The sequence below is a fragment of the Odocoileus virginianus genome, chromosome 2 (genome assembly GCF_023699985.2).
Source record: "Odocoileus virginianus isolate 20LAN1187 ecotype Illinois chromosome 2, Ovbor_1.2, whole genome shotgun sequence".
NCBI lineage: Eukaryota > Metazoa > Chordata > Mammalia > Artiodactyla > Cervidae > Odocoileus > Odocoileus virginianus.
Genome location: NC_069675.1, coordinates 16,656,127 through 16,800,305, shown reverse-complemented (window position 1 = coordinate 16,800,305; position 144,179 = coordinate 16,656,127).

Sequence of the window (144,179 nt, the reverse complement as noted above, 5' to 3'; positions counted from 1 at the left end):
AATGTTTCCACTGTTTCCCCATCTATTTGCCATGAAGTGATGGGACCAGATGCCATGATCTTAGTTTTCTGAATGTTGAGTTTTAAACCAACTTTTTCACTCTCCTCTTTCACTTTCATCAAGATGCTCTTTAGTTCTTCTTCACTTTCTGCCATAAGGATGGTGTCATCTGCATATCTGAGGTTATTGATATTTCTCCCGGCAATCTTGATTTCAGCTTGTGCTTCTTCCAGCCCAGTGTTTCTCATGATGTACTCTGCATATATGTTAAATAAGCAGGATAACAATATGCAGCCTTGATGTACTCCTTTTCTTATTTGGAACCAGTCTGTTGTTCCAAGTCCAGTTCTAACTATTGATTCCTGACCTGCATACAGGTTTCTCAAGAGGCAGGTCAGGTGGTCTGGTATGCCCATCTCTTTCAGAATTTTCCATAATTTATTGTGATCCACACAGTCAAATGGTTTGACATATCCATGAAGCAGAAATAGATGATTTCTGGAACTCTCTTGCTTTTTCAATGATCCAGAGGATGTTGGCCATTTGATATCTGGTTTCTCTGCCTTTTCTGAAACCAGCTTGAACATTTGCAAGTTCACAATTCATGTATTTCTGAAGCCTGGCTTGGAGAATTTTGAGCATTACTTTACTAGCTTGTGAGATGAGTGCAATTGTGTGGTAGTTTGAGCATTCTTTGGCATTACCTTTCTTTGAGATTGGAATGAAAACATTACTCAGCCATAAAAAGGAATGCATTTGAGTCACTTCTAAGGAGGTGGATGAAACTAGAGCCTATTATATAGACTGAAGTTAGTCAGAAAGAGAAGAAAATTTATCATATATTCATGCTTATATATGGAATCTAGAAATATGGTACTGATGAACTTATTTGCAGGACAGAATGAATGTGGAGAACAGACTTGTGGACACAGGGTAGAAAGGAGAGGGTGGGACAAATGGATAGAGTAGTATGGAAACGTATACATTACCACATATAAAATATGTGCAGTGGGAATTGGCTGTATGACGCAGGGATCTCAAACAGGTGCTCTGTGACGACCCAGGGGGGTAGGATGGGTTGCAGTTGGCAGGGGGTTCAAGCGGGAGGGGACATATGTAAACCTCTGGCTGATTCATATTGATGTATGGCAGAAACCAACACAATATTATAAAGCAGTCATCCTTTAAATATAAATAATGTTGCTTTTTTAAAAAATAGAATAGTTAAAAATCTAATACTGCAATGTGGATGTACTGTCAATCATAAATGAACACTGTAATATATTTTAATGAAGTAACCTAAAAAGTCACTTTTCATTTATAATAATACCTGTTTTCCTATGAACTTTTACCCAGTTAGATGATTTTGCTATGCACGTGGGCTTCCCTGGTGGCTCAGTGGTAAAAATTCTGCCTGTAATATAGGAGACGTGGGAGATGCAGTTTCAATCCCTGGGTCAGGGTGTTATGTAAATCCTAGATAATAATATTTATTCTTGTTTAGGTTTGTCTTATAGCTGTCCACCAAGAGGTACAACCAACTTGACATTTTTCTTTTGTTGTTGTTTAGTTGCTAAGTCCTATCTGGCTCTTTTGTGACCCCATGGACTGTAGACCACCAGGCTCCTCTTTCTATGGGATTTCCCAGGAAAGAATATTGGAGTGAGTTGTCATTTCCTTCTCCAAGATATTTTCTGACCCAGGGATCAAACCTGTGTCTCCTGCATTGATATGTGGATTCTTTACCACTGAACCACCAGTGAAGCCCATTCTTTTATTATACTACATATTAATTATACATTTCCTTTTTAACTGACCAATACTACCTCCCATGCTATTATCTACTGTAGGATTAAAGACCTACAGTACTGCAATTAATTTTTGCATTTCTACCCAGTTGATATAACTAGTACGGTGAATATTTAAAGAGCTAAATATGGCATTATCATTCACAACTGAATATATACAAAATATGCAGATACAGGTTATTTTTAAAAGATCAAATTGATAGAACCAATGATAAAACAATGACTAAGGTAAATAATAGTATGAAAACCATTTTGTGCCATTTTGAAAATCTGATTTTTTTAAAGATTATTACTAATATTTTAATGTTTTGCTTTGATACTTTAAAAATATTTTCTGAAACATTGTTATATATCTTCTTTCTGTCTTTCCACCTATCCATAAGATTAACTGAAGCCAAATAGTAATTGTTCTTATTTCATAAATAAAAGCTGTCATGAAACACCAAAAAGCCAAAGTCACAGATTGTTGATAGCCTGTGCTAAGTCACCTCAGTTGTGTCTGACTCTGTGTGACCCTATGGACAGTAGCCCACCAGGCTCCTCTGTCCATGGGGATTTTCCAGGCAAGTATACTGGAGTGGGTTGCCATTTCCTTCTCCAAGTGCTAGTAGAAACAAGACTAATAACCATAATCTTGAGACCTAGTGGTCATTAAATATACTATGAGCATGCTAGTCACTTCAGCAGTGTCAACTCTGCCACCCCGTGGATTGTAGCCCACCAGGCTCCTCTGTCCATGGGATTCTCCAGGCAAGAATACTGGAGTGGGCTGCCATGTCCTCCTCCAGGGATCTTCCCGACCCAGAGATTGAATCTGCATTTCCTACCTCTCCTGCACTGGCACGTGGGTTCTTTAACCACTAGCACCACAAATATACTAAAGCACAACCAAACCTTAAGTATGTGTGATTATATGCCTGTAAGCAAAATAATTACCCTTGGTTTTCTCATTGACAATTTCACTCCATTGGATAATGACAAAATAATAGCTCAAAAGCAAGCAGTATTCTTTGCTAACTCAAATGTTATGTGATTAATTGAGAGAATATACAATGAATTTCATTAGGATGGATTTTTCAGCAAAATACAAAAATGACCAATGCATGCAAAATTCAGCAAGTATAAATTCAGAAGTTTCAAGGTGGATGGCATTGTACAAAGTATAATGAACTTTACACCTCTTGGCAACATTTCCATGGTTAATAAAAGTTAATCATTCCTTAAATAAAGATATGTGAGCACGTCAACATACTATAAAGGAGTCCAAAATCAAGCCACTTTAATTTTCACTTTTTGTTTCCTTCTTACTAATAGGAAAACTATAAACTGGGACTTTCGATAAAATCAGAGCCTTTGATGTGGCCATTTATTTTTAAAAGACTTTCTATAGCATACCAATTGCTGAATCTAGAAGCTCACTATTGATATTCCATTTAATAAACTAGCAAACCAGACACATTTATTTTAAATTTCAAGTTTAATTAAAAGATAAGACTAGAGTGACAAAATGGCAAGGGAAAAGAGGGATGTTGAAAATTTTTGTTTATTATTGCAGAGCAGCTGCTTTTATTTTTAACTAATCTCCATTAATGTCAAATCGAAGGCAGGACTTCTTATAGGTTTTTGCATTTGCCTTGTTACCTGCTTCCCTCAGGAAATTACTGTGCACTTCCTCATTCTGGGCTGAAATCCTATGTGAGCTCTCTATTGTCTAGCTAAACAATTCTGAGCAATAGTTGACACAGTTACTTTTTAAATTAAAACACAATTATTTAATTAGCAATATTTACTAAGAACCTCTGTTTAGGTTTAGGGTTGTTAAGCAGTGAGTAAACAGACCAACAGAAGCAAACAAACAAAAAGTCCTATCTTGCTGGAACTTACTTTATAATGAATACACATTTCAGACTCAAGTAAAGCTACATATATTAAAAAGTCAACACAAACAGAGACTCTGTTAACTGTTAAGACTAAGTTATGAAAAAATAATTGCTCACATTTTCAAAGATATTGTTTGGATGTCTACTTTGTCCAAATTTTTAAGTATCTGCCTTTAAGACAAAGATAAGAAAAGGCTTGCATAGGTAAAGGAGAAATGGGAAGAAGAAGAAATTTGCAGAATAGGTCTAAAAAGTGTCTGTAAATTGTGCCAGGAGAAACTAGCTCCTCAAGACTTGGCTGTTGCAAAGTTTGTTAGTAAATGAACCACAGGCTCTCAGAAGCTTCTGAGTTACATCAAGATCTTCCCATTTCCTAAAGTGTCCAAGATATGGATAGGAAAGAAAAATTAAAACTAATGCGGAGTTCCTGGTGGTCCAGTGTTAGGATTCAGCACTGTCACTGCCATGGCTGGAGTTCAGTCCTTGGTCAGGGAACTAAAATCCTGCAAGCCATGTGGCTCAACCAAAAAAATAAAATAAAACCAATGCAATAGCCCTATATAGATTTCTGAGCCCACACACTTCCTAAGGATAAAAATCATGCAGTACATATAAGAGAATTTCCTTTTGAGACAATGCCATATTTTCTAGTAAGTTCAAAATACATGCAAACATTACCTTCTAAAAGAATTCAACATTTATTAATTGTATTAAATTATGGAATCATAATGGAAAAAAGCTCATTAAAGGCCAAAAATTAGTTTTATTCACATAGCATATTAAAACAGCAAAGAAATTGACCACAAAGCACTTACTAAAGCATTTTTACAAATATGATCTCATTTGATCTTCAGTACAAGCTATTATAGCCATTATTTTACAATCATTATTCTACACATGAAAAAGATAACAGATTGAATGGCTGACCCACGTTGATAGAACTAATTGATATTCAAATCATAACTCCAAACCACATGGAATTTCCACTGGATTGATATAGTTTTTCAATTAACTGGTCAAATGCAGAAGATTTTGTTAGATAAAAAACATACTTTTTTAGGCAAGTTGAATATTATAATGATGGCTATTTCCTTATATTGTCCTCTTAAATATTTTAGAGGTCAATGTATTCTAATCATAATCTCCCATCTAGGAACAAAGAAAAACAAGGCAATTCAGTCAAAATAGCATATCACTTGGGCAAAATTATATTTTATTAGTCCTTAGACAGCAGACCTACTATTATTGATATTTACCAAGCCTTTAGGACACTCGATAATTTCAAGACTTCCCTGCACATTTTGGTAGGTTGTTCTGTAATCACAGAGGTATGCAGTGTAATAGATGTTTGTTCTGCCTTTGAGTGACAAGCTCCTTACCAGAACTTTAACTAGAAGTTGAAGGAGTAAAAATGTGAATACAGGAAAGTCTAGATATCCTGCAATGAGGTTAGGAGATGGTAGGTGTGGGATTAAGAGTGCAGGTTTTTAAGTTAAACATATATGAGTTCCTATCCCTATTCTTGTATATATGGGCAATGTGAGATTAGAAATTTTAATTACTTTCTCAAAGCTTCAATTTTTTCTAATAAAAATTAATAATAATATATAACATGAAGGTTAAAGAACATATAAACAAGTACATAGAATTTGACTAATCACATCTGCTTTTCAAAGTATTATTAACATTATTAATCCCCTTCTCTCCTACTCTAAATTTTATGTATTGTCATGAATACATATGTTCCTTTTTGGATTTATGTGGAAACATAGATAATCTAGGCTTACATAACAAAGAGCAATATTTTCTTTTTTTTTATTTAGAGCAAAAATATTGATGGAATTGAGATACTTTACATAATTGAAGTATTTTATTTAGCTTACTTCTTAAAAAAATTGAGAAAGCAGAACTTTCATTATAGGGCTTTAGTATAGTTGAAACTCAGAAGAGAATATCAAAGGAAGACACATGTCATATATTCTTTATTTCCAGAGAGATGATATAGAGTCAGGCTTTTCAAATTATCCTAAACTTTCTAGGTTCCAGATTTTAGGATAATCTGGAACAAGAACTAAAATTCATTAAGTTAATTTTGCACTCAGACAGAATCTGTAAGGCAAATTTCCTTACAGAGTTAAGTGATTTCCTTGAAATAAAGTTAAATAAAAGAATTTATGGCAAGCTTCTCTGTTTAAGAGACACAGATTAACACAATATATAATCTTTGGCTTTAATAAAAGATAGAACTGCTGTTCAAATGAATGCATCTTTATAAGGGAGAAGAAATATTAATAAATGTGGCTCAGTGAGGGGCTGGGATAATTATAATTATGCCTTCAGTTCTATTGCATTCTGGTGATCTAAATTAATATAAGAATTGTAATTTAAGAGAGATCCTAATGGGCACAAAGTCTTTTCATTCAGCTATTCTTCTCAGGTATTATATGTCTTAAGCAAGCATTTGGCAGGTGCTAAATTGCAGTAAATTCATGATTGAATTCTCTAACAGGTACCTGTAGTGGTGATAATCAATTGCTCTGGTTAAAGTGTGAGCCATGTACTTCAATCATTTCTGACACAGGCACTATAGCCACAAAAAGAAAAAGCAAAAGGGGTAGATTTTCCCATGCAATTATGATAGCAGCGGGGGGTTGCAGAGGGCAAGCACTGTCCCAAGGTCAAGTAATTCTGATTTTTAACTGTATCTCCATCTCTCTCAATCCTGTCTTTAATAGGAGTTCAAGGGAGGCGCACGGAAATCTATCCCTCCTGCAGCCCCAAACCTCCCAGCAGTCCCAGAAAAAGCTACTATTTGAACTCAGAACCTGCATTTCTTTTCAGTTCAGTTCAGTCACTGAGTCATGTCTGACTCTTTGAGACCCCAAGAATCGCAGAATGCCAGGCCTTCCTGTCCATCACCAACTCCTGGAGTCTACTCAAACTCATGTCCATCGAGTCGGTGATGCCATCCAGCCATCTCATCCTCTATTGTCCCCTTCGCTTCCTGCCCCCAACCCCTCCGAGCATCAGGGTCTTTTCCAATGAGTCAACTCTTTGCATCAGGTGAACAAAGTATTGGAGTCTCAGCTTCAGCATCAGTCCTTCCAATGAACACCCAGGACTGATCTCCTCTAGGATGGACCGATTGGATCTCCTTGCAGTCCAAGGGACTCTCAAGAGTCTTCTCCAACACCACAGTTCAAAAGCATCAATTCTTCAGCACTCAGCTTTCTTCACAGTCCAACTCTCACATCTATACACTGGATAAACCATAGCCTTGACTAGATGGACCTATGTTGGCAAAGTAATGTCTCTGGTTTTTAATATGCTATCTAGGTTGGTCATAACTTTCTTGCCAAGGAGTAAGCGTCTTTTAATTTCATGGCTGCAATCACCATCTGCAGTGATTTTGGAGCCCCCAAAAATAAAGTCTGACACTGTTTCCACTGTTTCCCCATCTATTTGCCATGAAGTGATGGGACCGGATGCCATGATCTTAGTTTTATGAATGTTGAGCTTTAACCCAACTTTTTAACTCTCCTCTTTCACTTTCAAGAGGCTTTTTAGTTCCTCTTCACTTTCTGCCATAAGGGTGGTGTCATCTGCATATCTGAGGTTATTGATATTCCTCCCGGCAATCTTGATTCTAGCTTGGGCTTCTTCCAGCCCAGAGTTTCTCATGATGTACTCTGCATATAAGTTAAATAAGCAGGGTGACAATATACAGCCTTGTTGTACTCCTTTTCCTGTTTGGAACCAGTCTGTTGTTCCAAGTCCAGTTCTAACTGTTGCTTCCTGACCTGCATATATGTTTCTCAAGAGGCAGGTCAGGTGGTCTGGTATTCTCATCTCTTTCAGAATTTTCCACAGTTTTTTTTTTAGAGACTATTTCTTTTAGAGACTATTAAAGTTGATCCTCTATATTTAAGTCACCACTAGAAGCCTAAGCTTGTTAGGTCATCTCTTATCACATGGACTCTCATACTCGTTAGGCTGCATAATATCATCTGATTCAAAATCTTGTTCCTTCCATCATGTTCTCTGGAACTCAGTGTATATTATCAGCAAAACTTCATATCAACTGCTTCTCTCTATTTTTTTTTCTCTAATGAAGTGTAGATGTTCTATTGAATATACTACTGAAGAAGACAGTCTCTGTGCTGGTGTATCTTTTCCAATACCCACCTACAGCTAAACCTAAAGGAGATGGTTCTTCCTCACTACTTATTGCCTCTTCCCTAAAGCAGAATAAAAAGACATTAAATTGCATACAACTGATACTTCATCTGTGCTCCTTTGAGGTTACCTCTCTTTATCCAGTGCATATATGCTTTTACTGAAGCATTTTTTTTTCACCTGGCTTACAGTTCTTTTTCCACCCTGACTTTCTTCATTATTCTTGGTCCTTTTAAATAATTCACCTATCTCCCTGTGTCTCTCATCCTGTGTCCTCACTGCCAATAAATTTATTCTCATTGTCACCTCAACTGATCATTTTCACGGTCATTGACTAGACAGTATCTTTTCCAATATTATTGTACCTCATAATATTTATTTCAAGTGTCTCAACTTATGGCACAATCTTTCTAAGTCACCACTCATGTTTCAGACTCATGAAACCTACCAACTTTTCACTGTCCTTCGTGTTCTCTATTTCATCTACAACCATTTGGTTTTCATGAATCATCTCCATACTAAAATATCTTCAGACACAGTCAACTCTTTTTTTTTTTCATTTATTTTTATTAGTTGGAAGCTAATTACTTTACAATATTGTAGTGGTTTTGCCATACATTGACATGAATCAGCCATGAATTTACATGTGTTCCCCATCTTGATCCCCCCTCCCACCTTCCTCCCCATCCTATCCCTCTGGGTCTTCCCAGTGTACCAGCCCTGAGCACTTGTCTCATGCATCCAACCTGGGCTGGTGGTCTGTTTCACCCCTGATAGTATACTTGTTTCAATGCTGTTCTCTCAGAGCATCCCACCCTCGCCTTCTCCCACAGAGTCCAAAAGTCTGTTCTGTACATCTGCAGACACAGTCAACTCTTGATTTCTTTCTTCCTCCATCACATTCTGCTGGCGAAGCCTAATTCTGTTATAGCCTACTCTGTTCCTACCATACAGTCAAATCCAACAGCCTCACTTAACTAGACCGACCTGACTGGACTCATCACACATCAATGTCTTAAATGTTCCCTGGAGACTCAGTGCTGCCTGACATTCCTATTTCATTTCTCTTGTCAGTCCTTTCTCCTCCTGTCTCTGCCAACTATTTCTTACTTTAGCGAATAACCTTTGTTCTCATTTTCCAGGAACAGAAAAGAAAAGAGAACTACAGCATGTTCCCATGATCAGATCTAGTGACATCCTCACAATATTTGAATCCAGAACTCTTATTGTTCCACTTGTGATGGATAACATCACTTTGATTCTATTAAAGGAACTCATCCCTTGTATTCTTAATCCCATCCTCTCTCTTTCTCCAGAATCTACAGTCTTCCTCTCTTTTATATCTTTCCATTTAACAGACACATTGTGTTGATCCCTATATCCTCTTTCATGAGCCCCTCCATTTCCCTGTCCCTCTCACAGGAGGTGTCTATAGTCAGTATTATCTTTGTTCTCCTTCTATGACGTCTTGACCTCTCTCATCAGCATTGTGTCCTCATTTGTCCTTTGGAATTACTATTGCATGTGTTACTAAGGCCTCCACACTGCCATCGCCTCAGCCATCGTCTCACCTTCTCAGTAACATCTGATGTAGTTGAACATATTCTCTACCTTGAGTCATTTTTCTTAACGGTTTCTGAGACACTGCACTTTTGTGGTCTGTCATGTACTGCCTTGGTCACTCTTTCCTTGTGTCCTTTATTGACATCTCTTTTAAGTCCCATCAGAATCCTGGGACAACCCCAGGGCTAAATATTCAAACTTCATCTACTTTGTATCTACACTGCCTCCCTTGGTGATCTCATTTAAGATTGTGATGTTAAATGTATCTTTACCATACTCCATTTGATGACTCCAATGCACATATTTAATCACATTTCCTCCATTTTTTTTCACATTGTCATATAACTACTTAATTGACATAGTCACTTAGAATTCTAAAACAGGCATCTCAAGTATAGAGATTGCTCTGCCAGGAGGGAGGTTTGAAAATACCTGTGATTGTAGCAGGTATCTAAGACATCCCCCTTCAGCCTCCATAGGCCTCTATGAAACAATATATTATATTCTCAATGCTAAGATTAAATTGAGTTGAAAGTTTGTCTCATGTGAAGAGATGAAGACTACAATATTTTTTTGTCTGACACCTGAAATTGGATGATAGAAGAACCCAATATAAGGCAAACTCAATGTTCTGATGGCACTCCCAAATCATTTTTGAGTTTAAATTATTTTCTTGACAGTATTTAACATGGAATTAAAAATAAGTCATGCAGGCCTTACCCCTTGGTACAACTAAAATCTCCTAGATCTGACTCTACACCTGGAAAGAATGAGTAGACAAACAATAAGCAATCAAAGCAATGTTACTCTATTTCTATGAATATAATTGCTGGAGAACCATGACATATTGCATGGGTAGATAGGTTCACTAGCAATGACTGCCTGAATGTGTAATGAAAAGAGTGTGGATTTTAAAGAACAGTAGAGTTGTTTGTTTTTTCTTCTTTAATATTCTTGAGTCACAGAATAATTACTTTTGGCAGCTTTTTCCATGTTTGTAAATGAGGTGATAACATTTGCCTATAAGGTTGCTGTGAACATGAAGGTACTATGTGCAAAGACCTAATTATGTTAATCATAATAACAGATGCTCAAACATTTTAGTTTCCTTCCCTACTCCTGTGCATACTCATACAACTTTGTTTAGTCTAGTACAACATATTTTCAAATGTCAGATAATTAGATAAAACTTGATGATTTCTTAAGTTCTACACTGTCCTTTCTAACAATTGCAGCTTATTGTTAATACAAGTTAGAAAAAGATAAAGGGAGTAAATAATAACTTTTACTAACCCAACAAAGTCAAAGTGTTAGCCACTCAGTCATGCCTGACTCTTTGTGACCCTAGGGACTATAGCTCACCCACCAGGTTCCTCTGTCCAAGGAATTCTCCAGGCAAGAGTAGTGGAGTGGGTTGCTATTTCCTTCTCCAGGGTATCTTCCCAATCTGGGAATCAAACCCAGGTCTCCTGCATTGCAGCAAATTCTTTACTGTCTGAGCCACCAGGGAAACCCAGCAAAGTTAAAAGACTTATTAAATAGAAAGTTATGTTCTAAGCTGGTTCAAGAGAATACACTGTGACTGAGGTGTATGTGGATCACAGAATCCATTTGTACAAGTGTGTATGAAAGTAGAAACTACTGAGATATCACTTTGCCACAGTTATGTATTCATATCTTTAGAAACTCCCCATTTTTTTCTTCCTAAGATTGTCTCAAGTTAACTTATCTCTCACTTTCAAAGTTAAAACCATAAACACTAGAGGGATCCTTGTTAGAGATGTGGATGTCAGCTGATAGAAAGATAATCAGCACAGCTTTGTAAAAACGTTGCCATTGTGTGCCCATAAACTGCCCTAGCAAACTCATACACACTCCAAGGTAAGTCGATGTATAATGCACTCTAGTAACAATAACTGTAAAATACTGACTAGTGAACTGTGAGCGTTGTGTTGAGGATTCATCAGTGTTCTGGTTTGCTTGCATATATTAGTCATTTCTTATATCCTTATAAACTTAGTGCACATTATTTAGCTTGTAGCTACACATTTTAGATAGTTGCTTTGGGGGTTTGATTACGTATTTTCACCTTCTCTGGTACATTTTACCAGCTGATATTGGATATGCTCGTTTACAACTAATTTTCCCACAGGCTATAATAGTAAGAAAACAGTCTATCATAATCCGAGACAGAGACACTCTGAACACCAGAGTAACAGAATTGCACAAATGAAATAGCCAGTGTTTGTCTTTGGGTTTATCCTTATTTAAAATGTGTCCCTAAATTCTTTTTTCCTTCAGATGCTTGTGAATTACAGTCACTCTGTTGATGGGCCAAGAGAAAACCCGGTGAGCCATGATATCAACTTCAGGGGCCTGTCAGTCAGTATTCTACTTCACAAAGTATCAGGGTCCAAAGCGTGATTGATTTTTTTTTCATTTTATTTAATTTATTTATTTTTTTCAGATAGCACAATCACCAAACACTGAAACCATTCATGTTTCTTTCTCTATGCTAGCTGAATTATTAATCTTTCTGTCAAGTCTAATTTCTGAACCTCAGTTTAATTCTATTTCAGCAGCTAATGCCTCTATTAGCCTCACTGAACTTGAATTCTGATGCTCCTTTGGCCATAGGCTGTTGAGAAACTGTTTTTCAAGTACTTAGCAGAAAAGCTCTATGCTTTATTGACTCAGATTTTAATTTCAAATACTATTCTTACTGATCACGTACTTGAAAAAAATGTTCTAAGAGGCTTTCCTCATGCACCGAAAGATTATTGTTAAATTTCATATATGTCACGGACATAAGTATAAGAAATTCTTTCATTCTTTATACAACTTCATTCTTTATACCTCTTATAGATTCCTGGGAATCATGGTTCTAAAGGTGAAAAAGTAATAACTTTAAGAAAGCTGATAGCAAGAAAAAAACTGATTTGTACCAAAAAAAAAAAAAAAAGAAAGAAGAGAAACTAGGAACAGATTTCACTATTTCTGAATACTCCAAAAGCAAATCAGTTTAGTCACTCAGTCGTGTCTGACTCTTTGCAACCCCATAGACTACAGCATGCCAGGCTTCCTGGTCCATCACCAACTCCCAGAGCTTGCTCAAACTCATGTCCGTGTCAGTGATGCCATTCAACGATCTCAACCTCTCTCATCCCCTTCACCTCCTGCTTTCAATCTTTCCCAGTATCAGGGTCTTTTACAATAAGTCAGTTCTTCACCTCAGATGGCCAAAGTATTATACTTTCAGCTTCAGGATCAGTCCTTCCAAAGAATATTCAGGACTGATTTCCTTTAGGATGGGCTGGTTTGATCTCCTGGCTGTCCCAGCAGGGTGACAATATACAACCTTCACATACCTGTTTCCCTATTTGGACCCAGTCTGTTCCACTTCCAGTTCTAACTGTTGCTTCTTGACCTACATACAGACTTCTCAGGAGGAAGGTAAGGTGGTCTGGTATTCCCATCACTTTAAGAATTTCCCAGCCACACAGTCAATGGCTTTGGTGTGTCAATAAAGCAGAAGCAGATAGTTTTCTGGAACTCTCTTGCTTTTTCTGTGATCCAATGGATGTTGGCAATTTGATCTCTGGTTCCTCTGCCTTTTCTAAATCCAACTAGAACATCTGGAAGTTCACAGTTCATGTACTATTGAAGCCTCACTTGGAGAATGTTGAGCATTACTTTGCTAGCATGTGAGATGAGTGCAATTGTGCAGTAGTTTGAACATTCTTTGGCATTATCTTCTTTGGGACTGGAATGAAAACAGAACTTTTCCAGTCCTGTGGCCATTCCTGAGTTTTCCAAATTTGTTGGCATATTGAGTGCACCACTTTCACAGCATCATCTTTTAGGATTTGAAATAGCTCAACTGGAATTTCATCACCTCCACTAGCTTTGTAGTGATGCTTCCCTCTTGACTTTGCATTCCAGGATGTCTTTCTCTAGGTGAGTGATCACACCACCATGGTTATCTGGGTCATGAAAATCTTTTTTGTATAGTTCTTCTGTGTATTCTTGCCACCATTTCTTAATATCTTCTGCTTCTGTTAGGCCTATACTGTTTCTGTCCTTTATTGTGCCTATCTTTCCTTGAAATATTCTCTTTGTATCTCTAATTTTCTTGAAGAGATCTCTAGTCTTTCCCATTCTATTGTTTTCCTCTATTTCTTTGCATTGCTCACTGAGGAAGGCTTTCTTATTTCTCCTTGATATCTTTGGAACTTTGCATTCAAATGGATATACCTTTCCTTTTCTCCTTTACCTTTCACTCCTCATATTTTCTCAGCTTTTTGTAAGGCCTCCTCAGACAACTATTTTGCCTTTTTGCATTTCTTTTTCTTGGGGATGGTCTTGATCACTACCTCCTGTACAAGGCCACTAACTTCCATCCATAGTTCTTCAGGCACTCTCTCTATCAGGTCTAATCCCTCTAATCTATTTCCAGAATCAAATTAAAATATAAATTTCATGTTTAAGTGAGAATATGACAAATCCAAAAATTAAGAAAACATAATGTAAGTAAAAGATCAATAGAACTGAATGAGATGAATTTATACTTTGAGATTGCCTCACTACTTCAGCACACACATTATTTATGACAGTGCTATATATTGAACCAGTTAATTAAAAAGTCCTAATACTTACTAGCGTGTTGTCACCAATAGTAACACAATGCTGAATTGCATGAAACAATGGTGCTTCAGAAAAAAGTTTTCTACAATGTTGTTGAGTACATGAATCAACAAAGCATATTATTATATTGTTTGGGGAAAATTATAGCAAAATTACCAGTATCTTTTCTAGTCCAATCTCTTGATGAGATTATATAAATATCCTTAAAGTTATTTACTCCAGTCCCTTTCCTTCAGTGAGAGAATGTATAATTCTTTACAATAATGGTCATCCAATTTTTGGAGGAACCTAATGCAAAGAGAATTTCTTACAATGAATTTTTTTGTTATAGCTCATCTGCTACCCAAAGGCAATGCCAAAGAATGCTCAAAATACCATACAATTGCACTCATCTCACATGCAAGCAAAGTAATGCTAAAAATTCTCCAAGCTAGGCATCAGCAGTAGGTGAACTGAGAACTTCCAGATGTTCAAGCTGGATTTAGAAAAGGCAGAGGAACTAGAGATCAAATTGCCAACATCCATTGGATCATCAAAAACAGGAGAGTTCCAGAAAACCATCGACTTCTGTTTTATTGACTATGCCAAAACATTTGACTGTATGGATCACAACAAACTTTGGAAAATTCTTAAAGAGATTTCCATCTCTTCACCTGCCACTTTACCAGACCACTTTACCTGCCTCCTGAGAAATCCATATGCAGTTCAAGAAGCAACAGTTAGAACCAGACATGGAATAACGGACTGGTCCCAAATTGGGAAAGAAGTATGTCAAGACCATATATTGTCACTCTACTTATTTAACTTATATGCAGAGTGCATCATGTGAAATTCCAGGCTGGATGAAGCACAAACTGGAATTAAGATTACCAGGAGAAATATCAATAACTTCACATATGCAGATGACACCACCCTTATGGCAGAAAACAAAGAGGAACTAAAGAGCCTCTTGGTGAAAGTGAAGGAGGAGAGTGAAAAATCTGGCTTAAAACTCAGAATTCAAAAACTAAGATCATGGCATCTGGTTCCATCACTTCATGGCAAATAGATGGGGAAACAATGGAAACAGTGACAGACTTATTTTCTTGGATTCCAAAATCACTGCAGATGGTAACTGCAGCCATGAAATTAAAACATGCTTTCTCATTGGAAGAAAAGCTATGATCAACGTAGACAGCATATTAAAAAGCAGAGTTGTTACTTTGCAGACAAAGGTCCATCTAGTCAAAGCTATGGTTTTTCCAGTAGTCATGTATGGATGTGATAATTGGACCATAAAGAAAGCTGAGCACTGAAGAATTGATGCCTTTGAACTGTGATGTTGGAGAAGACTCTTGAGAGTCCCTTGGACTGCAAGGAGATCAAACCACTTAGTCCTAAAGGAAATCAGTCCTGAATATTCACTGAAAGGACTGATGTTGAAGCTGAAACTCCAATATTTTGGCCGCCTGATGTGAAGAACTGATTCATTGGAAAAGAGCCTGATGCTGGGAAAGATTGAAGGCAGGAGGTGAAGGGGACAGAGGATGAGATGGTTAGACGGCATCACTGACTCGATGGACATGAGTTTGAGCAAACTCCAGGAGTTGGTGATGGATAGGGAAGCTTGGCGTGCTGCAGTCCATGGGGTCCCAAATAGTCGGACATGACTGAGTGACTGAACTGACTGCTACCCATTGACACCATGGTGACAATAGGAACCACACAGTAAATACATTTCCTCCTTTGTTACTTGACAGCTTTTGAGATTTTCTGAAATTTCCATCTTTAGCTGGCATTCAGCCAAAATGAGACTTTGCTGCTATTCAGTTTCTCAGTCAAGTCCTTCTCTGTGTGACCACACGGACTCCTGCATGCCAGGCTTCCTTGTCCTTCTACTGTAATAGTCAACTAATGGCATCACTCATGGTTTTTTTGTTTGTTTATTATACAAATGTTTTGCTTTCTGGGGAGCCTGTGGGTACCAGAACACCACTGAATTTCACCCATTTTGAAGTTTAATGAATACCCTGAACTCTCTCTAGAGAAATAATACACAAAAGTTTTGTGTTTGACCCAATTTAAAAAATTCAGATGTTATTTGTGCTTTAAATTTCAGGATCATCCAGGAAGAGAGAAGATTGATGGCAGAACCTTAGAGGAAAATAACATTTTAATACAAAAGTAGAAGAGGGATTTTTGAAGAAAAGGACAAGCCACAGAGAGAGGGAACAGAGCAAATAGTGGACAATGTTTTCAGAAGAAAGTTGTGAATTGTGCTGAATGCTGGACAGAGTCAAAGCAGACTGAGGCGTGAATGTGTTCTTTAGATTGACCACCTACCTTGTAGTTACACTGATATGCTAGGGATAGAAATCAGGCTAAAGGGCTAGGGGAAGGTTCAGGAATGAACAAATGAGCATTGAGTTGAAAACGCAGGAATTAAGTGAACATTACTCCAGAATCTTATGTATAAAATAATCAGGAGAACTTGGGTGGTAACCGTCATGTGGACACAAGGTGTGAGGAAAGCCTTTAAGAAGTGTAGAAATGTGAGCTTGCTCGAATGCTAGTAGGAAAATGCCAGTGGAATGGAAAGCTGAAGATAAAAGAGAAAGAGAGAGAGTAACAGAAGATCGGTTTCTAATGAGGAGGGAGGAGTGGATGGAACACAGAGCATCATTAAGTGATCTTCTCTTCATTTCCCTTCTCTCCTGCCAGACATAGGCTTTTCCCATAAGACTTTGTAACAGTTTCCTGTAACAAGTTGCCACAAACTTAATGGCTTAAGACAACACAAATGTATTTGCTTATAGTTCTGAAGGTTAGAAGTCCAAAATGGTTCTCATTGAGCTACAGTCAAGGTGTTGGCAGGTCAATGTCCCTCCTAGGGCAGAATCTGTTTCCTTATATTTTCAAATATTCATGACCCTATTCCCATATCTGCAAGGCCAGCAACTTCAGAATAAGTCCCTCTCATTCTGCTATCTTTTTAGTTCTCATTCTTCTGCCTTTCTTGTTCTCTTATTAAAATCTGTATGATTACATTGGGCTCATATCGATAATCCAGGATAATATTCCTTAATTCTATCTACAACCTTAATTCCCCTGTGCCATGAAACTGAACACATTCACAGATTCTGGGATTAGGTCGTGGATATCTCTGGAGTGAGGCTATTATTCTCCCTGCCACACATACCCCTCCCCATTTCATGCTCACATGCCACTCTACAACATTTTTACATTCCTCTGACTGGAGAGGGTGGAGAAGGGAAAAGTCTTCAATTTCTATAAAAGTTACTGATACTGAATTGAATGCTTTATGGATTCTCACTCACTTAATGCTCACTGATCTGTGAGGGGAGGTATTCTCTTAAATGTACAGTTTATGAATTTGTCTTGTTTCAAACCACACAGTCATAAGTGCTGGTTTGGGGGTGAGAACCCAGAACTGTCTGATGGAATACCTAGAGAATGATCAACTTAGTTGATATTGTCAACTTATTGATGTTTATGTAGAATAAAAATACTTACACATGGAAAGAAATATAAAAGTAACATACATATAAAATGAAAAAAAAAATCTTTTACAAGGCAACCATTCTGTAATAAACTTTCTTTGCTACAATACTGTCTTAATACCCACCACTTCTAACATATGAAGAACTGTTCATCAAGGAGATATATCATATTTACTTAACAATTGGGAATTTAATTGTTACCAGTTTATAAATGGGCTCTTACTTAAGACAGTAAAAATGATATTAAAATAAATAACCACACCTTTGCTCAGGCCTCATTCCAGTTCTCTTCTTGATGTCATCTCTTTTTCCTATAGACTTTCTCTCTTCTAATCTAAGTCCTCTCAAACTTTTTAAAATGGCCCAAGTTTTCATTCTTTGAAACATTCACCCTCTGGGCTCTAGATTTCCTCCTTTTTCCAGAACTCAAAACATTATTTGCCTTTACAGCTTTTGAAAATATTTCATTTTATGTTTTGACCTTTATATTTTGCTGCAATATAACATTAATGGGTACTTCTCAGTGGCCACCTGAGGACAGGGATCTGCGTTGTGTTTGAATTTTCATTTCCTGGTTCCATCTTCTGCAATGCATGCATATATTATGGAGGACTTTAGTTTTGCACTATTAGCCTTTAAGCCAATAACTGAATATTAGCAGGTGTTCAAGGAGTTAATTTTATTAAATATGTTTATTCTCAGATATATGTGAAAAGGATTCTGCATTTTTTTGTTGAAAATAATAAAATATTTTAGGCTATCAGATATCACATCTGAGTTTTGCTAGTCAATCCCTTCTGAATAAAGAATATACTACTTCACCATTCAGTTCCCAAATCCTAGAAACATGCTGATCTCACAGTAGACCTCAACAAATATTTGTTGAATGAATGTGTACTTGTGTGAAAAACATATTGGGGAAAAAAGTCAATAAAATTTAATATATGGCATAGAATGTATTTACTTATTTGACTACAGAGGAATAGTCAAATAGTGAGAAAACAGATGAGTCTTTCTAAACTTAATACATCAGTTTAAGTCTACATTCTTTAAAAAAAAAAAAACTATATGCATTTATGTACATCATTTGTATTTGTGCATCATTTTTACTTCTCTTATAGGTAAAATCTCATTTGTGCCTAGTGTATGGTTTATGTGAGAAACTATCTAGGTTTACCAATCCATTGTGATACAATGGTGTGCATTTACAATGACCCAATATCTACTGCCAGATAAACTCTATTTTCACAGCAGTACATTAGCACCTGTCCTACAAGAGGTGCCTCAGAAAATCATAGGAGATCAAAAAGGAGAAATAACATAATCAATAAATCCAGCCTAGAAACTATTTTGCTGAATATTAAGGTTCTCCAGTTCTGAACTTTGAATACCCGTTTTGAATACTTGTAGCCATTTCCGATTACTGCCTTCCACGCTTCCCCTCCTTCCTCTTCTGTCTCCCCCTCTCCTCTCCATCTGACCCCCCAGCCGTATTCTTTCCTCCTCTTTCTCTCCCTGTCTCTGTCTCTCTTTCTCTACCTGTGTTTCTCTGTCTCTGTATCTCATTCACTTTTGTTTTCATGTAAGAGAGAAAGGTAGCTCAATATTTACTAAAAATCTCCTCAAGATGTCTTTAGAACCAGAAAAATTCCTCCCCAAAGCGACACATTATATCACAGAAAGTTTTGGTCTGATACATTTACTAATTTGCATTAATTATTTGTTAGCACCTGGGATTCCACAAAAAGTATTATTTAATTTCTGCCCTACTTCTGGGTGACTAATTAGCCATTCTGGTGCCTTTTCTTCAACAAAGAAAATCTGACCCAATATGATGTCCTTTTCATCTGTAAGACAGTCCTATCAGTGGGAAGGAAAGAAACCCTCTTTTAAATGTGGGGGGAAAAAAAAGAGCAGAAAAGGAAGGAAGGAAGAAGAGAAGAAGAAAGGAGGGGAGAAAATTAAATGATCTTTTTAGGTGCTATTTATTTCAAATATAACTTTGACTCAGAAATTTAGAATGTATTTCTCAAGGGACAACAGGAATCAAAACAGCAGTGTCCAGAAATCTTACTTTAGGAGCTCACACTCTCATTGGAACTGCCAAAGATACACATCATAGGTGAGCTTTGAAACCAGGTATATTAGGATTAAGAACCAAGATATATCTTCATCAAAGTGGTGGAAAGCAGTTTTGGTTTACTGTGTTAGTTTATTTAAATAAGCCATTATTTATTATAACAGGACAAGTATTAAAAAATCTTGGCTTTCAGGTGAAATCCTTTTGCCTGAAATGAAATGTAATAGACCAAAGTTTTTGTTTTACACTGAGTTCCTTTGATCCTTGTGGAGAAATGTAAAAACATATGTGTTCCTTTTTAAAGAAAGCCACTTCTTAAATTTACAAAGTTGAACAGTGCCTGATTAATCAAATGATAAAAAGATGACTTATCCATTCAGGATAACATCAAAATTATGGTGAGGAGAGAGAGGTGCTCATCTTGGGCAAAAACCTAACAGACTGTTAAACAACAACAAAGAAAATCAGTAAACTACATATCATCTTTAAAAACTAAAATTTATGGGAAAAATCCATGATGAACAAAATATTAAAAATAAAGACAGGATCTGATAAGCCACATTGATTCTAGGGCATAAAAAGAAAAACAAAAGCTGCACCTATACACATGCTTTTGTATTTTTTAAATGATAAATTTCTCCAGAATGTTAAAGCAGTTGGAAAAAAATTATTTTAATGGTGATAAGATATATCAAGATATATTAACCTTAAAATTTTGTTTATATTAAAAGTACTGGGTTTCCCTGGTGGCTCAGTGGTAGCGCCTGCCAACGCAGGAGTCACAAGTTTGATCCCTGATCAAGATTCAACATGCTATGTAGCAACTCAGCCCCTGCTTTACAGCCATTGAACATGGTCTCTAGAACCTGGGAAACACAAGTGCTGAAGCCAACACACCCTAAAGACTGCACTCCACAACAAAAAACACTGCAAAGAGAAGCCTGTGCACCGCAACTCGAGTGTAGACTCTGCCCTCCAAAACTAGAGAATTGCCTGCGCAGCGATGAAGACCCAGAAGAGCCAAAAATAAATAAATATTAAAAATATTATTATTTTACACATTTTCAATGGTTAATTTCCTTTCAAAATTAGATTGTGAAGATTTTATTGTTGAGTGTGCCTTCATCAAAAGCAAGAGACTAAATTTACATATACCAAAAATATAATTTCATAAGATGGCTTAGCATTGGACTAAGAGAATGTTTACATTTTGCTATTTTAAAACACCAAAACAAAAATCATTTTGAAGTAAACTATCTGGATTACTGAGTTTCTTTGGACCCTTGTAAAATTTGCACTAATATGAAATGCCTCACTTTTCCCAAGCTAGTCTTGATCCTGAAGAGAGAAAACTTTAATAATATGGAACAAACATGTCAGTAATCAGTCACACTTACATGCGTAATTTCAAATCAAGATCAACTACCATTATAAGGAATGTTCATGGTTATAGATCTTTAAAAGGAAATACTTTTCTTGACACGAAGTCAAAAAACACATAATTAACTCACAATGATTATCAAATCTCTCATGATTCCCAGATATGTTTTCAGTGATACATCTATCTAGGAGAAGATTTTACAGTGAAATTTTCAAAGATTCATGCCAAATCACCCACAAATATATGAATACTCACAGAAGTCTGACAATATTTCATTATTCTCTTCACCTGTCCAGAATATTTTTGATATACTTTGTATTCTTTCCTATGTGGGATGGAAAATTATAAAATCTACTCTTGTGTTTAATAAAAGAATGTATTTTTAACAGTTTAATTGAGTTTCTTTTTTTATTTTGGAGTCCTAATCTTTAACTGTAATACATATAATTGATGAATCAGGGGTTCTCTCTATCACTATTCCCAACCAACATCAACAAGCACATCTGTATTTAGTGTAACCTTTATTACAAACTTCCCCTTTGATTATTTATTACTTATTAATGACCTAAATATGCATTGCCTTTTAAGTGAATGATTTTATTAAAAGACTATCTACATAATTATTATTACATCCAAAATTATAAGAATTATTGTAAAATCAAAAACTACAGATATCTGCATGAATTGCCTTTTAGTCTTATACTGGGCTGTCAGGTAAATATAATTTACCCTGACTCATCTTTTCAAAGAATATTTCCATTTCCTTCTACAATTTGAATATTGCTGCCCACTCCCTCCACCATTTGATGTGCTGCTCTACTCACTCCTACATTTAGAAATCTTTCAAAGACCTAAAGTGAAAAACAACATCTTTCTTAATACATGGCCAAACCCATAGAATTCTACTTGGTATGTTAGACCCACATTATTGGATTAGTACATCTAGTCCATATCAGGAGAGTCACCACATTTTACATTGCTTTTTTTGTAAACACTAGAGGTCACATATAGACAAAAGGGACATAGAATTGTACAAAATCTGGAAGACATATTCTATTAAAATTATGACAATGGATACTTTATTGCTGGCTTCAAATTAGGAGAGCTCATTCACTATCTTTCATGCCCAGCACTTTTCCCTGGATATTCCACTACAATGTGCCAACCAGCTTTCATGGCCAAACCAGAGACATCTGTTGTGAGCACTCTTGGCTCTGAACTTGAACACCTGGTTGTGGGTGATCCTGGCATCCCGGCGCCTGGGGAAGGATGATAACAAGTTAACCCTGGGGCAGAGTCAGGTGACCAAATCTGAACTCCAGACTTTTTGGATTGAGTTCAGGGTCCTTGGGTCAGGAAGACTCCTTGGAGAAGGGAACAGCTACCCGCTCCAGTATTCTGGCCTGGAGAATTCCATGGACTGTATATGGGATAGCAATGAGTCAGATGAGACTGGGCGACTTTCACTTTCATTTTCACTCAGGGTTCTGTGTAAACAGCATGACATCATTAACTAATATCATTACTGTTGCATATATCTCTTTCAGAAGAAAAAATAATCGACTTGTTGTTGAACTGATTTTTTTTCACTTATTTATTTTAATTGGAGGCTAATTACCTTAAAATGTTCTAAACTTACAGTTACCAGGGGAAGGGTGGGAGAAAGGGATAGTTAGGGAGTTGGAGATAGACATGTGTACACTGCTGTATATAAAATGGATAACTAACAAGGACCTACTGTATAGCACAGGGAACTCTGCCCTATATTATGTGGCAGCCTGGATAGGAGGGGAGTTAGGGGGAGTTTGTATGTGTTTGAACATATAGAGCCATATATGTATATGAATGACTGAAAACTAAAATAAAAAAGAGTGGATATTTTAAAAAATAGAAATAAATAAAATGTACTAAGGAAAATTCAGAGAGTTTAAAACACCCTGAGTTAGCATTCTACACTAATATTAACCACAATAGCAAAACTAATGACATATAAGCTGAGTACCAATTGTTCGGGAATAGTGCAGTTTAGTGTCTAAAGAGGTAGGCTATGAAGCAAGACTCCTGTGGACCCTAACATGCGATTTAAATGTCACATATATTAATATCACTGGACTAAAGTTTAAATTTCTTCCCTTTCAATTGAATTCTCACTCCACTGCCTTGTGCTGTTACTCAAGATTGTTTAGGTGTTTTTTTTTTTTTTTTTTAATCAGTTTTCTATTAGTTTTTTCTGGTTTCCTTAATGTATACATAAAGAAACCTACATGTAGTTTTACCTTATCATTATGAACACTTCAACAGCACCTGAAATTTAAAGAATATAATATTAAAATAAGTTTCTCCTTATGTAGAGATGAACATATAAAATTCCCCTTCTGCTTTGGAAAGTCATAAAACTAGAGCACTAGGCAATAAATGGGAAAGCATAACATAGAATATGAAGAATTAAATCTAAAAGCCTATTGCAGTCCTCCCTGCAGCTTCATTTATATAATGCACAGAATCTTATCTCCCATTAAAACATTCCTATTATCGCAGGCCTTATTTGCATTAATAAAGAGTAGGAATTTTGTGAAATAAAAGAGTTTTCTTTCTCTTTATTATTCCTTGTAAATGTTTGTACATACCTATTTTTAAAATTAATATGTAATATATATGTTTACATGTATCTATACACACATGTACACAACTAATATACACAATTCATGTTATATAGTTTCCTAGGAATTTTTATCTTAACAATGGGATAACTCTCCCTTCTGATGACTGCTTTTGTCCCTGATACCTTAAAAACCTTAAAACATCCATGAAAAATTGAGTTACATTTCTTTAACTGTGCAATCTACACAGCTATCAAGTTTATCTGTCCCAGAGCTTTATCTGAAATACAACTCAAAACTGACAGTAGATCCAGATGTACAGCAGGGCTCTCCTGGGTCACAAAATGTAAAGACTGTGAAGGGGCACTGCAAACAGAAAAGGTTAGTTTGCAGTAAAAATTGCAGAAGTCTCCTGAGTCTCCTTGGCATCATTAGGTTTCCCTTATAGATTGTTTTAGTGCTAAAGACCATCTTAAAAGAAAAAATACAATATAAATTTGATGCTTAAACAAATGGGATTCTACTAGTCAGTTTCTAATTTTTCAAGATACAGTCCTTCCTCCATATAGCAAGATTTTACTGTAATTTCACCTAGCTCATTCCATATCTACCTCCCCAATTCATAGGACTTTGGAATCCTTTAGACAGGGAGATTATTTTGTCTTACCTACATTTCAATTTCCTCATTTTACCATATGGAATGCCAAAGATATAGTAAGGTCATGGTAAATGTTAAATAAATGAATCTCTAACCATGGTTCTCAATATTTAAAATTCATGTTTCCCTATATCAAGCATAAAGATAACCACCACATACACATACCTTCCACCAAAGGAGATGTGAAAACTCCTCAAGGCCCTCACCCATATAGTCTGGACTTTTAAATGTCTACATTCATTTTATACTGACTGTAGCTACATTGCCAACAACATAATTTATCCAAAGTGTGAATTTAAATATTTTGCCTCCTGCTTTTAGTACACAATGGCTTCCCTTAGCTCTTAGGAAAAACCTTATTTTTGCCCACTTATGGTTCCTGCCTCAGTTGCCAATACCATTTTGGCCCCTTATTCTCCCATGCCCAACATTACATATCTGACACTAAACATGCAAAAAAAAAATGCCTGAAATATTCAATAAATAACTGCTGAATTAATGTAATTGGAGCAAATAATAACCTTCATAGGAGATCTCCTTTAGATACTTCTACCACTTAAGTTCAAGTTACCAAATTAGATAAAGAAAAAAAAATAAAATAAAACAACAACAACAAGAGAAATTCTAAACAAGTTAACCTCAATCTGAGATATAAATCTGAGCAAAGAGAAAACCCCCATGACCCTTCCTATCTCTAGTTCCACCTCTATCAACTTAAATCTATTGTGTGTCAGAATACCAAGGACAGAATTCTCTCTCTCTTCTTTAGATCTTGAGTGAACTTGGACAGTACTAAACCTCTTTATATCTCTTTTTTTTTTTCTTTTTAATCTTAACTAGTAACAACAAATAATGTCTACCAAAATACTATTGTATCATGTAGCTGTATTAAAATACAAATCATTCATTATAATAGTTCTTAAAGCATTTAATTTACTCAATATGTGTTAGGTACAATTATTCCTCTACATTCACTCTACACTTAATGAGTACCTATTTTATTTGTGTATACATACATACATATGCAAATTTATTTATAGAGGTATATATATGTATGTATATATACATACATACATATATATATATATATATATAATGTCTGCCTGCCTGCTAGGCTTCAGTCATGAAACCTCAGTCATGTCTGACTCTGCAACCGTATGGAATGTAGCCCGCCAGACTTCTCTCTTCATGGAATTCACCAGGCAAGAATATTGGAGTAGGTTGCCATGTCCTCCTCCAGGGAATCTCCGCAACCCAGAGATCAAACCCACATCTCTTATGTCTCCTGCATTAGTAGACTGTTTCCTTACTAATAGTGCCACCTGGGAAGCCCATATATATGAAATCTCAATTTGGGGATTCAAAGATAAAAAGCAATAGAGCCTTTTTCCCTCAAGAAATGTCCTCTCTGACACAAAATATGTGCAAATGTACAAAAACTAACCTGACCTGCTAGAGACAGAGTAAGACCAGTACAGAGTACAGAGGAAACTGGAGAGAGTTCTGCCAACGATTCACCAAAAAATCTTCATAGAGAAACTGACTGGTTAAAATGAATTTTAACAGATACAGCAAGTAAGAATGGCTGAAAGAAACCATATAACCACGCAGATAAGTTAAGACCAGGAAATCTTAGAAGACTTTTACACTGAAATTAAATGCTTGGACTTGATATCATCATCAATGGAAATTTTTACATGGTTTTCAACTATTAACAGAAACTCGATGATCATATACTTGGTTTTGAGAAATCCCTCTGCTCTTGTAATGGAAAATAAACAACTACGAAAAGCAGAACAAGAGAAGGTGATTTCAGAATCAAGGAAGTAGTCCAATGTGGGCTCCCCAGGTGGTGCTAGTGGCAAAGAACCTGCCTGTCAATGCAGGAGACATAAGAGACGTGGGTTCAATCCCTGGGTCAGGAAAATCCCCTGGAGGAGAACATGGCAACCCACTCCAGTATTCTTGCCTGGAGAATCCCATGGACAGACGAGCCTGTTGGGCTACAGTCTATGGGGTCGCAAAGAGTTGGACACGACTGAAGCCACTGAGCACAAATGCAGTTCAGTGTACAGGAGGGGAATAAAGGAGGTGGGATTTGAGGAGTCGGTACTGTCTTTTTCATCCTCTGCTTTAGTCTGCCAGAGATATCATAACAAAATACCACAGGCTGGAAGCCTGAAACAACGGAAAGTTAAATCCTCATAGTTCCGGAGCCTGGATGTCCAAGATAAGGGTGTCAACAGAGCTAGTTTCTCCTGGGGCCTCTCTCCAAGCATGACCATTTTCTCTGCGTGTGTACACTCCTGGTATCTCCTTTTTCTTATAAGGACATCAGTCCTGTTGGAACGGGGCCCCACACATATGACCGCACTTAACCTAAATTAACTTCTTAAAGCCCCATCACAATGCTGCTGCTGCTCCTAAGTCGCTTCAGTCGTGTCCGACTCTGTGTGACCCCATAGACGGCAGCCCACCAGGCTCCCCCGTCCCTGGGATTCTCCAGGCAAGAACACTGGAGTGGGTTGCCATTTCCTTCTCCAATGCATGAAAGTGAGAAGTGAAAGTGAAGTCGCTCAGTCGTGTCCGACTCTTCGCGACCCCATGGACTGCAGCCTACCAGGCTTCTCCATCCATGGGATTTTCCAGGCAAGAGTACTGGAGTGGGTTGCATTGCCTTCTCCGCCCATCACAATATTCAGTCACACAAAAAGTCTCTGCCAACTCTTTTTGACTATTTTCATTTGGACTGTCTTACTATATCTTTTGCCATATTTTATATCCTTTGCTCCCTTTTTATCGTTCATGTGTCCTTTCCTCATCTTCTAAGCCATACGTGCTTTACCCTCATGTAGGTCTTGAATTCATACCTACTGTCATTTTCTCTGGCTATCTACTCCTAAAATTCTCTTCTGCTAATTTTCTTGTAAGGAACTGAGTGGAAACAGAAGTTTCTATCGGGTCAAGAAAGGGAATTTAAGAGAGGTGAAAAATGCTAATTTTCCTTAATAGCAATTTCCTAGGACTACGTGTGTGTGTGAGTGTGTGTGTGAGTGCATTCAGTCGTTCAGTCATGTCTGACTTTTTGAAATCCCATAGTCTGTAGGCTGCCAGGCTCCTCTGTCCACAGAATTTTCCAGTCAAGAATACTGAAGCCATTTGCCATTTCCTACTCCAGGCAATCTTCCCAGCCCAAGGATGGAACCTGATCTCTCGCGTCTACTTCAATGCCAGGTAGATTCTTTACCACTGTGCCACCTGTCTTAAATCATCTTTGCACTTCTTTTATTGAATGGTTTAAGTAACTGCCTGAAATTTCCAGGAGTATAAATAAATAAATAAACAAATGTACCTGGAGAATGAAACTTTCTGGTGTATAAATGAAATCAAAGCTTATTTGTTTATGCACATATTGCTGGAAACAATTATCTCCTTATCTCAGCAGTGAGCTAGTTCAGTGACTATGGCTTATTCAGAAATTTTTCATGCTTTGCTAACAAACCATTAGCAGAATTACCAGTTCATTTGCTCTAATTTTGAAAACTACTTCCTTAAAACTCACTATTGTTCCAAAGGTTTGTAATCACAATAGGATATTTGAAAGTCAGATTGGGATGTAATCCATCAAAATCAGATATTGTGGAGGATATGTTTATAGAGATATTCTTACATAAGAATAACTTTAACACAGCCTCAAAATGATCTCAGAAAATAATTGCATATTCAAATAGAAATGCTATAATGGCTTAATATTTGTTTCTCTTCATTCCTGAGTTGTTTTGACTTGTTTCACATTCTTTGCTTTTGTTTTTGATGATGGTAATAGTAATAAATCCTTGATCCCCTTTAAGATGAATGTTTAAAATGATTCTTTTCAAATGACTGTTCTTTATCTGTCATTGGCCTTTCGTGTTACTTCATCCTTCTCCTTCTCTTTTTCTTTTCCTCCTCCTCTTGCTCAGTAATCCTTGCAGAATTGTATTATACATGCATGGTATTCATGCTAGTTTCTTTTTGTACATTGCTCTTCTTCAAAGTAGAAACAGAGCTATTCAGTTCAGACAGCGAACAATTGTTCAAGAATATGATGTTAAAAAAGTGAGGTAATAAACTTGAGAATGCCACTATTTCAACTAGGAAATCAGTTTCTCATCACATTATTCCTGCCTCCTTGAAATTGCCACATTTTATATGAGGGCCACATTTTATATGTCACAACTTAATCAACTGCTTGATAATATAAAACTTATTTATCTCAATTAGCTGAAATATCAATACTTGCTTTCCTTCCTTCTTCCAGCTTTCCTCAGATTGACATCATTTCTCCTGGTTAGAACTCTGGATTAGAGAAAGTAAGAATGGCATATTTGTGTAGTTCATCCTCCAGCCCAAGTTCCCATGGAACTCAGTGGAGTGCATGAAGTTTCTAAAGGGATACTTCTGACCTTGCTTAATTCCTATAGATGTCTTCAGATGCTGATGTTCAAAGCAAAGAATGATTTATATGATCTTTCAGGATACATTTGTTTTCTACTCCAGTGTTGGTATTAATCAAATCTGATTGTCCTCTTCAACTGGACTAACTTATACTCTACTACATCTGTATCGTACATTCTGTTATATAATTTGAAGTTTATATCATTCCGTGGTTCTATCAGAAATGTTATTATTTCCTATGCAACTTGTCATATTTTAACTACATTTCTATGTAGTATCTTTAATCCATTAATTCACTAATTTTTACCTAGAGCCCACCAAAGTAGTCAGCTAACCATCAGCTTAGCTGTTTAATGCTTGAGACATTGCAGGGAGATTAGACAGTAGATTTTCAATGAGTGGATATTAATTAATTAGTTAATTAAAAATCAGCACTTTGGCAAACTTTTTAGGGTCACTGTGTCCTAGCGATTGAGCTGCACTGGCACACTCCCTTTTTCTTCTTTATTTTGCACTCCAAGTATGATTTCCATATATTGCCTATGACATTAAGAACCTGGGAATGAACTCACATGGGATCAAGCAAGAAGCAAGTCCTGTTAAGTATCATCACTGATAAATAGTTAATAATATCTTACTAAAAGTATTACAGATAATATCTTGAATATATATTGTATTTATATAATCTATATAGTTTTATATAATCAAGAATATACATAATCAAGATATCATAAACCTGATTAAATATTTAATATCTTGATTATGTATATTCTTATATTTTCAAAGTTCTCTTATAATTTTGATATTTGATTCAATACTTCTCTAAGGCAGATAAAGATAGTGTATTTATTGTCATTTATAAACCAGGAAACAGAGCCAAGCAGTGTTTAAGTGACTTATACAAGGTCACAGAACTGGTAGTCAAAATATTCATTTAGTATATTCCTTTAGTTAATAATAACTATGCAAAAATAGCAATGACTTTTCCTTGTAGTTTTCTCCTAAGGATCTATTAGTTACTAGAGAAGTGATGAAATATTAGAAAAGTAATTATAAAACTTTATGGAAATACCAAGTATTTTAAATTACAGCAATATATTCTTAAAAAAATCATCAGTGGAGCTGACTTGATAAATCTGTATCTAAGACAACTTTGGTAATAATATTTAAGAAATCAATTATTTATTATCATATAGAGGGAGAAGATATCTGGTCAAAATTCAATTAAGAATTATATAAAAATAACAGCCAAATAATTAATACAGATAATTAAATATTGCAATATTTTATATTCAATATTTTATTCTATCATTTTATGTGTCACTAACAAAATTACTTATGTTACTTACACTGTTTCTCTAAGGAACATTTTTTTTAATTGGAGGATAATTGATTTACAATGTAGTGTTGCTTTCTGCCATACAACAAAGTGAATCAGCCATAAGTATCTGTATAAAACCCATTCTTTTTGAGTCTCCCCCACCCCAGGAACATTTTTGAACTTTATCTATTTTTATTGCTTTGTTGCTATGCCCTGTCTTTTCTAGATGGTACCACAAGTATACCCTGATTAACTTTAACAATTGCATGCAGCTTTGCTAGCTACTCTAATTGCAAAATGAACTTATTGTCTTTACCTTTGATACCATCTAGTTTCTCATCAGTAGGGAGAAATTTGTATGAAAAGATATTACTCATGTAAATGCTTCCAAATTATTGCAAGGAAAAATTAGACAATGGAATCAATATTGAACTCATTAGAAGAAAGATGCTATATAAGTACAAATTATTATCATTTTGTCTGACAAATACCATTAGTTCATTATGAAGTATAGTATTCAATTATCTATAATATGCAACAGAAATGACAGCCTTTGTTAGGTCCTGTTAAAGTGTTATTCTGAAATTACTTTTTAAATTTATCTGGCACTACAATTGTGTTATTAAAGAAAGAATGGACTTCACTTAATTCAGAAAATTCATTGTTTCTTTCAGAATAAGCTAGCTTAAATAGAAAATTCCTTGAATATAATTCTGTGTCTCTGTAGGTACAATTGCAGTCATGATAAATTCAAGGATCTTGGTATGTTTTACATGAAATAATACAATATTGTTAATAAGTGAACTATGAAAAGTTAAGAATATATGGATGTATATTGTAATTGCTGGAGGAATCATTTTTTAATGGGAGAAAAACCCAATAGCTACAATGTCAAAAAAAGTAAAACAGAATTCTAAAAAAGATCAAATAATAAAATGAGGCAGGATATAAGAAACAGAAAATAGGTTGAGTAGAAAATATAAATCAGAATTAAACCCTAAACATATTAATAATTCCATTAAATATTAATGGACAAATCTCACCAATTAAAAGAAAAAGGTGTCAGAATAAACCACTTTAATTAAGGACAATCTATCCATATATGTTGTTCACAAATGTATGTGAATAGAAGATAAATGGACAGAAATCCCAAGCAAAGATTTTTTAAAAAGAAGCCTGAAGCAGCTATATTAATATCCTTCATGAAAATAGATTTTTTAAAAATTTCTAATGAAATTATTAACATTAAGTTTAATGATCTACAAAATGATAATACAACTAGATAATCAACTAGAATTTTACCCAGGAAAGCAAGAATGGTCTAGCATCCAAAAATCAATGCACATAATAAATCATATTACTAGAATAAAGGAGAAAAAAATCTAAGGTAATTTTAATTGATATAGTATATAATTTGGAAAAGTTCAACACTCTTTCAGGATAAAAATGACTACTTAAGTAGAAATGGAAGTGAGCTTTCACAACTTGATTAAAGGCATCTGCAAAAAGCCTATAGCATGTTCAAGCTTGAAAACCTCTATACTTTCAACCTATGATCAGGAATAAGCAAGGATAACCTTTTCATCACTTTTTATTTAACATCATACTAAAAATTTTAGCAAATTCAATAAGAAAAAATAAATAAAAGTCATAGAAAATGGAAAAAATGAATAAAACTCTTATTTATAGGTGAATAATAATAGATGTGTAGAAAATCCTAAGAGATTAAAAACAAAGCTATTAGAAGTAATAAATGAATTTAGTAAGGTTTTGGAATATAATGCTAACATACATAAAACATTTCTATTTCTTTGTACTAGGAACAATTAGAAAACTTAAAGTTTTATAGAAACATTAAAAAAGAAATAAATGTAGTAAAAAAAAAAAAAAAGGATTTGAGAGCTGAAGTTGGAAACTACAAAACATTGCAAAGAGAAATTGAGACAAATGGCATGAGGGCCCATTTTCATCTCTTGGAAGACTCATGTATATTGCCTGGAGAAATATCAATAACCTCAGATATGCAGATGACACCACCCTTATGGCAGAAAGTGGGGAAGAACTAAAGAGCCTGTTGATCAAAGTGAAAGAGGAGAGTGAAAAAGTTGGCTTAAAGCTCAACATTCAGGAAACTAAGATCATGGCATCCAGTCCCATCACTTCATGGCAAATAGATGGATAAACAGTGGAAACAGTGGCTGACTTTATTTTGGGGTGGCTCCAAAATCACTGCAGATGGTGACTTTAGCCAAGAAATTAAAAGACACTTACTCCTGGGAGGGAAAGTTATGACCAACCTAGATAGCATGTTAAAAAGCAGAGACATTACTTTGCCAACAAAGGTCCATCTAGTCATGGCTATGGTTTTTCCAGTGGTCATGTATGGATGTGAGAGTTGGACTATAAAGAAGGCTGAGCACCAAAGAATTGATTCTTTTTAACTGTGGTGTTGAAGACTCTTGAGAGTCCCTTGGACTGCAAGGAGATCCAACCAGTCCATCCTAAAGGAAATCAGTCCTGGGTGTTCACTGGAAGGACTGATGTTGAAGCTGAAACTCCAATACTTTGGCCACCTGATAAGAAGAGCTGACTCACTGAAAAAGACCTTGATGCTGGGAAAGATTGAGGGTAGGAGGGGAAGGGGACGACAGAGGATGAGATGGTTGGATGGCATTACCGACTTGATGGACATGGGTTTGGGTGGATTCCCGGAGTTGGTGACGGACAGGGAGGCCTGGCGCACTGCGGTTCATGCCGTCGCAAAGAGTCAGACATGACTGAGTGACTGAATTGAACTGAACATATATAGTAAGACTAAAATACTCCTCAGATTGATTTATAGATGAATTTCACTATAAACCTCAGGACATATAGAGAGATTATTCTGGAGACTATCTCAGAGCTCCTCCCAGTTATCCACATTTTGAGATGGAGCAGCCCTACAGTAGAACTGAGACTTGGAGGGTAGCAGCATCTCTGATATCCTCTGAATTACTAATAAAAGACTCCGATATAAATAACAGCCATTTGTATTTCTTGACTAATCTGCACTTGAGCATTCATAAGTAGTAGTTGTAATATTAATTATAAGAATTGTTTAAAAAGCCCTTCATAATTTACAGATTATATACATGAGCATTATTTTATTAGATGGTTATATATGCCAAATAAATTAGGTATCTAAGTCAATGAAACTTACCTGGGGCTGAGGAGGGGAGGAGGAGAAATGAACAATTACTAATCAATGGGCATCAAATTTTAGTTAAGAAGTTCTAGAGATATGCTGTAGAACACTCTACCTATAGTCAAAAATACTCCGTTGTATGCATTAAGATTTTTAGAAGGCTTGTTCTCATTAAATTAAAAGACACTTCATCTTTGGAAGAAAAGCTATGACCAACCTAGACAGTATATTAAAAAGCAGAGACATTACTTTGCCAACAAAGATCCATCTAGTCAAAGCTATGGTTTTTTCCAGTAGTCATGTATGGATGTGAGAATTGGACCATAAAGAAAGTTGAGTGCCAAAGATTTGATGCTTTTGAACTGTGGTGTTGGAGAAGACTCTTGAGAGTCCCTTGGATTGCAAGGAGATCCAACCAGTCAATCCTAAAGGAAATCAGTCCTGAATATTCATTGGAAGGACTGATGCTGAAGCTTAAGCTCCAATACTTTGGCCTCCTGATGCGAAAAACTGACTCATTGGAAAAGACTCCGATGCTGGGAAAGGTTGAAGGCAGGAGAAGAAGTGGACAGCAGAGAATGAGATTGTTGGATGGCATCACCGACTTAATGGACATGGGTTTGAGTAAACCGCAGGCCTGGCATGCTAGAGTCCATGAGGTCATAAAAAGTCAGACATGACTGAATGACTAAACTGAACGGAATTGAGTTCTCAGTAAGTGTTTTACCACAACAAAATAAAGGACATTCATTTAGTAGCAGCATGGACTATAGAAAAGTAAAACTCTATTCTTATGATAGTAAGAAGTAGTTTTCTCTTTCCATCACTCAAAAACATGAGCAAAGATCCTCATCTATAATATGAAAGAAAATGATATATGCCACATCTAAGCAATGTTGATTTTATAATTTATGTCTTGAGTCAAATGGATTTCACAGATAAAAGATTATCTGAAAAGCAAACAAATAAGAAATCTTGTTTACTCTACTTGGGCTAGACCAATGATGATGAAAGGACCAACACTGATAACTGATTAGTCAATACAATGATGTTGCTTTGGCTAAGCTCGGTCTGATTACACTCCTTTTTATTCTTTTCTCTTGTGTTGCTGTATAGACATTATCAACTTCTCAGTCAACCCACTGAGGCCGTTCTGGTACAACAGCAGTACAATTATTTTTCTAAATGATTTCATTGATTTATTTTGACAAAGAATAACTTTTTAACTCAAATGCAATTCTTGGTTTCTGAAATTTCACATCAAAATAAAAAATGCAGAAGGAAGCAAAATGAGCTTCCCATAGAGAAAGAATGAAGAACAGTTCGCATTCAATTTCTCAAATGCCATATGCTCTGTGGATTCATTTTGCAATCTGGAGCTGAGGGCTATAATGGCTCATGCTGGGTAAAAACATCCGTTAAGAACAGACATGTGTTGGTGAGCAACTGAGGAATGCAGACACTTGGCACTCACAGATTACAGTCTGAAATAACAGTGAAAGTGTCCTAGCAGAAAAAAATATAAATATCTTGGCAAATTTTCAACATTATGCAAAAAGTAGCTCCAACCTTTGGAATTAAGTTATCCTTAAGGAGAGCCCAGTAAATTTTGTTTTTCATGAACACCTCTCTGCCATTCTCTCTCCTGGACTTCATTTGTTGTAAGAATGCTGTCATTTTGTGATTATGTATGTATATAAATACATTAGAAAATTTATTGATCCTATAAAATGGAAATTAAATTTCTGTCTAATCATTCACATTCAAGACTTCCTATTACATGACTTCTGCATCCAGACATACACACACATACACACACAGACATTATTTTTACATGCTAAGTTTAAAAAAATTTCTGTAACACTTTATTTCTATACTTAGCAGACTTGGCTCTGTGTGTCAGTGACTATTGTGAATTTTTTGTAGGGGTGTTAGTAGATGAGGACTCCTCTACATTATGAAGTAAATATCCATGGAATATCAAAATGCATTTAAGTCTTAATCTTTTTTGATTAAGGTTTTTATGTTTATATAAAATGTTTTCTTGAGAATTGTGATCACATATAAAATACTTAACAAGGGCAATTGGTTCTCAAGGTGTGGTCCCTTTAAAGGATTCAAAAAGTCAAAACACCTTTCATAATAATATTAAAACATAATTTTCACTCTTATTCTCTTACAAGTGTACAATGGAGTTTTCCAGAAGTTGGATAAGTGTGAGGTTACCTCAGATTGAATGCAAAAGTTTGCATTTCCTTTCTTTCCTGACTCCCCTGCCCTACTCTCCATTTCTTTTCATTCAAGGCAAGAGTAATGCTTACTTAAGGTTCATCTTTTTTTTTTTTTTTTGATTGACAATGTGGTGTATTTTTATTTAAATGGATTGTTCACTTGCTCCTCTGAAACATCTTGTAACCTTGACCTTTATATTCCCTCAGCGTTTTACTATTCTTTTATTTTATTTTATTTTTATTTTTTATTTTTTTCCATTTATTTTTATTAGTTGGAGGCTAATTACTTTACATCATTACAGTAGTTTTTGTCATACATTGAAATGAATTAGCCATGGATTTACATGTATTCCCCATCCCGGTCCCCCCTCCCACCTCCCTCTCCACCCGATCCCTCTGGGTCTTCCCAGTGCACCAGGCCTGAGCACTTGTCTCATGCACCCAACCTGGGCTGATGATCTGTTTCACCCTAGATAATATACACGTTTCGATGCTGTTCTCTTGAAACATCCCACCCTCGCCTTCTCCCAGAGCCCACAAATCTGTTCTATACACCTGAGTCTCTTTTTCTGTTTTGTATATAGGGTTATCGTTACCATCTTTCTATGTTCCATATATATGTGTCAGTATACTGTAATGGTCTTTATCTTTCTGGCTTACTTCACTCTGTATAATGGGCTCCAGTTTCATCCATCTCATTAGAACTGATTCAAATGAATTCTTTTTAATGGCTGAGTAATATTTCATGGTGTATATGTACCACAGCTTCCTCTTCCATTCGTCTGCTGATGGGCATCTGGGTTGCTTCCATGTCCTGGCTATTATAAACAGTGCTGCGATGAACATTGGGGTGCACGTGTCTCTTTCAGATCTGGTTTCCTTGGTGTGTATGCCCACAAGTGGGATTGCTGGGTCATATGGCAGTTCTATTTCCAGCATTTTAAGAAATCTCCACACTGTTTTCCATAGTGGCTGTACTAATTTGCATTCCCACCAACAGTGTAAGAGGGTTCCCTTTTCTCCACACCCTCTCCAGCATTTATTGCTTGTAGACTTTTGGATAGCAGCCATCCTGACTGGCGTGTAATGGTACCTCATTGTGGTTTTGATTTGCATTTCTCTGATAATGAGTGATGTTGAGCATCTTTTCATGTGTTTGTTAGCCATCTGTATGTCTTCCTTGGAGAAATGTCTGTTGAGTTCTTTGGCCCATTTTTTTGATTGGGTCATTTATTTTTCTGGAGTTGAGCTGGAGGAGTTGCTTGTATATTTTTGAGATTAATCCTTTGTCTGTTGCTTCGTTTGCTATTATTTTCTCCCAATCTGAGGGCTGTCTTTTCACCTTGCTTATAGTTTCCTTTGTTGTGCAAAAGCTTTTAAGTTTCATTAGGTCCCATTTGTTTATTTTTGCTCATTTCTAAAATTCTGGGATGTGGGTCATAGAGGATCCTGCTGTGATTTATGTCGGAGAGTGTTTTGCCTATGTTCTCCTCTAGGAGTTTTATAGTTTCTGGTCTTACATTTAGATCTTTAATCCATTTTGAGTTTATTTTTGTGTATGGTGTTAGAAAGTGTTCTAGTTTCATTCTTTACAGGTGGTTGACCAGTTTTCCCAGCACCACTTGTTAAAGAGGTTGTCTTTTCTCCATTGTATATCCTTGCCTCCTTTGTCAAAGATAAGGTGACCATAGGTTTGTGGATTTATCTCTGGGCTTTCTATTCTGTTCCATTGATCTATATTTCTGTCTTTGTGCCAGTACCATACTGTCTTGATGACTGTGGCTTTGTAGTATAGTCTGAAGTCAGGCAGATTGATTCCTCCAGTTCCATTCTTCTTTCTCAGGATTACTTTGGCTATTCGAGGTTTTTTGTATTTCCATACAAATTGTGAAATTATTTGTTCTAGTTCTGTGAAAAATACCGTTGGTAGTTTGATAGGGATTGCATTGAATCTATAGATTGCTTTGGGCAGTATAGCCATTTTGACAATATTGATTCTTCCAATCCATGAACATGGTATATTTCTCCATCTGTTTGTGTCCTCTTTGATTTCTTTCATCAGTGTTTTATAGTTTTCTATGTATAGGTCTTTTGTTTCTTTAGGTAGATATACTCTTAAGTATTTTATTCTTTTTGTTGCAATGGTGAATGGTATTGTTTCCTTAATTTCTCTTTCTGTTTTCTCATTGTTAGTGTATAGGAATGCAAGAGATTTCTGTGTGTTAATTTTATATCCTGCAACTTTACTGTATTCATTGATTAGCTCTAGTAATTTTCTGGTAGAGTCTTTAGGGTTTTCTATGTAGAGGATCATGTCATCTGCAAACAGAGAGAGTTTCACTTCTTCTTCTCCTATCTGGATTCCTTTTATTTCTTTTTCTGCTCTGATTGCTGTGGCCAAAACTTCCAAAACTATGTTGAATAGGAGTGGTGAGAGTGGGCACCCTTGTCTTGTTCCTGATTTCAGGGGAAATGCTTTCAATTTTTCACCATTGAGGGTGATGCTTGCTGTGGGTTTGTCATATATAGCTTTTATTAAGTTGAGGTATGTTCCTTCTATTCCTGCTTTCTGGAGAGTTTTAATCATAAATGGATGTTGAATTTTATCATTCCAGTCATCTTTTCTGACCACAGTGCAGTAAGATTAGACCTCAATTACAGGAAAAAAATTATTAAAAATTCAAACATATGGAGGCTAAACAACACACTTCTGAATAACCAAAAAATCATAGAAGAAATCAAAAAAGAAATCCAAATATGCATAGAAATGAATGAAAATGAAAACACAACACCCCAAAACCTATGGGACACTGTAAAAGCAGTGCTAAGGGGAAGATTCATAGCATTACAGGCCTACCTCAAGAAACAAGAAAAAAGTCAAATAAATAACCTAACTCTACACCTAAAGCAACTAGAAGAGGAAGAAATGAAGAACCCCAGGGTTAGTAGAGGAAAGAAATCTTAAAAATTAGGGCAGAAATAAATGCAAAAGAAACTAAAGAGACCATAGCAAAAATTAACAAAGCTAAAAGCTGGTTTTTTGAAAAAATAAACAAAATTGACAAACCATTAGCAAGACTCATTAAGAAACAAAGGGAGAAGAACCAAATTAACAAAATTAGAAATGAAAATGGAGAGATCACAACAGACAACACTGAAATACAAACGATCATAAGAGACTACTACCAGCAGCTCTATGCCAATAAAATGGACAACTTGGAAGAAATGGACAAGTTCTTAGAGAAGTATAACTTTCCAAAACTGAACCAGGAAGAAATAGAAGATCTTAACAAAACGATCACAAGCAAGGAAATCGAAACTGTAATCAGAAATCTTCCAGCAAACAAAAGCCCAGGACCAGATGGCTTCACAGCTGAATTCTACCAAAAATTTAGAGAAGAGCTAACACCTATCTTACTCAAACTCTTCCAGAAAATTGCAGAAGAAGGTAAACTTCCAAACTCATTCTATGAGGCCACCATCACCCTAATTCCAAAACCAGACAAAGATGCCACAAAAAAAGAAAACTACAGGCCAATATAACTGATGAACATAGATGCAAAAATCCTTAACAAAATTCTAGCAAACAGAATCCAACAACATATTAAAAAAATCATACATCATGACCAAGTGGGCTTTATCCCAGGAATGCAAGGATTCTTTAATATCCGCAAGTCAATCAATGTAATACACCACATTAACAAATTGAAAGATAAAAACCATATGATTATCTCAATAGATGCAGAAAAACCCTTTGAAAAAATTAAGGTTCATCTTAGATTCCAGAGTGCTAAAGGGATCAGAGAGGAGTGCAAAGATATGCAGTATTTCTTTGAACTGGTTCTTTAGCTCCAACTCCAACAAAACACAAAGAGATCAGGAGCTCTGGAAAGAAAGTCTTTCTAGAGATGATGCATATCCTGGAGATAGAGACCTTTTATGTTTTGATTCTCAGAAACCTCAGCATATGGTTTTGAGTGCAGAAGAACAAGATACCCTAATAGAAAATACAGTGCAATATGCTGTTACTTTTGAGGTTTCACACCAAGTTTCTTGTCAAAGTGGCTTTTAAACAAACTTGACCTCAAACACAAATGCAAGTGAAATTGTGATAGAGACTGGTAGAGTCAAAAATATGAGAAATTAGAGATATTTTGATGAAATTATTTATGGTCACCTAGGAAAACTCTCAGCTTCCCTGGTGGCTCAGATGGTAAAGAATTTGCCTTCAATATAGGGAAACTGTTAGAACAAAACTCTAGGCAGTATTGGGGCAACAAAAGGAAAATAAGACAATTTAAAATAAACACCATTCTGCTTAAATTCTATTCTGACTCTCTCACATGAGTTTACATATGTTTACACACATTCATTAATGGTTATATAATTGTACATTTGAACTAATAAAGGAATTATCTGGAGAAATATATTTGCAAATTTATAATCTGAGTTAACCATTAACATATTATAGGGCTTTGTGTTAATGACCTATCCTCTCTAAAATTCAATATTCTCTTTGAAATAAGGAATGAAACTACAATAAAGTGTTGCCTATGCCTGAGAGCCCTATACAAAGGAAGATAGAATCATTACCTTCCCATTACTTTTTTACAAGAAGTACATTCCACATTTCATGCTATTACTCAATATTTCTAACCAGAAGCTACAAATGCAACTACATTCAGTCTCTTAAGTTTTTATTTTAAATCTTTATTTAGTGATTATAGGGTGCTTCAGAAGTCATAGAGATGGCAATTCTAGTTAAACAATAAGATAGTTTATAGAGTGTCATTATTTTACAGTATCACATTCTCTACCACAAATTCATGCTCATTTCCCTGGTGGGTGTTAAGGTGAATTACTCATGTGGCTTAATTTTTCTTTGCAATGCCACATGGACTGGCGGGTCTTAGTTCCTCAGCCAGAGATTGAACTCAGGCCTTCTAGAAGGAATCAATGCAGAATGTCTGAGGCAGAGAAGAATGAATCAGTGAGCTGGAAGATAAATGGTGGAAATAACTTCTGAAGAGCAGAATAAAGTAAAAAAAAAAAAAAATGAAGAGAGCTGAGGACAGTCTCAGAGACCTCTGGGACCTAATCAAATGCACCAACATTTGAATTATAGGGGTCCCAGAAGAAGAGAAAAAGAAAGGGTATGAGAAAATTTTTGAAGAGATTACAGTTGAAATTTCCCCACATGGAAAAGGAAATAGCCAATCAAGTCCAAGAGGCACAAAGAGTCCCATACAAGATAAATTCAAGGAGAAACACACCAAGACATATACTAATCAAATTAACAAAGACTAAATGCAAAGAAAAGAAAAGTGAAGTTGCTCAGCCGTGTCCGACTCTTTGCGACTCCATGGACTCTACCTACTAGGCTTTCCATCCATGGAATTTTCCAGGCAAGAATACTGGAGTAGGTTGCCATTCCCTTCTCCAGGGGATCTTCCTGACCCAGGGATTGAACCTGGGTCTCCTGCATTGCAGGCAGATGCTTTATCATCTGAGCCACCAGGGAAGCAAACACAAAGAAAGAATATTAAAAGCAGCAAGGGAGAAGCAACAAGTAACATACAAGGGAAACCCCATATGCTTAACAGCTGATCTTTCAGCAGAAACTCTGCAGGCCAGAAGGGAACTACAGGGTATATTTAAAGTACTGAAAGAGAAAAATCTACAACCAAGATTACTGTACCTAGCAAGGATCTCATTCAAAATTAATGGAGAAATAAAAAGCTTTTCAGACAAACAAAAGTTAAGAGAATTCAGTACCACCAAACCAGCTTTACAACAAATGTTAAACAGACTTATATAGTCAAGAAATACAACAGAAGTAAAAAATCCACAAAATCAACCCAAACAATTAGAAAATGGCAATAGGAATATATATATATATATTAAATATATATATATATATATTAAATATATATATATATATAATTACTTTAAATGTAAATGGATTAAATGCTCCAACCAAAAGACACAGACTGGCTGAATGGATATAAAAGCAAGAATCAAATATATGCTGTCTACAAGAAACCAACTTCAGACCTAAAGACGCATACAGACTGAGAGTGAGAGGATGGAAATATATATTCCATGCACGTGGAAAGCCAAAGAAAACTGGAGTAGCAGTCCTCATATCAGACAAAATAGACCTTAAAAGGAAGAATATTACAAGAGATAAGGAAGGAGACAACAGATATATCGAGGGATCAATCCAAGAGGAAGACATAACAATTGTAAATATCTATGCACCCAGCATAGGAACACCTCAATACATAAGACAAACACAAACAGACATAAAAGGAGAAACTGACAGTAACACAATAAATTGGAGACTTTAACACTTCACTTACACCAAAGGACAGATCATCAAAACAGAAAAGTAATAAGGAAACACAAGCCTTAGATGACATTTTAGACGAGATGGATCTCATTGATATCTTCAGGACATCCCATCCAAATGCAGAAGAATACACCTTCTTCTCAAATGCACATGAAACGTTCTCCAGGATAGACCACATCTTGGGTCACAAATCAAACCTCAATAAACTTAAGAAAATTGAAATTGTAGCAAGCATCTTTGTGACCACAGTGCTATGAGACTAGATATCAATTACAAGAAAAAAACTGTAAGAAACACAAACACATGGATATTAAACAACATGTTTCTAAATAACCAACAGGTTGTTGAAGAAATCAAAAGAGAAATCAAAAAACTTCTAGAAAAAAATGACAATGAGAACATGACAACTCAAAACCTATGGGATGCAGCAAAAGCAGTTCTAAGAGGGAAGTTTATAACAATACAATGTTACCTCAAGAAACAAGAAAAACATCAAATAGACAAACTAACTTTACACCTAAAGCAACAGGAAAAAAAGACGAAAAAAAAGTTAGTGGAAGGAAAGAAATCATAAAGATCTGAGCAGAAATAAGTGAAAAAGAAACTAAAGAAACAATAGTAAAGAATAATAAAACTAAAAGCTGTTTCTTTGATAAACAAAATTGACAAACCCTTAGCCAGACTCATCAAGAGAAAAAAAGAGAAGAATCAAATCAACTAAATTAGAAATGAAAAAGGAGAGGTTACAACAGACAGTGCAGAACTACACAGTATTATAAAAGACTATTATGAACAACTATATGGAGATAAAATAGATAACCTGGAAGAAATGGACAGATTCTTAGAAAAGTTCAATCTTCTAAGACTGAGCCAGGAAGAAATAGAAATTATGAACCAATTACAAGCACTGAAGTTGAAGCTGTGATCAAAAATCTCTCAAAAAACAGAAGCCCAGGACCAGATGGCTTCACAGGAGAATTCTATCAAACATTTAGAGAAGAGCTAATGCTTATCCTTCCAAAACTCTTCAAAAAATTGAAGAGGAACTTCTTCTTTAGAAGGATAGGCATTAGCTCTTCATTTTACGAGGCCATCACCACCCTGATACCAAAACCAGACAAAGATGACACAAAAAAGAAAACTACAGGCCAATATCACTGATGAACATAGATGCAAAAATCCTCAACAAAATTTTAGCAAACAGAATTCAGAAACACATGAAAAAACTCATACACCATGATCAAGTTTGGTTCATTCCAGAGATGCAAGGATTCTTCAATATATGGAAATCAATCAATGTGATACACCATATTAACAAATTGAAAGATAAAACCATATGATCATCTCAATAGATGCATAAAAAGCCTTTGACAAAAGTCAGCACCTATTTATGATTAGAACCCTTCCAAAAATGGGCATAGAAGGAACCTACCACAATATAGTGAAGGCCATATATGATAAGCCTACAGCAAACATTATTCTCAATGATGAAAAACCGAATGCATACCCCATAAGATCAGGAACAAGTCAAGGGTGTCCACTTTTGCCACTATTATTCAATGTAGTTCTGGAAGTCCTAGCAACATCAATCAGAGAAGAAAAAGAAATAAAAGGAACCCAGATCATAAAAGAAGAAGTAAAGCTCTCACTGTTTGCAGATGACATGATACTGTACATAGAAAGCCCTAAAGATAGTATCAGAAAATCACTAATCAGTGAATTTAGCAAAGTTGCAGGATGCACAATCAATATACAGAAATAACTTTCATTTCTATATACTAACAATTAAAAAATCAGAAAGAGCAATTAAGGAATCAATTCCACTCACCATTGCAACAGAAAGAATTAAATATCAAGGAATAAGCTTACCTAAGGTGACAAAAGAACTGTACACAGAAAATTATAAGATACTAATGAAAGAAATCAAAGATGACATAAACAGATGGAGAGAGATTCCATGTTCCTGGGTAGGAAGAATCAATATTGTGAAAATGACTATACTACCAAATGCAATCTACAGATTTAATGCAATCCTTATCAAATTACCAATGACGTTTTTCACAGAACTAGAACAAAAAATTTCACAATTCATATGGAAACAAAAAAGACCCCAAATAGCCAAAGCAGTCTTGAGAAAGAAGAATGGAGATGGAGGAATCAGACTTCCTGACTTCAGGTTATACCACAAAGCTAGTTATCAAGACAGTATGGTACTGGCACAAAAACAGAAATATAGACCAATGGAACAAGATAGAAAGCCCATAAATAAACCCATGCACCTATGGGTACTTTATTTTTGACAAAGGAGGCAAGAATATACAATAGGGCAACAAAGATAGCCTCTTCGATAAATGGTGCTGGGAAAACTGGACATCTACATGTAAAATGATGAAATTAGAACACTTCCTAACAGCATATACAAAGATTAACTTCAAATGTATTAAAGACCTAAATGTAAGACCAGAAACTATAAACCTGTTAGAGGAAAACATAGGCAGGACACTCGATGACATAAGTCAAAGCAAGATCCCCTATAACCCACCTCCTAGAGTAAGAGAAATAAAAGCAAAAGTAAACAAGTGGGACCTGATTAAACTTAAAAGCTTTTGCATAGCAGAGGAAGCCATAAGCAACGTGAAAACCCTTAATGGAAGAAAATAATAGAAAATGAAACAACAGACAAATAATTAGTTTCCAAAATATACAAGCAACTCATACAATTCAATATCAGAAAAACAAATAACCCAACCAAAAAGTGGGGAAAAGACCTAAACTGGCATTTCTCCAAAGACGACATACAGATGACTCACAAACACATGAAAAGATGCTCAACATCACTCGTTATTAGAGAAATGCAAATCAAAACCACAATGAGATATCACCTCACACCAGTGAAGTGAATCAGTGAAGTTGCTCAGACTCTTTGCAATCCCATGGACTGCAGCCTACCAGGCTCTTTTATTCATGAAAATTTTCAGACAAGAGTACTGGAGTGGGTTGCCATTTCCTTCTCCAGGGGATCTTCCAGACCCAGGGATCAAACCCAGGTCTCCCACACTGCAGGCAGACACATTACCATCTGAGCCACACCAGGGAAGCTCCTAGTCAGAATAACCATCATCAAAAAGTCTACAAACAATAAATACTGGAGAGGGTGTGGAGAAAAGGGAGCACTTTTGCACTTTTGGTGGGAATGTAAATTGACACAGCCACTATGGAGATTCCTTAAAAAACTAGGAATAAAACCCACCATATGACCCAGCAATCCCACTCCTATGTATATACTCTGAGGAAACCAAAACTGAAACAGACACACGTATCCCATTGTTCATTGCAGCACTATTTACAATAGCTAGAACATGGGAGCATCCTAGATGTCCATCGACAGATAAATGGATAAAGAATTTGTGATAATATACACAATAGAATATTACTCAGCCATAAAAAGGACCATGTTTGAGTCAGTTCTAATGAGGTGGATGAACCTAGAACCTATTATACAGAGTGAAGTGAGTCAGAAAGAGAAACATAAATACCATATTCTAACACATATATACAGAATCTAGAAAAATGGTACTGAAGAATTTATTTATAGGGCAACAGTGGAGAAACAGACATAGAGAATAGACTTATGGACATGGGGAGAGGGTAAGAGAGGGTGAGATGTATGGAAAGAGTAACATGGAAACTTACATTACCATGTGTAAAGTAGATAGCCAATGGGAATATGCTGTCTGGCTCAGGAAACTCAAACAGGGGCTCTGTATCAACCTAGAGGGGTGGGATTGGGAGGGAGGTGGGAGGGAGGTTCAAAAGGGAGGGGGTATATGTACACCTATGGCTGATTTATTTTGAGGTTTGACAGAAAACAGCAAAACTCTGTAAAGCAATTATCCTTCAATAAAAAATAAATAAATTTTTAAAAAGAGGCAAGCCACCTAATCTATTAAATCAAAGATAATATGTTTTTAAATATCAAATTTATTTATGATTAAAAATTAGACTTATTTATGTGGCTTGATTCCTTGATGAAAAATTGTGTGTGCTACATATGTTAATCAGCAAAACTATCCACCAAGCACTTATAATTGGCACCTTTTTAGACGCAATCTGTAATTTTCTTGAAGTGTGAATTTATCTATTACTTATTCAGTAAGTTATACAGAAAGTAGAATAGCTGAGGGAAGGGGCTATGTTGGTGGAGGAAGAATACCCTGAGCTCACCAATTCCCACAGACACACAAAAATTATAATATTTATAATTACAGAACAACTATCAACATAAATGATGTGAAGACTAGCAGAAAAGATTTTCCACAACTAAAGATATATCAAAGGAATAACAATGAGATAGGTATGAGGGCAAACTCTTGGTACAGTCTAGACCTGAATCTCTGGAGAACTGACCCACATGGAGGAGGAAAATTACAATTGTGAAAGTTCTCCCCCAAAGTAAGAATCTGAGGCCCCACACTGGGTTTCCATGCCAAGGGATCCTGCACCAGAAAGAAGAGTCCCCAGAATATCTGGCTTTGAAAAGCATCAGGGCTTGTGTTTAAGAGAGCCAGAGTGCTGCAAGAAAGAGAGTATCTGCTCTTAATGGATATGTACAAGATTTCACACATTCTGAGACCCAGCACAAAGGCAATAATTTGAAAGGAGCCTGAGTCTGACACTTGATCTTAGAGAGCCTTCTCAAGAGACAGGAGGCAACTAGGACTCCCCCTGGGGACATAACTGCTGGTGGCAGCCATTTTGAGTAGTTTTTTCTACCACAAGGACACTGGTTTTAGAAAACAGCTTTTTGTGGTCCTCCTTCTAGTGTACTAGTGTATTAGTTCCAGGAACTCACCCACCCATCAGTGGATTGACACTACTCCTGTGACCTCCTAGGACCAGCAGTCAGCCCTACAGGGACACAACGTCACCCACAGCCAGCTGGCACCAGCTCTGAGACCCCCCCTGCCACCACAACCTTCGATCCTGGCTCATCCTACAAGCAAGTTGGTGCCAGAATGTGATCCCCTGGGCCACACAGCCAGTCATACAAGGACAAGGCCCTACCCATTAGAGGCTCTATGCAACAGGACCAGGATCAGCCCTGCCTACCAGCAAGTCCATGGTAGTCAGCCCAGCCACAATAGAAGGGCCCAAACAGCCCACATAGCAGGCACCATTAGAGCATATAGCTCTGGTGAACAGAGGGACGTGTGTTGTTGGGCACCATGGAATGTCTCCAACATAAGATCACTTCTCCAAGACTGGAAAACTTAGCCAATCTACCTAATTCATACAAATAAACACAGGGGATTAGGCAAAATGTGGAGACAGAACAATGTTCCAAATGAAAGGACAAGACAAAACCTCAGAAAAATAACTAAGCTAAGTGGAGATAAGCAATTGACCTGATAAAAAGTTCAAGGTAATGAACATAAAGACACTTTCTGAACTCACGATGAGAATGGATGCACACAGTGAGAAGTGTAACAAAGAGTTCAAAAGCATAAAGATGAAACGAATAGAACTGAAGAATATAATAACTGGAATTAAAAAAAATACACTAAAAAGGAATCAATGGTAGACTAGATAATATACAGGAACTGAGCAGTTAACTGAAAAGCAGAGTGGTAGAAATCACCCAAGCTGAACCAAAAGAAAGAAAGAAAGAAAGAAAGAAAGAAAGAAAGAAAGAAAGAAAGAAAAGAAAGAAAGAAAGAAAGAAAGAAAGAAAGAAAGAAAGAGAGAGAGAGAGAGAGAGAGAGAGAGAGAGAGAGAGAGAGAGAGAGAGAGAGAAAGAAAGAAAGAAAGAAAGAAAGAAAGAAAGAAAGAAAGAAAGAAAGAAAGAAAGAAAGAAAGAAAGAAAGAAAGGGAATTTGAAAAAATGAGGATACTTTTGAAAACCTCAGAGACAACATCAAGCTTATACCCATTTGCACTTTAAGTGTCTCAGAAGGAGAAGAGAGAGAAAGGCACAGAGAAGTTATTTGAAGAAATAGCTGAAAACATCCCTAACCTAGGAAAGGACATCCAAGTCTAGGAAGCACCAAACAAGATGAAACCAAATGGGTCCATGTCAAGACACATTGTGATTAAAATGGCAAAAATTAAAGATAAAGAATATTAAAAAGACAGCAAGGGAAAACACAAGTTTCATAAGGGTAACTCCCATAAGGCTATCAGCTGACTGTTCAGCAGAAACTCTGCAGGCCAGAAGGGAGTGGCATGGTACATTGAAAGTGATCAAAGGGAAAACCAACAGCCAAGAATACTCTACCAGACAAGGCTTTATTCAGATTTGAGGGCAAGATCAAAATTTTATAGAGAAGTAAAAGCTAAGAGTTCAGCATCACCAAACCAGCTTTACAAGAAATGTTATGGGAAATTTTCTAAATGAAAAATAAATAGCCAAAACTCAAAATGTGAAAATTATGAAAGGAAGAGTAATCTCATTGGTAAAAGCAAATATACAGTAAAGGTAGTAAAGCATTCAGGTATAAAGCTAGTAGGGAGGTTAAAGATAATAGTGGTAAAATCATATATATCTATAATAAACAGTAAAGGAATAAATAAGGCAATCAGATGTAAAATATGATATCAAAAACAGTAATCATGAGGGGAAGAGAATTAAGTGTGCAGGGTTGTTAAAATGCATTTGAAATTAAGAGATCAGCAACTTTAAACATTTACATTTGGAGTATACTCAGATGCCAGTATTTAAATGCTAAAGCATTTTTACCAATAGTAAATACTAGTTCAGAGTGGATAGAGATAAATAAAACTTTGAGGAACAGGAAATTGTCTCTCATCTAGGGAGAAGTGAGTGTTAGATTGAGATTTGAAAGTTGGCTTAAACTGGGGAGACAGAGAACAAAACATTTAAGATGAAAAGAGAATTAAAATAGATTCAGAAGTAATATGAGTTTATGAAACAGCATAAAATAGTATACCAAATAAGACTGAATGGACAAAAGTAGAAGAAAGATGTTGAGTGATCTTGAAAATTAATGCTGTATAGGTAGAAACAGCTTGAATAAAACCTTGAAAGTCAGGCAGGGACTATACACATGGTTGAAAACCAAACGCTGTTAAAAGCTTTTGAGATGAGAAGTGATGTTTTTAAAGCAGGGCTTAAGGAAGCTGGAATTTCAGAGGCCAACACAGGCTGGAGGCTAGAGCAAAGGCCTCTGCGGGGACCTCACTCTGAGATGGATGTGCCAGCAGTAGAACTGAGTAAAAGTCATGGAAGAAAACTCGGCAGTGTGACGTGGTGACAGATACAAATTAGACAATCATACAGGAGGCTGCAGCGCAAGTGATGCCAAGATCTTGCATCTAGCTAACTGGAAACATGTTCTCTCCTCAGAGAAAAGGAAGATAGGGAAGGAGGTAAAGTCCGTATAAAGTCTGAGTTGGTTCAATGCAAATGTGCAGGTCCAGACATCCTTCCATCATTCTGAAGTCACATGACTGGTGTTGGGGGGTAGGGGGCATTGGAACAACACACAGGCAGAGACGAGTACAAGAGAGATACGCTAGCAAATCTTCATTTTAAAGAGGCCAATAAGACTGAGGGACAATAAACCCAGAGGAGCAAAAGATTTCACCTCAAAGAAAGCCACATCATTGAGAGCAGTCAGGTTTGGAGACCAGACTTTCACAGTGAGCAAGACACTTGCTCCCAAGGTGAAAGGGCTAATCTTTCACCTTGGCAGTTTTCTCCTTGTCATTGTTTATTTTCCTTGTTATAAGGCAGTGTCAAAGATTTGAGGTATTTAATAAATCAGAGAGGAGAAAAGTACCCACTTATATCACTGTGTGGTCTAGTCCCTAAGTCGCATCTGACTCTTGCAACCCCATAGACTGTAGCCCGCCAGGCTCCTCTGTCCATGGGATTTTCAAGGAAAGAATACTGGAGTGGGTTGTCATTTCCTTCTCAAGTATATCACTTTGCATCTGGTTAAATCAAGGTGAGAAGTGAGAAGGAGAGAGGAAAAGCTTCTCTGAAAAAGGATGTTTGAAGATATGATAACAGGTAAGTTCCACAAATGGAACACACAAGAAAAAAAAAGATGACACTAAGAACTCTCTTAGTCAAGAAACTATTAATAACACCAACCACTGAGTATGTCAGAAAATAAAGAGGATAAGAAGAAATGTAAGACAGTTACTGCAAGTATAACATTATAGAATAAAAATGACATTATTAATATACTGTACACATACTATGTGTAAGTCACTCATCTCTAATTTTGCATGGAGTCAATTACCCAGACAAGAGATGTAGGTGAGAAAAAATTAAGCTTAGGCAGAGTAAGCGATGAAGTAGAAATTACACAGCTAAAAAGTTCTAGAAACAGAATATGAATATTCCTTATACTTGCCATACTCTGTACCACTTTCTACAAAGTGGGGAAAGTAGTATTTAGCACACACAGGTAGGTGTGATGGTCAGGAAAATTTTGCAAAGGAAAACACTTGGCATACCTTCTAGACCATAGAAAAATGAAAGTTTCAATTTGTCCCTGAGGAGCCAAGGGGCATCACAAGGTTACTGAGAGGCTGAGAAGTGGAAGGAGGGAAGGAAGTTGACAATGAGAAGGTTGGAATCAGGGAGAGGCCCATTCAGATTAGAGTTTATAGCAGGAGAGGGAATGAGGGCAGAATTGGATCCCTGGCTTCTGTGCCCATCCTCCAATTAGTCTAAGACAACTACCTACACACAGCATGTATGTATATATGTGTGTGTGTGTGTGTGTGTATGCACATGTAAAACATTTACACATTGCAAAAGCATGAACAAATTGCAGCCTGGTGAAATTCTAAAACACCGTGTAAAAAAAAAAGCTTTTACCTTCTACCACTGCATGTTCTAACAATATCTACAACTTCCCTCTTGAAAACAGAGCACCCAAAGGAACCGTTCCCTCTATCTGGTCTCTTAGGGCAAATAGCATACAGGTTTAAAAGTGGATGTCATTAGCCCCAAACAAACAATGACTGTAAGGCAGCTATTTTTCCATATATCATTCTACCTGAATCATTTGATCTGTGAGACACTTTATGTCCTCTGGTAAAGGCCTATAACAAAACTAGGGAAGCAGTGTCTTCTAGGGCTTCAGATATACTGTATCTTCAATTCCACTTCTTAGTGGAAATAATCTTACAAGAACAGGTCAAGTGCATTTTCAAATCAGTAAAGATAAGAAGTCAAGACAGTATTTAGAAACAAAGGCATTATCAGTTCAGTCTCTCAGTCCTGTCTGACTTTTTGTGACCTCATGGACTGTAGCACACTAGGCCACCCTGTCCATCACCAACTCCTGGAGTTTACTCAAACTCATGTCCATTGAGTTGGTGATGCCATCCAACCATCTCATCCTCTGTCATCCCCTTCTCCATCTGCCTTCTATCTTTCCCAGCACCAAGGTATTTTCAAATGAGTCAGTTCTTCACATCAGGTGGCCAAAGGATTGGAGCTTCAGGTTCAGCATCAGTCCTTCCAATGAAGATTCAGGACTGATTTCCTTTAGGATGGACTGGTTGGATCTCCTTGCAGTCCAAGGGGCTCTCAAGAGACTTCTCCAGCACCATAGTTCAAAAGCATCAATTCTTCAAGGCTCAGCTCTCTTTATAGTCCAACTTTCACATCCATACATGACTACTGGAAAAACCATAGCCTTGACTAAATGGACATTTGTTGGCAAAGTAATGTCTCTGCTTTTAAATATGATGTCTAGGTTGGTCATAACTTTCCTCCCAAGGAGTAAGCATCTTTTAATTTCATAGTTGCAGTCACCATCGGCTATGATTTTGGAGCCCCCCAAAATAAAGTCTGTCACTGTTTCCACATCTATTTGCCATGAAGTGATGGGAATGGATGCCATGATCTTAGCTTTCTGAATGTTGAGTTTTAAGCCAACTTTTTCACTTCTTTTTGGAGCCCAGAAAAACAGTCAGCCACTGTTTCCACTGTTTCCCCATCTATTTACTATGCATTACTTCTTGCTTGCACCTGTCTCCCCTGATAGAATGTAAGCTATGTAAGTGTCTTAATTGTTTTATCTTGTTGTGTTTGTTTCTTTCTTTTTGATTATTGTCCTTTGATAGTATCTAGAAAAGATTCATAATAGGTATTAAAAAAAAGCCTGATCAATGGATGAACAGATAAATGCATATATGAAGGGTCTTTCACTCCCTGCTTAGTGTGGATAAACTGGCAGTTTATATTTGAGTTTATATTTGAAGGTTACATCTCCTTCTTTTTTGTTTACTGTATATATTGGTTTCACTTGACTTAAACACATTCATACCATTCTCACTTCATGAATGCATTCAGACATTCATTTGGTAGGCACTTACTGAGCACCACTGGGCAACTATCCTTCTCTCTCAAGTGACTCTTCTGCTGTCTTCATAAAAGGTTGAGTAAGGAACAACTCCAAATACTGTTATAGAAACACATAGTCTCCTTTAGTTAAGATTCTGATGTCCAGAGTGGGAATTCCAGAGAAGTAGCATCCCTAGAGAATGTAATTTTGACAAGGGTTGTTTCTCAGGATGTTAACAAGAGGTCCACGTCTACTAGCAAGAATCCACTCAGTCAGTAGTGTAGTCAGCTAGCCAGTTATAGCCACGGGTTTTAGGTATGTCACTAGGCACCTTTCTGGAACTTTCCTTGAAAGATATCTGGAGTATACCCATTACCCTCAGTATATTCTCATTTCTTTAGTTCTGTTCCCTGGAACATAATGCCGCCTGGACCATGAAAACATGACTACACATAAAAATGATAGGAAAGTGAAGACTAATGATTTGAGCTTGAGGAGGATTTGAGTACATCGTCCATCCTACTTCTGAACTACATGGTACTAGACTTTCAAAAAAGAGAAAACCATAACTTATTTAAAACTTTATTACTTGGGGACTTTATAATATCCATGAAAAGAATTATTTCTAACAAATACAAATTCAAACTCTGTCATTTATTAATTTTATGAACATGCACATAGTCCTCAGTTTTCTCGTCTTTAAAGTAAATGGAGAAAACTCAATCTTTTAGTTTAAAGACTACTCAATGGGCTTCCTCGGTTGCTCAGTGGTAAAGAACCCATCTGCTATGAAGGATACCTGGATTTGATCCCTGGGTTGGGAAGATCCACTGGAGGAGAGGCATAGCAACCTACTCCAGTATTCTTGCCTGGAGAATCTCCATGGATGGAGGAGCCTGGTGGGGAGCCAGAAATCCCACTCCTGGGCATACACACCGAGGAAACTAGATCTGAAAGAGGCATGTGCACCCCAATGTTCATCACAGCACTGTTTATAATTGCCAGGACATGGAAGCAACTTAGATACCCATCAGCAGACGAATGGATAAGGAAGCTATGGTATATATACACCATGGGATATTACTCAGCCATTAAAAATAATTCATTTGAATCAGTTCTAATGAGATGGATGAAACTGGAGCCCATTATACAGAGTGAAGTAAGCCAGAAAGATAAAGACCAATACAGTATACTCACACATATATAATGGAATTTTAAAAGATGGTAACGGTAACCCTATATGCAAAACAGAAAAAGAGACACAGATGTACAGAACAGACTTTGGGACTCTGTGGGAGAAGGCGAGGGTGGGATGTTCTGAGAGAATAGCATTGAAACAAGCATACTATCAAGTGTGAAACAGATCACCAGCCCAGGTTGGATGCATGAGACAAGTGCTCAGGGCTGGTGCACTGGGAAGACCTAGAGGGATGGGATGGGGAGGGAGGTGGGAAGGGGGATCAGGATGGGGAATACATGTAAATCCATGGCTGATTCATGTCAATGTATGGCAAAAACCACTACCATATTGTAAAGTAATTAGCTTTCAACTAATAAAAATAAATTAAAAATAAATAAATAAAGTATATAGGCTGTTCTTACACCTTAGAGGATTGTAGGATCCATTGTACTGGAGGAAAAAATAAAATTTTCTGTATCTCACAGAAGAAATGAGTGTCTTTAGTAATTACCAGTCTTATCTAGACTCAAGTCTCATGATCAAGAAAAGAGTAAAATGTCATAAATTAATACAGCTTTTTCAGTTGATTCATGTTAAAGTACAGATATATGTTTTGAGATCCAATGTCTTTAGGATAGAGAAATGAGAGACATACCATGGATTATTTATTATAATGAAAACATTCCAAAATAAAATTAGGTTGATTAAGGAATATCATTGGAGCATTAAAATATGATTAATATAAAAGATAAGATCAATCATGAAAGTCAGCATGTAGGCATGAAATTCAACCTAGTACCTGATATAAGGTGGAAGATACATTTCCATGTTTGCCTAGTGGGCAAACTAAGTGGAAAACACGACTAGTTAAAAGAGATTATTGTCTGTGAGAGAAGGTATACTAGGTTGCTTCCCAGGTGGTGCTAGTGGTAAAGAACCTGTCTGCCAGTGCAGGAAACATAATAGATGCGGGTTCAGTCCCTGGTTCAGTCCCTAGAGGAGGACATGACAACCCACTCCAGTATTCTTGCCTAGAGAATCCCATGGACAGAGGAGTGTGGAGGGCTGTCAGGGGGTTGCACAGAGTCAGACATGACTGAAGTGACTTAGCAAGCACGCTGGAGAAAAATAGATTTAGTGCATACCAAATTTATTTCACAATTGAAATTAAGAAAAAATATCTTATCTCCAAATAGTGATATGCTAAGCTGCAACCAATCTCAGAGGATTAAAGAACTAGGACTAAGCCTAGATTAATTAGATACTTAACTGTAGCTTCACTGATCATATCGCCTATGTCTTAGGGTTGAGGAAGGCTTGATTTTTGTGATTTAATGAAAAATTTTTATCTTGAATTCAATTTTCTTGATAATCACAGAAAAAGAGAGCTTGTTTTTGATGTTAGGGATGTGTGTGTGTGTGTGTGTGTGTGTGTGTGTGTGTGTGTGTGTTTTCAGAAATAGTATTGGCAAGGGGATTCTCAGCACATATGCTACTATTCAATGTAGCCAAAATCCCTATATTTTTCCACCCTACTTTTCATACTACACATATGTTTACAAACACATGTGCTCACACGTCCCACATAAACATTCCCTGGAGTACATGTATTTGTGCTCACTCAGTTGTGTCTGACTCTTTGTGACCTTGTGGACTGTAGTCCACCAGGCTCCTCTGCCCATGGAATTCTCCAGCCAAGAATACTGGAGTGGTTGTTATTTCCTCCCCTTTGGGCATCAAACCTGCATTTCCTGTCTCCTGTCAGGCAGGTGGATTCTTTCTTTACCAATAAGCCACCTGGGAGGCCTCTCTCTGAAGTATACTTATCATTAAATTTCTATTAGTTAAAAAGAAACATAGTTTTTGCAGGGATAAGTGAGATTAATTAGTGGTACAAGTGATGGAAGAGTCACCTAAATTGAGTCCTAACTCCTTACTCTTCTGAGATTGGTTTTAGCTCACAATATCATACATATGCTACATAAATATACTACATAAAATAAAAAATTGGAAGTTGTGTTAATTTAAAAAACTCATATGGGTTCCTTGTGTATCAGGAAATATTTGAATATATTATGTATTAATATTCATCCATGTCACATGAAAATGGCATACACAGGAAGACAAATGATTTCCAAATATATTTTAACAAAGTGATTAACAATCCTAAAGGAAACTGAGATTGGTTATTTATATTTGAATCAGAATTACATATTATAGTTACTTGGGCTTTTGTTTTTCTTCTGGGGCTTATTAAAATGTTCAGAATAAAATGTATATGTCAATTCCTGTACTCTTATTCACATTCAAAACTGGAAATACAGTTGGTTAGGGATACACTTCCTCTCATCACATTCAAAAGGAAGAGACAGTTCACAAACTAGCAAAAATAAATAAATCTGCTGCAAATCCTTTCTATTTTCTCTCCCCCATCAGCAGTTTTGGAAAATCTTTCCACTGCCTTCTCCATCTGATTTTGGTACAGGAAGCCATGCAAATTGTTGCTTAAGGAGAAGTCATAGCAATAAATCCAGAAACTTCTATTTACCTCATAAGGAAAACATAGGAACACAGACACACGTAGGAAAGGTGTCTTTTCCCCTAGAGACAGTCATGTTCATCAGTGTTGGGCAAACCTTAAATTTACATTTTCAATGTCTATCCCCTCTTAATTTATAGATAACTGATTTGTTTACTGAAGGACACAAAAAGCCATCTTTCCAGATTTATAAGTGAAAGGGTCAACATTTGCTGGGCTATTTAAATTCTGGAGTTTCTCAAGAGATGCTAGAGACACTGTAACTTTCAGATGATCTTAAGTATTATGTTTCATAAGTGTTATGCTGGTTCATCTTTATCTAACATTGACTCACTTCCAGAAGGTACATGGGCAGCTGTAGTGCTGGGAGAATTGGCATTTTGCCCAGGTATCCAAGGCACAGACATCCGAGATGTCTGTGGAGACATCTGCACAGACAGCCAGAATTACCTCTGCATGTAATCCTATAGTTTTGGCACAATTTTTAAATTTAAAGCAACATGTTTGTCTAACATCACTTAGAGTTCTTCTTCTACCAGAATTCTTTGTTGTTGTTCAGTCATCCAATTGTGTATGACTCTTTGTGACTACAGTACGCCAGGCCTCCCTGTCCCTCATCATCTCCTATAGTTTGCCCAAGCTCATGTCTTTGCATTGGTGATGCTATCCTGCCATCTCATCCTCTGACCCCTCTTCTCCTTCTGCCCTCAATCTTTCCCAGTATCAGAGACTGTTCCAATGAGTCGTCTATTTGCATCAGATGATCAAAATACTGGAGCTCCAGTTTCAGCATCAGACCTTCCAGTGAATATTCAGGGTTGATCTCCCTTAAGATTGACTGGTTTGATCTCCTTATTGTCTAGGGGATTTTCAGGAGTCTTCTCCAGAATCAGAGTTTGAAGGCACCAACTCTTTGGTATTCTGCCTTTACGGTCCAGCTCTCAAAACTATATGTGAATACTGGGAAGACAATAGCCTTGACTATACAGACCTTTGTTGGCAGAGTTATATCTCTGCTTTTCAACACACTGTTTAGGTTTGTCATCACTTTCCTGCCAAAAAGCAATCATCTTCTGATTTCACAGCTGCAGTCACCATCCACAGTGATTTTGGAGCCCAAGAAGAGGAAATCTGACACTATTTCCACCGTCTCCCCTTTAATTTGCCATGCAGTATTGGGGTTGGATGCCATGATCTTAGTTTTTTTCACATTTAGTCTTAACCTGGCTCATTCAATCTCCTCCTTTACCCTCATCAAGAAGCTCTTTAGTTCCTCTTTGCTTTCTGCCATTAGAGTGGTATTATCTGCATATCTGAGATTGTTGATGTTTCTCTAGCCTATCTTGATTCTAGCTTGTAATGTATCCAGCCCAGCATTTCCCATGAAGTGCTGCTCAGCATATAGGTTAAACAAACAGGGTAACCAGAATCCCTTGACAGGCCAGCAGAAGTGTTGAATACATGATGACACATTCAACTCTGTGAGTGTATGCTCCCCATCCATTCCTACTCATTGTTTAGTATAATGAAGGACTTTTGCTCTCTGGGGGAAAAAAAGATTAGAGCACCTAGAACAGAGTCCCTTGAAAGGTAGCTTGATCAGTCCTTCTCCATGTTTGGGCGATTACATGAGAATGGTCTTAGACTAGAGTTCAACAAGCTTATTAAGTCCACTGAACACTTCCTGTATACTCAAAGCACAAATAGGAGAAGAAAAGAGGTATAACAATCAAATGAATAAAGACCTGATTTCAAACAAAGTACGCGTAGTTATTATCTGTAGAATCCTAGACAAAATATAGTTTTTCAAAATACAATTTCCTTATCTCTAAAATGGGGAAAAATAACACTTGCCTTATTGGTATTACTCAGCTGAGGACAAATATTGCTTAAAATTGGGTAACAGATAGTTCAAGACTGTAAATACCCTGGAGTAGGAAATGACTGCCCATTCCAGTATTGCTTGGGAAATCCCACTGAGAGAGCAGCCCTGGTAAGTTACAGTCCATGGGGTTGCAAAGAGTCAGGCATGACTGTGCATGCTCACATGCGCGTGCACACACACACAATGTATGGCTCAAGACTGTAGCCACTATAGAGACAGTATAACTTGTTTTAGACATAGTGAGCACACAGTAAATGTTTGCCAATCTGAAATCAGAGATGCATTCAAGCCTAAATTTAAGGCCCTGTGTTATGTGCAGTCCTGACATCTGGTACATAGGTGAGGGTTTCAGATGGCCTAATGACAAATTGCCCTATCCCCCCTACTTTGTGGATGAGGTCCTTTAGCTCAACAATCCTCCTTATCATGGGGACAAGGTACAGTTGCTGCTTATCTCTCAGTAGCAGGTTTCAGTTCTTTGCCAGCCCTTTGAATTATAAAAAAAAAAAGCAACAAAAAAACAAAAAAACTTCCCACTCCCCACAGGAATAAGGAGTCACCTCATCCTCTCAATTCTAAAAAGGCTGCCTCCCACAGCACCTAGTTTTTCACTCTTCCCTAGGGCAACCCCATGTGGCCATGAACGGCCTGTGGGTTCTCTCCTCCATACCGTGAGATATGTGATCAATAAATTGCTGTCTATTTCACCTGTCGAATGTCTGATGTTTTGTGTGTGTGACCATCCCCATAGTCTCATATATGGGAATATTCCCATATATGGGAATTTGTTCCATACCAAATGGCTGATCAGGAAATGATTAAAACACTAGGTAAATATTAATAAAAGAAGGTGAGCAAATGAGGGGCAAAGGGGAAGAAAAGTAGGAGAATGCATATAATGGGAAACCATGATCATAAAGAGACTCACAGGGAGAGGGTAGCCAGCCAAACTAGCCTTAAAAATTGCTTCTTCCTAAACTCTGTGGCTCAGAGGTAAAGAATCTGCCTGCCAATGAAGGGGAAAGGGGTACAACCTTTGGGTCAGGAAGATTCTTTTGAAAAGGAAATGGCAACCCACTTCAGTGCCTGGGAAATCCTATGGACAGAAGATCCTGGCGGGCTACTCCTGGTCCATGGGGTTGCATTGAGTCATACAGGACTAAGCAACTAAACAACAATATTCTTAATATACTCAAAGAAAAGGGAAAGAGACAATAATATTTTTCAACACAAATCATTATATGGCTTGATGGGGACATTTTTGTCAAAAGCAAACTGGCAATTTTGTTTTTTTATAGATGAAGAGAAAGAAACAGAAGTCTTGTATGCATTTATTTTAAGACATATTTTGTAAGATCAGCAGTGTAACTGGTGTCCTTTGGTGTATCAGTGTGGGTTGGTGAATGTGGGCAGAGAGCCTGGTTTTTGTGAAGAAATCTCACTTTGGAGGCTGACATTTAGCAATTTTGTATTAGTTATGTCTTCTTTGCATTGCTCAGAGGACAGGAGGGCTTCATAAATACAAACTTAATTAACTGTAAGGACTAGGTGGCGGATTTGAGATGAAGAGGTGGGGAGAGTCCACATTGCCATGTTCTTCAATGAATCAGTATGGTTAAATAAATGGGAAAGTCATGATGAATCCCCTGCAAAAGTTCACTCTAGGTTTTAGGAAGATGCTGCATGTAATTAAAATACTTATGAAACAGTCCTCTGCTTCTCTACAGGGAATAATCAGGTCAGGAACAGCAGAATTTGCTTTTTCCTTAGAACCCGAATTAAACAAAGTAAATAACTCTTTTGACTTAAAAAATTTTACTTTATTACATTCATAAAAATCTGTCCTCTTAAGTCAAAAAGCCTGACATCCTATCCAGATATGACCAGGAACAAGTAATAGCCTCATCATGTAACTGAAAAAAAAAAAAGAAACTCATGAGTAGCCTCCCAAATTCCCTTAACTCAAGATTGCCGTATCTCCTTAGTTAATTATTTTGTCTTTTAGATCATATGCATATTTATATATTTATTCAGTGATATCATCAAGAACATCTGACATGCTATATTACTTCTTTTCCGCCCCTCCCATTAATTCCTTCTTTAAAAGATCTCATAAGAAACAAAAAAAGGTTGAGGTGTCTTACTTACAAAGAATCACTCTCCCCTTTCATACTAATCCCTTCTCATTCTCCAATCTCCCAGGATATGAGATTTTCACCCTCCTTTAATGGGGTCAGAGATACTATTTCTGTAAACAGTGAATTTCATTAAAATTGATCTGGTCTGTAGAGTGATAGTGCTGGATGCAGCTCTGATCTTTAAACTGCTTATATACTGTGAGTTACATTTTAAAGAAAGCATGACCCAATCTCATCTCACTGCTCTTTGGTTATTGATACATTACAATTTTTTTCGCTGACATAGGTTTTATTGAATCAGCTAAACAAAAAGTAAGGCCTTATGAGGAACCAGGATCAGCCAAGTGAATTTTTATTATAAACATCAATCCTCTGTGTGCATACTTGTGTGCATAAATGCACGCTTCTTGGGGTGGGGCTGAGAATGGTTTTGAAATGAAAGAAAGAACAGAGAAAGTATGATGGAAAGGCACCAAAAGTAACACCAGTTACAATGCTGTTTTGCAGAGGAAGAACTCTAGTTTTGAATCTTTACTAAGATTCATAGTTTATTTCTATACATTTCCCAGTGATTATATCAACTCCCTCAACATTCTCTCTCCCTTTCTCTGACTTCTCCACTGTTATTACCATGCCCCTACCAGAAACACTGGCTAACATATAATCTGGTGCTTATTTTTCATGAACATGGTTGAAGTCATTTAAGAAAAAAAAAAACAAAATCAGAAACAAGAGCAAGACAAATAGCCCATCCCCACTACTGCTTTGTTTAAATCCAATTCATATTGTATTGGAAATAGTTCTTTGACTATTTTTTTGGCTGTTCTTAAACCCAGATGGCACTACTGGTAAAGAAGTTTCCTGTCAGTACAGGATACATAAGAGACCTGGGTTCGATCCGTGGGTCAGGAAGATCCCCTGGTGGAGGGCATGGCAATCTACTCCAATATTCTTGCCAGGAGAATCCCATGGACTATAGCCAAGGTCCAGTAAAACCAGAAATTAACAAAACCCTGACAGAAGTGGCTCTAACATAAGGTTATGAAACAGATGGAAGAGAATGTAAAAGAAATCAAAGTTTTATAGGGAAACCCAGAAATGGAGATAACCTTTGTTTGATCTTTTAATTCTGTTATTGAACAAAAAGGAAACAAAATGTCTTGGAGGATAGCATTTTAAATGGACCAAAGTTTCTTGAATTTGAATATAGCTATAATGGAACATGAATTTTGTATTCTTTGAGAGTTTCATGCTGGGAGAGGTGAGAAATATTATCATTTGGAGCCAAATTTGATGCCTGATAAAGATCATTGTGCTTAATCAAGGCTATGCTTGTCTTTGTTTCCATTCCTGGAAAGGTAACCGATGCTCCCAGGGAATAAACCACACCTCCAAGCATCCATACAACCAAAATATTAACACTTGATGTTGGGATTCCATTGTCTGTGCCTCTCTTGCTGATTCACTAACACTCCATTGTAAGACACTGTTCTCATCTCTAACCAGCCCCTATCAACCCATTCAACACTAATTGGCTTACTTCCAAAAGCAGATTTTCCTGATGATTTTCAAAGGGATTAGGCACATTTCTTCTATTGCAATATGACTGCAGGCAGAGAAAGAGGCTAATTTAGTTTCCTCTTAAATTGGATTCTTTCTTATATGAAAGTTGATTATTCAAGGATCTGGGTGGACTCCTGTAAAAGCCCAAGTTAAGGTCAGCTGACTGTCTGGTCGATGGCCTCATTCTTGCCCATATTTGTGTTTAGGCATCTTCAACTTTAAGATGCTCTTAGGCAGTTCCTTGAAGAAATTTTCCTTCCTGTTAGTACTTCTATCAACTGAAAGTACTTTTTTAAAATTCTATATTGAGTGGGTATATTGCACTCTACTGAGCAAATGGAGCATATAAAAATAAGGATGATTAGGGCTTTTCTTTCAGAGTTATAGTCTAATGGGAGAGTTGTCTTGCACATAAGCACTCATTTCCTGGGGATTCTCTTTCATATCATTCACATCTTTATGACTTCTCCCCAGAGCAAAGTCTAACCAATCTTATAAATAATTTATTGTAATGAATCAACCTTCTTTGAAAACTAACAATTGTTTTTAAAAAAGACTATTTTTGGGCCGCTATGTGCAGCATATGGGATCCTAGTTCCCCAACCAGGGATTGAACCTGTGGCCCCTGCAGTGGAAGCAAAGAGTCCCAACTACTGGACTGCCAGAGAAGTCACAACAATTGCTTTTAAATAATAACTCTCTGGAGAAATTAATAACCCAGATGAATAACTCCAGAAGAAGGAATGTCAGGAATTCTAGCACATTGCTTTTAGAGGTTTGGTTTAGAGAGGTAACAACAGCATCTCTTAAGTGACATCTGCCTATTTCTATCTAGCTATATGGCTAACTCTGACTTGTGATATATCATTATCACTTGCAATCAACTAAATTTTGCTCCAGATATCTGACCCACTGCATATGTAAGGCAGTGGCATTACTTTTAATTTTCACCTTCTACGTACAGCTTACTGTGTTTGGTGTCTTTACAAGATGGTATTTTAGGAGAAAAGCAGTCCTTATGTGGCCTGAATAATGTCAGACTTTTCACATTATTAGTATGCGGCTTTGGGTTATGGAACAAGGTTGCCAGCAGACTTGAAGATGTGTTTAGAATACACACAGTGTTAAGAGCCTTTTCAATGATTCACAGCAGTTACAATTTTTGCTTTTATTAAGCTAGAGCAATTGAAGAGGAAAGATGCTTTGCTTTTTCTATAGGAAAGAGGGGGTGAGGGGGAGGCCTAGTATCTTAACTCAAAACCAAAATATTGAGTATATGCAAATTTGCCCTTTTACAGTAATATAAACCAAATTGTTCACTTCCACATAAAGAGAGGAAAAAGGGACTCCCAAGGTCATGTTTCCTGAATGCTTAATTGTACAATGACAATTCAATGACCTTTCTGAAGTATAGAAATATGAAGATCAACCTGATTTGCTTAGTCACTGGTAATGTTATCATGATCACACATAAATATCAATGATATGAAAAGGAAAAGAAAAAAAAATGCCAATTCAACTATTTAAAATAAACTACTATCTTTGTGGTGCAGAAGAAACTGGCATACTTTGAATCAATTATACTCTAATAAAATTTTGAATCAACTATACCTCAATAAATACTTATTTTTAAGAAATAAAAGAATCTTTATTGTTTGTTTTAGAAGCAATATGTTGAGCAAATGAACAGTCAAATAACCAAAGAGAAATACCATACATCAACTAGATACTTTTAAAAAATAAAAAGTAAAATAAAATAAACTACTATCATCTCCATTTTAGTAAACTTTATATGAATATCTTAATAAACTGTTTTCCCTTGAATCCTCCCTTAGACATTTATGATTAAAGTCTGATCATCTTCTGAAGACAAAGTAAGAAGATGAAGACAAATGTTTGCATATAGCTTTTGCATATGTGTAAGTAAGTCCCCTTTTGAAAGTTAGCAATTTGGGAAACAATTTGAAAACACTGGGACAAGGAATATACTATACAGAAAAGTATCATATAACATTGCTAATGCTTCGGGAAAATTATAAATACCTATTATAGACTAAATTAAGACTAAATCTCAAGCATTATAGTTGAGCTGCATTTATTAACAATTATCAAGGGTAAATATTTTTAAAATTACCTTAATGAAATATTCAGGAACATGAGTATCTGTGCCACAAGCATAACCTTTAAATATTAAAATTTAGCACTCTGTCTAGTGAGGTTTCAGGAACGTTTACCTCCTAGGAGGGTGTTAAGAACCACTTTGGTTCAGAAATCACTCAAAGTCTACAGCAAAAAGAGAGCATCTCTTGAAAATGTATGAAGTTAAAATTTTTCCTTGATTATAAGAACAGTAACACCCATATTGGAACATTTATGTACAAATATAACTATATATGCTTTCTCTTCAACTAAAGGTAGCCACAGGTAATAGTTTAATTTTATACTTTAAGGTCTTTGAATGCAGTTAAAATCATACAATATGTTAATATATATTTTTCATTTAAATATAAGCATTTCCTTACAAATTAATGTTTCAGCTCAAAGAGAGCAAAAATTATGTTTTCTTTAAAGGACTCAGGAATAAAACTCACCCTCGGTTTTTATTTAGACTCAAACAGCATCTTTGATCCTGGTCAAAAGAAGCTGAGAGGAAGTCATTACTATTCAACAATTCAATACTTGAATTTTTTTTAATATGTAGAACAGAAAGATTTGAGGAATTATACGAAAGAAACTGGGGATAAATCCAAAAGCTTGTCATAATAATATGCATCCCTGTAGTAAGAGGGTTATTTTGGTTTGCAGCTCAGCTCTCAGAAACTGGTTTAGAAACTACCCAACTCAATAAAATAAGAGAAATCTCATCTTGTACTACTTATAAATGAAAAGTGCATTTCAATGGGTTCACCTGCCATGTACTATGACAGGAATTTTCCCAAATATGAATTAATTTAAATCTTCAAACAACCCATATAAATGAAAATATCACTCCTAATATTAACACTCAGCCTCACAATAGCTAATAATGATAATATTAATAGCAACTGTTTTAGTACCTGCCACTCAAATACTCATTTCAGGAATTTACTATGCATTTGAAATGCATTATCTCATCTAAAATTTAGTGTCAAACATTATCATGAAGGTAGATATTTACTCCTATTTTATAGGACACAGAGGCTCAGAAAAATTAAGTAGTTTGTCTGAGGTCATTAAGCCATTAGATGGAAAGAACTGTCAGCATCAAACTCAGAGCTCTCTGATATCATCATCTGTACTTTCTCCTTCTATATATCCTGGTACATTACAGTTCTGAAACATCAACAGAGTAGGCAGATTCTACATAAAATGATACTTCTGCTTGAAAATAAATATCAATATGCCTGCCTGAAATCCCCCTCCCCTGGCATGACCCTTTTTTTTCCCCATGAAAAATCTTATCAAGCAATACTTTAGGTTGTGAAGAAGCAGAATATTGTTTTTGGCAACAAGCTCAAACTCGGTCCCCATAAAATGGAGCTGGCAAAAGGACGTTAAAAGTGCATGTGAGATTCAACAACAATGTGTTCAACTGCTACATACCTGTTGGTAGGGACAAAATCCAGAACACTAACCAGAGAGCAAACGCTGATGAGGACATAGAGCAACAGGAATTTTCATCTATCCCCAGGGGGAATTCAACATGGTACAGCCACTTTGGAAGATAGTTGGTGGTTTCTTACATGACTAAACATATACTCTCATCATACCGTTCAGCAATCCCACTTCAATCTATTTACCCAAAGGATCTGAAAACTTATGACTACACAAGAACCTGCACACAGATGTTTCTAGCAATTTAATCCTGTAATTGCCTAAACATGACAACAATCGACATGCCCTTCTGTAGGTGAATGAATAAATGAACTGTGGCATATCCGGACTATTGAATGGTACTCAATACTATTTTAAAAAGAAATGAGTTGCCATGAAAAGACACAGAGAAAACGTAAATGCATGAGGTCAACCTGAAAGGCTACATACTGTATGATTCCAACTACATGATTCTGGAAAAGGCAAAACTACAGAGACAGTAAAAAGCTCAGTGCTTGCTAAGGATTAGGGTGGTAGAAGGATAAAAAATGCATGTGAATACCAAACATCAGAAATTCACTTGTCCACTTTGCCTTGGCTTAGTCATGTTTATGTGCGTATGTGTACATGAAGCAAAACGTAGGCAACCAGCATTATTTAGTTAGACAAAATTCATCCAGCACACAAAATCATTGTTTTGACTTGAGAATTTTCCAAGATGCAATTTGCATGAATCTCACTTATTGGCTAATTGTTCAATCATATCTTTCCTCCCTTGCCTGGATGAGCACAGTTCTGAAGCACAGGGACTGGTGTGCTACTCTGAAAACAGAGCCAGGAAAAAAACCACTGTGTGAGATCCTTTCATGGGTTGTTCACCCTGCAAAGCCACCAGCTGCGGTTGATTTTCTTTCTTTATTTCTATGTTAACATCTTTCTTTTCTTGCTGTCATATTTTTGTCAATCTTGCCTTACAATTCCCTGTATCTGCCAACATTTGGCTGCATGAAGTAAATTTATTGTTTTCCCTGCTCTTCATTTTCCTCTCTACTTCCTTGATACTTTCAGACAAAAAATGCTGGGTTTTTTTCCCTTAAAATGATAGCAATGGGTTTCTCTTCTGTTGATTCTAAAGATAGGTGCTATCCACTTTACCCTCACACTTGCAGAACTAGATACATAAGTGATTTTAAAAGTTGATTGGTCTCACATAAATATTTTTGTACATGTTTTTCTTTTTCTGAGTAGTGTTGATAGTATATATGTAGAACATGAAAAAAAATATGGCTATTTATCATCTATCTCAATCATCTATCTGTGATGGTTAACTTTATGTGTCAGCTTCACTGGGCACAGAGATACCCAGATAGCTGGTAAAGATACCCATTATTTATGGGTGTGTCTGTCTGATTGTTTCTGGAAGAAATTAGCACCAGTGGGTCCCTTATAGCAGTAGCCCTCTGGTTCAAGCCTTCAGATTTGAACTGAATTTCATCATTGGCTTTCCTCATTCTCCAGCTGTCAGAACACCTACTGTGGGACTTCTTGTCTTCCATAATCTGGTGAGCCAATTTCTACAATAAATCCCCATATAGATATGTTTACATAAATATAAAAAATTTACATAAATGTATATATATATTTACATTCATTCTATTGGTCCTGTTTCTCAGGAAAACCCTGACAAATACACTCTCTAACTTTTCTATCCATAAACATATTTATTATTTTAAGTATATATAAATGTACACATGGTGTATATGCACATATATGTTACAGTAACATATGTTATAACTATGTTGTAGTCTTGGAAATTGAAAATGAAAGTTCAATGAGATTTTTGTATGCAAAGCCCAAATGAGATACTAGGCAGTTATTTTACTGAAGTACACATTATTTAATCCCTGGTATATCTATTTCTATTTTTAAAAGATTTTAAATAGATGTATGAAGCTTTAAGGGCTTCCCTGGAGGCTCAGTGGTAAAGAATCTGCCTGCAATGAAGGAGAAGCAGGAGCCACGACTGATCCCTGAGTTGGGAAGATTCCCCTGGAGGAAGGCTCGGCAACCTATTCCAGTATTCTTGCCTGGAGAATCCAACGAACAGAAAAGCCTGATGGGCTGCAGTCCAGAGAGTGGCAAAAAGTCATACACAACTGAGACAACTGAGCATGCATGCATGAAGCTTTAAAGAAAGAAACAACATCAAAACAAAAAATAATTTGAAGAAAATTTGGTTTATTATTGCTATGCTTGGTGTTGTTTTAAACACAGTCTCTATTAAATTGTCCAGGTGAGTACAATAGTCAGGGTTCTTCAAAACCAATAGGAATATATATAAACACATATATTTATATGCAATGGCATATGTATTATATTTATATGTATATATAATTGTATATTCATATATATGTAACTGAGAAAGAAAGAGATTTATTATAAGAAGTTAGCTCATACAATTAGAGGCAGAGAAGCCCCAGATCTGCACGCGGCAAGATGAGAGGGAGAGGCTCAGTGATACAGTTTTAGTCCACACCCAAAGCTCTGAGAACCAGAAGAGCCAACAGTGTAAGTTCCAGTCTAAGTGCAGGAGATCAGTGTCTCAGCTCAACAGTCAGGCAAGAATTACTTTTTACTCAAACTTTTCATGTCTTCACTTACTTAGATGAGGTCCACCAAGGGAGAGTACATGCTTTATGCAGCCTGTCTATCCAAATGTTGATCCCACCCAAAAACACCCCTACTGAGACACACAGAAAAGTGTTTGATCAAATATCTTGGTACCCCATGGTCCAGACAAGTTGACACAAAAAATTTTACTTTTATACTGAGTGTTTCTGTAGTAACCAAAATTTACTAAGAAAGAAAACAAAGTAACCTGAGCCATTATCTTGAAGCCTTGAGTAATGATGTCATTATTAAGTATATTTTTAATCAATTTTTTGTTAAACTAATCATAATCTTTTAATGACTTTTTCCCTCAAGCATTTATTGAGTACCTATTACATTCTTGGTCTCCCTGTGTATTTGGTAAGGGGAATGAATACTTTTACTACAGAGCTTTATAAAATTTCAAAATAGGAGATTGCTTGAATCAACTGTGGTACATAGATACATTAAGCACAGTGCAGTTATAAAAATAATAGAGGCCTCTATGAGCTGATACACAGTGTATCTAAAGGATACTAAGTAAAAAAAAAAAACAAGCTTCAAAAAATATGTATATTTATGTATATACACACATACCTATATATTTATGTATACATGACCTGAATGAAATTCAGGATTGAAGAATGGTTCACTTCAGAGGTAAAATACAGCATTTATCTTACTACTGAAGAAACAGGGACTCAGTCAGACAATGGCCTGAATCCAAGATCAGAGATCAAATCAGAAGCAATACCTTCTACTTCCCAACATGGACAGACTTGGAATGAGCAGGGAGAAAGCTAGCATGAATCCTGCTGGAATGACTAGTAACTACAGTGATTTTATTGTACCCCAGTTCTCGATGAAGATGCTCTGTCCCAGTACCTGCTGATGGCTATCTTTACAAAAGAGTGATTTCCCCACAAGGCACAGCATCACACCACTCACTTTGGAGAATAAGTCAGATAAGTGATTCTGAAAGGATGAGTGGGAATGATTACCATAGGCTGCTTCACCTTAAAACCAGGAGAAACAGAATCCTCATCACAAACAACACTCTTCTCTAGCAGGTCATTTATTGTTTTGCACATTGTGTCCACTTACATGATTTTGCTTCTTATTTGCATTCAGAGAAAAAGTTGGAAATTATAGAACTGTGGGAGTTACTGAACACAGATTTCAATTTAAAAGGAAGGTACATTGACTAGTCCCTTGGATGCACATAGAAAATTATCCGGTGTATATCATAAATTATTTTTTAAAAAACCAACAATACTCAACATAAAGTGATTCACAAAACAAAGATAGACCTTGTCTCATTTTTAACAGTATAATAAAGGGAGGACAAATAGATGAAGCCTCATAAAAGATTAGGAGATGTTATTAATTTAATTCACTCACTGCGGGTGTGATTACAGCAATTTTTCACAATTTCATTCATCCTCAAATGTTTACAACATCTTTCTTACTGACTCTATATTTCTAAATCCAAAACTAAATTTCCATTAATGATATAAGAATACAAAATCAATGAATTGATTTTTAAGGTGCCCAGGTAGATAAAACTCTTTCAATATATAAAGCATGAATTTAGAGAACACATAAGTGTGAGTATGTATGTGTGTATGTGTGAGAGAGAGAGAAGTAAAACTTTCATACATTCTTTCTGTTTCTTTTCTAAGATTATATCAAGCAAAGGGAAGAATGAGGGCTCCAGAATAATTGTATTAGTCTCACCTTTACTGCACAAACTTCCATAAAAGTAAAGTTTCATTGTTGGGATTCCAGCTTCTTCTCTATCCAACTGAGTTTACAGATCTCAATTCTCCAGTCTATAGGACAGAGACTTTTTCCACAATTACTATCTCATAATTCATAGTAGGTTACATGGTTATTGCCCTTCAGAACACAAAATTTTGATGTTTATTTTTTAATGAATGTATAATCTTACCATCAGCTCAAAATTTGAACTTCAAGTAAACCTATTTAAATAATCTTATCTCCAAATGAGTACATACTTTATAGTATAAAATAGAAGCATTCCTTATTATGGGACCCTCATAGCTCAGTGGTTAAAGAATCTGCCTGCAGTGCAGGAGATCCTGGGTTGGGAAGATTCCCCAAATGGCAACCCACTCCAGTATCCTTGTCTGGAGAATCCCATGGACAGAGGATCCTGGCAGGCTATAGTTCATGGGGTCACATGAGTCAGACACAACTTAGCAACTAAACCACCAGTACTTGTTATTTCACCTGGTAATGCAGGAGAACAAAATGACTATGCAAGCTGAAACTGTAAAAAACAACCTCAAAAATCAATGAGAAAAATGTGAAAAGTCCTGTGATCTTTATATGGTTTTTCCAAACATTAAAAACTCTTTTACCATTGGTTATAAATGTATGAAAAATTTAAGAATAGTAAAACTAATATTTAGTTAGTATAATGCAATTTTAAAGTTAGAAATATTGATAATCTGTGTCATTTCTTTTTGAGGAGATTTGAACTATCAAAGTTAGTTTGAACAATGTATGCCTTCTTCTCATTACATAATTACAGTATAGAATAAGCATCATTTATCTGACTTGGTAGTTTATCATGTTCCATTCTAAGTTGGGGTATCTAAAATTTTATTCTTTGTGTATTTAATATTGTGAGATATCTCCCAGAGTTCTTCTACTGTGAAGATTTTTTGCCAATGCTAATTCTTCTAGGATATCTTCATTTTTCTCATCATGCTGTTTCTCAGTTGTGTTCATAAGTCTCTATTCACGAACTTTGTCTGGAAGAGTAGTGGTATGAATAATCAGTACTTCTTTCCCATATCTTTTATATTTGATTTGAATTTCACTTTCAGCATTACTTTCCATTTCTATGTTGCACTTTCATCTTTTGAGGACAATATCCTCTTTCAGTTACCCATTTTTGTAAAATTTTATGTGGATTTACATCACTGGAAGGCAAGAAGACAACATATTTTGCTGCCTGTATGTGAACTGAATAACAAAATATCATGCAGCAAATAATTATTGACAGGTCTTTAAAGAAATGATGTGATTATCCACTTATCATGATGGACTCCTGTTATTCACATAGTGATTTGTGGACTGAAAAGGTAGCCATGAATTTTGTACTTCATTTTATTATTTTGGTAACTGAAATTTAAACTATACTGTGGAGAAGCTGATCTAGTTCTAAACTGTAAAAAGCAAGGATTCCCTATATATTTATATATATATATATATAAATATGCATGTACCTATGCATGTAAGATTACTTTAAATATGAAAAAAAAACCTTGTTCAAAAAATAATTCAAGGCATATAGTCCTAAAAATTTGTTTGATCTTTAAGATTCTTTTTCCATTCACTCTTCCTTGAAAATTATCAGAACAGGTGTGGTGAGACAGCAATCTGGAACTTCAAAACATATGACAGGAAGCACCTTTCCAGGCCAACTGCTCCTTGGCTACTATCAATATCCAATAAAGATGTTCTGTGTAAGCCCGTTCAAAAGTATCTTTTCTCCTGTAAATAAACAGATGTCAGCACCCTTTAACTCTGCAAAATTCCATTTGATTTGCTAAATTTACTTCACACAAAAATGGAGTTAATGACCATTAATGCATATACCATAACTAGCATTAAAATAGCTAAATGTTACTATATAGCATTGAACTTCATGCTCTTGGAGCAGCGAAATACAAGATGACTATTTGCTGTGCAGTAGTGCCTTCACAGATCTCTTTACTCATCAGAGAAACTACAGAATACTGGAGAAAACTCAGAGATAGGCTCTGAGATACTCCTTACTCAGATTCAAACGTAAGATTCAGCTCATGAATGCATGGTTTTTCAACAGCACAGAAAAGTGCTGCTGCTTGTTCGTCTTCCTCTCATTGTTGTCCTCTTCCCTTTAACATCACTAAAGTCTGTCTGAACCACAGTCATTTTCTGTTAGCTGAGCTATGTAACCATTTGTGCTGATGAAAAGATCACATGTGTCAGACAGTGGTAGCATTGGGCATTCTAGGAAAGGTGAGCTTGAGCTAAGAGTTTGGGTTATATACAGGTCTTAGAAACACCCAGATTCTCCTGGTTAATCAATGTAAGAGAATGGTAGACAGAAGAATGTTGCTGTACTAAGTTCACTTCTTACAAAGTCTGAGGCTAAAGAAGATATAGATACTAAGGTCAGTAGAGGTGGTCTAATAGAGAAGATAAATGTCGCTTTCAGCAAATTAGTTAATAGTAGTCTTTTACTAATAAGGCTTCCCTGGTGGCTTAGAGGGTAAAGCATCTGCCTGCAATGCGAGAGACACAGATTCAATCCCTGAGTCAGGAAGATCCCCTGGAGAAGGAATTGGCGACCAACTCCAGTACTTTTGCCTGGAAAATCCCATGGACGGAGGAGCCTGGGAGGCTGTAGTCCACGGGGCCGCAAAGAGTCGGACATGACTGAGCAACTTCTCTTTTCACTTTCACTAATTGTGTACACAAAATAGATGATGACTCTAGCACTGACCCTGGAAATATCCAGCAATGGGGTTCAGGGACAACTCTCAAAGAATTCAATTAAACACTACCTGAGAATTGAAAATAGCAACAAAGTCACCCCAGATCCAGACAAAAAATGGGTTGCACTTGAAAACAACTGACACGTAAGTCCCCACTTCCTAAAGTTGTCCATTGGTTTTAGATTCAAATATGAAAATAAATCTGCTAGAGAAAATAACTACATGTGGAATTGTCATTATGAAGAAGGCAATAGCTGTCTAATTTATTATAATGAAAATTGTGAGGTTGCACTTACTTTAGTGGAAAATTGATCTATGATACTTTGGAAAGAAATTGCACTCTGACGGATTGGCAATATCCATCGTAGGCATGAGAAGCATGACTCACAGCACAAGTGTATTTCCCAGTTCTGGACTAACCCTATAGTGGGAGTAAAGGGAAGGATTAATGCTCAGGGCCAGTGAGTTGGAGGTAAAAGACAAGCAAGCTTCTATAATTAATCTTATTCAGAATTGCACTCTGACAATTCTCCCTTCTGCTTTTCTTTCCCAGTGGGGCATCACATGTGCTTTGGTTATCTGTGGAGGACTCCAAAAACGCTTAGTATGGGGTGAGTTAGGAGTTAATCCTAGGGTATGCCAAGATTACAGAAGAAGCAGCACTTGTGTATAAGAAAATCCTATTTGCTTTTCTCTCTGGAGTTAGAATACCAGGGTGTCGGTGCTCTGGGGATATTAAATTATTTATATGAGGGTTATTAGTCTGTGGTTAGTGAGTCCTTATTGAAAGTTATACATGCCAGCAACCTGCAGTGAAGCTATGTAAGACAGTGTTCTTGCTAAATTATTAAGATATAAAATGAATAATGAAGGCCCTCTTAGTGGAAACTAACCTGAATAAAAAGCTGTTCAAGACAGGGAAAGAAAAGTGAGAGTTGGATAATGAGTCATTCCATCACTTATGGGAAAGTAAAGCAATCTTTTTCATAAATTAGTGGATGATGGATATATTCATAGCAGATGAAACACAAAGCAGCAATACTTGGACCTACTGCACTCTGAACTTTTAACAAGGGCATCGTTGAGGGCACTGATATTCTCCCTGCCAGTGTTTTATTGGACGATGGTGCTGTTTTGTCTGTCTTCTATAGCCATAAGTCTTACCTCCATTCAAGTGTGTCTTTCAACTTACCTTATCTTATCCATGGGAAGGGAAAACATAGGCAGTTCTTAAAACAAATACAAGGATAGCTCATTTGTTATTGTTTTTCCTTGGACCTTAGGTTCACACTCTGTTGTTCCAAGGTTCCTACTTTATTGTTTGTCATTTAGTTGCTAAGTCTTGTCTGACTCTTTGCGACTCCATGGACTGTAGCCCACCAGGCTCCTCTATCCATGGGATTTCCCAGGCAAGAATACTGGAGTGGCTGCCATTCCCTTCTCCAGGGGATCTTCCCAACCCAGGGATCCAACCTGTGTCTCTTGTGTCTCCTGCACTGGTAGGCATTGGCAGGTGGATTCTTTACCACTGAGCCACCAGGGAAGCCACCTTCTTATCACCTCTGTGTAAATATGATTTCTAATCTTTATTGTGTATTATCTCCCTTCCTAGGTCTGTGACTCATGTCCCTTCATTCCTATTGTATTAGCTTCCAATTGCTGCTGTAATAAATTACAACTAAAGAACCTTGAAAGAATACGAATGTATGATCTTTCTGTTCTTGAGATCAAGATTCTAAAATGCTTTGGCAAGACTTCACTCTTTCTAAGTGCTAAAGAAGAATCTGTTCACTTGCCTTCTCCAGCTTCAAGAGCCTCCCCATATTCATTGGTTTATAATCTTGCATCATTCGGCCCTTGTTTCTATCATCATATACTTTCCCCTCCCTCTGCTTCCATAGTCACATCATTTTCTCTGACTCTGCCTTTTCTGATTCCTTGTTATAAGAACTTTATGATTACACTGAGCCCAAGATAATCTGAGATAATCTCCACATCTCAAAATCCGTAATTTAGTCTCATCTTTAATGAGACTTTTGCCAGTTAAAGTAACATACTGACCAAATCTGGGGATTAAGATATGGATATCTTTTGGAACGATTTTCCAGTCTTCCACATCTACGATCCTATTCGATCTTGTCATTTTGATATATCCTAACCCATGTCTGAGAACTTGCTCTTTCACATAGTTCTGATATCTGCATTTCTTTCACTTGATCTCTTGTGTTTCCTGCTCTTGAACTTGGTTTGGACCCTTTCCACTTGCTCTGTTTAAACTGGTGTCTTTAAATCCAAGCCTCTTGCCTGAAAAATTTCCTTCTTTCTTGTGTTGAACTTCAGGTTTTAGAGTCAATCAGTATATTTAAAGCCAAGCATCCCTCTCATAAATAAAGGCAGAAATTCTTGATCAACTCACAGATTCTGAGGCTGTGGTCCTACCCGAATGTACCCATTTTCAATCCTTATGGAAAGAACATATTCTGCCCTGTGACTTTAACTGTAACTAAGTCTAACCCTGGAGCCCATGTGTTGTATTCCTAATCCCAGCATCTGTGGCCTGGACCTACCCCATGGCTGAAAGCCTGTCTGAGACACTTTGAATTGGCATCTTGAACAAGTAGAATTTTTCCGAAATTTCTCATTGCTTTTGGTGCAATGTCAGCCAATCATGCAATGTAAATCAGCCTAACAAAAGTGAGAGAAGCGGGAAAAAGAAAACCCAAAACAACCAAGCCAAAGACCTCTGCCCTATTTAAAGTGAAATGTTTTATTTAGTCTTTCTCACCTTTTTATCCTTACCTATTCTGTGTCTATGCCTATAGAACAGCAAGTTCTCAGGTACCAGAGCAAATTCCTCGCAAATACAGAAATGTCTGACAATGCTTTGCTTGCCATTTGTCCCTGTAGATGTTATATGATTTCCCATGAGCTTGTGATTATTAAGCTGACTACCTGGCCATAGATGTGGCTTCAGTTTGCCACACTTTGTAAAATCTCTTTAAAGATCTGCTGCTCTGATTTACAACACCAATATTTGTCCCAAATGTCCACAAGGAGATTTCTAAACTCTAACTCATGGAGCCACATATGGAAAAGGAATTTTCTGCTCAATTGTTTGTAAAACTTGGGGAAGTGTTTCTTCTACGAAAAAAGACATCATTACCCTTTGGAATGATTCATCAAATGGAGGAAAAGGACAGAAAAAAGTCTTGGGTAGTTACAACAATGACATTCAACATAAAACGCCACTTTGTAATATGATTTGTTTTCATTACACCAAATAAAATGTGTTCTGAAATGTTACATTAAATAAAAGTTTTTGGTGTGTTTTTTTGTGCTTGTTTTGTATACTTGAGGCTCATGTCAATTAAAGGGTCTGAGACACAGTCTTCTATCTAGAATTTTCCCACTCTTTGCATAAGTTCCAATGCACATGTTCTCTTCCATTAAGATGAATTTCTTAATTACATTTTTCTATGTAGTCTCACTTTTTTTGTGGTTTATTTGTTAAGAGAATTAAGCACAGAAAGAAACCAATGAAAAGGAAGACAGAGGAAAAAATAGAATACAGTGGAATTATGTAAACAAAGATGAAATTTGGTGTAGATATAAATTTGAGAATGTTGTAACAGCCATTGGAAAGATGAAGGATATTCAAGTTTACTTGGAGGAGAGAACTGTTTTAAAAATTTGGAGAACTTTATTTAAACATGAGTAACTTTCTGGGTGCTAAATCTAAAATATTTCAAATTCCTGTGCTTCTGCTATCCTCTCCTGCCAGGTTTCCTGGACTTTGTAGGATTCAAAACCTTCAGATGAAACCTAGATGATGGAATCTTTTGGAAATATTATTTATATAAAAAATTAATTAATTTTGTTCTACTTTCTAAATTATTATATTTAATTTTTTGACAAGTATAGCAAATGAAAAATTGGCAATCAAAAAGTTGATTCACTGGTGTTTTATTTTGTTCTGTTTTCTGACTGAAAAAGAAATATAACTATATTCATATCCCTGGCATTGGTCCACTTTTCAGGGCTTAGGTGTTGATTATTATTTAAATAGATAATGTTATGGGTATTAATTAAGATTTTCATCTTAAAAATTTTTTCCATGAGGAAGCAGAACACTTCTGACATTATTAAATAGTATATTAATGAGAAATCATGAACAATGGTTTTCTCTCCTGTACTTTTCATCCAATATGTTAGAAATGAAATTGTTATGGTTTGTTCTGTCTCTGCAACAGGGTTCCTCTGTCATCTTCCAGGACAGGCTGTCATCTGGAGCCCAGTCATTTTCTCCATGGGAGCCAGCACTTTCCCACTCATCTGTAGCTTTTTTCTACTCTTTTCTAAAATGTATACATTTTGACAAGAGATTACAGACCTGTGACTTTACAGAGGAGCCATCTGAAATAACAAGCCTTTTCCTTAGAGGAGCTCTCTTGGAAATTTTCTACAGATGCTACAGAAGGTATAGATGTTATAGATTACTCCCCATTTGGCATTTGTCTCTTTTCTCACTATAATTCCATTAACTCTCCTAATGTTGCCCAAGTCTGATCTTTCATCAGTCAATAGCTTTTGACCACATAGTTTGTGCTTAAATAATTGCTTATTGAATTGCTTTCTGAAATTAAGAAGAACCTTTGGTCCATAACACAAGGCACAATAAAAGAACTGAAGACTATTCCAAGAGTGGACTTGGTTTACTATGGTACGATTTTAAAAGTCTCAGTTACATAAACAAATCTGAATTTGATATAATTCACTGATCCAAGGCATCAATCAACAAATACTGCTACAGCACCTACTTTTAGTCCCAGCAGCTTATCTGCATTTATATTTTATGTTTTCTGCAGTCAACCTTATTTTTCCCCCTCAAATATATATAATGCTTTTTCCAAATGTAGATATTCTTTTTCTGATCAACTCTTATTCTACTCATAATTAACCAGTTATGATGATCCCAGTGCCTGTATTGTTTGTAATTGAGTTATTGCAGTGTCAAAAGTAGTGCTGTCACCCCAAAACAGAATCAAAGACACTCTTCCATAAACTAAAATGAGTCTTCAATAATGACATCTTTCTGCCTGAGCTGATATGGATATTCATACTGTATGATTCCCTATGTTGATTCAGCAAACATACAATAGGTGCTAAACATCTACCAGATATACTGGGCTTTAGCAGGCATGTGAATGGGAGATTAGAATACATTTGGAGATCTCCTTTTCAACTCCATGAATAATATATTTTAGATGTGGAAACTCATTTGCATCAAATGTCATTAGTTATTTTTAAAAATTTCTTCCAGACTAATTCAATAAGGGGCTGTACACTGTCGTGGCCAAGAGTATGGGCCATGAAGTCCTACGGCCAGAGTTCAAATCCCACCCTTGCTAGCTAGGTGAACTTGGGCAAATTAGTTAATGTCCCATTGCCTCAGTTTTCTCATTGATAAAATATATAAGAATTGGGTCATATTAAAGACAGTAACACTTCTGAAACATTACCACAGCTCTTGGCACATGGAATATTTGTTACACATACAAAAATAAAGAGAGTGATAGAACAAAATAAATTCTTGATTGGGTCAGTTTCTTAATTGGTTTCTTTAAACATGTGAAAGTGATTAATATTCTTTTGTGATCCTGTCCTTACATTTTGTCCTTTTGTGATCCTGTCCTTACTACTTTTGCTTATCGAACTTGGGATTCTAATTTAGAAAAAGAATGTGTGCTGAGATGGGAGATCTACATTTTCACTAAGCATGGGAAATCTTAAAGGCATCAAGTTTAACCTCAGTCAGGACTTGAAAGAGATCAGAAGAATCTCTCTTCCAGTGGAAGCACAAACAAATTATTGCAGTCATTTAGTTGAAGCAAGATTATTGTTTCTCAGTTCCTGATTCAGTTTACCGCAGTCTTCTGTGACCTAGTAGAGATTACAGCATGGGTAAATGTCAAGAGAGTACATGAAATTCACAGTGAATGTATAAGGAATTATAGACACTTCATGGGAGTGTTTCTTGTTTTTCCAATATGAATAAAAATATTCTGTCTCCTTTGGAACCACCAATGTTGACTCCATCTGAAACCACTTAACAAGAGAGAAGGGTGTGAAATTGACTCTCATATATTGTATACCTAGGTGCTGTTTCTATTATTACAGAGTTAGTGATATTTGAATTTGTTTGAATTATTCTCTTATTGTCAAAGTTCATGCTTATTTGTAATTTTTACCTGGCCTTGTTTGTTTTGTTGTTGTCATAGATAAAATAAGAAAGAAGTGAAAATTTGAATTAATGCATCTATGTTTCACGGTTATGAAATATAATTACCTTATTTCTTATGTACATAAAGAAATATGTGGTTTGGGGTGTGTGTGTGTGTGTGTGTGTGTGTGTGTGTGTGTGTGTAGCAAACTTATGACTCTGTGGATGCTATAAAATTGTTGTATTTTGGATTGAGTTGGGTAGTGATATTACTCACAGTTTATAACTCAGCCTTCACATGTATTTTTCTTAAACATTAAAGATGCTATATAACTGGTAGTTCCAATATCAAATATCTTGGCTGGAAAACTGATTATTTCATTTTAAACTGTGTTTTTCTTTGTCCCACTAACATTCATATAAATAAATCAGCTCATTTATCTCTAAATTTTAAGTTATAATGTATTTTTCATGATATATCAATTTATCTGTCAGCCCACCCTCACATAAGAGCACTACTCTGACAAATGATGCTTCCTGTAGCATAGTCTGACTGCTCATAGGCTAAGCGAGCCCCTCTGCTACATTCTGTTAATTACTCTACATTTGTGTTTCCAGGTGATGTGTTGCTGAGCAAACACACCAACAAGATGGAAAACCTCTTTTGCCTACTGAGTTTGAATAAGGATGAATGTGTTTAGAGGTCACAATTCTCTGAGCTAGTTGGGTCTGTGGACTCTGGCCTGAAGAGAAACAAATTTGCGTTACCTATAAAATGTGGTTTGCCCATGCTTAATTCTATTAAAGCTAGTATCCATAGAGTATATAAAAATTATTTTAAAATGTCAAAATACAAATCACCATTATCCTCATATCATTTTCCTACTTTTCTGATACTACTTTGAATTATCAGCATTTGGCTTGATATTTTAACATGCAACCAAGATAAATCTTGTTGATAAATAAGCAATGTTGGTAAATAAGCAATGATCATCAATACCAGATTAAACAGCTTAAAAATTAAAAACAAATAAACACTGATGTTTCCTGAGATCCACTGTGAAAGCATTGCTCATTTCCTTTTTTTAAGTGCCGTTCTTCTAAATGGCTTACCTTACTTCTCATACAGTAGGTAGGCAAATTAGTCTAAAGGAATCTCTTTTCTAATTTCATTTCCTTCAAGAGGACTTTTTTTCCCACCATTTCACCTTCTTGACTTTTCCGTCCTTGTATTGATGGGGTAGTATATTTCTATTACCTTTGCAGTCCTTTTTCATTCCCCTTACAATTGAATTTAATTTAGTCTGCCATTCTAGACATGAAGTGTTGGTCCAACTGAGTTATTTAAGCTCAAAAAAGTACAGGATTTTTATTGCACCTATTCAAGCTTTACATGTGACAAGTTTGTCAAAGATGGAAGCCCAGGGTTATTTTTAAAAGAGGAAATGATTCTCTTATGTTTGCGACTTTGGATAATGCATATAATAGAACCGCTAACCACCCTTACCCCTGACCCCTATGATCTCCCAGACCATCTAGTAGCTGTTAATCTATGAAATTTACCATACATTTTTCCTTGCATCTTAACCTTACATTAAATGTTTTTCTGCCATATAGATATCTGAGCCACTTAAAAACAAATGGCCTATTAAAATTACATGGTCTAAAGGTTGTTTCAGTGCAGAGAGCACAGTTTTTACCTCCACATCTGTTACAAACATGATTCACTATCTAAGCAATATATATATCTGCATGGTAAGCATGTGAGAATATGATTACAGCCAAGCAATATAGGAGGTTCTTTTCCCTATGTCATATGAGAAATCACAGGAGTTCAGACTAAATGAGTGGCAGAGGAAATGTATAAAACACACATGATTAAAGAGACCAAAGCTGTAGAGATCAATAAGATTTGATGACCTATTAGAAGGGGCAAACTAGAGAATAGAGATGTTAAAGAAACAGCTGGGTATTATACCTGTTATACCTGTTTTTTCCTGATGTAACCACCATTTGGATGAAGTCTTACCTAGGAGGTAAATAGATCTGATACTCTTGAAATATCTTGCAATGCTGTTAATCAATACTTTCTGTAATCAGTGCTCCAATGTAATTATGGCTTTTGTTTTTACAGTGAAAAAATGGCAAAGAAGAAGAAATGTTTTACATGTTTTAAAATAGTACAGTGTGGATATCTGGGGATTTTAAAGAGCCCTGTGTTTGTTAAAAGAAGAGTGTTGCTCAACCTTAAAAATAAGTTGGAACTGAAACCAAGTATAGATATTTTAAAAGTTTACTCTAGCTCTACTCTTGATTATCTCAGAACAATATTATTTATTCTGTTCAATCTACATAACATAGTTGACAATGTTGGAGATATTTCATAGTTAACATTGCTGGAATACTTTCTGTCAAAGTTTCAGTGTCTAATTGGAACATGAGAATCTTTAAAACAGAAAAGTCATTCTTTATCTTTAAAACAAAAAGGGTTTATATCTTCAAAAGACCTCTTAAAAGAAACTTTGCCAAAGATTATCTTTTTTATGGGTAAGGAGGAAAATTACTTCATCCAAGTGTAAGTAATATGAATAAGAAAATTCTCATTGCAAAAATTTGCTAGGGTTCCTTTATTTAGCTCAATTGCACTCAATTGGCTATAGTGATAAACTTCAAAGTTAGCAGTAGTGGAATCTTCTTCCATGTAACATCAAGCTGATACTGAAGAAAATTGCTGCTATATTTTCTAAGTTATTAACCTTTACAATGAGATATATTTTTATACATAGAAAAGAATTTTCTCCTCTATTTTAGTGTGAACTTAAGTTAGAGATACTAATCAAATAAATAAATTGAAATCAAGCCATACACAGATGTTTTCTTTTGTCCATTCTACATTTGCTTAACTTTAAGCTACATATTGGGAAAATGTAGGAAATGTTTTAAATTCTTTTACTGATTATAATAAAAGTGATTGCATGAGTTAAAGTATAAGCCTTTTTCTCAAAAGTGTGTGACAGCCTCAAAATCATTATGTCTGAATTACCTCATTCAAACTCCCTCTTCCTTCACTGTGGTTTAAGCCAACTTCCTGACAGAAAGCAATCACAAATGCTTTTATCCATTTGTTTCCCTTCTGCCTTAGAAGATTTTCCATAGTATTGCATGCCCAGGTTACCCAAATTTCCTCTTTTAATGTTCCCATGAGTTGATCTCCCATAAATGTTTCCACAGTTTAACCCCTCCCAACACCTTGCTCAGATTTATCATGGTCTGCTTGAGAACTTCTTTCTTCTAACCTATCTGGATACAGAATTCCTGCAGCTAAACTCTATGAGTTCTCTCAGTTTATGTGCTTATCCTGCATAAACCCTCCCTTTGTAAATAATTATTCCAGGCTTTGATTTGACAGTTGTTTATCTTATTCACATTTATCATCCCCTATCACACACAGTAAAATGTATGAGTTTAGATTAAGACAGCTAGAGCATAAAATAAAGTTCCCAGCATGTGACTTGACTTGATTCTCTGAAATTCAGTATTTGCATCTGCATTATAGGAGCAATAATATTTATCCCAGAGTATTGTGTGAGTCTAACATGAATAACATAAGACACTTTGCTGAATGCCTAACACACTGAAAGAATTGAAAAAGTGTCAGCCAGTCTCATGCTCAATAACTTTGTTTTTCTACTGTTTTTGTGTATCTCCAGGAATTGTAAACTAAGGTGAGATATAGTGAAATAGGCATGGGATTTGAAGTTAAACAGATCTGTGTTAGTAATCTGACATAATTTATTATCTATGTGACTTTGAGTAAGTATCTTACCCTCTTTAAGTTTTGTAGTGATGATTCAATAACATTATATATATATATATATATATATATATATATATAATACATGGAAGCTAAAACAACATTTTTCTTTATTAAATGTCTACTGAACATGTAAATGAGTGATATCCATTGGCCTTAATAGTGTCAAAATATTTTCAAAGAACCATTCACAAAGGTTTATTTATCATATATCGACAGTAAAATGTACTAGGCACTAGGAAAAATTTCAAATAGGCCTGGTAAGGACCGTTATCTATTTGTGTGGTATACAATATAGCACTGCCTGCCATTAGATTGGTTAAAAATTCTTTGTAACCTTAGCAGGTATCTCTTTCTGCTCAAACCTAAATTATAATTCATATGCATCTGGTATTTCTGGAAAATTGGTGAGTCAAGCCTTCCCCTAATCAATTTCTATAACTCCCCCACTACATGAGACAATTATAAGTGCAGCCATGAGAAAAGAAAATGAATGTTTAGAGTAAGATATTAGAACATTGCTCCCTGGCTTGGGAAAATCTCCTGGAAGGCATGGTGACCCGCTTGCCAGGAGAATCCCAAGGACAGAGAAGCCTGGTGGGCTGCAGTCCATAGGGTCGTGAAGAATCAGTCACAGCTGAAGTGACTTAGTGTACACATATGCATTCAGGGTCAGCAGCAAAAATGTTTGCAAGGTGGATCCTGAAATAAGCCACAGAAGAAGAGCACCGCTGAAAGTGAGTGGGATGGTTGGAAAGCATCCACTGTTCCAGGCTAAGTGACAGGGAATAGCACTGGTCAAAGTTTTGAGCCTCAGTGTGGAGATGGTGCGTCTGGATTATATAAGAGATGATGATTTTGACAAACTCAATCATATAATCTGTAATTTTCCCCCCACTGCAAGGTTGTGTGTTAGTAAAAAGAAAGTATTAGTTGGGTCTTACATATTAGTATTAATAATAACTTAACTATAACAATCAAAACAAGAATAGTTCATTTTAATATTTATCAGATTAAATGTGCATTTCTTTTTAGTAACTTTTTGTTTTTGACTGCACAGCATATGAGATCCTAGTTTCTGATTGACCCCTTGCCCTCTTCTTTGGAAGCTCACAGTCTCAACCACTGAACTACCAGGAAAGTCCCATTTTTTTTTTTAGTAACTATTTTTAAAATGTGCATTTCTAAAGTCAAGTTCTCATTACTTACTAACTTCTCAAAGGGTAGTATTTCAATGAATTTTATGAAGTCAACAGAATATGCATTATAAGCATATAAACATTAATTGCATTAATAAATTTCTAATGCATCTTTAAGTATATGATCCCTTCAAAACTTTTCATTATTTTTTCAAAATCATGTAGTGATAAAATTACCCATAAATAAAAAGTGATACAATATATATGAATGTACAAGGTGCTACCTTGAAACTAGCTTATAAAAATTAATTGTTAATAGAACTTGTTTTCAGTTCATAAAATGCATTTATTTCACTTACTCTTGAAATATCTGACAATTGGAAGCATACTATTATTGTACTGGAATAAAATTCAATTAAATCACAAAGCTACATTCCTTCCTTCAGAAATTTTCAGAGAAACAAGGAATAGCTCTTGAGTAGAGATCATGTCTGGATATTCTGTGGAATCATGGTGAGAATATAATGAAGGTGAAGAATTAATTGGAAAAACAAGCTGCAACACTGTAATGTTATTTCTAAAAACAGATATGATGATTGACACATGCCCATGAACTTTCTGAATGAAAGTAGATGGAAATTTTTTGCCACTTGACATTAAAATTCCAACAGCAAGTACCTGTGGCTGTATCCCAAGCTGAGTAATTCTATTTCATCCATAGCATAAGCATTTGATGATTTTATGCTTCTCAATATGTCCTGCTTTCACAATTTCACCCAGCACTACATTAAAAAAAATTCTAATACTAAAATGGCAAAATCAGAGAAGGTCAGCAAAAAGGCAATCAATTAAAATTGAAACAAAGTAGACACATGGAGAGAGACGTTTCAATACACAAATAAATAAACCTTCACCTTGAATGAACTTTGAATTCTATATAAAAACAGTCTAGACATATTTAAGAGAAAAACTCTAGTATGAGCTTCAGGCTCAGTGATTGCTAGGCATTATATGCAAAAATGTAGTGAAAAAGAGAGGGGAAAAAAATCTGCTGCTATGATGAGTGATGGGCAGGCCTATGACCAAGAGTTATTTTCTCTCTTTTCATAAAATCTTCCAGTTGAACTCAGTGTGACAAAAAATATCTGGGTCCAGGCTATTCTGGGATCACTTTGGTTTCCTAAGTTTGATATTGGCTAGTAGGCATGAAGTTTCATAACTCCCAAAGTCCTTTAGATACCTTGCTAATTCAGCATTAAAAGAAAGTGTGGCCAAATTGTTTTTTACTGCTTAATCAAGTTTGCCATGCTAGTTTGTTTTAATATACAGTGTTGAAAAAAAATGTAGAATTAAGAGTTAAGATTAAGAAACATGATTCAGAAAAATAAATTTCAAAAGGAGTATACCAATTAAACTGAAGAAGTAATCCATGATCTTCAAGCATTGAATACATATTCAATTAAAAGAAAGAGGTCAACAGCTGCTATTTTGCATAAGCTGTTAAACTTTTGTACAACACAGTCTGCTGGAGAAACAAGTCCTGTGATCCTAGCTGCATGAGTAAGGTTGTGGGCAGGTGCAAAAGCTAGCTGGGAATCACAGTTAGCAAGTTGGGCTCCTTAACAAGGAGCAAATTCTCCCTCTCAGAGATGTTCTGTACTGCCATTAATACTCTTTTTTGGAAAGTTCAGTGAGCAAGGAAAAGATAGGCCACTGGATCTCACTGTATTATTCTATATGTATTACATATTCTGGAGTAACTAGGATGGGAGAAGGATGCAATTTGTGATATTTCTCCCCTTTGCCCTCATTCTTGTGGGTCCTTGTGGTAAACCTCCCTCAGAGAAGATAATCTGTGTATCCCTAGAAACATCAAAGTACTTGATCTTTTATGAGAGACAAACAGAGGAGTATAAGCATCTAGATTCTGAAATTGTTATAGTATGAGAGACCATTGCCAAATCAAGCTGAATTCAGAGTAAAATTTTTTTTAAAAAAAGTTAGTTTCAGTAACAATGTGTTTTAGTATTGAAGAGAAATTTGAATTTTACAGAGCACCATATGCAGCTTTCATCACATTTTTGATCCCCAAAGTAGCTTTTATCCCCAGTTCAGTTCAGTTCAGTCTCTCAGTCATGTCCAACTCTTTGCGACCCTATGGACTGCAGCACGCCAGGCCTCCCTGTTCATGACCAGCTCCTGGAGTTTACTCAAACTCATGTCCATTGGGTCGGTGATGCCATATAACCACCTCATCCTCTGTTGTCCCCTTCTCTTCCTGCCTTCAATCTTTCCCAGCACCAAGGTCTTTTCAAATGAGTCAGTTCTTTGCACCAGATGGCCAAAGTATTGGAGTTTCAGCTTCAACATCAGTCCTTCCAGTGAATATTCAGGACTGATATCCTTTAGGATGGACTGGTTGGATCTCCTTGCAGTCCAAGGGACTCTCAAGAGTCTTCAACATCACAGTTCAAAAGCATCAATTTTTCGGCATTCAGCTTTCTTTATAGTCCAACTCTCACATCCATACATGACTACTGCAAGAACCATAGCCTTGACTAGACAGAACTTTGCTGTCTACGTTGGTCATAACTTTTCTTCCAAGGAGTAGGCGTCTTTTTATTTCATAGCTGCAGCCACCATCTGCAGTGATTTTGGAGCCCCCAAAAATAGTCTGCCACTGTTTCCACTGTTTCCCTATCTATTTGCCATGAAGTGATGGGACCAGATGCCAAAAGGCCTATTTTGATCCCTAAAGTACTTTGATCCCCAAAGTAGCCCCAAATAGAGGAATAGCCATTATACTTTTACAGATGAAGAAACTTTAGCCAATAGAAATTAAAAGATTTTTTTCCTACTTTATTAACAAGGGTCAGCAGTTAGGATTGGAACAGAAATGCTCTGAATCTGTTTAATAATTCCAGTCAGGTGTACCTGTGTTTACACACATCTGGGCATACTATGTAATCTGCCTTGAAATGGATCTCTTCAAGTGTTGCCATCCAATTGAATGTCTATTCATAAGTGATCCACCATGAAAATGGACATTGCTGTGTAAGTGATAGGAGTTAGAAACCTTGGTAAAGTTGTATATAGTGTAAAGAGATTTTTCATTTTAATTTTTATATCAAATTGGAAAGGTTATTATGGAACAAGTGAAATTCCATTTGACTTGCAGAGTTTTGATTTAAAAGAAGAACTGAATATTTTGTAATACAAAGTGAATAGTAGTGTACTTAGGAAAACTGATGCAATCAAACCACATCTATACATGAGTTGATTTTAATCCCATGACTCTCCTTTTGATACAAGAGTAAGGACAAGAATAGCAGTGGCTACCACTAGTAGTGCTTCTTCTATCAGACACTGTCCTGAATATTTTATGTATACTAAATTCTTTCAACCTCATAACAGCCTTATTTCATGGCTAATAGATGAGAAGACAATGGAAACAGTGACAGATTTTTATTTTCTCGGGCTCCAAAATCACTGCTGATGGTGACTGTAGCCATGATATTAAAAGACGTTTGCTCCTTGGAAGTAAAGCTATGACAATCCTAGACAGCATATTAAAAAGCAGAGACGTCACTTCTCTGACAAAGGTCTGTTCTAGTCAAAGCTATGGTTTTTCCAGTAGTCATGTACAGGTGTGTGAGTTGGACATAAAGAAGGCTGAGTGCCAAAGAATTGATGATGCTGAACAAGTAGTGCTGGAGAAGACTTTTGAGAGACCCTTGGATTGCAAGGAGATCAAATGAGTGAGTGTAACCTAAAGGACATCAACCCTGAATATTCATTGGCAGGACTGATGCTGAAGTCGAAGCTCCAATTCTTTGGCTACATGATGTAAAGAGCCAACTCACTAAAAAAGACCCTGATGCTGGGAAAGATTGAGGGCAGAAAGAGAAGGGAGTGACAGAGGATGAGATGGTTGGATGGCATCATTGATTCAGTGGACATGAGTTTGAGCAAACTCTGAAAGATACTGAAGAACAGGGAAGCCTGGAGTGCTGCAGTCCATGGGGTCATAAAGAGTTGGACACAACTGAGTAACTGAACAACAATAGCTTTAGAGAAAAGGAAAAATTATCATCCCCAATTATCCTCATGAGAACACTGATCTCATTGCATCTCTTTGAAACTGAGACCTGGGAAATAAGTAATTTGCTAGCGGTTGCACAGTGGGTAAGTAGCAGAGCTGGGTTTTGCCTCTGTAAGCTAGCTGCAGATTGAATGTAACTCAAGAAGAAAGTGATCAGTCTTTCATAAAAGTAGGATTAGGTAATAGAGAAGAAGCACAAGGAACTCCGAAGTCACACAGAGTCAGTTGGATTTCTATCTCTGTCACTGCCCTGCTGTGTTACTCTGAGCAAGAGATTTACCCATCTCTGTCACAGTTCATTTACCTGTAAAATGGAGATGTTAGGGAAACCCTTTTTATAGGATCATTAGGAAGTTCAATGTTTCATTGCATATTAGGTAATGAATAAACGAAAATTGTAGAAGGGCAGAAATCTCACCTAAAAATAATTTATTCAAAAACCTTAATTTAAAAGAAAAATGAGGAAGCTGAAGCCCAAAGGGGTTAATGATCAAGTATATATCATGTTCTCAGTGGCCAAGTCAAAAGTAGAAGCCATGTCTTTCAACTCTATGTTTAGGGTCCTTTGAACAACAAAGGAGTAAATAAAGGATTTTATCTATCAATTTGTTTCGATTCAATTTTTCAAGTTCAATATTGACATATTTTTGATTCACACTGGCTAAGATAGGAAGATGTTTGATATTTTAGGGTTTGCAAAATGACATTTTTTTTTTTCCTCAGTCAACATCATGAAAAATCACTATATGCAACAGGATAACAAACACTTTGTCCAAGCTGTGGGTGCCAGGTCAGATTCTAACATGAAGACCTAGCTCAAGGGTGAAGCAAGTTCTGGATTTTTAGAGAATATCTTTTTTTTTTTTTAATCATGGATGAACTATAAAGTGAAGTACATATTTGTTATCAAGTCTCATGGATCATTAAATAGATAAAAGGATCATGGTGATATAATTTAATTTACAAAGTTACACATCATGCCTGAAAACAAATCAACTCTCTTATGCTACCATGCTGTTTTGTTTTTTTCCCTACTGCAGTTTTCCACAATTAAAGATATTTAAAGCTTCCTTGGTGACTCAGAGATTAAAGCATCTGCCTCCAATGCAGGAGACCTGGGTTTGATCCCTGGGTTGGGAAGATCCCCTGGAGAAGGAAATGGCAACCCACTCCAGTATTCTTGCCTGGAGAATCCCATGGATGGAAGAGCCTGGTAGGCTACAGTCCACGGGTTCGCAAGGAGTTGGACACGACAAAATGACTTCACCTTCACTTTCACTTTCAAAGCACTGTTTGAGCTAGCAGAGAAGGCTGGGATGGGAAATTTATACTACAATTGTGGCCAGATTTCATGTTTGAGCAAGCAATCAATACAATCCAAAATGTGGTCTAATGATTACAATCCCTCTTGACAAATAATTTATCATTGGAAAAGCAATAGCTTTATAATAATGTGACAAATATTATTTCCGAATTTCAATGTCAGCAGTAAAGTCTGAGGTCCTCTATTTATATTCTAATCTTTCACTAGGTCCTACACTATCAATTTACCAAGTTTTGTGTTAACCTTGGAGATTTAAAGGACACTCTTTGGAGTAAATCATCTGTTTGTCCTTCAGAACAGTGAGTTCAAGTTAAATGCAGACTCATGGGAAAACCTGCTTTTAAAACAGAGCCAGTGCTTTATAATTTTATATTTTATAAAATATCACTTTTTAAAATAAAATTTTGTTTTTTCTATTTCTGTCATATTTTTAAGATAGCCTGGCATCAGCATCACTGATGAATTTGAAATTTTATATATACATATATATGCTGCTGCTGCTAAGTCACTTCAGTCATGTCTGACTCTGTGTGACCCTATAGATGGTAGCCCACCAGGCTCCCCCATCCCTGGGATTCTCCAGGCAAGAATACTACTATATATATATTTATATTGCGGTCCTGTGTGCTTTTTCTAATTTTTATATAAAATTTATTATTATACATATAATAATACATTAGTATATATATATAATATAAATTGGGCTTTCTTTGTGGTTCATTCAATGGTAAAGATCCTGCCTGCCAATGCATGAGACCTAAGAAATGTGGATTCAATCCCTGGGTTGGGAAGATGTCCTAGATAAGGGCATGGCAACCCACTCCAGTATTCTTGCCTGGAGAATCCCATGGACAGAGGAGCCTAGTGGGCTGCAGCCCATAGTGTTGCAAAGAGTCAGACATGACTTAGTGACCAAAACAAACAAAACATGCATTAGTTAAATAAATACATGTGATAGAATAATGGGTAAAGAATCCACTTGACTTAGATTGAGTTTTGAGTACATACTAACTTAAAAATAAAGCAATAATCAGCTACAGAATCTATTATAAACTCAGTTTTCTTTCCTTGAAAATTAACTTCGTATTTTCTGACCACAGCTGGATTTAGTGTCACTGTATGATTCCAAGGAAGAAGCTAATTTTCTGAAAAGTTATAAATGAAAAAATCAATTTTTCAATAGATTAGCTAATTTAAATTTCATGTGATTCAGTGAGCCAGAAAAGATTCAAGGACCTTTTTGTTAATATAGCTTTGGTTCAACTGATAACAAAACCTTTATTAAAGCACTTTTTTATAAATGATAAACTTCTAGAGTATTTGTGTTTGAGACTGTATCTTATCCTATAGACAGAGGGGTAATTTTTTTTTTCTTTCAAATAAGCTTCATATAACATTCCCTTTTGAGTAAGAACAGAGGACATGAAACATATCTTAATGTTTTTATCATTGAATTAATCTTTTCTTACTAAATTTTGTTTGAGGCTGGGAAGCATGGTGAATGAGGCTAAAATAAAAAAGAAAGAAAGAAATGAGTCATCAAAAATTGTGATTTCCAACTAACTAATGTGGTTTATAATCCTTGGTCTATTTATGACCAAGTGAAGGGAAAAAAATCTGCTACTGAAGAAAAAAATTTGTTTTGGATATTGTTTGGTTTCTATGTAGTTTTGAACCTCAAAAAGCAAAACTGACACTATTGGTTGAATTAACTGAATAATTGCTGGCATGTGACATTTGTGTTACCTAGGCATAGTACAAAAGGAATATATTAAACTTGAAAAAATAATCCAATTGATTTCTGTTTTAATTGTCCAGATACTTCAAGCAAGCTCTATTGGTGATAGTATTTAAAGTCTATACTGAATTGTGTAGAAGTCTTAAATTTAATTAGAGATAAAATCCAGTATCTTAAAATGAGTGAACAGCTTAGAGTTCCAATGTACATGCTACTTTTTATTGCTCTCTTGGTACAAAGCTCGTCTGCCTATATTATAATGGAAGGTTTTTGGTGCCTTTTGTTTGTAACTTTTCCCATATATGAATTTCTTTATAGTTTGCTGGAATGATTGGCAATAATTTCTCCTATCATGGTAACAAAATAATGGGAAAAAATAGATAAATGAAGTATATGAAGACTAATAAACAAAAAGCTAGAATATATCACATTGTCAGTTAAAGATCAATTGTAAAATGTGATGCAGAGAAACAGAGTACAGAGAATCAATACCAGAAAGACATTACATCAATATTTGAAAACTGGTTGGAATGTCTTATAGGATCTGCAATTTAATATACAGCAGAACTGATTAAGGACTCAAATATCTCTTCCTTGACTGAACACAGGATGTTAACAAAGAGGGTCATGATGACATGTCATAGGAAGGGATAGTACTTTTCTGGAAGTCCAAAGTATACTACTTTACCATCCTATGTGGACATGGAAAATTCTAGTTTGGAATGGATGTGGAAGTGAGAGCACATATGAGACGTGACAAATGGCAAAACGACCATTTGCTCTCCTTCTCCTTCATTTTTCCAGCCATCTTCTCCTTCTTTCCTTTCAGTTTCTATGGGTTATATATTCAGTTTCATGTCATTACATAATCAGGTTACCTTACACAAAACTGATAGACCCAACAGAGGGTATCTGACCCAACCTTTACCTTAAAATAATAATTATTTTTTCAAGGATTAGTTGACACAAAATTTTAGAAAACTCAAGGCAGTCTCTTAGGTATCTGAAGCTGGAAAAATATATGATCTATAAAAGTCCCTAGCTTTCAGAGGCCATGTGGAGAAAGTTGATCTGTATCTAGAGCAGAAGGAGTAATGCAAATATGCATGATAGAAAAGCCTTCACTCCCTGAGAGCAGTTCTTCTGGCCAAAGGAGCATGTAAATCTCTGCTCCAAGAGACTAGAAGTCACACCCATTCCCCTGTGTACACGAGTGGTTAAGTCACTTCAGTCACGTCTGACTCTGTGCAGCCCTATGGACTGTAGCCCACCAGGCCCCTCTGTACGTGGGATTCTCCAGTTCCTCTAGTAGTACCCAAAATTATCAGTGATATAAAGCTTGACGAATCATCCTCTCTTCTATTAAGCCAGCAGAGATACATCTGAATGCAGTAGCAGTGTTAGTCGCTCAGTCATGTCTGACTCTTGAAACCCCGTCACCTATAGCCTGCCAGGCTTCTCTGTCCATAGAATTCTCTGTCCATAGAATTCTCCAACCAAGAATCCTGGACTGGGTAACCATTCCTTTCTCCAGGGGATCTTCCCAACCCAGGGATCGAAACTAAGTCTCCTGCATTGCAGGCAAATTTTTACAGTCTGAGCCACCAGGGAAGCCACACCTGAAATCAAAATCATATGAACAAATTCAGGATGATTTAATATATAAGAATAAATGTAGAAGGTCTCAGGGGTCCTTCATCTTTCTTTAAGGCAATATTGATATAATTGAAATTAGAGTCAGCAGGAAGCTAGTGCTGATTTGGGGTTAAAAGCATCATCCCATACTAGGTAATTGATGGGTGTTAGGTCAACTTATGGTCCTGCAGTATTTTACTGGTTGAAAGTGCTGTAGATGAAAGAAATACAGGAAAACTTAGTTATAAATTGTACTTCATATAATCCATAGATAAAATTGTTACAAGGAAACTTTAAAGTTCCCTGGCTATTCCTAATTTAGTATTCAAAAGCACTTAGAGGTTATATTGACAATTGAAGGAAAGGATAGGAGGAACCCAATGTTTGGTAGCAGTTTCATAATAAATTCTATTGTCTAGCTTATATTTCAGTTAAATTAGTATGACAATATTATAAAGAATGAACAATTGGATGACTTGTCTTGGATGGAAATCTTAGAGAAAATATTGATAGGAAGAAAAGAAACATCTTTTCAGTGGTTCCACCACCACATACAGAATGTCCTAAAATCCAACTATGTTTGAGAAAGCAAAAAGTTAGAAAAAAGGTATTTCCTAACATTAAATTTCTTTCTTTCTTAATTTAGATTTTCATAAGTAATACAGATAAAAACTGTTCCGAATCTAACTACTTAACTTTAAAAATGCTTACCTAAACCTCTGTCATAGTTACCTAATTAATGAAAAAGGTTTATTTTCAATGGGCAGAAATCAGAATAACTGACTCCAAATTTGCACATAAAGAAAATGATAGTAAATGATTTGAATACTTGGTAGGCTTAGCATTTAAAGTAAAAATAACTTCTTATGTAAGAAAAAGAAAAAATCTTTTTATACATTTGCGTAGTTTTTATAAAATACCAAAGGTGCCATTGATTGAGGAAAGTCTATAGTGCATCAAGTGCTTTCTCTATTTTATTTTACATACATTGTTTAATCCCCACAAACTTAGAAAGTGCTATAATTCCAATTTACAGAACAAAAAAGGAAAGTATGAAGTTAAGAAAATACTGGCTTTACAAAGCAGTTTTTCACTAAGCATTTTTTGAGTACTTTCTGTAAATACACTATCTGGTGGGTGCTATTAGGGCTTCCCTGATGGCTCACTGGTAAATAACCCACTTGCCAATGCAGGAGACAAGAGACATGTTTGATCCCTGGGTCAGGAAGATCCCCTGAGGAGAGCATGACAACCCACTCCAGAATTCTTGCCTGGAGAATCCCATGGACAGAGGAGAGACTGGTGGGCTGCAATGCATGGGGTCATAAGAGTTGGACACAACTGAAGTGACTTAGCATGCACACATGGATTAAATGACGACTAAAAACCAATCCTTTTCACTAAGGAATATGGCCACCAAGTTGCATAGTATGTAGAGCTGGGAAGAATTGAACCGGGTTGTCTATAAGTTGACATCCTTGCTCTTTTATGTAATTTTACACCACTCTCCCTCTACTTACTACTCCTTCCCCCACCCCACCACCAAAAAACCTAAAACTCAAAGTGCCTCGTGGAATAACCGAAGCCAGACCTAATTCTAAAGAGAGTTTTCCATTTCCAGAGTTTCTACAACAGCATGTGGGATTCCTTGGTTTTGAGAGAACAAAAGGTCAGCAGTAAGGCTAATGAATTGAAAGTCTCCTGTCTCCTTAGATGAGTAGTGTGCAATGGGACCTCTGATAGATGAGAACAAATATAAGGCATTAAATCATTTGTTCCCTGAGCACACTTTCCAAAATACCTTTCTCATAAGTTCTTAACCTGGTGTTTGCAATTCAAAACGCATCATGATCTTTAGACCTTTTCCAATTACAGATTTCATTTTCAGCCCTTGAATCATAAAAACCTCCCTTTTTATTTCCTGAATGATTCTCCTACATCTCTAAACCCTCTGTAAGGTGCCATGTCATCTAAAATGCTATTTTCTTTCTGAAGTAATTTTCCTTGAGATCTCCTGTTAATTTTCTTCCCTTAGCCTGAATTCCATTTATTAAAAGTGTTCCAACAGTGGAAAAGATTTTCTGAAATATCCTGAAGAGGATCATTTTCATATAGATAAAATGGCTGAAAGGAAAGGAAAATAGAAGCCTAGTTCAGTTGCCTTTTGATTAGACTGGCATGTTCTACTTAGCTGTAATCTATTTAACTGCTTGCAACGTTGATATAAATCCAAACACGACAAAATGAGACTAGAATATGGACAATTCTGTTTTAAACAGAACTCTCCATCCAGAAATGTCTTCACTGTAGGTTTTACCATGAGTGTTAAAGTAAAGGAAAACATGCACTAGCATTCATTTCTTGAAAACTTGGTGTGTGTCAGTGTCCTGTTTGTATGCTACCTTTAAAAAATCCTAGGTGAAAAATTTTATTAGTATACCTGTTTATTATTATAATAATAAATTATTTATTATCCCTGTTTCATAAGTGTGGAAAATGGGATGAAAGGAAAGTAGTTAATTTGCCAAATTCTCATAGCTAGGAAGTGATACAATTAATATTTCAGTTCAATATCTCAGTCGTGTCCGACTCTTTGCAACCCCATGAAGGGCAGCACGCCAGGCATCCCTGTCCATCACCAACTCCCGGAGTCCACCCAAACCCATGTCCATTGAGCTGGTGATGCCATCCAACCATCTCATCCTCTGTCGTCCCCTTCTCCGCCTTCCCTCAATCTTTCCCAGCATTGGGGTTTCTCAAATGAGTCAGCTCTTCGCATCTGGTGGCCAAAGTATTGGGGTTTCAGCTTCAGCATCAGTACCTCCAATGAATACGCAGGACTGATCTCCTTTAGATGAACTGGTTGGATCTCCTTGCAATCCAAACGACTCTCAAGAGTCTTCTCCAACACCACAGTTCAAAAGCATCAATTATTTGGCACTCAGCTTTCTTTATAGTCCAACTCGCACATCCATACATGACCACTGGAAAAACCATAGCCTTGACTAGATGGACCTTTGTTGGCAAAGTAATGTCTCTGCTTTTTAACATGCTGTCTAGGTTGGTCATAAGTTGCCTTCCAAGGAGTAAGTGTCTTTTAATTTCATGGCTGCAATCACCATCTGCAGTGATTTTGGAGCCCAGAAAAATAACGTCAGCCACTGTTTCCTCATCAATTTGCCATGAAGTGATGGGACCGGATGACATGATCTTAGTTTTCTGAATGTTGAGTTTTAAGACAACATTTTCACTCTCCTCATTCACTTTCATCAAGAGGCTCTTTAGTTCTTCTTCACTTTCTGCCATAAGGGTGGTGTCATCTGCATATGTTCTATAGAAATACTCATCATGTGGTAATAATTTTTCAAAAAGCAAAGATAATGTGGTAAGTTCTATGACCCAGTATAAGACCATAAAAGCTAAACTCTATTGAGGTCATGTCTAGATGCCCATCTGCTCAGACTATTTTGGCTGAAATTATTGCAAAACTCTGACATATTATTAGCCCACCAAGCTATCTGGTTTGCTAGTTTAAATATGCACTAATTTTAATTAACCTACTAGCTCAGTCACTTATTTCTTAATTTATTCAGGCTATAAATATGATTTAGTCTACAAGTTGGGTATTTTAGAAACCATTGCCTTGAATTATTAAATTAAATTTAATACTATTTAATCTGTCTCTTACATTTTATGACTTTTAATTGACTACTCATTTTTTAAATTTTGGTTCATCAAAAATGAAATCTTTCCTTTTGAACATATAAAATTGGCCCCGTACCTACTAACTCTGCATGCAAACACTTTTGATTTATGACCATAACTACTTAAATGGATCTGGATCACTTAATAAATGCTATTTTTTAGATCTAATCACACTTTTAGAAAATATTATAAAATATAGAAATTTCTACCAAATTTTATTCTTCAAATTTAGAAAATGTTTTGACAGCTCTCTTCAAAATGCTATCTTAATAAAGAGAGAAAAAAATCTTATGCCTGGCTTCTACAGACTGTAACTTCTAAAATACAGTATGTCCCCTACATATGAGTCTTCAAGTTTTGAACTTTCAAAGAAGAGAATGTACACTGGCATGTCCAAACATGTAAGTTAGTTCATGTGTCTAACATACATTGTCATGTGTGCAGCCTCTACAAATGCTTGTGCTTTTGTATACTTTACTGTACAGTACTTTATAGAAGATAGAAGTACAATATCTTTAGTTCAAGCCTAACTTGAGCTTTTACTCAAGCAAGAGTAAAAGCAGCTGTGCTGTAGCTGTACCACTAACAAATACCAGCTCTTGTACTACACTACTGTACTTTCAAGTTACTGCACTATAATATTTTTAAAAATTTATTTATCTTTTGCATTTGCTTTTAATGCATTATTTGTGTGAAATGTATTATAAACCTATCACAGTACAGTACTATATAGCTGGTTGTATTAGTTAGACTAAATTTCTTGGACTTAACAAACGAAATTGGGCTTAATGAACATACTCTCAGAACTCGTCCGCATGTAAGAGACTCACTGTAACATGAAAATTTACACCAGTAATTTCCTTAATCAAACTGTGTACTATTGGCATGGTATATTTTTCAAGGGAGTCATTCAGTTCATTTTTGATTTTAAAATAATAATGGAAATTATTAATGATCATTCCAACCCATTACATAACTGCATTGTGATTTGGAACAATTCTGTGTGTTGATAGTAAAAACGTTCCATTTCTTACTCTTTGTCTATACACATGTGCCATACACACACATAACATACATAACACCTATGTGCATACCACAAAAGAATACTTATACATATGTAAACATATATACATTCAGTGATAGCTCGTTCCCACTCTATGTACACGTGTTTATAAGCATATATGCATATATGTAAACAATTAAAACTAAACTTAATTGAACCACAAACATGCATTAAATGGTTAAAAAGCAACTATACCCCAAGGGGGTGAAAAAATCAAGACATACAAAATATCTTCCATTTAACTATCATAAACCACACCCACTCATCTCTTGAGTAAGTAGATAATGTTCTATGACTTCATCTCTTCCCATTCTCCCGCTCTACAGAATCTTTGCTGTTAGTCTGACACTGGCACTTCCTCTGAAGTCACTGTAATATCAAATTTAAAGTCAAATGTAAAGTCACATTTCAACTCTGTGAGTAAAATGGAATGAAAAAAAAAACTAAAGCTCGCAAAACTACAATGATTATAATTTTACAATTTTGGATTCCCTGAACCTGTCTCTGGGAACCATAATTAATGCAATACATTCGTTAACTTCTCTCAGGGGTAAAAGAAGGACCTAATTGAAATCTTGTAAAGCAGTTTCACAGTGAAATGGAAAGGATATTGGCTTTTATCTCCCAGCCCCACCTTTACATTGTCACAGATTATTAATGTTTCATAAAAATATTATGAATCTTCATGTTAATATCCTTACAGTTGATGAATTTAGATCAATAATGACAATTGAATCTTTAATTAGTAGTGTTTAAGAGAATGATTTTTCGGGCATGAGAAGCTGAAAAATTAGGATCTGAAATGATTCTACAATTAGTGATAGTCATTTTATAATTCTCAAGAACTTCTGGACCATTATAGATAAATTTAAGTCAAAGAAATTACTTTATATTCTAATAAATAACAAGTTGATTCATAAAATGATGGCACTAACAGCTTAGATAAAATAAGCTAATTCATTCTTTCCCCATAATTGTTGTGTTTCACATCACTCTGTGAACAATGCAGGTATGAGTCTCATTTTTAATAATGAAAGATAGTACCTGTTTTTTCAGCTCTCCCTTCTTCTCCTTCTCTTCTCCTCTTTCCTCCTCCTGTTGCTGCTGTGGCAAAATAAGATAACCTAAATTCTGAGCTCTGTATAAACTGTCTTTTTGAAGAATCTTTACTTATTATTGACTGATTTGCCTACACTGATTTAAATGTCTCATATCCAGTAAGTGCCATCACCAAAGGAAGACCATTTTATTTTTTTTTAATTATTTATTTATTTTATTTTACAAAATTGTATTGGTTTTGCCATACATTGACTTGAATCTGTCATGGGTATACATGTGCTCCCCATCCTGAACCCCCCTCCCAACTCCCTCCCCATCCCATCCCTCTGGGTCATTCCAGTGCACCAGCCCCAAGCATCCTGTATCATGCATCAAACCTAGACTGGTGATTCATTTCACATATGCTAATTTACATGTTTCAATGCCATTCTCCCACATCATCCCACCCTCGCCCTCTCCCACAGAGTCTAAAAGACTGCTCAATACATCTGTGTCTCTCTTGCTGTTTTGCATACAGGGTTACTGTTACCGTCTTTCTAAATTCCATATATATGCGTTAGTATACTGTATTGACGTTTTTCTTTCTGGTTTACTTCACTCTGTATAATAGGTTCCAGTTTCATCCACCTCATTAGAAAAGATTCAAATGTGCTCTTTTTAATTACTGAGTAATATTCCATTGTGTATATGTACCACAGCTTTCTAATCCATTCGTCTGCTGATGGGCATCTAGGTTGCTGCCATGTCCTGGCTATTATAATCAGTGCTGCAATGAACGTTGGGGTACACGTGTCTCTTTCAATTCTGGTTTCCTCAGTGTGTATGCCCAGCAGCAGGATTGTGGGGTCATATGGCAGTTCTATTTCCAGTTTTTTAAGAAATCTCCACACTGTTCTCCGTAGTGGCTGTACTTGTTTGCATTCCCACCAACAATGTAAGAGGGTTCCCCTTTCTCCACACCCTCTCCAGCATTTACTGCTTGTAGACTTTTGGTCAGCAGCCATTCTGACTGGAGTGTAATGGTACCTCATTGTGGTTTTGATTTGCATTTCTCTGATACTGAGTGATGTTGAGCATCTTTTCATGTGTTTCTTAGCCATCTGCATGTCTTCTTTGGAGAAATGTCTGTTTAGTTCTTTGACCCACTGTTTGATTTGGTCTTTTATTTTTCTGGAATTGAGGTGCAGGAGCTGCTTGTATATTTTTGAGATTAATTCTTTGTCCATTTCTTTGTTTGCTATTATTTTCTCCCATCCTGAAGGCTGTCTTTTCACTTTGCTTATAGTTTCTTTTGTTGTGCAGAAGCTTTTAACTTTAACTAGGTCCTATTTGTTTATTTTTGCTTTTATTTCCAATATTCTGGGAGGTGGGTCATAGAGGATCCTGCTGTGGTTTATGTCAAAGAGTGTTTTGCCTATGTTTTCCTCTAGGAGTTTTATAGTTTCTGGTCTTGCTTTTAGATCTTTAATCCATTTTGAGTTTATTTTTGTGTATGGTGTTAGAAAGTATTCTAGTTTCATTCTTTTACAAGTGGTTGACCAGTTTTCCCAGCACCACCTGTTAAAGAGATTGTCTTTTCTCCATTGTATATCCTTGCCTCCTTTGTCAAAGATAAGGTGTCCATAGGTGTGTGGATTTATCTTTAGGCTTTCTATTTTTTTCCATTGATCTATATTTCTGTCTTTGTGCCAGTACCATACTGTCCTGATGACTGTAGCTTTGTAGTAGAGACTGAAGTCGGACAGGTTGATTCTCCCAGTTCCAGTCTTCTTTCTCAAGATTTTTTTGGCTATTTGAGGTTTTTTGTATTTCCATACAAATTGTGAAATTATTTGTTCTAGTCCTCTGAAAAATACCGTTGATAGCTTGATAGGGGCTGCATTGAATCTATAGATTGCTTTGGGTAGTATACTCATTTTCACCATATTGATTCTCCCAATCCATGAGCATGGTATATTTCTCCATCTATTTGCGTCCTCTTTGATTCCTTTCATCAGTGTTTTATAGTTTTCTATATGTAGGTCTTTTATTTCTTTAGGTAGATTTATTCCTAAGTATTTTATTCTTTTTGTTGCAATGGTGAATGGAATTGTTTCCTTAATTTCTCTGTTTTGTCATTGTTAGTGTGTAGGAATGAAAGGTATTTCTCTGTGTTAATTTTATACCCTGCAACTTTACTACATTCATTGATTAGCTCTAGTAATTTTCTGGTGGAGTCTTTAGGGTTTTCTATGTAGAGGATCATGTCTTCTGCAAACAGTAAGAGTTGTACTTCTTTTCCAATCTGGATTCCTTTTATTTCTTTTTCTGCTCTGATTGCTATGGCCAAGACTTCCAAAACTATATTGAATAGTAGTCGTGAGAGTGGGCACCCTTGTCTTGTTCCTGACTTTAGGGGAAATGCTTTCAATTTTTCACCATTGAGGATAATGTTTGCTGAGGTTTTGTCATATATAGCTTTTATTATGTTGAGATATGTTCTGTCTATTCCTGCTTTCTGGAGAGTTTTAATCATAAATGGATGTTGAATTTTGTCAAAGGCTTTTTTGTGCATCTATTGAGATAATCATATGGTTTTTATTTTGCAATTTGTTAATGTGGTATATTACATTGATTGATATGCAGATAGTGATGAATCCTTGCATCCCTGAGATAAAGCCCACTTGGTCATGATGTATGATCTTTTTAATATGTTGTTGAATCCTGTTTGCTAGAATTTTGTTAAGGATTTTTGCATCTATTCATCAGTTCATCAGTGATATTGGCCTATAGTTTCCTTTTCTTTCTTTTTTTTTTTTTTTTTGTGGCATCTTTGTCAGGTTTTGGTATTAAGGTAATGGTGGCCTCATAGTATGAGTTTGGAAGTTTACCTTTCTCTTCAATTTTCTGGAAGAGTTTGAGTAGGACAGGTGTTAGTTCTTCTCTAAATTTTTGGTAGAATTCAGCTGTGAAGCCGTCTGGTCCTGGGCTTTTGTTTGTTGGAAGATTTCTGATTACAGTTTCAATTTCCGTGCTTGTGATGGGTCTGTTGAGATTTTCTATTTCTTCCTGGTTCAATTTTGGAAAGTTGTACTTTTCTAAGAATTTGTCCATTTCTTCCAAGTTGTCCATTTTATTTTTATATAGATGCTGATAATAGTCTCTTATGATCCTTCATATTTCTGTGTTGTCTGTTGTGATCTCTCCATTTTCATTTCTAATTTTGTTGATTTTATTTTTCTCCATTTGTTTCTTGATGAGTCTGGCTAATGGTTTGTCAACTTTATTTACCTTCTCAAAGAACCAGCTTTTGGTTTTGTTCATTTTTGCTATGGTCTCTTTTGCTTCTTTTGCATTTATTTCTGCCCTAATTTTTAAGATTTCGTTTCTTCTACTAACCCTGGGGTTCATAATTTCTTCCTTCTCAAGTTGTTTTAGGTATAGAGTTAGGTTATTTATTTGGCTTTTTCTTGTTTCTTGAGGTATGCCTGTATTGCTATGAACCTTCCCCTTAGCTCTGCTTTTACAGTGTCCCATAGGTTTTGGGTTGTTGTGCTTTCATTTTCATTCATTTCTATGAAGACCATTTTAGCAGAGCTCAGAATCATCAAAGGGATTTCATGCAGTTACTCTAGGATTGATTTACTTAGCAAGTATTTGCTGAGCATCTACTGTGTGCCAATATTATGTACTAGATAATCAGACTTCAGTGTATGAGACAGACCAACCATTCTATTCATGGAATTTCTTTATTATTCAGTTTATTGCCTAATATCCATATAACTTCTTCTTTGATCTTCAGGTTATTTTAGAGTATATTTCCAAATATATGGGAATTTTCTAGTCATTTTTTTGTTATTGATTTCTAACTTAATTTCATTGTAGTGTACCCTCTCTGATTTTAATGTCTTGAGGATTGGTGAGATTTACTCAGAATATGGTCAACTTTGATAAACATTCCATGTGTTCTTGAGAAGAGTGTTTATTATGCAATTGTGTTGAAGAGTGATGAATATATTTCTATTAGGTCATTTTTTAGTATGTTTTTTCATATTTTCTATATCATTTTTTTCTACTTCTTTTATCAGTTACTGAGAGAGGCTGATTAACTCCCCTATTCTAATTATTGTGAATTTTTGTTTGTCTGTCTTTTCAAAAATTTGTTTAATTTGCAATTAAATTTAAAATTATAATCTCCTAGGGAAATTAGGGGATTTTATTATAAAACATACCTCTTAATTAAACTAATATCTTCTAAATAAGGTCTACTTAACCTGATATAAATATATTAATATAGCTAACCCAGTTTTCTCTCAGTTAGTGGTGCATATTAAGTCTTTCTGTGTCGTGTAACTTATCTGTATCCTATATTAACTGTGTCTATTATTTGTATTATATTGTTGGGTTTTATTTAAACTTAAACCCCTTCTTATCTTTAACTGAGTAGCCTATTTGAATTTGGTACAACTATTACTGTATTGATTTTAAATCTACTCTTTCATAATTTGCTGTCTTGCCTGAGAAATGCCTCCTTTTATCTCTCTTCTTGACTTCTTTTATATTGATAACATTTCATTACCCCATTTCTTCTTTCTTTGTTTGATAGTTACTCCATGGGTCACATGAGTTGGACACAACTTAATGACTAAACCACCACCACCACATTATTTGTTTTTACTGTTACTCTATGGTTAGCCTAGAAATTATAAATTTTTACATCAAGTTCTAATAAAAATCCATATTTTAATTGTTTGGTGACCATGATATGATTTATTAACCCATTTAACATCTTAATATAGTAGTTTATTACTTATATTAAGCATTTTATTATGTTTTTGTTACATTTTAGAGAATTGGGGGTTTCATATTATATGTAAATAAATTTTTTGAGTGTTGGAAATGGATAGTTAACATAAAATATCTATATTTAAGAATAAATTCACACTACATAAATTGTCATGAAAACCAGGATTAGATCTACTTTTCCCATCTTACTAGAGAACTGTGAGAGGTCATATCGAAAACATGAAATTAATTTTCATTTGTTATATGAAAGCTCAATATCCTATCAACATTTCTAAATAAATAGACACAATTCCAATGAGCTTAAACATTCAATTAAATGATTTTAAAGATAATTTTAAAGGTTATTGTAGAAAATAGTATTATGTGGTCATAAGGAATGATTTTTAGAAATGTTCTTAGTTTAAAAAAAAAAAATCTTGTTGTGGTCCGGGCATGGGTTGGAAAAGAATTTCCAGACACACGGCAGAATGAAAGAAGAATAAAGTTTATTAGACTGGGGAGAGGAGAGTCGCTGACAGCACAGCTGGTTGGCTTCCTGATAGTCAGGGAGAGCCGACGTTGAACAGGGGTTCTTGATTCATTTTTATACCCTGCATGTAAGGAACGGGATAGGGGGCTTGCAGGTCATTTGCTGATTGGATAAGGTAGGTATCTTCGAGGGAGCAGGTGGAAAGGAAAGCAAATACCTTCTCCCTATAGGGGAAAGGAGGGGAGACAGTTATACTGGTCAGGAGGACCTGGAATTCATAATAGTTACAACATTGAGGACGGGAGAGAAGGTTGATCAGGGTCTGGTTTTTCCATTCCTGCATTCCAAGACACTGCTTCAGTTTTATCTCCTCTTGCATTCCAAGACCTTCCTTGGTTTCATCTTCTCTTTTGTCCTTGGGTCACCACAAAACTTTGGCAAGAAATTGATTATAGTTTTCAAGTAGGCTAATAGAAAACTTCCAGAAATGTCACCATGTAATCTGGTGAAAGACTAGAGATCTCTTCAAGAAAATTAGAGATACCAAGGGAACATTTTGTGCAAAGATGGGCTCAATAAAGGACAGAAATTGTAGGGACTTAACAGAAGTAGCTGATATTAAGAAGAGGTGGCAAGAATACACAGAAGAACTATACAAAAAAGATCTTCACAACCCAGATAATCATGATGGCGTGATCACTCACCTAGAAGCCAAACATCCTGGAATGTGAAGTCAAGTGGGTCTTAGGAAACATCACTATGAACAAAGCCAGTGGAGATGATGGAATTCCAGTTGAGCTATTTCAAATCCTGAAAGATGATGCTGTGAAAGTGCTGTACTCAATATGTCAGCATATTTGGAAAACTCAGCAGTGGCCACAGGACTGGAAAAGGTCCGTTTTCATTCCAATCCCAAAGAAAGGCAATCTCAAAGAATGTTCAAGCCACCACACAATTGCACTCATCTCACATGCTAGTAAAGTGATGCTCAAAATTCTCCAAGCCAGGATTCAGTAATATGTGAACCATGAACTTCCAGATGTTCAAGCTAGTTTTAGAAAAGGAACAGGAACCAGAGATCAAATTGCCAACATCTGCTGGATCATCAAAAAAGCAAGAGAGTTCCAGAAAAACTATTGCTGCTTCATTGACTATGCCAAAGCCTTTGACTGTGTGGATCACAATAAACTGTGGAAAATTCTGAAAGAGATGGGAATACCAGACCACTTGACCTGCCTCTTGAGAAACCTGTATGCAGGTCAGGAAGCAACAGTTAGAACTGGACATGGAACAACAGACTTGTTCCAAATAGGAAAAGGAGCACATCAAGGCTGTATATTGTCACCCTGCTTATTTAACTTCTATGCAGAGCACATCATGAGAAATGCTGGGCTGAATGAAGCACAAGCTGGAATCAAGATTGCCGGGAGAAATATCAATAACCTCAGATATGCAGATGACATCACCCTTATGGCAGAAAGTGAAGAAGAACTAAAGAGCCTCTTGATGAAAGTGAAAGAGGAGAGTGAAAAAGTTGGCTTAAAACTCAACATTCAGAAAACTAAAATCATGGCATCTGGTCCCATCATTTCATGGCAAATAGATGGGGAAACAGTAGAAACACTGACTGACTTTATTTATTTATTATTATTATTATTATTTTTTTTTGGTCTCCAAAGTCACTGCAGATGGTGACTGCAGCCAAGAAATTAAAAGACCCTTACTCCTTGGAAGGAAGTTATGACCAATCTAGACAGCATATTAAAAAGCAGAGACTTTACTTTGTCAACAAAGGTCCGTCTAGTCAAGGCTATGGTTTTTCTAGCAGTCATGTATGGATGTGAGAGTTGGACTGTAAAGAAAGTTGAGTGCCAAATAATTGATGCTTTTAAACTGTGGTGTTGGAGAAGACTCTTGAGAGTCCCTTGGACTGCAAGGAGATCCAAACTGTCCATCCTAAAGGAGATCAGTCCTGGGTGTTCATTGGAAGGACTAATGTTGAAGCTGAAACTCCAATACTTTGGCCACCTGACGCGAAGAGCTGACTCATTTGAGAAACCCTGATGCTGGGAAAGATTGAGGACAGGAGGAAAAGGGGACGACAGAGGATGAGATGTTTGGATGGCATCACCAACTCAATGGACATGGGTTTGGGTGGACTCTGGGAGTTGGTGATGGACAGGGAGAAATGGTGGGCCGCAGTTCATGGGGTTGCAAAGAGTCAGACACACTGAGAGACTGAACTAAACTGAACTGAATTTGGTATACAATTGAGGGTATATTTTTAATTTTTTCAAAAGTATTATCTTGGTAAAATATTATTTGTGGAGCAAGACAACAGTATACTGTAGCAAATTCTGCTGTTGTCCAGCCTGTGACCCCTCTACCTCAGGATTTTAGTGTATTTCTGTAGTATTCCGATGGCTTCTATCTGAATCTCTTTACCTGAAGCTGAGTCTCTGACTGTTGAAGCTTACACTGCTTTCGTGCACTGCAGATTTGGTGTCACAGAGAAGTAATGGCTTACCAAAACAGCCTTCTACCAATAACTGATCTGACTTGGTGTATAAATACTACAAATATCCCAGTTTCCTTACCCGTCTGGGAAAATGACTTTGAGATTTCTCCCTCAAAGAAAGAAATCTTTGAGGTACTTTAAGCTCCCTCTGCCCAATTAGATAATTCATTGGACAATGTATCCTTTATTATCACATTCCCTTTCTTGGTACAATGACTACTTTGTTACTGTGTTTCCTGAAATACTCACTAGTTCACTTGTGAGTACTGTCACTTCAATTATTTTCTAGGACTCACCTTCTAGGGGAACCAAAATTAAGATAATTGTCACTAGAAGTGGTTTTATAAAGCAGATATTCAGGATATAATTCTGAAATTTGATCACTCACTAGCTAGAGACCTCTAGGACCCCATTACTGGTAGTAAGTAGGTAATGATAGCAAGCCAAATGCTGTAGCATTACAATAACTAAGACTCTTACCTGTGGTGAATTAGGAGAAAAGTGGAATGAAATGCACTGGTTTGTATAATATTCTTAGAAATATGGGGCCATAATTATTATAGGAATATTGGGGCTTACTGGTCATTAAGTAATAAAAAGAAACAAAGAGTCAAGTCAACTCATGCCATCATCAACACAAAATATGACTAGGCAAGTCACAAGGTTTTCTATACTCAAGTCAGAGCCCTGACAAGGAAAGAGTGAGACTTTAAGACCTTAGATGAAATACCTAAGAAGACTGTTTCAGAGAACCTTGAGACCTGAGATTTTCCAGAACACTCTAGGCTAGCAGAAATGGCACACTCTTCTTATTAGACAATCACTGTATTTCTTTTTCTGGACACCACGCAAAGACTTCACTTGAGGCAGATGTCTTGTACAATCATGTTTGCTTGCTTGTTTCCTCCTCCAGAGTTGCTCCTAATGCTTTTATACCAGTAATTATAATTATGACTCAGCATGGTCCAAAAGGGGAAGTACTACACCTGTCATATCAATTATCAATGGTTGCATAACAGATTACTGCAATCTTAGCAGCTCTAAAAAACAGGCATATATGTGTGTTCAGTCGCTCAGTTGTGTCCGACTCTTTGCGATCCTATGAAGTGTAGCCCGCCAGGCTCCTCCGTCCATGGGAGTTTTTCTGGGAAGGAATAATGAAGTGGGTTTCCACTTCTTCCTCCATGATATCTTCCTGACTGGGGATCAAACCCACATCTCCTGCACTGCAGGCAGATTTGTTACCGCTGAGTCACTGGGGAAGCCCTCTGTATGCCAGTCTAGTCATAGTTTAGCTGTATCATCTTCTTTGTTTCTACATGGTCGGTATCAAAGTAACACTGAAGCTAGAGCTTCAATCTCAACTGAGGCTTTATTGAGGAAGAAATTTCTTCCAAGCTCATATAGTTTTTGGAAGTGCTCTGATATTTTAGGTGGCTGAGCCATAGTTTTGTAAGGATATTATCTGGCTTATAAAATAACAACCACACACACACACACACACACACACACACACACACATTATAAAACCTTAGAAACAAATGATCAAGATGCTTATGCCAGCTATCCAACGTGAAATCACAACCATATACCAGTTTTCAGGGAGTCTATTCCAAAAGAGGCCACATTCTCTTGAGGAATACTCAAAAAAAAAAAAAAAAAAAAAAAGCAAGTATAAATAACACCAAATCCCATAATCTTTCCTCAAAGGATCTAGAGAAATTTACCAGGACCTGTTTCTGTATATTGAAACCTGGTAGACACAGAGTCTGAACTAACTACATTCTGGGGAAACCAAAGTGTCATCATACACCCTTAGTTAGAATTCAAACACATGGAGGCCAGGAATACTTGCCTTCACTCATCTTATTGTGGATTTAATGGTTCCACAGAGCCCTCACCTCTGAACCCTAGCAGCATCTGTCAGTCCATGAATGCGTAATCAGGATGAATATGCATACTGAATTGGTAGAACTCTTGTTCTTATAATCTGACATGTGGATGTGTGCAATAATGGTAGGAAAATTCAAGTAAAAGCACCCTGAAACTTCCTCCTTTCATGCAAGTTAGCAAATCAAACAATATTGCATGCCAGATAGAAGAGCAAAGTGGCAGAGACCTAAACATATATATAGGAGTGATGTTATTTATTTTAAGCCTATTTACTTGACCAGTCTGTATTCCTTTCTATTAAAAAAAAAAAGAAAAAGAAAAAGAAAAATCAAGCACAGCAAATAATAGCGAGTAACATCCACTTAACCAGGTGTTATTTCAAATTGCATCTGCTATGCCAGATGTGTAACTTTACTGGAACAGATCTGTACAGCCTTTAGCACTTGATATACAGTTTTTGATCTAGCAAATGTGCCCTCCCCCCAATACTAATCAGGAAAGAGAATTAGAAGCAGTTTATACTTGCTTGGAATCGATGGTACTATTTGCTCAGAGCCTTTCCCCAAAACAGCATTAACCCTACTGATTTTAGCCAAATATAGTGAGAAAAAAATCATATCATTTGGCTACTATATAAAATGCATATCTGGTTCTTTATAATAATGTAATCATGTTAATTGGACCTAATAAATAGGAAATACCAAGTACTTTGCATGACATGTGCCCCAGAGAGTGGGAGAAAAGCCTATATTATGTAACCTAGACTTATGGAGCTCACAAATAAGGATTTTTTTTTTAGAAATCTGGTAACGGATGCATATCAGGACTTTCCCACTAAAATTAAAGGATAAGTCATTACACCTTGAACCTCTTATGATTATCAAACAGTCATTTTACTTGGTAAGCTGCTATAGATTTTCAGGACAGCACGTAAAGACTTACTAACACTGGTCACATCCATTTATTGGGTGACTCAGAAATCTGTTAGGTTTGACTGGGTCCAGAGGATTCTGCATTACTCTCAGGCTGTCATATGAGCATCCCAGCAACTCTGTCTATAAGGACACATGGAGTTCATGGTGCTGGAAGCATCCATCTTAGAAAAGGATATCATGTGGAATCTTTATCACAGAGTATATTTGAAGCAGAGAACTACTAACCATTAGAAAAGCAGCTTCTGACATTTTCTGGACCCTAACAGAGATTGAGAAGCTAGCGTCTATTAAGGGCCAGGACTACAACTGGTACTTTCATCTGAATGGGGAATTATCCACTTATCAAGTAATTAAGTTGTACAGACACAACATAAATTCATATAATGAAAAGAATACATGTATGATTAGGTTTGAAGAAGATCAGAGACCATAAGTAATTTACAAAAGACCTGGACCAGACTACAAGTTGACCTAATGTCTTTGCTCCAACTTCTCTACCTCAGCTCACATTTATAACATGATAGGGAATTCCTTATTCCCAAGTGTGGATATAACACAGTCCAAATTCATGGAAAGGTTGACCTGCTGTAGGCAAATACATTTATGTTAGTCAAAAGCAGACTATCACAGGAATGGCCTCAAAGATTGTACTGTAAGGAAATCCTTCCACCAGGCACAGCAGATGCCATAGGTCATCCATTTGATGTAAAAGGAGACAAACAAATTCCTGGGCAGAGACAAATGGCCTGTTTGTTGGTCAAGAACCTGGAGAGAGCAAAACTGGAAAATGGAGATTTAAAGAAAAAAAAATGTACATTTTTCAATAAGAAAGTAAACACAATTCAGGGATCTTTGTGTCTCATGGCACTGCTCACCAAGAATATTCATCACAGAGAAAATAAACAGACAACTGGCCAAATATACACATACAATAGTGATTAGATATTCTCAGACTCAGTCACCCCAGTGTTTGCATAATAATTCCATGAATGGAGTTCCCAGAGTGAGAGAGCAGGAGGCTGTGTATATGACTTTCGTCGTGGGTTCCTTGGCATTAAGAAAAACCTAGCCGGTGCTGCAGCAGAATGTATGATCTATGAGCTTAGCTTAGACTGGTGCTGACCCTTGGATATTATGGTTCTTCCTGTTAGCTCAGTTGGTATCAATTTAATATTTCTAATCTCCTAATTCACCCTTCTCTGACCTTCTATGAAAAACTGGAACTTAACCCTATTAAGTTTTTATTTGGCCAGCTAATACGATGTTTAGCTTTGTCAACAGGACGTGCTGGGATCACTTCAATACTGTAACAAGAGAGGGACCCCTCTCCTTGGTACTTGTGTACTTTTATTTTCTTATGATATAGCTCCCAAGAAGTCAGTGTGCCAGAAGTCTGGTGATAAACACCCTCCAATGGTTTCTTGGCAACTTTAAAGGTCTTTCCTTACCAACAGTTCAAGACCTTACCCTCTGGCAAATTTATTCTCCATGATCTGCAGCATATGTGTATGGTAGTCATATTTTCTTTACTGGAGTTTGAGTCTTAGCCTGGGTGCTGCTGTCTCTTAAGTTCCCAGTTCCCTTCTGTTCACTCTCACAGCCCTACACATAGTAGCAAGTCTTTTTTTACTTTCTTTGATATTTAAAAATGTTTTATATTAAATTTTCCTTATTTAAGTTACTACTATGATTTCTATATCCTGACTGGATCCTGATCAATCCATACGCCATCCCTCAAAGAAACTAACCAAGTACTTTTTGGTTAGTTAACTATGTTATTTCCTTTACATGATGGATGGACAATGATTTTCCCTTACTGAGATTCTTACATTTCCCTGATTAAAGTTTGTGTTTCCTCTTTTCCTTGCCTTGGACACAACACTATTGAAAAATTTCACAAGTTCAATAAGGAAAACTTAACTAAAAACTACTGTAATATTTACTTCAAATCTTCAAAGATGATGCTGTTAAAGTGCTGCACTCAATATGTCAGAAAATTTGGAAAACTCAGCAGTGGCCACAGGACTAGAAAAGGTCAGTTTTCATTCCAATCCCAAAGAAAGGCAATCCCAAAGAACTCTCAAACTACTGCACAATTGAACTCATCTCACATGCTAGCAAAGTAATGCTCAAAATTCTCCAAGTCAGGTTTCAACAGTATGTGAACCATGAACTTCCAGATGTTCAAGCTGAATTTAGAAAAGGCAGAGGACCCAGAGACCAAATTGCCAACATCCATTGGATCATCAAAAAAACAAAAGAGTTCCAGAGAAACATCTGCTTATGTTTCATTGAATGCACCAAAGCCTTTGACTGTATGGATCACCACAAATTGTGGAAAATTCTTAAAGAGAAGGGAATACCACATCACCTGACCTGCCTCTTGAGAAATCTGTATGCAGGTTAAGAAGCAATTGTTAGAACTGGACATGGAAAAAGACACTGGTTCCAAATCGGGAAAAGCATATGTCAAGGCTGTATACTGTCGCCTTATTTATTTAATTTATATGCAGAGTATGTCATGAGAAATGCTGGGCTGGATGAAGCACAAGCTGGAATCAAGATTGCTGGGAGAAATATCAATAAACTCAGATATGCAGATAACACCACCCTTATGGCAGGAAGCAAAGAAACACAAAAGAGCCTCTTGATGAAAGTGAAGGAGGAGAGTGAAAAAGTTGGCTTAAAACTCAACATTCAGCAAACTAAGATCATGGCATCTGGTCTGTTATGTATATAGGAAAAAGGAGTCCAGAATGGTAATGGCTAAAAAACAAAAAAGAGAAAACCCTGCAAAAATAGAACAAAGGAAGGTCCGAGGACCAGCGTGAGGGCCTCAGGTAGAACAAATAGCACTCCTGGCTAACCCAATTTACACAGGGAAGTTCCAGGGGTAGGAAAAAAAAACATATAAAAAGAGGAGCCAAAGGACCAAGGGTCTCTCTCTCCCTCATGCGCGTGCACTCCATTTCTCTCTCTCTCTCTCTTCTCTTCACATCTTTTGGGTCCACATGCTCTCATGCTTCAAGAATGTATTTTCCTTTTATTTTTTAAATAAAACTGAGCTGCAACACTGGTCTGTCCAAGAGCTATAACACGGTCTGTCTGAGAGCTGTGACATGCCAAGGGCTTTAATGTCCATCTCTTCAAATTGTTGTTGAGATGAGACAAAACTGAGGAAAATCTCTCCAGACATCTATGGTGCTGTGATTTGGATTTAACTTGGCTGTAACCACCTTGGCATGACCCCCACAAGGAGGAGGCCAAGCACAGCAGGAGTCCAACTCTGTGAAAGCTCCCTCAGTAGAAGCTGAATGCAAAGAAAACCCAACACAGGGGAAGTGACAAGACTTTGTGCCAGGGATCAAACCATTGAAAACTGTGAGCACAGGTCAGCTATTTAGCAAATTTTTCCGGCAGGTTATGAAGGGGATTTCTTGACATGTTTTTCTCACTGCTTTTTCCTCCCACCCTTCAGCTCCTCTCTTGCAGGACTTGAGCCTGGCTAAAACCCATGATGCCTGGCTTCAGGACCTAATGAAGCTCATGCTCTGATGTCACATTGCAAAAATTCAGTGAGAGACACAGTGATAGGTAAGAAGTGGATTTGTTAGGATTCAGAGAGAAGGGTGTGGGCTCTCTGCAGGGTGTGGGCTATTGCAGAGTGCAAATGTTTCTGCCACGGAATGTGTTGTGGCTAGGTTTTGTGAGCTGGGTGAATTCATATGTTAATTAAGGGGAGGATCATCCCAAACTGTGGAACCACCCACTCCTCCATCTTTTGACAGTGCCTTGGAGCTGTCCTGCTACCTCAGGGTGTGTCAGTTAGCTTATAGATTGGGGGTTAAGGTTTACTGGAATTTGACTTATCTTGGACCCGATTGATTTTAATCAGTTTATGTTATGCCCTTGTGCTACATCATTTTTTCAAAAGTTGTGCCCGGCCTCCTTCCCTCATGTTTCATGCTCTTTTCCTGAGCCCCATCCAGGCCCACAAGGTTGCCTTTACAGTCTTCTGGAGGGACAACCAGAAAAGAGCTGGCCCTTGGGAGGGAAATACTGTATAATATCCAATCCCTCTAGATATTCAGGCCTTCATCTTCCATATTTCCTACAACATGTGCAATATCAGTACTTCTCTGTGAACCTGCTAGGGTGGGTGACAGGCACACAATGTCTACTAGTAGTCCATTTGTTGGCATCTCTTCAAAGGCAATTTGGCTTCCAGGGATAACCACCACTTTGGGAGTTAGCCCCACAGGCCATTTGGGCCCAAACCCTTACTACCCTTCTCCTAAAGTTACAGACATGCTCCAGGATCAAATCTCCACTCCACTTTTATGGAATATCTGGTCTGTTGCCTCTCACCAATTTGTTCTTAAGTCAATTACTAACTCCTATAACCAGGACCCTGCCCCCTTGTAGGCAACCAGTCTATTATTAAAATACTCTTAACGTACCTACCAGGGCTAGATAACCCATTCCTTTTTTATTACCTAAAGTGGGTCTATGACAACCAAATGTTTACCATTGGAAACACCCTAAGCTGCTCTTATGGAGGATGAGGGAAGGAAATCAGTGACTTACAATCCCTTAGAGCAGAAAGAAGATAAGGCTTATGACCCTTTCACTATTTCCCAGTCTCAGGGCACAGGCTTGGATTGCTTTACATCAAGGTATCTACTTCCATCTGCAGTGAAGTGAAGTGAAGTCACTCAGTCATGTCCGATTCTTTGCCACCCCAAGGATGCAAAGCCTACCAGGATCCTCTGTCCATGCGATTTTCCAGGCAAGAATACTGGAGTGGGCTGCCATTTCCTTCTCCAGGAGGTCTTCCAGACCCAGAGATTGAACCCAGGTCTGCCATCTTGTAGGCAGACGCTTTACTGTCTCAGCCACCTGTGGTGAACAAACTGTCAATGAGTTAAAAGTACAACCCTTTAATCCTACCCAGCACTAGTCATGCTGGAGAATTTGGGGATGCCCAATTCCAGTCCAGGGCTCCCAAGAGGTCAACATACCTTGATCTGCCTAGGAATCTGGTCCTCAAAATGTTGCCACACCTCAACCTACTTGGGGATCCGCCTATCTAGGGGTCCCAGAAGGTCATCATGACTTGACCTGCCCAAGGACCCAATTCTCGGGAGGCCGACCTGCCTCAACCTGCCTGGGGATTTGATCTCCAGGAGGCTGTCACCCCTCAGCCCACAAAGAGCTCAAAGACCGCTGCTGGCCCAGCCCATCCAATGATGTGGGACCAACCCAGGAGAGGACTGGCAGATGGACTTCACCCAGTTGCCAGTTTCTCAAGGGTGTAAATACCTATTAATCATGATAGATACATTCACAGGATGGATTGAAGGCTTTCCCACCTGGACTGAGAGGGTTGAGGAGGTGGTTAAAACAAAAAACAAAAAACTGCTCCATAAAATCATTCTGAGATTTGGTCTGCCCAGGTCATTACAAAGTGACAATGGGACATCATTTACTTCTAAGTTCACCAAAGAGGTCTCTAAAGCATTGGACATTACTTAATATCTCCATTGTGTCTGGAGGCCTCAGTCTTCAGGAAAAGTAGAAAGAGCTAACCAATTCTTAAAATCAGTAATAAAAAAGATAACCCAGGAGACCTCCCTGGAATGGAAGGAGGCTTTAACAATTGTTCTCCTCTGCACCCATATTTCCCCTAAGGAACAGGCTGGTCTTAGTCCTTATGAGATGCTATATGTGAGATCTTTTGTTTATGTCAATGACCCCTTCCTAGATCCAGAGGTTCAGACCCTCCAATCTTATACCATGGCCATTGGGCAATTCCAACAGGATATACACTAGTGGGGTGTGAACCAGGACCCAAAAGATTCTAAGGAGTCACCACTATATGCTCCAGGAACTCAAGTTCTAATTAAAGTCTGGAAAGATGGGTCCCCAAAGGCTCAACTCCAGCCCACATGGAAGGGCCCCTACCCTGTAATACTTCCTATCCCCACAGCAGTCAAGGTACCAGGACATGACTCACAAGTCAAGCAGTGGCAGAAAACAGAAGAGGACACTCAATAAACCTGTGAGGTCCTGAGAGATCTCAGATACCTATTCAGAACTACAAATGAGTGCCATTCTAATGAACACCCCCAAAAACTAATTTCTGAGGATAAGATTTCACAAGGCAGCTCTAAAGAACCAACACAGTTTGGCAGGGGTTGTACTCCAAAACAGACAGGAGATAGATCTTCTGATCCCTGAACAAGGAGGGACTTGAGCCATCCTAGCAATGGGAATTTAGAGTTGGCTAATGCCTCTACTAGTCCTTGTTATGCCATATTGATACTGCTTATGATTGCTCCATGTATTATCAATTATCTAACCCATTTTGTCTCTGCCCAGGTCAACAAGCTACAACATGCACTGCCAGTTCAACAAAGATATATAAAACTACAGCCAACCACAGAAAATATCACTCACCCTTAGATGGACACTGCGATAAGGACTCTGAGGCCTGAGACTAGCAAGAGGGGGAGGCCTAATGCCCCTCGCCATCCCAGTTCAGCAGGAAGTATCCAGAAAGACATTGATACCCCTATTCCCAAAGAACTGGGCCTCCCATCTCTTGAGAGGGGAATGTTAGGTAGTTAGAATAGGAAAAAGGAGTCCAGAATGGCGGTGGCTAAAAGATAAGGAAGGGAAAAGCCCACAAAAATAGAACAAGGAAGGTCTGAGCACCAGAGTGAGGACCTCAGGTAGAACAAATAGCACTCCTGGCTAGCCCAATTTACATGGACAGGCCCAGGGGGAGGAAAAAAAATATATATATATATATAAAGAGGAGCCAAAGGGTTGGGGGTAGGGGGGTGTCTCTCTCTCTCCTGTGCTCTCGCTCTCTCTCTCTCTCTCGCTCTCTCTCTCTCTCTCTTCTTTGAGTCTTTGGATCAGCATGCCCTCATGCTTCAGGGATGTATTTTCCTTTTATTTTCTAAATAAAACTGAGCTGTAACACAGAGCTGTAACACTTATCTGTCCAAGAGCTATACCATGATCTGTCCAAGAGCTGAGAGCTATAACACGGTCTGTCTGAGAGCTGTGACACACCGAGGGCTTTCACGTCCGTTGCTTCAAATTTTTGTTGAGAAGAGACAGAACTGAGGAAAATTTCACACTCCTCTAACACGGCCCCATCACTTCATGGCAAATAGATGGGGAAACAATGGAAACAGTGAGAAACTTCAGTTTTTTGGACTCCAAAATCACTGCAGATGGTGACTGCAGCCATGAAATTAAAAGATGCTTACTCCTTGGAAGACCAACCTAGACAACAGTTTAAAAAGCAGAGACATTACTTTGCCAACAAAGGTCTGTCTAGTCAAAGATATGGTTTTTCCAGTAGCCATGTATGGATGTGAGAGCTGGACTATAAAGGAAGCTGAGCACCAAAGAATTGATGTTTTGGAACTGTGGTGTTGGAGAAGACTCTTGAGAGTCCCTTGGACTGCAAGGAGATCCAACCAGTTAGTCATAAAGGAAATCAGTCCTGAATATTCATTGGAAGGACTGATACTGAAGCTGAAGCTCCAATACTTTGGCCACCTGATGTGAAGAATTGACTCTTTGGAAAAGACCCTGATGCTGGGAAAGATCAAAGGCAGGAGGAGAAGGGGACGACAGAGGATGAGATGGTTGGATGCCATCACTGACTCGATGGACATGAGTTTGAGTAAGCTTTGGGAGTTGGTGATGGACAGGGAAGCCTAGTGTGCTGAAGTCCATTGAGTCGCAAAGAGTTGAACATGACTGAGTGACTGAACTGAACTGATTGTAATAGGTGAAAGAGTATGAGTTGAACTCCACTGAAACAAAATTGAAACAAAAAAAGGAGAAGAGTTTTTCAGTGCAGGGGTGAGCTAGTGGAAAACCATGGGAGGATATTACAGGGGAGGCTGGTCAATGTTTAGTTTGTGGAAGTCAGGCTTCTACTCTCCCAGAGATTTCCTCAATGAATACATTTCAAAAGGATGGCTCCCAGGATCTAAAGAAAGACAGTCTTTGTTTCTAAAATGCTCAAGAGGCTAGAGAAAATCTACATGTCAAAGAAACAGGGAAAGAAAGTAAAATGGTGTTTTCTAAAGTAAATGCTCTAAGATAAAAGGTTGGGAGCTAAAGTTAGAAAGAAACTTGTCAAAAATTTATTCAGTTTGAGAGGAATATTAAGGCTATCTTGATAAGAGCTCAGAGTGCCTGATTTATTGTCAGTAGATTGTTTATGATATCACCTTGGATCAAAAAACCATATATGAGGTAAACAATGAACATATGGGGATGGGATCCTCCATTCCAAATACACCTCATCACTTAGAAGGTACCAGCCTGGTAAAATGTTAAGATGACCTCTTAAATACATAGCTGAGATACCAACTTGGGGATAATGCTATTCATGATTGAGTGCATGAAATATAGTTGAGATATTGGACATTATTTGACATTAGAGCCCTATGAGAGTAAATTAACCTAAGAAACAGGAGATAAAACAGTGGTACTTCTCAGTACGCTTCCAGGGTCTCACACAGGGATTTTGTACTTCCTGTGCCTATAAATTTAAGCTCTGCTAGACCAGAGGCCCTAGTTCTCAGAAAGTACTCTTTTAACAAGTAACACAGTAAATGTTCCAGAAAACCTAAATGCAGGGTTGCTGCCTGATTATCTTGGACTTCCAAACATAACAGAAAAAACAAACAAGAAAGCAAAACAAACAAGCAAAATGTTACTATGCTAGCAGGAATAAGAATCTGATTCAGTTCAGTTCAGTTGTTCAGTTGTGCCTGACTCTTTGCAACCCCAAGGAATGCAGCATACCAGGCTTCCCTTCCATCACCAACTCCTGGAGCTTACTCAAGCTCATGTCCATCAAATCAATGATGCCATCCAGCCAACTCATCCTCTGTCATCCCCTTCTCCTCCTGCCTTCAATCTTTCCCAGCATGAGGGTCCTTTCAAATGAGTCAGCTCATCACATCAGGTAGCCAAAATATTGGAGTTTCAGCTTCAATATCAGTCCTTCCAATGAATATTTAGGACTGACTTCCTTTAGGGTTGACTGATTTGATCTCCTGGCAGTCCAAAGGACTCTCAAGAGTCTGCTCCAACACCACAGTTCAAAGCATCAGTTCTTTGATGGTCAGCTTTCTTTATAGTCCTGCTCTCACATCCATACATAACTACTGGAAAAACCATAGCTTTGACTAGATAGATGTTTGTTGGCAAAGAATCTGATTACAAAGAGATAAAACTGCTGCCATGTGATGGAGGTGTGAGTGCCTGATCAGTCTCTCAGTCATAGGAAACTCTTTGCTGTCCCATGGTCTATAGCCCACCAGGTTCCTGTGTCCATGGAATTCTCTAGGCAAGAATACTGGAGTGGGTGGGTTGTGTTGCTTACTCCAGGGGATCTTCCCCACCCAGGGCACGAACCTGTGTCTCCCGCATCTCCAGCATTGGCAGGTTGATTCTTTATCACTGCATCATGATGGAGATAGGAGATTTATCATTAGAATTCAAGGTATTTCCCTGAGAGTCTCTTGGGGCTTTGCTTCCATGCCAAGAAATATTTATTAAAAGGTAATTATACCAAGCATGTCTTTACAAGGGCAGGTTATTCAGAGACACAGAACCCTGAAGGATGAAGGTCTATGTTTTTACCTATTAGAAGCCAGACCTATTAGAAGGCTGGCTGGAGTAAAGGGAATGTAGCAAAAGATTTGAGGAGGAATATGGAGAGTAGTTTATCTCACTTCTCCCATTATATTTTTAAAATAATGCTGTCACTGGCCATCACATGAAAAAGCAGTGATAATACTGAAATACTTAATGTATTTAACAGGGAACATGGGAGGATCTTGGAGAAGGAAATGGCAATCTACTCTAGTATTCTTGCCTGGGAATTCCCACAGATAGAGGAGTCTGGTGGGCTATTGTCCATGGGATTGCAAAAGAATTAGACAAGACCTAGTGAGCTACCCAAAAACAGTATCAGTGGGAGGATCTGACCACGGCAAGGAGTAGACTAGTACAGATACTCTGGGTAGCCCTCCCAAAACCCTTCATGCCTTATTATTTAAATGCCTACTAATTAATTTCCAATTGCCATCATTAGTATCTCATTGCCCAAGGGCTTACCTGTAAATGTTTCTGCCCATGCACACAGCAGGCAGGATGTGACAGTAAAGCTTTCAGGATAAGAACTCAACCATTGGCTCTCAGAGTTAATTTTAAAATGCCCGAGTTCCTTTGTCCTAAAAGAAATATCTCTGAACCCTATGGTCTACAATGTTTCCCAGATTGGTTTTCTATGACAGCAACTTGCTTGGTTGAATCCTTGTCTCAAAGTCTGCCTGTGGGGAAATCCAAATTAAAACAGACTCCAAGAGCAGACTGACTGGGTTTCTACATTTCATTTGGAAACCTATCTTTCTAATAACTTTTCCCCCCTCTTCTCTTCCTTCTTCTTGTTTTCTCCCTCCTTCATTTTGCAAACCAAACTTATGTTAGAATATAATTTATTTTTTGCAATGTGATAGTGCTAAATTCTTTATAACATTAGCTAGAGAATATTTAATTTGTCACTTAGCCTTTAATAACTTGTTTCCTCAGAAGTAAGATAGCATAGTGATATTTACTTCCAGAATATTTATCAGTAATAAATTATGTATTTCAGTTCTATATCTGGCATATACAAGATTCTCTCTTTAAATAATCTGCATTTATTTAATGATACATCTATTTCTTTAATAAGAAGCAGTCTTAAAAGATATATTTATGCCTGAATAATATATATAATTAACATTAATTGTATAGGTTTATATGATAATCTGCACAGCATATGCAAGAAAGCAGCATCAGGATATATTCACTTAAATATATTAAATGATCATGGCAGTGATCTCGATAATATCATCAAACTGAAACCACCCAAAGTTTCATGAATAACATCATGGATAAATAAGTTGTAGAATAGTTATCTGGTAGAATACAATGCAGGAATAAAAATTAACAGGGTACAACTATTAGCAACAATATAGATATTCCCACAAATACAACCTTGAGTGAAAAATAGCCAGTCACACAGAGAAAACTTACATACACTATTTTTCATTCTATTAACATAAAATGCAAAAGTAGGTAAAATAATCTGTGTTACAGTGAGGATAGTAATTAATTTGAAAGATACATAGAGATAGAAAGAAAACATAAAGAAGGCTTTTGGTATGCTGAAAATATTCTGTTTTTTCATCTGGATATTGGTTACACATAGGTGTGCAGTTTGTGAAAATTTAATGAGTTTTAGAGTTACAGTATATGAACTTTGTGTATGTGCACACATTAACAAAAAAGTTAAGAAAAACTAGATAAAGTTAAAATCAGAATATTTTTCTGAATGTTATCTGGCACAACTAGGTTTTTCAAATAGTAGAGTTCATTATTTAAACACATCAAAACATTTCCTTTGACATTCATCATGATTTCAGCTGAAATATTTTATTATTGCCAGGTAATTGATTCCTATTGTATCATCATTTATTGGGTAGTTCTGTGTTATTTGAAATTCCAACACCTTATAATAAGCATCAGAATACTTTTTAAACTCAGTTAAAATTCATGACAGGTTTGACAGATTCTGATTCAAAACATTAAATGTATCCTTCAAATTAATTTTCTTGATATTACTTTGAAATGCTTTAAAATTGGCTTTCAACTTTTTAATTTCATTACATAAATCATAACAGACAGATAATATTTCTTGGATACTTACATTCTCATTATATTCTCTTATCTCTTTCTTTGTTCTTTTGAGTTTTTTCTTATATTTCAGGACGAAAATTGCTTATCATTATTCCTTAATATCAGACGATCAACTTTATTTTATTTAATATTTTGATTTGTTAGAGATTTGAATGATTATAATGACAGGGAAGAGGTGCCAGTAGTCAACAGTGAAAAAGGACTCTTTCCGTGTTAATATCAAGGTCATGTACAACTTGTGAAATTTGGTTTACCAAAGTTTACGTTATCTTTATCAAAAATGTAAAATACAGTTATGTATTTGATTAACTACAATCAAATTAATCAGTAGATTAATCAATCTACTTTGATTAACTGATTCCTCACTCACCATTTATAGAGCAAATAATTGGACCCTATATCTAAAGAGTTCATTGTCTCATGGGACTGATATAAAACAAAAACTACATTATGTTTCAATTGTATTACTACAGACAGTAGAGGTTTGAAGAATTTCTAAGCAAGCACTGTTGAATCTTTCTGGGTTAGTAAGTGATGGCTATTTTATCATATTTCATTTAGATAATTTAGCCAAATTAGCAATTAATGGTTATTTTCTACTCTGCCATTCATTCATTCATCTATTCATTCATTAATTTCCTTAGCTCTAGGTTTTCTTCTCCATTTAAAGTCAGCTCCTAAAGCATTTTGCTTCCATCTGCATAAAGCCACAGGTAAATTTATGCTGCTTTCTTTACCAAATAAGTCTGCCAACACGAGATCCAAAATGTATTTCCTCCAACGGTTTAACAAAGATGACCTTTCTGTGGTCTTAAATGACATGCCAGGCATTGGAAAAAGATCAAGGGGAAACAAACAAGAAAACACTTTCTAAACAAAAGGAACTCAAACTGAACTCTTAAAGAGATGAATAAATGTTGGGCTTCTCTGGTGGCACAGAGGTAAAGAATTCGCTTACAATGCAGGGGATGTGGGTTCAACCCCTGGGTCAGGAAGATCCCCTGGAGAAGGAAATGGCAACCCACTCTAGTATTCTCGATCAAGAAATCTCATGGTCAGAGGAGCCTGGCAGGCTATAGTTCATGAGGTTGCAAAAGAGTCAGATATGACTCTGTGACTATACAACAACAACAAAAAAAATGCTGGGGGGAAAAGTAGAAGGGATGGTAGTGTTAGGGAAAGATACCTGAGAAATTTTTACTGAAGTGATAAACTTGTTGGAACAGGGCTTCCTTTCAGGGAGTAATGGCCTCTCTGGGAATAGCCAATGTAATATAATGATGACTAGTATAAGAATTGTGTGACACTTGGTATTTTATGTCTGAAGAGATGGACTACTTTTAACATCAGAGGTGCTTGAAGTCCTTTATATCACATTAAATCAATCTGTCACTTTGGGAACCCAGCCACCATGTTATTAGGAAGCACAGACTACATGGAGAGACTCGTAATACACATTTTGATCAATACTTTCAACTAAGATCTCAGCTAACAGCCAGTATCACTACCAGATATGTAAGCAATCAGTCTTCAAGATGATTTCAGAACCCAGACATCTAGTTGCCCCAGAAGCTAGACACAAAGTAGAACAAGGATGATCTATCTCCACTTGAGCCCTGGAGACTGGCACAAACTATAGATGAATGAGTATAAAATATATTTGTGTTGTGCTAAGCCACCAATTTAGCAGAGGTTTTGTTTTTTTTTTTTTAATCTGTACATAATGACTAGAAAGATCAATATAACTGTGTGAGGCAAGGTAGCTCTGAAATGAGACTATGAAATATCCATTTGTGCAGGGTCTTCATTGTGGCACAAGGGCTTCTCATTGCCAAATGTGGGCTTTCCAGTTGGGCTCTTCAGTGGCAGTGTGGGATCTTAGTTCCTTGACCAGGGATCGAACCTGCATTCACAGCATTGGAAGGCAGATTCTCAAGTCCTTGATATACTCTTGAAAGAACCCACAGATTAGTAAAGCAGCATAAGATGAGCACATGAGTGTCTCCAGTATAAAGACGAATATAATATGTTTTTAAAGCATGTTATCAGTGTCATAATGGTCCTGAAGTTTGTTGAGATAGGATATGTACAAATTTTGTAGTCAAGAAGTGACTTAAGGAGGAGGTGGCATTTGAGATGTGCTTTGTATTATTTACTTCCCGGAAAACTATGTTTTTATTCTTATCCAAAATTTGTATGTTGAAGATAATTTATGACAATTATACAGGTCTAAAAAAATGTAGTTTTTTAAAAAATGTTCCCATTCTCAGTCAATATTCTGTCTAAAGATAAGTGTGGGGTGAGATTCTCTCCATAAGGGGTTCTATAGTAAAATCTTTAGAGTATGCAAAGGGATAAATAATACATATTTACTTGCTCCTTATCTTTCACCAGGGTCAAGGTGATACTTAAGATACCTGAAACATAATAAGGTATACTTGATGATTTAACCCATGAACAAAATAGCCTCTATCAGAGCAATTTGTGATCTGAGCAGTTAAGGAAGGGTAGATCTGAAAACTGCTGAGAGTTAAAAATACAGATTTTATTCCTCTCTTTTTTGCCCTCCTCCAGTTAAGTGCTTCTCACCTGCTAGTGAATATCCCACTGTGGATGCCTCCAGGAGAATTACCTTCTGGCTATCAAACCGTAGTTATCTTGAAGAGCATCACATTACTGTTTCAATTCATATCTAGAATTTTCAAGTAGTGAAGTGGCCTCAAGGCTAAGTCAGAACACAAACTGTAAGAGTTTCAGAACTTAGATATATCTCAAAAAAACACAGAAACTCAAAAAAGAGATCTACACAGACTTTGTACTATCTTTTAGGACAAATTTATCTTAAAGAACTTTTTGTAAGGTTGAACTTATCAGATAATTGTTCATTTTTCAACACTGAATAAAACCAGAATTGAAATAGCTAGTGAATAATCTTAAATACTTGAATATTCCAATATAACTAAGCTATATGATTGTTAGTTTTCTTGATTAGTGACTTAGTTCTCTGCCTCCTAGCCTAAAAGCAAAGAAATGCATTGATTCAATTTGTTCTATCATGATAATCTGCTGACACATTAGCACTTAAATTGGCTCAATCACACTAAAAACACATTTATTTCTCCTTTGTTATGAAAGCTAAAACTGATAAATTAGCCCACAATCTCATTCAATATAGATTTTCCTAAAGCCCCACACCAATTATCAGCTATATTAAAATAATATAAGGAATTATGCCCTCTGGATGGTGAGGTACTGAGAGGAAGGATATTTCACCAAAAATCAAGAGCATACATGTAACTATTTCCCATATCTGTAATTAAAATGAAAATAAATTATAATGCTCAACTGAAAGAACGTGCTTCCCTCAAAGGTGCATTTGGCAAAATTTGGAGACATTTTTGTTGTGCCAACTGGATGACATTTGTTAGGCAGTCAGCAATTCTGTTAAATGACAAATAAGGATGTCCCCACAGCAAATAATTGTCTGCTCCAGAATTTCAATAATGCCAATGTCAAAAAACTCTGCTAACAACCTGCTAAATGGGAAAAGATATCTGCAAATGATATATCTGATAAAAATGTTATTATAAAAAGATATACAAAGAACTCATACAACTCAATACAAAATAATAAAAACAAACAAGCAATTCAATTAAAAATTGGGCAGAAGAACTAAAAAGATATTTTTCCAAAGAAGATACACAGACGGCCAAGAGACACATGAAAAGATGCTCCATATTAATCATCAGGGGATACAAATCAAAATTACAATGAAATACCATCCTATACTTATCAGAATGGCTATAACTAAGAACAACAAACAACACATTTTGTGAGGTAATACAGAAAAAGGAATTCCTGCACACTGTTGCTTAGAATGTAAATTGGTGCAGCCACAATGGAAAACAGTATGAAATTTCCTTAAAAAAGTAAAAATGGAACTACCATATGTTCTAGCAAATTCCATTTCTGGGTATTTATCTAAATAAAGCAAAACATTAATTTTAAGAGATACTCACCCTTCTGTTCATCGTGGCATTCTTTACAATAGCCAAGATATGAAATCAACCTAAGTACCTATCAATAGATGAATTGGATAAAGATGTGGTGTCTAAATGAAATGGAATATTAGTTAGTCATTAAAAAAGAATGAAATCTTGCCATTTGCAACAACATGGATGAATCTAGGTAGTGTTATGCTAAATAAGTCAGACAGAGGAAAACAAATACTGTATGATTTCACTTATGTGTGGAACCTAAAAAAATCAAAACAAACAAATGAAGCAAAGTGGAAACAGACTCATAAATAGAGAGAAACAAACTGGTATTCACCAGAGGGGAAAGGGAAATAAGTGAAGAGGATAAAGAGGTACAAACCTCCATTCACACAATGTCATGAGAATGCAATGTATGGCATAGAGAATATAGTTAAGAATATGAAAACAACTTTGTATGGTAACAGACAGTTACTAACCATATCATGAAGCTCATTTCAAAGTGTGTATAAGTGTCAAACCACTATGTCACATACCTGAAACCAATATTCTATGTCAATTATATTTCAATTGTAAAGAGAAAAAAAAACTGCTATATACTCCATTCTTCTTGTTGAAAACACACTTTTTTTCTTCATTTAGATTGCAAACAACCAAGCAAGAGTTAGTACATTTACTTTTCATACTTTCAATTTTTAGATAAAATATTTCCATTTTTATTTAAAATGTTTAAGATGTTAAAATTTAAATTTAATGTTAAAATTTAAAATGTTTAAAATTAATAAATTAGTAATTGTGAATAATTGTGATGTTTCTTAAAAAAAAAAGAAATATTTATTGATCCATTGAAGTTCAAAAAAAGTACTTGAAAAAATCAGTAGTTTAGGTACAGATGAATGCTATTTGTATCTGAAGCTTTCTTAAATGAGTTGTTGTTTAGTAGCTCAGTCATATCCAATTTTTTTGCAACCCTATGGACTGTAGCCTGCCAGGGTCCTCTGTCCATGGGATTTCCCAGGCAAGAATATTATAGTGAGTTGCTATTCCCTTCTCTAGAGGACCTTCCCAAACCACGGTTTGAACCCCCTGCCCCTGCATTGGCAGGTGGATTCTTTACCACTAAGCCCTTCTTCAATGTGTATCCAGGAGTAAAACTAACAGATGGGATATTGAAAAGATTAAATTGGCATATCTTTTTTTTAAATTTTTTTTCCATTTATTTTTATTAGTTGGAGGCTAATTACTTTACATCAATTTGGTGTATCTTGTAAGGTAGTTTGAGCTTAACTCTTCTTGAGTATATAGGGGAACCTGAGAAGGCATGGGGTTGCAAAGAGTTGTACATGACTGAGCAACTGAACCAAACTGAAAGAGGAATGAAGGTGATGATCTTAGTTGCTTAATCTAGTAATCATTATTCATAGTGGCAGAGATTCTTGCTTAAGTGAAAGCAGGTACCTGGCTCCCTTCCATCATTTCAGTCAGTAAATTAAGAATCTATCTGAAGAAGCAATCTAAAAACTCGATAAAATTGAAAAAAAAAAAGAAAGAAAAAGAAGGAAGGAAAGAAAGAAAAGAGATTGAAATAAGAAACCTATAAATGTTAATATTTAAAATAATCTCTGTCTGGAGATATCTCTTTCCAAGTGATGGTATTTGAAAAATCTCCATTATGGCAGTGATTTTCTTTTTATTCTGAACATGCTTCTCTCTCTTTTATGACTTAAATGAACTCACCTTGAAGACAGATGAGTCTTTTGTATAAAATATTAGAAAATGGATTGGAAGAGGAAGTTGTAAATAAATTCCTACTTTAAAAAATACAGTTAGTTGTCTTTTCACAATAATATAAAGTGGCTCTTCTTAAATTCTAAACATTTTGAATTTTTTGAAAACTCATTTTATAATTTCAAGTGTACAATATAGCTTTACATTTTAAATACAATTTAACAGAATTGATGAAACCTGCATAATTATTCCATTAACCTCTGGAAACATTCTCACTTCCTCCTTCAACTTGATAGCTGAATGAAAACAAACCAGGGGACCTTATTTATTCGTTATCCCTGTCTCATTTACAAGCCAATTAATTTACATTTCCATTCCATCATTTCAATTACATGACTCCATTACTGCCCCAAATAGTTTGTAAAGAATAGCCTTCTAGGTTCAAACTATTCTGAAATTCAAACAATTTTATTTTCTGTCATTTGAGAAACCAAAAAAAGTACATGTTAATAAGATGTGACATAAATCCAAAAATATACTATTGTGTTTTTTGGGGGGGGGGCTTCCCCGATGGCTCAGTGGGTAAAGAGTCTGTCTTCAATGCAAGAGATGCAGGAGACGTGGGTTTAATCCCTAAGTCAGGAAGATCCCCTAAAATAGGAAATAGCAACCCACTCCAGTATTTTTGCCTGGGAAGTCACATGGACAGAGAAGCCTGACAGGTTGCAGTCCAAAGGGTGGCAAAGAGCTGGACATGTCTGAATGAACGAGTGAATATTTTTAGCCCAAATGATCCATTTATTTTATCAGAAATTATACAATTAGCATTCTAATTTAGGATCTTCAAAAACACAAGTTCAAAGAAACCAGTGTCTAGAACAATGCCACTGCCCATAATAGCAGCTCAATGTACATCTGATATTCTGACTGGGCGGATTGCCATCCTTTCTCAAAACCAAATTCTTCTTCCTCTGGCACATGGCTGGACAGGGGAGTGTGGCCATTTAATGGAGATTTTGTTAATGCAAGCTGCTGCTGCTGCTAAGTCACTTCAGTCGTGTCCGACTCTGTGTGACCCCATAGACGGCTGCCCACCAAGCTCCTCTGTCCCTGGGATTCTCCAGGCAAGAACACTGGAGTGGGTTGCCATTTCCTGTAATTTTGTTCATCTTTTTAATCAAAGATTAATCTTGTTAATCAAAGAGAAACATGTACTTCCCGGCCTGGTCACTGAAAACCTTCCCAGGCATGATCTGCATGGCTTGTTACCCTTCTAGTTGCCTGGAATGGAGATGGCTCCAGGGTGACATGGATCCTTGAATTTCGGCAGAAGGAGAACTGGCTGGCTCTGAGTAGCTGCTTTGACATTACATGAGAGAGAAATGAAATGTCAGAATGCAAGTCATGAAGCATGAGGGTTTATTAGCACCTTTAGAAGTAAAAACCCTCTGATAAATGGAATTGTGGAAATAAGCTGTTTTAGAAATGTGTCGGCACATGCACACACACACGTGTGTATATATATAATATATATATATATATTTATATGTGTATGTGCATGCATGCATGCAAAGTCGCTTCAGTAGTGTCCAACTCTTTGCAACCCCATAGACAGTGGGCATTCTCCAAGCAAGAATAATGGAGTGGGTTGCCATTTCCTTCTCCAGGGGATCTTCCCAACCCAGGGATCAAACTGGGCTCTCTTATGTCCTTTGCATTGGCAGGCAGATTCTTTACCACTAGCGCCACGTGGGAAGCTCTTTATATGTGTATAGTTACATATATATGTGTATATAAATGCACACACATATCAAAGTATACACATAAGCATACAAATGTTTTGCTTTCTTCAACAAATACTCTTTATGGCATTTATTATTGTTCACTGTAAGATGATTAAGAAATTTAAATTTAAGCTAAGAATTAAAATACCTTTTCATTTTGTTGTTCTCCTTTTACTCTGAATTCTTGACTACTCTTGTTCACGTAAATCTTGGACTGACACAGGAAGCAAAGCTTTCTGTTTGATCATTATGCTGTTTTGTTCTCTTTATCTACTTTTCCTTTATTCCTAAGGAATCAACTTGCAGCAGATCCATTTGGCTTCACTTTTTATTCCAACCTTATCTTTTTTGCCCTTGACTTTTCTTGCACTAGTATTTGGGTATCATAAAACTTTTACCTCAAAAGTACTAACATTTGTCTTTCCTAAATATTACATAAACTTGAACATTTTGAATGTTCTCTTTTGATTAGACCAATAGGTAATTTTCCAGCAATTAGTTGTTTGATACTCCCTTTATAAAAAATCCTTTTTTTCATTTTAAGCAGCTGAACTGAATAAAATGATTGTGCTTTTTTTTAGTCTCAGAACTGTTAAATAGCGTATATAAAAATATAGGTAAGAGTGTCAAAATTATATGCATCTGGTGACATTTTTCTTCATGACGTGAATGCTACTGCATGTTCTTTTCCACTATGATAGATTTTACAAGGTACACCATGCCATTGGCCTTTTATTTCACTGTGAGGCTTGCCATGTTCACAAAAGGCTGACAGCTCTACTCTAACTGGCAAGATTTCAGAGGATAGGGTGACAGTGTGGCTAAGCTAAGCTTCACAGTGGGTTGTCTTTGCTGTGTTAACATGAAAAGTCAGAGAGTGCAAGGAAGACTGAATAGAGTCCCAGATAAAAAGGAAATAAAGACCCAAGGGCCTGTCACATAACACCTATTTTCCTGAGTAAAAGTAACTTAGATGTAGTAAAGAACAATGGCTTTGAAGTCAGAAAGACCTACATTCACGTATTCTAACCTCTCTCAGTTTCAGTGTCTTCATCTTAAAAAAAAAAAGAAAAGGAGACAAAAGTATCTATAATAGGAACATTATGAAATTAAGTGACAAATGTGTGTAAACAATCCAACTTTTCACTTGTCACTCAGAAGTATTAATATTTATTGAATCCTCTAACATGCCAAACACTGTTCTAAGTACATAGACAGAAATCTGTGCCCCATGGGACATACTTTCTAGTGGGAGAAGCTGAGAATAGAAAAGTTAAATAAATGAGACAGGTAGTACACTCTGTGTGTGTGTGTGTGTGTGTGAGGTCACTTCAGTAATGTCTGACTCTGTGTGACCCCATGGACTGTAGCCTGCCAGGCTCTTCTGTCCATGGGATCCTCCAGGCATGTACACTGGAGTGGATTGCATGCCCTACTTCAGGGGATCTTCCCAATCCAGGGATTAAGCCTGCATCTCTTATGTCTCCTACATTGACAGGCTAGTTCTTTACCACTAGCACCACCCGGAAGCCCATGTAGTACACTAGGTCGTGAAAAGAAAAAGAGATTGAAAATGAATGAGAAAAATGATAGAAGAGATAAAAAGGGTTGCCATTTAGAATAACAGGATGGGCTGAAGAATCAGGACAATCACATGAAAAGGTGACGTTACAATAAAGTGAGAGAGCTAGCTGTGTGGATACTTGAAGACATGCATTCTAAGGAGAGAAAGAGCAAATACAGAAAGACGAAGGCAAAATCATGTCTGACCTGTTTCTAGAACAGCAAGGAAACTGTGACTTAAGCAGAGGGAGAGAGAGTGGAAGTGTGAAATGGGAGTCAGAGATATTATGGATGGTCTTAGTGGTCTTGCAGGGCTTTAACGTTTACTCCAATGGAGATGACATACCTGAAGTATATGGAGCAGAAAAGTGACAGGATCTGACTGACAAGTAGAGAAGTAGGTTGTTGCTGTTGCTGTTAGTCACTAAGTCATGTCCAACCCCATACGGCCCCTTGGACAGTAGCCCGCCAGGCTCCGCTGTCCATGGAATTCTCCAGGCAAGAATACTGGAGCGGGTTGCCATTTCCTTCTCCAAGGGATCTTCCCGACCAAGGTAGACAGGTTTAAAAGCTTTTTCATTAGGTCTAGTCAAAAATCAGAGTCCTTTGGTCCAGAGTGGAAGCAACTGAGGTGATAAGAAGTAGTTAAATTTTGTATCTAACTTGAAGGCTGCATAGACAGGATTCTCTGAGGGACTGGATACAGTATGTGAGCATCATATACAGCAGTGATACAGTGATACAGCATCAGGATGACTCCGAGATTTTACATGAGCAACTGAAAGAATGTTACTTCTTTTCTCTTCCCCTCCCCTCCTTTTTTTTTCTCTTTGTCTTTCTCATATTTAGGAGCTTACAGTTTGATAATAAATGACCTTTAATCTTCTAAAAACATTATTTCCAATAAGCTTATAAATGAAGAGTATATTAATCAATAACATAACCAAAGGACTCTATGCCAGAATTGTATGGAAGATCTCAGTCATGTTCTAAGACCTGTACTTTAGCAATATTCAAGAATATATTTTGTCTTTTATTGTATCTTATGATACAGTATTGATGACGGGATACTTTCTTTGCTCAAAAATTGATTTTGTAATACTTTGCCTATATTATTTAAGGTTCTATTTTGTGTAGATTAAATTGCTAACATCATTTTTTGAACTACTTCTTCTTGAAGTGAAGTCTCTCAGTTGTGTCCAACTCTTTGCAACCCCATGGACTGTAGCCTACATGGCTCCTCCATCCATGGGATTTTCTAGGCAAGTGTACTGGAGTGGGTTGCCATTTCCTTCTCCAGAGTATCCTCCCAACCCAGGGATTGAACCTGGGTCTCCTGCATTGTAGGCAGAGGCTTTACATCTGAGCCACAAGGGAAGCTCTAATGTTGTGATATTTTTGTTCAACAAAGGCTTTGTTGCTATTCACTCAGTCATGTCTGACTCTTCCGTGACCCTATGGACTATAACCCTTGAGGGCTCCTCCATCCATGGGATTTCCCAGACAAAAGCACTGGAGTGAGCTGCCATTTCCTTCTCCATGGGATCTTCCTGACCCAGGGATGGAACCCACATCTCTTATGTCTCATGCATTGGCAGGCAGATTCTTTACCACTGTGTCACCTGGGAAGCCCTTATTGTGCTATACATTCTTAAAAGTGGAGTTTTAAAACCTTAAGCTATATGATAGAATTATCTATTTATCTCTTCAATTCTGTCCTTTTCTGCTTCATATATTTTGGGGTTCTTTTGTTAGATGCATATAATTTTATAATTGTTATGCTTCCAAGATGAATTTATCCATTCATCTTGTTTTTTTTTTTTTAACTCTAGTGACAATCTTTGTCTCAAATTATATTTTTCTATGATTATTAGTATAACCAGTTCAGATCTGAGTAGTTTATGAATGGTGTATCTTTTTTCATCCTTTTACTTTGAATCTATTTGCATCTTTGAAGTGAAACTTTTTCTCATGTTACTTTTTATATATTCTTCCAAAGTCTGCCTTTTGATTGACATGTTTAATTCATTCACTTTAATTACAATTAGTAATAGTATAGAATTTATGTATGCCAAGTTGCTACAAGTTATTTATATATTTTATGGGATTTTTTGTTCCCATTCTCTGTGAATATAAATGTCCCTATTCCTCATTACTTCTTCTGTGTTAAATAGATATTTTCTAGTATACCATTCTTATTCCCTTGTTTTATTTACTTTTTATTTTTGGATTATTTCCCAGTGGTTACCCTAGGAATAACATTTGGCATCTTAATCTTGTTTGTATCAAAGCCAACTTAATTTTTATAGCAAACAAATTTTTCTTCTATTAGCTCTATAACTTTCTCCCTTTCATGTGTCATTATAATATAAATTGGATATTTATACATTATAAGCCCATCCCTATACAAAATCTAAATAAGTAATTGTTTAGAGTAAAATGGATTTCAGGATTTTCAGGATTTTACAAAGAATGTAACAAACTCTCAGAAACTAATTAGGTTCTAGTCTAATCTGTCCCAAAGAAGGCAATAGATTTTAGTTTGACTTAATAGACATGAATTCTTTACTTTACTGGATTCTTTACCACTGAGCCACTAGAAAATACATAAAGATTCAGTATTTATCCTAAAAATGGAGTTCACTGTCAAGTTCACATACATTATTATCAAATGTCCAGAAAATTCTACAGGATGTTAGTGGTAAGGAAATGTTAAACTGAAGTCCTATAATACAATTTCCAAACCTTAACCTATTCAGGCAGAAGCAATAAGATACTTTAAAGTAAGATAACAATCCATGGGGTCTCAAAGAGTCGGACACGACTGAGCCACTGAACTGAACCACAGATGTAGAGAAGCTTCTCTATGTTGTTCTTAATCCTTCAGGTTATGTGTTTGATTGTACAAAAGCCCTCACTCAGGTTCAATGATTTGCTGAAGGGACTCCAGAGTTCAGGGAATCCATTACGCTTACAGTGACAGTTTATTATAGCAAAGGGGGAAAAGATGCATAGGGCAGGATCCAGGAGACACTAGTGCAAGATTCCAATTTTTCTCACAGTGAAGTCATGCAAAAAAACTTATTTCTCCCAGCAACAACATGTGACAATATGCACAGAGCACTGCCAACCAGGGAAGTTCACCCGAGTCTTGGTGTGGACCCTGCCAAAAGCATGGCTTACTGTTAGTCTCCAGCCCCACCAAAAGTCCAGGCTGATTCAGTGGGGCCCAAGGCCCCCAGCATAAATTACAATGTAAGCATAAACTGTCTGGTGTGGCCCAAGGCCCCCACGTGAACAACAATACTCTCATCAGAGAGGATATTGTAAAGGCTTAGAAGTTACCTGCCAGGAGAAAAGCAAAGGCTCCTTCTTTGGAACATGCAGTGTAGACAGCTCAGACTTGCTGAGCTAAGCTTTTACTCCATAGGACTCTGGCATGAGAAGCCACTGGACAGATCTGAGTCTCATGGAAAAGACCCCAACTTCTGGGAGAGTCTGAGATCTCATACATATGTCAAAAGAAATATTTATTATCACTCTAGGACAAAAAATGCCCCACTAGGTTTTCATAGTCAAGAAAAAAACATTATTTCCCTAGACAGTTCTTTCCCTGCAACTAAACAGCCTTGTGGTGACTCAGTAAGCCATCTATACAATACATCTTTACTACATACTACTTACTGGGTATCTGGAATTAAAAACAATGTAGAATCTTCCCTCAAGGAAATCGCAGTCAAGTATTGGGAGAGCCAAGAAGGCCTTAAATACGGCCAAATAGGTGGTGTGAAAAACATAAGCATAGGGCAAAATAATGGACAGAGGAAGGATCCCTAACTCAGCTAGTGCAGACAGAAATCTCTGCTCAGAAGAAGGGACATTACATCTGAATTTTTAAGGATGAAGAGAAGAAAAAGAAAAGAAAAGATATTACTATAAGAAATCAGCCTCTTCACATTGATGAAATTATAAGATAAAATGAAGAGCTCTGGGAAAACTTTAAGAAAGTTAGTTTGGATGAGCTAAGGAGTACTGGGACCACATAAAACATGATGACTGTGTAAACATGTGGAAGAGTCAGGACTATATAATATCCAATGTTGGTCCATTTTCTGACATACTAAACTTTTTAGCTGTCTCATTTCCTCACAAACAGAAGTGCAAATTCAAGTAAGTAGCAATATTGAAGCTTTAACTGAATAACTGAATATTCTAAAGTTACTTAAGCACAATCTTTTACCTTGTTTCTAAATATGATTTTTTCATTCTAGGATATTGTATTTTCTATTTGTACATATATAAACAAACATATATAAGAAATCCTCAGTAGGCATTAGTTGGGTTCATGTTAACAAGTGATAAAATCTCAGAGAGATGCAGAAGGTTAATGCTTAGGAGAATAAAGTAGTATTTAATAAAATTATGCCAAACTATCAGATCTGAATCTGTGAAAAATAATGTCAGATGGAGAATTTCATTTCATAGCCCATTGTGCTGTTATTACACCCCTCATTTTGAGCAAGATGAGTCCTTTTGTATCACTTCACAGTTCTTGCATCCAATAGGAACAGAGAAATTCAGAAATAATTTGAACTATAGCAGATCTTAACCACTTGTGAATGAACTTTTGCTATTTGCATCTTAGAAACGGCAAAATATGCCTCCTGGTGGTGAATGGCAGGTCCACATCAGGTGTAACTTCCTTGTCACAGACAGCATAGGGGTGGAACCAATTTCAAAATCTTCCCTGAAGCATCGGCTCTGTCATGATTTCCCCAAAATACTGTGAAAAGAAGGTTAGAACTTTGGGGAAACGCCTGGTCAGACCTGAGGTAAATCAGATGCCACAACAATAATGCAATGATCATTTCTCCAACTCAACCAGAGAAACATAACAAAGTATCAATAAAAATTCCAAAAACATGATGGGATTCCCCAGAGGGTTTTGTAGATATTCAGCGGTTATGACTTTTGAGACAGTCTTTAGTTTATTATGCCTCTTCTAAGACACTCAAAATTACAACAAAATAATGGATTCTTCTAAATTTGCATAAACTGAGGACTGATGGGAACAATCTTGGTATAATTAAAAAAGGACAGAGAAAGGGGAGCATTTTCTCTCAGTAAAGAAATTCGAGTGTAGAGGACAAGTCCCCTAGAATTACTTCTCCTTCATATGTTGTCTAGTTGTGTTTTTGGAGGCCCGTTATCTATTTCTATCCCTCCTTCATGCATTTTAGCCCACTGCAGTTAAAATCCTCATATAAACGCAAAATAAATAAAAAGACATTTCTGAATCTGGTCACACAAAAGACTGAAGGGTTTTTAAAGTATGTTTCTTTAAAAAAAAAAAAAAGTTAAATAGCATCTATAGGAATCTACCTGCAATGGAGGAGACCCTGGTTCAATTCCTGGGTTGGAAAGACCCTCTGGAGAAGGGATAGTTTACTCACTCCAGTATTCTTGGGCTTCTCTGTGGCTCAGCTGGTAAAGAATCTGCCTGCAATGTGGGAGACCTGGGTTTGATTCCTGGGTTGGAAAGACCCCCTGGAGAAAGAAAAGGCTACCCACTCCAGTATTCTGGCCTGGAGAATTCCATGGATGGTAGAGATCATGGGGTTGTAAAGAGTTGGACACGACTGAGCACCTTTCACTTACTCACTCATGGCAAGATTGTCTGTGTGCTTATTGCTCAGTCGTGTCCAGCTCTTGCAACCCCAAGGACTGTAGCCTGCCAGGCTTCTCTGTTCATGGGATTTCCCAAGCAAGAATACTAGAATGGGTTGCCATTTCCTCCTCCAGGAGATTTTTCCAACCCAGGGATGGAACCATCATCTCCTGTGTCTCCTGCATTGGAAGCTGAATCCTTGACTGCTGAGCCACCGGGGAACCCCTATTGCAAGATTACATTCTTCCAAAAACAAAGCAGAAATGATTGCTAGGATGTATTTTGGAGATTTTTCTCAATGCCTCACCTTTAGAAAACAATGAGAACAAGTTAATTGGTTCCTCATAGTCCAATCCAATTCTTGCAATAGCTCTGGAAAGATTTACACATGATTACGCCCACGCTTTAACTAATATGGGTAATTCTCCTTATTAATGTTTAAATGAATATGTGCTGTCAGTTGAATTCAGTGGCTGTTTGCCATTTGTGAAAGCCAGACATTAATAATAGACTGCTTGAAAGAATAGATTTATTCTCTGGCCTCCTTGGCAGAATAAAAATGTTAAAGGCTGAATGTTGAATTCATTGCTAACAATTAATCCCCCTTGATAATGTGTGTGTTGTGGGCATGTTGTAAGTCTGAATGGTCAGCAGTCATGTTAGTCTGAAGGATCAGCCCTGTAAGTGATGTTGGAGCCTCGCTCAAAACATCCACAAAGTAAATGGCTGATTGAGTAGGAGATGGAGGTCATTAATGGAGATGGGAGCAATTCTTTAATAGTAGCCACCCAGCTACAATTTATAGGGAAAATAAATGGTTCTGAATCACTCAGTTCGATCCCATATCTGTCAAAAACTATTTCCTATCAGTACTACAAATTCTACCTAACACTTGAGGTAAGCAAAAACCGATGATCTTTATAGGAAATGAATGAATAAAATAGGGTCTAATATGAAAAGTGATAGAATAAAAAAAAAGATTTAATGAAAACTTAAAGCTGTTTGGTAGCAACACGGACCAAATGATTTTGGAGCTATGAGACTCTCTGAAACAAACTGTTAAGTATTATGTATAAAGTTGATAGACAGGTCATCACTGCATTCCTCCCCCTTAAATAGATGTCTGTGTTCTTTTTCTTTAATATAACTGTGAGATGTACTGATAGTTATAGTAGAGACCAGGAATAGACCAGAACAGATATGGCTATCTGCAGTGTCTGTCAAGTTTTACAATCTTTGGTGAAGAAATTACCACCTAGAACAGGTGTGTTGGACACCTGTGGCTCATAGATCACTGTCTCTGGCCTGTTTTTTTTTTTTTTTTTTTGTAAATTGCTTCATTAGAACATAGCCATACCTGTTCACTACAGGTTTTATCTGTGTCTGCTTTCACATTACAGATGCAGAGTTGAGTACTGCAAAAGAGATTGAAAAACCTAAAATACTTACTACCTGGCTGTTTTCAGAAAAACTTTGTTGTGTTTTGTCCACAACTTGTAGATGGCATTGTAAGGCACCCACTCATTATCTCCATACCCACTGACAGCACAAGGACCTAGGAAGTTGAGGCCCTGAACTGAAAAAAAAGAAGCATCTCTAAACTAGAGATTTCTGTGGAGGTCTCCCTAAGATGAGACCATGCCATCCCCAGTGTTATTATGCCTGTGATGGTTCTGCCACCAGACAGGGTGCCCGAATAGGAAAGACACTCAGTCCTTGTGTCGTGGACTCACATGTCACGGAGAAGACATATATTCAATGTACAATTACACAACTAGGTTTTCACTGATTTTAAAATAGCATTTTTAAATGATCCAATGTACTAAGTTATAACTTTGCTGAGTTGAGAACAGTGACAGGGCTGAGAATAATGAATGAAAGGTGAGTAGAAGATCAGATGGGGAGTGTGTTGAACAGAAGATCAGTGTGTATGAGGTCCTGAGGCAGAAGGAGTTTCATGACTTCAAAGAAGAATGTGATGTATAGTCAAAAAAGAGAAAGGTATTTGAAAGCATGGCTAAATATGTCTAAGAAATTATCTCAAAAAGTACTCATTTATTGGGATTCCCCAAAATTCACCTCTAAGATTTTACTGAAAAACCTCACTATACTTATGGTTTAGACTAGGAGAGGACTCGGTGATCTAGAATAAAGAAGAATCTCTCTGCCTATTCTACTTCCTAATTTCTAAGGAATATTCAAAAATAAAAATATTCACACTTTTGCCTTGAATCAAAGTCTTGGGGATGATTCTCCCTTGCCTCTTCCTAGCTTCTCCTGGCTGCTGGCGATCCTTAGCATTCCCTGGTTTGCAGATGGCATCACTTCAATCTCTACCTCTGTCCTCACGTGATAATCTTTCTGTATGTCTTTATGTCATCTTCCCCCTTTGCATGTGGATCTTTGTTTCTTCATATGACATACTCCCCTTTATGTGAATGTATCTAAATTTCCTCATCTTTAAGAATACCAGTTACTGAACTGGGCCTACCTTAGCTGAGGACGAAGTCACCTTAACTTGATTACATCTGCAAAGACTGAATTCCTAAATATGTTCACATTCACAGATGCTAGAATTCTAACATATTTTTTAGGGAAGCAAAAGTGTAGGTGCTCAGTCATGTCCAGCTCTTTGCGACCCCATGGACTATGGCCGGCCAGGCTCCTCTGTCCATGGGATTTTCTAGGCAAGAATACTGAAGTAGGTTGCCATTCCCTTCTCCAAGGGATGTTCCCAATGTAGGGATTGAACCTGTGTGTTCCACATTGCAGGCTGATTCTTTGCCACGTGAGCCACCAGAGAAGCTCTGATTTTTTAGGAAGACACAACCAAACCACAACAATATAGATTATTACTCTTTTTTAAATAGTTGCCAAGCCTATTCTAATTTATTTTAGTTTTTAATCACTCAATATATGTATTAAATACCTGTAGATTAGTTTTGAGCATCCTTTTATGTTTTCCAAATATCCTTCTTGGAAAAGTCAAATTTTATTCCTTCATTCTACCAACTTGGGATGTAATGACTAAGTCAGTCTATGTCATTTTTTAACTTTCATAAAAGTATCAAATTTTGATCATATTATTTTTCACATTTATTTGAAAGATAAAAATATTTTAATTGAATAAATTATATCTTCACAGTAGATTCTCAATATCTAGGCTCTTATTGAACCTACTTCCAATCTGATGCTATTCAATTATACTTTATGATTCTTCTCACTTTTTACTTCCTTTGTTCTCCTTTTCGTTTCATGCTTTGTCCCCATTTTCCCAAGTAACACTGTAATTTTGATGTGAGCGTAGCAATCTGTGGCTCAGATGGTGAAGAATCTACCTGCAATGCAGGAGATCGGGGTTCCATCCCTGGGTCTGGAAGATGCCCTGGAGAAGGGACTGGCTACCTGCTCCAGTACTCTTGCCTGGGAAATCCCATGGATGGAGGGGCCTGGAGGGCTACAGTCCATGGGGTTGCAATGAGTTGGACACAACTGAGCAACTAACTCTTTCTTTTTCACTTTTCTATCACAATATGTGAACAGATTACATATCTAATTTTTTTGCTTGCTTTGTCAGATAAAACAGTTCAGAAAAGAAAACTGACATCTGTTAGATTCTCTTTGTTTATAAGTTGCAAGAGAAAGTGATCAGAAAGAGAATAATTCTGGAACTGCTGCTTTAGGTTCATAAAAGGTAGTGTCAGGAAATTTCAAACTCATGCATTTCACGTGCTCTTGAGAGCTTCCAGTAGGTTTCTGAGGAAAAAAAAATAAAAAGATATTCTATGGTAGTTTCCAGGAAATGTTTCTGAATTCATGAAGGAGCAAAGAACTGTAGATACAGAAGGAACTAAAGCATATGTTTTAGGTCTGTGCTCCTGTCTGAAGTGATAATATTAATAGCTTCTGAAATGGGTTTCCTTGCTTGAGCAAAAAGGGAGGGTAATATAGTAGTCAGCAAAATCTGCTTCAGATTCTTAGCACATGTAAGTACACACACACTCACACACAGATACACATACATACACACAAGCTGCTGTTCTAGACCTAGGAGCAGCAATAGTATCAGTATAAATGTCAAATTATGAGATAACAGAAAAAATAATACAAAAGCAAATATTTTAGGCCTTTATATTTGATATATTTTCTCCTATTCTTACTCCTCTGCCTTCTAGGTCACTTGGAAAGGCAGCCAATTTTCAAGTGGTAGCTGCAAATTCCACACTTTGTTTACAGCTGAAGTGATAGCTTGCTTCATTTCTTTATTATTAATTGTTGGAGCTTGGACCAATGAGTCATGGGCCTTGAGGAACATCCTAAGTATCAGACTCTAAAACCTGTACAATTACCTTGAACACCGACCACATGGAAGTCTTAAGTCTGAGATGGCACGTTGCATACCACCACGTCACAGAACGCCAACCCCCTCCCTGGCCTGCTTCTTGGATTCAGTCTGGAGATTAAGATCAGTCTGGCAATCCTGCAGCAAAGGAAGCAAGAGAGAGATGAACTGGAAATGCTCAGACCAACATATCACTTGGTCAATGTTCATTTCTTTTTTCTGATTCATATCATGCATTCTTATTTAAGTAAGTGAATTTAATTAAGCATTTTAAATATCTACTTGTCAAAGTAACTGCAATTGGTCTTGCTACTTTGATTTCATGGAAGCCCATAGGGAGAATTTGCAAATTCCCATAGTTGAAGAAAATGCCTAAAAGGCTTTCAGTTGAACATTTTTTGTTAACTTAATCAATATACGTGGGGGACAGAAAGTGATAAATCAAAGCTTTAAAAATGCTTAAGCAGGAGAACATTACTTAATGAGGGACAGTGAATAAGAGACTGTAATTTGATGGATTCTAAAAAGTATGTCTCTTCTTAAAGATGGTGAGTCTGAACAATGAACAGTGAAGCCCTATTTCATGCTTCAGAGAATACAGTATGGTCTGTGTATTCATAGATAAAGGCAGAAATACTGTCACCACCATAGAAGGAAACTTATAACACTATCTGAGGAATCTCTTCTAAAGGCTGCGGAAGTAGACATATTCAGACGCAATAAAGCTGATGAAATTTCTTCTTGAAAATGATAAATTATACATCAATAAAAGGGTCTCACCTATCACATTGGTAAGTGTTCTATCTTCTTAGAAGAACCTTAGGTCAATATCTTCTGACTTGTCAAAAAATATCCAACACATGAATTTTTATCCTGCTTCTTGTGGAAAGAATTGACAGGCTAGCATTAAAAATTCAAACTAATGTAATGAGTGCCTTGTTTGTTGTTGTTTAGTTGCTAAGTCATGTCTAACTCTTCGCAACCCCATGGGCTATAGCCTGCCAGGCTCCCTGAGATTTCCCAGGCAAGAATACTGGAGTGAGTTTGCCATTTCCTACTCCAGAGGATCTTCCCTACCCAGGGATTGAATGTATGTCTCTTGCATCTCCTGCATTGGCAGGAGGATTCTTTACCACTGAACCAGCAGAGAAGTCCTTTTGAGTGCCTGCCTACTCTATACTAAACATCACTGTGGACATTTAAAGGCCACAGATAACAGATATTGCATTTGTCCCAAGAACATTACAACATACTAAGGAGACTTGCATTTAGATAAAGCAAGACAGTTACATACATAGCTTGCTGTCATGGAGTCAAGGACAGAAGGTAGTGACAGCATAGTGGCTGGAGCTCCCACAGCTGAGCAAGGAAGAGTCTGGAGGCCTTCCCAGAGGAGTGGAGTAGGAGCATAGTAAGACAAGTTTTAAAGTACAGTATTTTATGTTACTTTTCTTATAGAAGGTCCCTCTCCCCAGCTGTACAAGCTTCAAGTTCCATAAAACCTGTAACATCCCCTGGGTGTGACTTGAAGATTGAAACCTCAAGAAAAGAAAATTCAAAAGATACAACCAATACTAGCAACTGTAGAACTATATAATTTGCCCATTGTAATGGACAAAATCTCAGATTTTCAAAATCTTTGTAAGATGGAAAAAGAAATGCATAATCACAAATGAGTACTAAAAACTGGCATGATTTAGGGGGAATTTGTTCAGGAAAAGTATGCCAGAATGAGTTGAAACCTCAAGAAAAACAATATATATTATATTGAAATTCATATTATAGCCATATATGAAACTCATAATACCAGTGTTTAAGGAAAATGATAAAATGTTAGCAGATGTAGGCAGAAGGCAATCCTACTCAAATCTAATTTTAAGTTCAGTCTCGGAGAGTCAGGAAAATAATCTTCATAATAGAAATGTATTGGAGGTCCCAAACAAGTGATAGAATAATCTAAGATTAACAGTTAGCAAGAAAAAAGGAACACATAGGGTACTAAAGAGACTACAAAAGTGCTGTCATAGTTTGAACAATTACAATTATAAAGGAGAGAGATAGCATACTTGGAAAATGGGTGACTGAGCAAATGTTCTGAGTTTTCAAAATGAGGATAGAAAAGATAAGTTATTTGAGAAAATTACAATCTTAGAAGTGAGAAACCAGTGAAACTTTAAATTATCAAAGAGAATGTATTTTTTAAGGTATATGATAATCTCTAAAATCTGGCTGGACTCATCAGCAATCCATAATAACAAGCCTGCCTCAATCACATTTTAGATGAAATTGCTAGGCATCTCAGGTAGTAGCAGATCCACTGTATGAACATCAAGACACACACATATGACAGGAACTTCTTTTGTACAAAGCAAAAATGAAGTGATTTTAAGACACCTATTTATTTTTAAGTTCTGTTAAAACCTAAAGGGAAACTACTAGTGAAATGCCATGTGATTCTGCTTTAGGTTTTCAAATAGTTGTTTGAGGATTTTGCTTTTTGCTTTTTTTTTTTTTCCCCCAAATTTAAAAATCTTGAAGGCAAAGTTATCAAGTTTTTAAATGCAACAAGACAGGGAAAATGCTAATTTACTAGGCAACAAGGTCAACATCCTTTTATTTAGGTCAAAACTAATGAGACAAAATGAAAGATCATGACAGTCTTCTCTTAGATGTCCAAGTATATGATAGGGTGGGACACCAGCTCTACATGGTACTGATCAAAATACAGGCTCAGTGTAAGCCAAGAAAGTAACAATGCTGCCAACACAAACTCTAATGCATACTTAGTATGTGAGAAAATGCTCCCATTGTCAGAAATGAGGTCTTGTTGCTGCAAAGAGCAGAATATGCATGACGAAGTGGGTTTAAATCACAGAAGTTGCATTAACAGGGACAGAAAAGAACTAGAGAATAATCAAAGGATAAAAGGATAGAGGTTTATAGATTTTGGGGGTCAGATGTGGTTGCTACACACAATATTTAAAGAATTGTTTGAGTTGATTATTTAATCTAAAAAGGAGAAGACCAAAAAATATGGTAGAGTGTTTAAACATTAAAAAAATCAGGTGGAATAGGGGAAAAAGTCATTAGGATTAGGAGAAAACTTCTGCTTTCTCCACTTTTACAATTTGCCATCATTCACAGCCTATGTCAAGGAGAAAGAGCTCTGTGAAACTGTCCAACAGTTATAGGAATACGCATTTCTAAAATGTTTTTGTGGCTTTCACTGCTATGACTTTTATCATATGGGTATTGGAATTATGTGTTTATGACTGAAGAGAAAAGAGACCAATCAATTCAAATTCACAACAAATCAAATTTCAGTTTAAGTTCAGCAAGCACTGTCAAGAAAACAGAGGCCTTTAAGAATGAAATGAAATCTAGTATTTGGAGATAAAGTGCTCATTTTAAATGGTTCTGAAGCAAAATTCATCTAAGAGGGACTTTTCATCAGGGTGGGCTGGGAAAGTCATATGAGATGGACAGAATGACAGCAAGCCTTTCTTTCAGGTGGTTTCCTTTCCATGTCCTTCCCTTCTGACTTTCTTTTCCTGCCACATTTTTGATGCTGTTTCCCTTCCCACTACCTACATGACTATCATGTCCTGGGGTTCTGTAGAGGTAAGGCTCTCACTGGCACCAAAACATTACTTCATCTGCTTTAATAAAATTCCATTATGTGAGCAGCCTTTGAGGCTCACAGACTTATAACCAGTGGAGCAGGCGAACATGACAGTGAACATGGATTTAGAATACCCATATTTAGATTTACTTCAACTTGTTTACCATAAGACTTTTGATAACATAGCTTCAATGAATTTAATATTAAATTTTAGTAAACCTCAATTAGCATCATACTGTGAGATCATCTATAGGATACAAATATTAAGCAGTATTGCTAATATAATTTTTAGGATCACTCTACTGTCATTGCCTTCAGTATATGTGAACTAATGGCATTTTTGTGGACAGGCATGTGTTAAGATATAGTGGATACCTATAATATCCAGCTTCTCTTGCTTCATTTATAAGTCATTTTCCTCTCCCAGAGAAAATAAGGCAATAATATCATTTAGTGCACAGTCTCGAAAGGTCCTTATTTTTAGTATCACATAAAATGTGTATTCTTGTTAAAGATTACTCTATAAACACTCCACTTTGCTTTTGGTAAGTAAAACTGGTGGCACACATCTCTGAAGAAGCTATACCATCCTTAACTGCCTTGTCAAAATAGACGCACATACCCAAGTACTGGTGACTTTGCTCTTGTGTCTTTGGAGGTCTTCAGACCTTTGACAGGAAACCACATTTAACATCTTGCAACAACCCGCAAGGGAATATAATCTACAGGAAAAAAAAAAAAAGTCACTATGCTGCAAACTTAAAACTAATGCAATAAATATTGCAAAACAACTACATCTCAACTGAAAAAAAATAATAATTTCCACCATGTATTTTACATAGTGCAGGGCTTTTGAAGCACATCCATAATTTTTGACACTTCTTCAAAAGGAGAAAGGGTCTAATTCTTCTCCCAGTGATTATGGGCTGGTAGCAGCAACTCACTTATAGTGAATAGAAGGCAGTGGAAGTGATGAGGTGTGACTTACAGGGTCAGACTAGTAAAAGTGATACAGCTGCGCCTGTCTGTTTGTCTCAGGACATGTGCCTTAGGGGTCCTGATCCCTCAGTGACCTTGCAGGGGCCCTTCAGGAAGGCCAGGTGGGGAGGT